This window comes from Muscardinus avellanarius (genome assembly GCF_963383645.1).
Source record: "Muscardinus avellanarius genome assembly, chromosome: 15".
NCBI lineage: Eukaryota > Metazoa > Chordata > Mammalia > Rodentia > Gliridae > Muscardinus > Muscardinus avellanarius.
Window position 1 is genome coordinate 7,923,816 of NC_137801.1, and position 120,056 is coordinate 8,043,871.

At 48.7% G+C, this 120,056-nt stretch overlaps 2 protein-coding genes across 7 annotated transcripts in view; one reads left to right on the forward strand and one right to left on the reverse strand.

Annotated features, from left to right (window-relative positions):
* Positions 1-47,199: 47,199 nt before the first annotated feature.
* GREB1 (growth regulating estrogen receptor binding 1) lies at positions 47,200-105,347 on the forward strand (the record flags this gene model as incomplete). Of its 4 annotated transcripts, none has more annotated exons than XM_080711214.1 (32): positions 47,200-47,356; positions 53,517-53,636; positions 54,901-55,077; positions 59,713-59,895; positions 60,368-60,511; positions 61,275-61,403; positions 64,687-64,800; positions 65,306-65,449; positions 67,487-67,672; positions 68,782-69,132; positions 70,389-70,517; positions 71,677-71,812; positions 72,747-72,853; positions 73,542-73,722; positions 75,138-75,330; positions 80,331-80,467; positions 82,796-83,135; positions 84,307-84,422; positions 84,933-85,132; positions 86,269-86,373; positions 86,593-87,203; positions 89,070-89,172; positions 91,056-91,214; positions 91,645-91,787; positions 95,172-95,333; positions 97,199-97,403; positions 98,078-98,252; positions 99,203-99,421; positions 100,741-100,876; positions 102,593-102,793; positions 103,774-103,912; positions 105,184-105,347. In XM_080711214.1, 32 exons carry the CDS (start codon positions 47,200-47,202, stop codon positions 105,345-105,347), a joined length of 5,766 nt encoding a protein of 1,921 aa, XP_080567340.1. The 4 variants fall into 4 exon arrangements, with proteins under 4 accessions (XP_080567340.1, XP_080567338.1, XP_080567337.1 ...); XM_080711212.1 differs by having other exon boundaries at positions 71,677-71,805; positions 72,656-72,853; XM_080711211.1 differs by having other exon boundaries at positions 71,677-71,805; positions 72,656-72,853; positions 86,284-86,373; positions 86,560-87,203.
* A 10,611-nt stretch (positions 105,348-115,958) lies between these two features.
* NTSR2 (neurotensin receptor 2) overlaps positions 115,959-120,056 on the reverse strand; it is a gene marked incomplete at both ends in the record, with an annotated part of 5,084 nt that continues 986 nt past the window's right edge. Inside the window, 2 exons of one of the 3 annotated variants that reach the window (XM_080711912.1) lie at positions 115,959-115,967; positions 117,574-117,666. In XM_080711912.1, the coding sequence (XP_080568038.1) occupies positions 115,959-115,967; positions 117,574-117,666 (102 nt within the window). Of the gene's footprint in view, positions 115,968-117,399; positions 117,667-120,056 lie in introns of all 3 variants that reach the window. The other 2 variants (XM_080711911.1, XM_080711910.1) reach the window with 2 other exon arrangements.

Below are 120,056 nucleotides of genomic sequence, written 5' to 3' on the forward strand. Positions count from 1 at the left end.
ACGCAGTTGGGAGATGCATGTAGGATAACCCCAGTTGCCAGATGAGGGAAACCAGGCTCCAGGGCTGAGTGGTGCGGCTCCATCTCAAGGCCCTACCTTCCTTTGTCTTTGGTACTTCTCACGGGGTGGAGCAGTCGCTGCGGTGGTTCTCTGGAATCCAGCATATCCGCCAATCTGTTTCTTCCTCCCAGAAACCCCCGATCTCCTATTCTTGTTCCAGTGAGATCAGGCGCCTTCCGCCCTGCTGACCCCAGCCCACGGGCCTGCACCTGCCTCTCAGTCTGGGGTCAGGGTCACCAGCAGGGTCTTCTCTTAGTGATTTTATCACCACTGATGGGAACAAAAATTGCCAGGGATCTGAAACCCCTGGGCTTACGTTTCTCTTAGTCATTTACAAGAGTGGAGGTCTGGCTCTGTCCTGGCCCTCTGAGGCCCTGCCTAAGCCTCATTAATATGATTGTATAAAGTTTGCAAATTCCCAGAGAGATTTCTTACGGGCAAACAGTGGGCAAGGAGCGGCAGCCTCGACGAAAGAACTCTCTCCTGTTCATGCAGCACGGCGCTAGCCCAAGCCGACGGAGAGAAGGATATTTTCGGAACATGCTGACCTATATTATTTATTTATTATTTTTGTTGACATTTTTATTTCTAGATAATTACAGATCCATTAGCAGTCGCAAGAAACAATACTGAGATCTCATGTGCCCTTTCCTTTGCTTCTCCCAGTGATGACTTCTTGAAAAACCTTCACCCAACATCATATCCTTGATCCAGTCAAGATTCTGAGTAGTTCCAACTTAGCAAAGATCCCACGGGTGGCTCTTCTGTTGCCATGGTTACTTGTTCTTTGCCATCCTTGGCTTCTGGCCGTTGATTGGTTCCCTATATATCTATAACTCTGTTAAAATGTCATATAAATGGAACTAAATAGTATGTGGCCCTTTGAGATGGCCTTTGCACTCAGCACCATTCCCTGGAACTCAATCATCTATGTTGGTTACATATCAATAGTTCATTTTTTTCTTTTTTACTGTTGAGTAGTATTCCATGGTCTGGATGTACCACAGTCTATTTAACTTGTTGAAGAATAATCTGAGTTGTTTCGGGTTTTTGCCTATTATAATAAAACTAATATGAATGCTTGTGTTCAGGTTTCACAAATATAAGCTTTAATTTTTTAAAATGAAATTGAGATAAATATGCAAAACCATAATTGCTGGATATTATGGTGGTTGTATACTTAATTTGTTTTTTGAAGTACTGGAGGTGGAACCCAGGGGCATTCTACCTCCGAGCTACACCCCCAGCCCTATTTTTTATTCTTTATTTTGAAACAGGGTCTCACTGAGTTGAGTTGCAAAGAGCCCCATTCAGTAGTTGAGGCCGTTCTCTAACCGCAGTCCTCCTGTCTCGGCCTCCCGAATGCTGGGACTACAAGGACGTCCCACTACGCTCAGCTTGCTGTGGTTTTAACTGGCGTTTTCCTTTTGGTTCGTGATGCCAAGCATCTCTTCATGGTTTATTTGACATCTGTGTATCCTGTTTGTTGACATGTCTCTTTAGGTCTTTTGTCCAGTTTTTAAATGGATTCTTGTGTTTTGTTTCTGCTATTGAATTTTAAGAGTTAAAAAATTAAAGTACAATTCTTTTTTTTTCTTATGTGGTTTGAAAACATTTTTAAAATAGTTTTTCTTTCAGCAGGTGGTTTATTTTTGTTGTTGTTGATACTGGGGATTGAACTCAGGAGCATTATACCTCTGAGCTACACTTCCGGCTCGTTTTTATTTATTTATTTTTTGTTTTTAAACAGACCTCAGTAGGTTTCTGAGGGTCTCATTACATTGCTGTTTAAGGCTGTCCTTAAACCTGTAATTTTTCCTGTCTCAGCCTCTCACATACTGGGATTATAGGCATGTACCACCGATCCCAGCTTAGTAGGGTCTTTTACAGAGCACAACTTTTAAATTTGAATCAATTCTCTGGGTGTGGTGGTGCACGCTTTTAATTCCCGCGCTTGGGAGGCAGAAACAGGAGGATTGCGCAGGTTCTAAGACAGCCACGCTGGCTTAAGAGACCCTGTTTCCAAATAAAAATATAAAAATAGGTCTGGGAGTGTAGCCCAGAGGTAGAAGGGCTTCCAGGAACCCCAGTACCGCCAAAAAAAGAAAAAAAAAAAGAAAAAAAATTGAATCAAGTCCAGTGTATCAACTTTTTATAGATTGTGGTTCTGATATCAAATTTAAAAATCCTTTGACTGGCCCTAGGTGATGAAAACATTGATATTTTAATGAGTTTTGTAGTTTATGTTTTACAAGTAAGTCGATGATTGTTTATAATTTGTGCAGGTGTCAGAGTGTAGGTCGGGATTCACTCTTCCTTTATTTTTATTTTTGCTTGTGGATATCCAGTTTTCCCAGCCCCATCTGTTGAAAGGCTGCCTGCCCTTCACTGAATTGCATTTGCGTTGATTAACTTAAAATTTTAAGAGCATATTGTGACCAAGTCAAATATATCGGGAAGCAAATGTGCTTCAGTTTCCGTGATATAACTGAGATGGTCGTACCGCTCATTCTAGGCATTAAGAGAACAGCTTCAGGCCGCTGTGGGTCAGGACGGGGTGGCAATTTGTTGGGGCGATGAATCAGGGCACAGGAATCTAAGTTCCCATGGAGTTTTAGTGCTGGCCACCTGGGCAGCCTGCCTCTCCAAGGAGGGGACGGTGACACTACTTGGTGTCCCAGCCAGTCCTGGGCACGCTGACCGGCAGGGTGAGTTGACCTTATTGTAGGCATGGGCTTGACTGGGGTAGGATCTGTCAGCTGCAGACTTTCCTAAACTACCTGCTAATTTTATTTATTTATTTATTTATTTATTTATTTATTTATTTATTGCCATACTGGGGATGGAATCCAGAGGCATTCTACCTCCAAACTACACCCCCAGCCTGATTTTTTGTTCTTTATTTTGAATCAGGGCCTCACTGAGTTGCAATGGGCCTCACTAAACAGTGAGGCTGGCCATAAACTGTGATCCTCCTGTCTCAGCCTCCCAAATGCTGGGATTACAAGCATGAGTTACCATGCCCAGCCTACTGACTGCTTATTTTAACTGTCAGCTCCTGCCTGTGAGCCCTTCCCAGCCCCCAAGGTGGCTTCCAGCAGCTGGCTATTTAAACACCCTTGTATAGCCAGGTGTGGTGGTGCACAACTGTAATCCCAGTATTTGGGAGGCTGATCCAGGAGGATCTTAAGTTTGAGGTCAGCCTTAGCAGTTTAGTGAGGCTCTCAGCGATTTAGTGAGACCCAGTTTCAAAAGAAAATAAAATAGGGTTGAGGGGTATAGCTCAGAGGTAGAATGCCCCCACCGTGTGTGTGTGTGTGTGTGTGTGTGTGTGTGTGTGTGTGTGTGTGTGGTGTGGTGCTGGGAATGGAACCCAGTGGGTATTCTACATCTGAGCTACACCCCCAGCCTGATTTTTTTTTTTTTTTTTTTTTTTTGGTGGTACTGGGGTTCCTGAAAACCTCTGGGCTACACTCCCAGACCTATTTTTTATTTTTATTTGGAAACATGGTCTCTTAATCCAGCACGGCTGGCTTCGAACGTGCGCGATCCTCCTGTATGCCTCCCAAGTGAGGGGATTACAAGCGTGTGCTCCCGGCCTGATTTTTTATTCTTTATTTTGTAACAGGGTCTCACTGAGTTGCAAAGAGCCTCACTAAGTAGCGGAGGCTGTCCACGAACCGTAGTCCTCCTGTTTCAGCCTCCCCAGTGCTGATTACAAGTGTGCGCCACCGCCCCTGGCTTTAACATCATTTTTCATATTTCTAAATGTTTTATTAAACAGACATGTTGACTGGAGAAAAAGAAAAAAAAAAATTAGCGATCTCTCTGTGATCCCCATGCCCCGGAGAATCTCCCAGACACAAAACAGTTCCTAGTCGCGGGAGGAACGCTGTCTAGAGTTCATCTCACTCCCAGAGTCCATGCTTGTTCTGCTGGGTCGTAGAAACACAAAGCTGGTTTAGGGAAGAAAAAAAAAAAAAGGTTTTCTTCCTCTCCTTGGCTGAATCTGGAGAGAGTTTTTTTTTTGACAGTGCTGACTGCAGCCTTTGTGAGTGGGTCCAGAGGTCAGGCTGCAGCAGCTGGGCGCGGAGGTGGGAGACTGGGCGCCTGCCCCGCAGCCAGTGTGAGAACCAGCCTTTGTTTCCCCGGTGGGCTGTGCTGGCCGGCCAGGGCTGAGGACATCAAAGACTGTCCACACACTGTTTTCTGGCCCCGTCTTTTGGCCTGCCTGTCTAAGGGGTCTCCCTGTGGAGACCTGGGGTGGGGGGAGCTGCCGAGAGCTGTTAATCCCAGGCAGGAGTGGATCAATAATATTTACATTAGGCCTCGATGTCAGTCTGTTTTGTTCTCAGGAGAAGCCATTGATTTCTTGATCTGATTAAAAGATTAATTTGTTTTCACATATTAAAATTAGAAGTGCTAATTGTAGAAAACTTATAAAATGGAAAAATGTTTTTACAAAACAAACAAACAAAAAAAGAATTCCACTACCTAGAGATAATCGTTGGTAGCGTTTTGGGAGGTTCTTCCTGTCTTTTGTTTAGATTTTTAGTCCTGGGTTTGAACCCAGAGGCATTCTACTTCTAAGCTATACCTCCAGCCCTTTTTATTTATTTATTCTTTTGAAACAAGGTCTTGGTAAGTTGATGAGGCTGGCCTCAAACCTGCGATCTTCTGCTCAGCAAAGGAACACTGAGGTTACAGCCATGCACCATCACGCCTCTCTCTTCTCGTTCTTCCTGTCTTTTTTTTTTTTTTGGAGGTATTGTGGATTGAACCCAGGGGCATTCTACTTCTGAACGACACCCTCAGCCCTATTTTTTATTCTTTTTTTTTTTTTTTTTTTTTTGGTGGTACTGGGGTTCCTGGAAGCCTTCTACCTCCGGGCTACACTCCCAGACCTATTTTATATATATATATTTTTATTTGGAAACAGGGTCTCTTAAGCCAGCGAGGCTGACTACGAACTTGCGCGATCCTCCTGTCTCCGCCTCCCAAGCACAGGGATTATAAGTGTGCGCCACCACGCCCGGCTTATTCTTCATTTTGAAACAGGGTCTAAGTTGTGAAGGGCCTCACTAAGTAGCTGAGACTGTCTGAGAATCGTGATCCTCCTGTCTCAGCCTCCCGAATGCTAGGATTACAAGTGTGCGCCACCACAGGCTTCTCCCAGGATTCTTGGTAGTTGGAATTTTAATTTCCTTCAGGAGTCTCCACCCTTATAACTGGGGGTTGGTGGTGCCTTTCAGCCATCTCTGTTTCTTCGCAGATCTGGACACACAGGTCAGGACTGGGATGCACGGGCTTCTCTCTCCCACAAACACAGCAGCTCCCCCGGGGCTCTGGAGCAGAGGGCCGTGGCGGCCGCGCCTGCTCTCCTATGGGTCCTCAGGGAGCTGGGCCAAGGGGCCACTCTCCTCCCCTTCCTTACATCCCTGATCACCACTCCCTGTGAGGCAGCAGCTTGAACAAGAACATACACAGCGCTTCCGAGAACAAACAGTCATTTACCAGAACAGCATAGTCTAAACCCACATTTAGAAAATGAAAGAAAGCAGAACATTCTTTTAAAGCCAATAGAGACTGCAGAGTGTGGCTTTGACCATGTTGAAGCTGCTTTTCTCTTGTTCTCTACCTTTGCAAATCATTGCTTGCCAGAGCGGAATCTCCCCTGAACGCCTGCCTACTGCAGATGCCCAGAGGTGGTCCTCCGAGACAGATCTCGGTCCTAATGGTGAATCCAAATTGTTTTCCCTTTGCCATTGATTTGCCAGGAATTACCATTTCCTCCCAAGTCCAAAGGATCCAGGGCCAAATCCACATTTTTTGGTTTCATTTTAAACCTTTTATTATAAAAAATTAAACATACACAAAATAAAAAGAGACTATCTTATGGAGCCCCATCTATACCATTTCCTAAGTTAAAATATTAGCAGCATGTGAGCTGTTCTGTTTTATCTGTTCTTCCCCAAACAATTTTCTTTCCTCTGCCAGATTACTGTAAAGCAAATCCCAGGTGTATTCTTTCATTCAAAAATACGTTTGTGTTTATCTCTAGACATATTCTTTTTTAAAAACTTAACCGTGAGCTGGGCATGGTGGCACACACCTGTAATCCCACTACTTGGGAGGCTGAGACGGGGGAATCACAGGTTTGAGGTCAGTCTCAGCAACTTAGCAAGACTCTGTTTCAAAATAAAATCTCAAGAGGGCTGCAGGTGTAGCTTGGAGGTAGAACGCCCCTGGGCTCAACTTTTACTACCAAAAAGAAAAAAACAACAATAACAAAGAAAAAAAATACCAAACAACGTAACCATGGTATTATTGGCACACCTAAATAAAAAAGTAATGGTACATTTATTTATTTATTTATTTATTTATTTATTTATTTATTTATTTTTTGCAGAATTGCAGTGTTGGGGATGGGTCCAAGGGCCTTGTGCATGCTGGGAAAACCTTCCACCACTAAACTACATCTCCTGGCCTTGGTAATTCCCTTTTATCCCAATTATCCGGTTAGAGTTTGCTATAGTCTGAATATTGGTGTCCTCCCAAATTCATATTAGAACCTACCTAATGGCCAGTGCGATAGTATAAGAAGTGGCGCCTTTGGGAGCTGATTAGTCCAGGGGTGGGGTTTGTATCCTTATAAAAGCTCTCTGAGGAGCTTCCTTGTGCTATGGGAAGATACCCCAGGAAGGTGCCGTCCTTGAAACAGGGACCAAGCCCTCGTTAGATACTGAATCTGCTGGCGCCTTGACCTTGGACTTGCCAGACTCCAGCAAGTGAGCAACACGTTTCTGTTGCTTCTAAATCACCTAGTCTAAGATATTTGTTTCTATATTACCTACTTCTAAGATTTCAGCCCTTTTGGACTAGGTACCCAGTTTCCCCTGATGTTTCACTAATATGTTTTTATTGTAGGAATCAAAATCCAAACTGGGTTCATGTATTTTTCTTTCTTTTTTTTTTATGGTACTAGGGGTTAAACCCAGGGGCATTCTACCTCTGAGCTACACCCTCAGGCCTTTTAATTTTTTATTTTAAAATAGGGTCTTGCTAAGGTATCGGGGTTGGCCTCAAACCTGTGATCCTCTTGTCTCAGCTCCTAAGTACCGGGATCATAGATGTGTACCATCGCACCCGGTTCAGGCATTGCATTTTTTTTTTTTTTTTTTTTTTTTTTTTTTTTGGTGGTACTGGGGTTCCTGGAAGCCCTTCTACCTACGGGCTACACTCCCAGACCTATTTTTACATTTTTATTTGGAAACAGGGTCTCCTAAGGCAGCGCGCGCGGCTGGCTTCGAACCTGCGCGATCCTCCTGTCTCTGCCTCCCAAGCGCGGGGATTACAAGCGTGCACCACCACGCCCGGCAGGCATTGCATTTTTATCAATAGAGCCGTCTGGCTTCTTTTGATCGGTAACTGCTTTTCCTTGCTGTTTACTTGTTGAGCACACCAGGTCATTATTCCATCGATCCCTTACTTTCTGGACATTGCTGATTGTACCGCCGGGTTTTTGCATATAATGTATGTTTGGTCACATATATTCAACAAACCAGTTGTCCCAAGTAGAGACCTGATCAAATGCAGGTTCAGTGTTCGGCCAGAGGATGTTGGTTTGATGGTGGCCGCCTTACCTTGCATCTCAGTGGAGCACATCACGCCTTCTTGTCTTACGAGATGTAAGGATTGGCCAGTGGGTTCGGAGAGTGTCAGTCTGATCCACTCATTTAAACATTTCCTACCAGCTTTTGGCCATTGGATTGAGCTACAATTGACAGGCACAGCCAAAAGACCTGACTTCACTAGGATGGAAAAATGATGAGAGTCTTCTTTATAATCCCCTCTTAATCTGTTGCTGGAATTTATTTGTGAAGGATTTTTTTTTTCCATCAGTGACTTGGTTACGGTAAAGTGTAGTTCATCCAGAAAGGCAGAAGTAGCTCTTGGCTCTTTTCTCTACCCACCAAATAATGAATCTGTTCCCGAGCATCCTCCAGAGCCAGCTAATGAGTGTTAGCCTCTGCCTTTTAAATTCTTTTTAGTGTTATTATCAATATTTGAGGATTTTTTTTCTTTGTTTGGTGGTACTTGGGATTGAACTCAGGGGCATTCTACCTCTGAGCTGCACCCCCAGCCCTATTTTATTGTTTACTTTGAAGCAGAATCTCTCTGAGTTCCTGAGGGTCTTGTTGAGTTGCTGAGATTGTCCTTGTACCTGTGATCCCCCTGCCTCGGCCTCACATGTACTGGGATTACAGACGTGTGCATCATGCTCGGCTATATGGAGCGTTAACATATCATTGCATTCAGTCTGGTGACGTAGTTTTTGTTCTTGGTGTTCACATTGCCACCTCCAGGCTAGTGGTTCCCCGACACCCCAGCTTGGCCAGGGCTGGGGCTTGGGGCGGTGCTCACCTTGCCTGGTGTTCTTTTTGGCCACCGAGCTTTTCCCTGGTGAGTGGCCGCGGGAGCCAGGCATAGATGAAAGGGCATCGGAAGGTCACTCTGTCCATTTTCCAGGAAGCATTTTTTCTAGGGTCATAGCATTTTTGGGTGCTGCACAATCATCTTCATTTTATAGTTGGAGAACTGAGGGGCAGAGAAGTCAATATTTTCCCCCCAAAACTATGTACCCTGCCAAGACAGAACTGGGAAAACAAACCAGGCCCTTGGACTCCATGTTCCTGAGAGTCAGGGAGGGAAGGGGAACTGGACAGGGGTGACATTCCACATCTGGGAAGAGCCCTGGTCCAGTTGTGGAGACGGGACAAGAATGTGAATTGGGGCAGGTCTGGCTGGGGCCTGAGCACACTGGGTATGGATGAGAAAACACACTCCATCTTGGGGGAAGTCGGCCGCCCCAGGACCAGGAAGAGAAGGGAATCTACAGGTGACCCAGCAAGGGAGGGGTGGCCCGAGCCTTGTCCAGGTGAGCAGCTCCGTTCTGCTCCTCCTCTGTTGACTTCCCTGCGCCTCCACCTTGAGACCTCGAGGGCTTGGAGTATGGAGGTCCTTCCTCATTGCACAGCTTCCCTCACTGGCTCAAGAGACGCACCCAGCATGGACCTGCCTGGTTCCTCAGACACCTGTTCTCACCTGTCAGAGAGCAGTGGTCCCGCCTCTAGGGTTGCCATGGGGACCCAGTGAGATGCTTCACCTTAGAGGGGCCCACCAGCACCTCAGCACCTGCTCGTCCTCAGGATTGCCTCGGATGTGGCTGCAACACTGCCAGGAACACCCTCTCCCTGCTGTGTCTCTTCTGTTTGTATTCTTGAATAAACCGCGCACAGCCTCACTTGCCGCCTGTTACCAGGCGACTTCCAGCCCGCACCAGTGGGACTCCGCGGCGCGAGGCAGCCATGTTCAGTTGGTTACCAGCGCCAGGAATGCACTTTTTAAAAAGTTGAGGTGACATTTGTGCACCATCACACGAACCATTTCAAAGTGAGCAATTTAGTCGTGTTTAGTGCACGCACAACCACCTTGTGTGGCCACCAACTCCAGCAAATGTGTCTTCGAATTCTTATTTTTTGTTTAAAAAGGGGTTTTAGAGGAGGCAAGAGTATGGGATTTCTGTGGATAAGAATAAACAAGGAGCAAACGTTGTGGATTTGTTCTCTCTCCTTTATCTTTTTCTGCCCAAGGTGGCTGGCCGCACCTTGCTTCTCAAGCGCTGTGACAGAAGCCTGCAATGGAGGCCGCAGCAGAGACTTTGGCCAAGCCCCCTCTCCCTTGGTGCCCAGCCTATCGCTGGCTCCCCGGGGGTGGGGGCACTGTCCTTACTTTAGTAAAGCTCAAAGGAAAACAAAATTATAATTTTTATGGGGTTGAAGAAGCAAGATTAAAAAAAAAATCAAGAAACTCCAGAAATAAAAATGAATTCACTCAACAAACACATCTTTAGTACCATGTGCTATGCCGTGAGTATAATAATGAACATGACAGGTGTGATTCTGTCAGGATTTTCTTGTCTATGTTAGGATAAAGGGGAGCGCTGTGTATTTTCTAAAGCTGTAGAAGATGCATTTTTCTCCAGCTTTCGGATCAAGGGTTGTTGAAGCTTACCCTGCTTTGGTAGGTGCAGGGAGCTTAAAGTGGGCGTCTGACCCCTCAGCTGTAATAGGAGCCAGGTGCTCCACTCCTGAATCTCTCTCCCATCACACAACCAAGGGGACAAGACTTCTTATCTCACAGGGTCTTTGGAAGGCTTCTGCACAGTAGAGATTGGACCTGAAACATGCTGGGTGTTCTGAGACCCTCTGTGGGGTCTGACCTTCTTCAGAAAAGGAGACATTTTACATAGCGTAACTGATTTTATGTTTTACTTAAGTAATTGTCATTTAAGATCTGTAGACAAAGAGAATCAGGTCAAAATGACCTTCCGTCAGCTGCTGGAGCAGCAGGGCGAGCCCCCCCATGGCTGCGGGAGAAAGCGATGAATTCCTGTGAAGCTCTGCCTTCCTGGGCACGGGAACCTGGAGGTTCCCTCTTCTTGAGCCAAATTGGAAAGCCTCAAAACAGCAGGTGGCACTGGGTCCGATTGTTTTCCTGCTTGTCTTGGTAAACAAGACCATGTAAGCAGGTACTGTATGATCCAAGCAGCCTGGAAGATTAATCCAGCCTGTCTCGCTTCTATTTTTCCTCTGTCCAAGAGTCCTGGGGTGGGGGGCTCATCTTCTTGAGGGATGTGGATGTCTCTGCTGGTCCCAGGATAGGGGGTCTAAGGACCTCTGCCCTCCGTAAGGGATTTCATTCTCAGAGTTGGAGGACAGGTTCCCGGGCAGAAGACCCCAGCAGCCTGGGTCATTGCAGAATTCAGTGTTTGCCACACACTCAATTCTGTGAGTCACTCACACCATTCTGGGGTCCCAGGGGGCCTTTCTAATTATCCTTCAGGGCCATTTCCATTAGGATGGCCTCCTTAGCTGATAGAATTTTTTTTTTTAACCTCTGTAGTCCCAGATTGGTGGTTCTTTCTGACTCCCCAGACATTTAAATTAACAGAAACATCCCGTTTCTTGATTATTCTAGGTCATCGATGGTTCTTAGTCTTGCTTAAAATAAAAAAAATCAAAGCCAGGCTTGGTGACACACACCTATAATCTCAGTACTTGGAAGGCTGAGACAGGAGGATTACAGATTCAAAGCCCTCAGAGACTTAGTGAGATCCTGTTTCAAATAAAAACTAATATAGGGCTGGGGGGTGAGGGTATAGTTCAGAGGTAGAATGCCTCTGGGTTCAACCTCGAGTACCAATAAATAAATAAATAGATAGATAGATGATAGATAAAATAAGTGGCTCCTTATACTAGTTCACACTGACTTAGTCCAGTGTTCATGAAGTACTTCCCCAGGCCTGGTGTTCCTAAGTGCTAGTACTGACATATCCACTGGACATCCTGGCTTGACGGCTCCAGCTGCTGTCACAGGGGCTGTGGACGTACCATGGCATCAGCACGATCTGTAATTCAGTCAGCCAATGATTTCCTCGGAGTGCCCTGTGGCAGGTGCTGAGCTGGCGGAGGGGCCGTAGAGTCGATGTCCTGGTCCCTGGCCCCTTGATTTCACAGCCTGAAGGGGGCAGAGGAATCTATTCTGATAGAATGGGAGCTGGGCTAGTTGTGGGAAGGGTGAGGATGGCTAAAGGAAGGAGTAATTTGGATTGGGAGATCAGACCAAATGGAAGAGAGCTGGGACTACGCAAGAATGGGCGTGGGGAAGAAGTGGTGTTTCCAGACCCCAGGTAGCAGAGAGAGGCCGTTCACCCGAGCACCAGGTGGCTATGTGCCAGACTGGGCCATAGTTTGCTCACCTGCTATATAGTTCTCATTTATTTAATCCTCTCGCCAATGATATTGTAACAATATTGCCATGGTACCCATTTTCCATATGGGAAAGCCAAGGGTCAGAGAAAAGAGGTTATTTTCCCAAGTTAGTGACTGCTTTGTTGGACCTGGAATTGACCATCTGGGAGACTCTGACCCCAAATCCTATTCCCTTTCCTCTACACCCCTTTGCTAACACCCTCTGCCAGACTGCATCTTTTTTCCATTCGAGTATTAGTCTGATGTCCTCAGGCATTTCTGTGATGAAACCACAACAATGGTTGTCAAGAAAAAGGGGAGGAACGATGTTCCTCCTGTGTCTGTCAGGAGGAATCCTGCCCCCCAGCAGATGTTCCAGGGTTAGTGTGATTACTCTTCAGCCTCCCATCCATCCATCCATCCATCCATCCATCCATCCATCCATCCCCTCATCCGCTCTCTCAATCTCTCATTAGGTCTTCTCTGAATGGTACAGGGTACCAGGAGTTATGACCATGGGTACCAATGGGTAGTGGAGATTGAATCCAGGACAGCCCATGCTCTCAAAGAGCTCAGAATCTAGGCAAAATGAGAGGAAAATGTGGTACTTAGAAAATAATGAGTGGACGAAGACACTATTATCTCCAAGCCCGAGAGTCTCCAAGAAGAAATTAGGTTGTTTTCAGCTCAAGTGATGTAGCTGTGCCGAGGCAACCTCTCACCCTCGGTCCCATTACCATGGCATTGCCCCTCAGAGGGCTTCGAGGGCCTATCTGGCCCTTTCCTCTGCTGGAAGCCCAGCAAGATGTGAGGCTTGTCTGAGGCTCTCCGTGGGGGCCCGAGTGTGGAGGGGAGGGCAGGGGGCACTGACCTGGTGGCTTCAAGGTGGCCACATCCTCATCCCCTCCCGTGCCTGAGAGGCCCCAGCAGATGTTCCAGGCCAGCCTAATCACTCATCAGCTCCTCCTCTGGGAACAGGAGGTGACAGCACATTTCTCTGAGAGCAAAGGCTAAGTCCTCTGACATTATTCTTGATCCAGCCTCCTAAGGTTTTGTGAAACCCTAGGACTCCTGGGGGCAGAGGACATTCTTTTGCCTTCTCCTGCTTTATGATGGAAAGGCCCATGGACAGCCGCCCAGGGAGGCAGCATTAGTCATGCAAGACGGCACAGTGGGCACGATTTGGAACACAGCCAAAGAAAGCCTCATTAGAGCTCAGTGTTTTCCCTTTAAACCGCGGGGCGGACCTGGATCTGGGTATTTAAAGTGGCCCGTGTAGACGGCCCAGGTTGTAGGGCATAGCAGGTAGCGTGTGCACTGTAGGAACCAGTCCGGTCTGTGTCTTGTACCGTCTAGTCTTCAGAGTTTGATGTTCGTTGGGGATCTGTCCCGGGCATCATGACCAAAGTGAACTTGGCTTCTTCTTATTCCAAGAACTCCTGAAGTTTTTGGTGCCATCTACTGAAACCTGGGAATCTGTCTTTGTTTCTACAACCAGGTAATTACCAAGTCCAGTGGATTTCCCTGCGGATCCTCTGTGTGTGTGTGTGTGTGTGTGTGTGTGTGTGTGTGTGTGTGTGCTTGCTCGGGGAAGGAGGTCAACCAAGTGTTGTGGATTTCCCCGCAGATTGTGTGTGTGTGTGTGTGTGTGTGTGTGTGTGTGTGTGTGTTTGGGGAAGGCGGTCTATATTCTTGTTTCTCCCATGGCTACTGTGCCTTGGGTCCTCAGATGCACGGTTGCATCAGGCACCTGGGCTCCGTGGTGGGTCACATCCTCCCGGTGCATCCTTATGAGCTTTCTAGAAATGCAACTGGGAGACTTCCAACCCTGCTGCAGCTTCCTGTGTGTGTGTGTGTGGGGGGGGGGGCGAGGACTTGGGAACTAACAAGTCACTCTCTTTCCCTCCTCTCTGAGTTCCAGTTGCCAGTCCTAGGAGCAGGCAGGAGACCAGACCCTCCCCTTTATCTCTTCTTGTGGTCAAGGTTTGAGGTCAAATGGTGTTGCTAATGTTCCTGCCTCCAGCATGGAGCTGGGGGAGGGTCACCCTGATGTCACCTGGAAGCTGCATTCCATGGGGAGGGAGGGAGGCCAAGTCCCTGGCCAGCACGCCTGTGGGAGGAAAGCACCATTGCTCCTTCTCCTCGTAAGAAGAGCTCCCCTTCTTCATGAGCGGCTGCTGGGAGGGCCGTGAGACCACTGGAACAGGGGCTTGTTTTCCTGCTACCAGGTGAGTGGAGTCCAAGCTCCTTAACACGCCGAGCTGACTGCCTCGCTGCGTATGTCTCCATGGTGTAGGCCGTGGCCCCAGGGTTGCTGGGGTGAGCTGGGTTGTGGGTGGAGGACGGGCACCCCACCCCTCACCCCAGGCTTGGCTTGTGCTCCTCCTCCCCCACCCTGGCTTCCGCCCTTGGCCTCCAGCAGCACCGTTCTGTGGCTTTTCTCCAAGGTCACGCTGGAACACACTGCTCCTGCCTGGTGCCTCAGCTCTCTCGCCCTGACCCAGACACCTGCTGTTTAGGCTGTCTTTTGGGACCTCCTCCTCCTCCCAGGGATGCTCGGGGACCTTTCCTTAAAGAGAAACAGGCTTGAGTTGAAGATAGATTGAAGTTAGCCGTTCAGAACTTAGATGGATTTTGGGGCACGAGGGGAAGCCGCGCCGTGCTGGGGCTCAACTTTACAAATTCCTATTTCTTTTTTTATTTTTATTTTTATTTTTTTGCAGTCCTGGGTATGGAACCCAGGGGCATTCTACCTTGAGCTACACCCCCAGCCCTGTTTTTAATTCTAATTTTGAAACAGGGTCCCATTGAGTTGCAAAGGGCTTCACTAAGTAGCTGAGGCTGTCTGCAAACCAAATCCTCCTGTCTCAGCCTCCCAAATGCTGAGATTACAAGCATGTGCCACCACGCCTGACTCTGAATGACATAATTTTGTTCTTTTTTTTTTTTTTTTTTTTTGGTGGTACTGGGGTTCCTGGAAGCCCTTCAACCTCCGGGCTACACTCCCAGACCTATTTTATATTTTTATTTAGAAAAAGGGTCTCCTAAGCCAGCGCGTGCGGCTGGCTTCCAACCTGTGCGATCCTCCTGTCTCTGCTTCCCAAGTGCGGGGATTACAAGCGTGCGCTACCACGCACGGCAGAATTTTGTTCTTCTTTATTGCTAAGTAGAATTCCATTGTGTATATTTCCCATAATTTTGTAATCCATTCATCTGTTGATGGACACCTAGGTTGGTTCCATATTTTGGCTATTGTGAATTGTGCTGAAATAATAGCTTTTTTTTTTTTTTTTGCTGGTACTGGGGGTGGAACCCAGAAGCTTTCTACCTCCGGGCTATACTCCCAGACCTATTTTATATTTTATTTGGAAACAGGGCCTCACTAAGCTGCTGAGAGCCTCACTAAGTAGCTGAGGCTGGCTTCGAACCTGTGCGATCCTCCTGTCTCAGCCTCCCAAGCGCGGGGATTACAAGTGTGCGCCACCACGCCCGGCTCAAATAATAGCATTTTTTTTTTTTTTGGTGGTACTGGGGTTCCTGGAAGCCCTTCTACCTTCGGGCTACATTCCCAGACCTGTTTTTACATTTTTATTTGGAAACAGGGTCTCCTAAGCCAGCGCGCGTGGCTGGCTTCGAACCTGCGCGATCCTCCTGTCTCTGCCTCCCAAGTGCAGGGATTACAAGCGTGCGCCACCACGCCTGGCAAATAATAGCATTTTTGAGGGCCCACTTTTAAGTCTGCTCTTTCATCCCCAAATTTTCTTATTAACAAAAATCTGCACATTAGGTTTATTTTTTTCCTGTTGTAAGTCATGACTAACTTTGTTCAGGAGGTGAGTCATTTTTCCCCAAACATTTTTGTGATATTTGTAAATATGTTTCTACTTGCTTCTTATTTGGAGATTTCCCCCCAAAGGTCATGGCTTCCTGTAGACTCTTATGAAATATCTGTTATAATATTTTATTAGGACATTTTGGGCATTTGGAAAATACGCTATTTTAGATGAATGTTCCTTGACATTTCCATTTTGTGAATTGTTTCCATGTATGACGGTAGAGCACGTCGGCCAACATTTGGAATCAGTCAAACCTTTGATTCTGCTATGATTTCTTGCCAGCTTTGATTTTATTCATCTATAAAAAATTATGAACTGGGCATGGTGGTGCACGCTGGTCATCCCAGTACCTGGGAGGCTGAAACAGGAGGATCTCAGGTTTGAAGCCAGCCTCAGCAACTCAGTGAGCTCCTGCCCTGTTTAAAAATAAGTTTTAAACCGGTAGAAGATGAGCTGGGCATGGTGGCACATGTCTGTAATTCCAGTACGTGGGAGGGAGCCTGAGGCAGGAGGATTACAGGTTTGGAGGCCAGTCTCAGCTACCTAGTGAGGCCCCCTGCAATTTAATGAGACTTTGTTTCAAAACAAAGAATAAAAAATAGGGCTGGGGGTGTAGCTCAGAGGTAGAATGTCCCTGGGTTCCATCCCCAGTATCACACACACACACACACACACACACACACACACACACACACACGTGCACGCGCACGCGCACACACACACACACACACGCACGCACAGTGTTGGAGATGTAGCTTGAGATAGAATGCCTTTGGGTTCAGTACCCACTAACTCACTGTTTTTTTTGTTTTTTGTTTTTTTCTTGTGGGTCTGGGGATGGAACCCAGAGGCATTTGACCTCCAAGCTACACACCCCCTGCCCTATTTTTATTCTTTTATTTTGAAACAGGGTCGCACTGAGTTGCAAAGGGCCTCTCTAAGTAGCTGCGGCTGTCCGTGAACCGTGATCCTCCGGTCTCAGCCTCCAAGTGCTGGGATGACAAGCGCGGCCCCCACGCCTGGTGAGCTTGGTGTCTTATAATCGCTCCCACAGGTGGCTTTCTACAGCTACATTTCTCTGAGGATTCTTCCACGAGCCCATCTTGTTTTATATTTTGGTCTTACTTCAGCCTCTTGTTTAAATATATGAATGTAATTCTTCCTTTTCTTACATATAACGCCAAGTAGTGAAGCCTTTAGGGCTACCTAACAGGTGCTGGTAATTTCATAAGACCTAGAGAGTTTCCAAGGAGAATTTATGTATTAATTTTCCTCTCTTGCTTGTGTGCATTTTACAAGTGTAAAATGATTTAGTGCTCCTTCAAGAACAAAGGAGAAAAAGGAGCCAGCGACTCTCACTGCAGGGCCACGCAGTTTTAATTGCTGGCAGTGGGGCTCTTTTGTCAGTAGACAGACTGCTTAGGAAAGGGGCCCTTTCCAGACAGGTGTCTTGATGTCAAGGTCACGAGGAGCCTGCTGACCTGTTCTGATGGGAATTTATGACTTCCAGTCACTGAAAGTGGAAAACAAGCGCATTAAAAATGTTAGTGTGGGAGAATGTAGGCATGCTCTTTTTTTTTTTTTTTTGTGGTACCAGGGATGGAACCCAGGGGCATTCTACCTCCGAGCTACATCCCCAGCCCAATTTTTAGTCTTTACTTTGAAATAGGGTCTCACCGTGTTGGGGAGGGCCTCACTAAGTAGCTGAGGCTGGTCGTGAACCCAGATCCTCCTGTCTCAGCCTCCCAAATGCTGGGATTACAAGGGTGCGCCGCCATGCCCAGCCCAGGCATGCTCATTTAAAGGTCAGTTTGGGCAGGCCCGTTAATGTGACTAGGTTTCCCTTTCTTTTCAGTGGGAAAAGTTGCTGCTCTTTTCTCCGGGGCTTCTCATGGAGTCTCAGAAGCTAACAAATTCTAGAAAGCCAGGGTCAGGGCATGGACCAGTTTGTCTGAGCTCCAGGGCTGGCTGTGGATGGGGAGGGCTGGGGAAGGCTGGGGTGTGTGCAGGGTGCTAATGAATGCAGGTCCTTGGATCTGAGCAGTATACTTAGGCCGAAGCTGAAACTTGATAAGGCCATGATGACATTTGGGGTTGATTTGAATAGGATTTGGGCAACTTATCCAAGTCTAATGCATGAAAAACATGCCTAAAATGTAAGCATGTAGTGTGTGTGTGTGTGTGTGTGTGTGTGTGTGTGTGTGGTAATGGAGATTGAACCCAGGGTCATTCTACCTCTGAGATATACCCCCAGTCCTATTTTATTTTTTTATTTTGAAACAGGATCTCATTAAATTGTGGAGGCTGTCCTTAAACCCGCAATCGTCCTGTCTCAGCCTTCTAAGTACAGGATTACAGGTGCGTGCTGTGCCACCGGGTCCAGCTAGCTTGTGACTTTTTATGTTTTTTTTTTTTTTTTTTTTCATATTTATTTTTAATTGGTGCACTGTATTCATACATCATAGTGGGATACAAACTTTTGTAGACATACATGCACACATTGCCCAGTCAGCCCCCACCCGATCCCCACCCCGTTCTCTCCCTATCCCCCCCTCCTATGCTTGGCTTAGTAGTTGACATCTAGTATTATGGCAATTTATCCAAAATTAAAAATGATAATCTCTCATAACAGTTTCATTTGTCTGATACCAAGCTTTTGATGACTTAAAGATAACATTTCAATATTTCTTTTTGCTTTCTTTCTTACCAGAGAATCTATTTTTTTCTATTTTTTAGGTGAAACTATCATATATTTATATATTTATTTTTCAGGAAAAAAAATCTATCCTGATATGGAATATGGACTCTAGGTACCCACATCGATCTTGAAAAAGAACAAAGCTAGAAGATATATATTTTCTGATTTCAAACCATATAAAGCTACAATAATTGAAACAGTGTAGTACTATTCTAAAGGCAGATATATAAACCATTGGAGTTAAATAAAAGCCTAGAGCTAAATTCTTCCCTATATTGTCAAGTTATTTTTGACAAGGTTTCCACGAACATTTGGTGGTGGAAATAATAATCTTTTAACTAAATATTGTTGAAACATAATAATTACATGGAAAAGAATAAAATTGGACCCTTACCTAATCCCATATACAAGTATTAACTCAAAATAGATAAAAGACCTAAATATAAATCTTAAGACTATAAACTTTTAGGAGAAAATCTGGGTCATAAAACCTCACAACATTGAAATTGGCAGTGATTTCTTGGTTATGATTTCAATGGCACAGGCAACAGAAGAGTATACAAACTCCCTAAAAAATAAAAAACATATTGTATATCCAAAGACAATGTAACCAGAGTTAAGAGTTACTAATAGAATGGGATAAAATATTTCCAAATGCTATATCTGAAGGTATATTAATATTCCAACTAGAAATCCTAAAAATTAACAACAATAAAGGCAAACAATACCCTTTAGAGATAGGTAACAGACTAACATAAATAATGAATCTCCACAGATAACCAGTCTTAGTTGTCTGTTGGATGGAAAATCTTGTTTCTCTAGTTCTGATGTGTATTACCTATTTCTTCTTTGTAGTTAATCTCTTTGAGTATTTTCTCTAGTGCTGGTTTTGAAGACATAAATTCCTTCAGTTTCTGTTTGTCATGGAAGCTTCTTATTTCTCCATCTAATTTGATAGAGAGTTTTGCTGGGTAGGAAATTTTTGGCTGGAAGTTGTTTTCTTTCAAAATTGGGAATATGTTACTCCAAGCCCTTCTGGCTCTCATAACTTGGTTTGGGAAGTCTGGAGTGATTCTAATTGGTTTGCCTCTGAATGTCACTTGGCCCTTTGCTTTTGTTGCCTTTAAGATTCTCTGCTTGGCTTCCACATTGGTCATTTTGACAATTATGTGGCGTAGGGATCCTCTTCTCCGATCCTGTCTAAAGGGAGTTCTATACGTTTCCTGGACCTGCGTATCGACCTCTTGCTCTATGTCTGGAAAATTTTCTGCTATTACTTCCTTGAAGAGATTGTTGATCCCTTTAGTTTCACTTTCTTTTCCCTCCTCTATTCCAATTATTCTTAGGTTAGCTCTCTTAAGATGGGCCCATATTTCTTCAATATCAGATTCCTGCTGTCGGATATTTTTTCTGAGATTAGAAACTATGCGTTCATTTTTGGAATGATCATCTTCTAAGAGCGAGATTCTGTTCTCCATGTCTTCTAATCGGTTGTTTGTGCTTTGAATTGAGGACTTTACTTCATTAATTGCATCCTTTATCTCTTTTTGGCTCTCTCTGAGTTCTTTTCGAAGCACCTCTATTATTTATACAGTTATTTTCCTGATTTGATCTTCTAGAAATCTCTGATTTTCTGTTTTATCGGGTTCTGATGTTGTGGGGTTGTGAGCATTCATTGCTCCAGTGTTATTCCTCTTTCCCATGATTTCGGAAGTTTGTGCCTTCTCTGGGTTCTTCCCTTGGGTCACTATGACTTCACTTAAGGTGCTCTGGATCTCGAGTCAGTATTATCTCAGACCCCACTACTCCTTTACTGGGTTTTATCACAGAGTCTCCGACCCAGAGAGTCGATAGAGGCTGCTTTAAACTATGGGGGGTGCCAGGTTGCACGTTCTCCTATGGTGTGATATCACTGCCACCACCCCTCACCCACTGGGTCAAGTCCCAGTGAGTACAGTACTGGGATTTCTCCGCTGTGGCCCGCAATTTGACTCACTGTTCTTGAGTACACAGATGTAGCTGTAGTGAGTTCCGTGCTGCTGCCGCCGGTGGCAATATGGCGCCGCTGCTACGCCCTCGGCTGTTGGGCTGGCTTTTTTTTTTTTTTTTTTTTTGGTTTTGATTTCCACTCTGAATCCCTGCAGCGTGTGCTGAGCTCAGACACTGGGAGCTTTAGATGTCCTCTGCGCCGAGAAATCCCGCCTGGCTGTTCCGCAGCGGCTCCCCTCGGCTTGCTATGGCCGTCCCGTGAATTCGCCAGCAGTATGGCGCTGCTGCCGCGTCTGCCGCGTCCTCGGGCGTGAGGATATCCTCTGTGGCTCTGTTCTCAGTCCGCTTTCTCTTTGGAGCCTGGTGATTTTTTTTTGTTTTCTCTGGTGATGTTGTTTTCTGGCTTTGAAAGGCGCTGATTTTGTGGTAATGGATATTTGTTGTTAGCGGGGCTCTTAAGCCCTGCTTTTCTCGGTCGCCATCTTCCCGGAAGTCCCAGCTTGTGACTTTTTAAATGGAAAAAGACCCTTTCCTTTCTCATCGACAGGAAACCGTCAAAAAGGTTTGACCGAAAGGCATCGATGATTTGTTTTCTCTTTTAACTAGACTAGTAGTTTAATGAAATTCAGAATACTGTAGATAGCTGTCGTTTGCTGTGATGTTGGTAATTGGGCTATTTAGATGTTTGAATTTGCTGAATTTTTTTTTTTTTTTTTTTTTTTTTTTTTTTGGTGGTACTGGGGTTCCTGGAAGCCCTTCTACCTCCAGGCTACACTCCCAGACCTATTTTTACATTTTTATTTGGAAACAGGGTCTCCTAAGCCAGCGCGAGTGGCTGGCTTCGAACCTGCGCGATCCTCCTGTCTCTGCCTCCCAAGCGCGGGGATTATAAGCGTGCGCCACCACGCCCGGCGAATTTGCTGAATTATTAAAGGAAGGCATCTTTACATACTTTTACTGGTGCATTGTAATCATATATTCTAGAGAGATTCAAAGTGATACAAATGTACTTGGTGTGTTTTTTCTGCAAAAAGGAAGATATTTTGAACATAGGAAATTACCCTATATTTTTCCTGTCTTAGCTCTTTCGCATTTTATTACGATTACTTTATTTGATTATTTAGTCGCCTACCCGCAAGACTGAAGTTCTAAGAAAAACGGAGCTGTATTTATCTTGCTCACCATTAAAAAGTTAAGTGATTAATCAGGTAGTTGTGTTATCAGCCATTTTATCCTGCTTTAAGCTCATTTTATCTTCATGACCTTTGAGATGGGAGATTGCTTTCCTATCGCTGCTCTAACAAGTTACCATGAATTTAGTAGCTCTGAACAGTACACATTTACTATCGTAGGTTCTGGAAGCCAGAAGTCCGGGTTGGCCTTCTAGGTCTAAGCTGGAGGTGTTGATAGGCTGTACTCCATTCTGGTAGCTCAGGAAAAATCTATTTTCTCACCTACTTGGGTCCTAGGAATGATTCACGTGTTGTGGGCTGTCAACTGGGAGCCATTGCCAGCGTCTAGAGGCCTCCCATGTTTCTTGGCTTTGCTGCCCTTCCCCCATCCTTTGAGCGTCTCCCCTTTTCTCCTGCCACTTCTTCCTCCTCCAGTCATCCCTCTCAGACTACAGCTGGCAAAGGCTCCCCTTTGAAGGACTCATGCGTAGGTTAGATTGGGGCTGTCAGTCATCCAGCATTATCTGCCAGTCTCAAAGTTCATAACCTGGGCCACATCGCGTCCATCAAAGGCAACACATCTTCTGGAGATTATTAAGGTATGGCTGTCTTGCAGGAGCGTCACCCTGCTCACCACAGGTAGCTGCTATTACTATCTTCATTTTATAGGCGGGGTAACTGTGTGCGCTAGAGAGAGATCACAGGTCTCACAGTTAGCTGGGGGAGTGTCTGGATATCAGTTTGACTTTAGTATACTATTCTTCAATAAGCACCTCTGTCATCTCCGTCCTCTGCTTGGCAAATAAGCAGAGTGCTAGGTGCTTAATGGAGAAACGGCACTTGCCTAGTGACAGATAGATTTATGCTTCTCTCTGTTCTCAAGACAGATTCGATCAGTAATCAAGGTGGAAGAGAGGGAGAGAGGGAGAGGTAGAGGGAGAGGGAGAGAAATAGTGAGAGAGAGAGAGATAGAGAAAATGAATATCTAAGTCCCTAAAATTTTAAAGGCTAAAACACTTTGTGTTCTACGCAGACCTCTGTCTTGGCAAACTTCATGGAATTTGCCAAGTTCTCTTGCAGTGAGCTTAGCCGTTTTATCTTTCCTCATTGCATGACCCTAAACTGTGGCAGGTTTCCCTTTCATATATTGAGGCAAAACAATAGCAATAACAAACTAACAACAACACTAGCTGCGAAAGCCTCTGCGTTGTCATCAAGGAACTTGTCCCCATGTTGACACGTAAATGAACCGATTTAGTATTTACTTGAAAGCCGTGCAGCGCGCACAGCCCTGCGTCATTTCTTGTCCTCTACTTGGTGCTGCGTTGAGCTCTCACAGCAGTGTTTCCCAGTGGTGGGTGTGGCCGCGAGGACAGCTGGTGTGGGCACTGAGGCTGTGCGTGGAGACCCTCTGTTGCCATAAGCACTGTCGCCTCGGATGCCCTCAGCTAACACAACCTATACATCCCAATCTCTGGTTTTCTCTTGTCGTGCATCGTTAATTTTGATCCTTTATATCTACGGTCTAGAGTTGCATGCGCTAAGTGTCTAATTTGTGCCTGGGGGGAGAAAGAGGAGCAGAGATCACGCTCCCCCCCAGGGAGGTCCGTACAGCTTCGCCAGCTCCTGGGTTGGAGGTATCGGCGCATTTGTAATTGTACTTTTAAGTAGGTTTTCTTACACATTAACGGTGATTGTGATATGAAGGAGTCCACTGGTCCCTTACAGCTGTTGACTGAGTATATTTTTCCCTTGATATCTTAGGGGATTGGTTCTAAGACCCCCGAACCAATGGATACCTACTTCTGTGGATGCTTAAGTCCCTTATATAAAATGGTATAGTATTTGCATGTAACTTACATATGGCCTCTTATACACTTGAAATCACCTCTAGATTAATTAAAAGACCTGATACAGTGTAAATGCCGTGCAGATAGTTGTTATGTTCCATTTTTTAGGGAATAATGACCAGGAAAAATGTCTGTATGTGTTCAGTACAGATGCAACTTTTTTTCTTAAATATTTTCCATCTGAGGTTAATTGAATCCATGGAGGTGGAACCTGTGGGTGCAGGGTGCTGACTGTGCTGGGTTTTGTGAGGACCCTGCAGCAGATGCTGGGCTCACAGCAGTAACCTAGGTGCATGGCTCTTCTCTCGGGGCTCTTGGTCTTGAAGGGGCAGCCACTGAGCATGAGGTTCTTGTGTCTGTGACCCATGTGGCCCAGTACTTGCCTGAGTGAGTTCAGGTCTGTGAACACAATACTTTTCTTGCAGCACAGGAGTACACAGGTCGCCCTGGGGGCATTTTTGCAGGGGTGCGTACTGGCTGTATGGACTTGAGGGCGATACTTTTACTTCTGCGGCATCATTCTGACTAAATGGACCAAGGGCGGCAGCATAGAGATGATGCCCGTTATAAAGGAAGAATTTGCTTACATTGGCTTCTTTCTTTCCTGTACATAAGTGAAACAAAGAGCTTTTGCTTGTCTTCAGAAACCTCTTACCAGGATTTATAAAGTGCCTGTCATCAATCCTACACACCTTGTCTGATACCTTCCAACTAAAACAAAAAAATCGCATTTGGTGGGTCCTATGTTTAATGCCACATTTATTTTGGAAAGTAATTGCTATTAGTCTTAGGAAGCCACTGTAGAAGGGTCAAGGAAATCTGCTGATTGGCTTATCAGCACAAATGTGGGCTTTTTTTTCTGCAGCTGTGGGCATGGGGCACCCGACCTGACTCAGATCTAGTTTCCCCTCACCACCCTCGGGCTTGAAGGCACATTTTGGATAGGTATCCGATAGCCCAAGCGAAGTCCTGATGTGATTCAAACTGAAACCAGAAGGAAAGGAGGACCTGTTCTCAGAACTCTCTCTCCAATCTCTTTTCTGTCTCCCATTCCAGAATATTCCTGTTGTAGGCCCAGAGGAAGCATCATTTCTCAGACCAGCCATAGGCATAGGCATTTCTCCACTCTTCTCCTCTGGCTATGGTTGGCAACTGTGTCCCTCATGGTTTGGGATTATCTAGCAGTTATCACTGGCTCATCTAGACAGGTTCAAAGTTCATGTTCTGTACCCTCCCAGCTCTCAGTAGGAGGTCAAGGTGGACACAAGTCGAGGTGGACACGAGTGATGGGCTCGTTGATGACCTATAGAAGGAGAGAGCTGTGTCTGCACTGGGGCCAGACTTGACCAGGCCCTTGACAGGTGGAGCAGTGTCAGTTAGAGGTGGAGACCTTGAGGTGGCAGGACAGGCAGAGAGCTCGGAGGCTCTGAGGCCCTGGCCAAAGCTGGGGCCAGAGTGGGCTGGCCAGCCTGCCCTGCAGGGGTGGCTGGACCGGAAGCTGTAGCCAGTCTTAGCATCTACCAACCAGAGCAGAATAGAGACAGAGACCTGAGTCCCATCTTCCGAAGATGGAACTGGATAAGAGAAGGTAGAGAGGCCACTGCCTGGGAGCATAGCCGATTCATGATCAAGCCTCAGCTCTGTCCCCTACCACTGTGACCTTGGGCGAGTCACCCAGTCTCTCTGGCTCTCATGTGTCATTTGTCTCCAAGGGCCACATGAGAATAAGTGGGGTGGCGTGTGACATCCGGCAATCCGGCAGGGGTGTCTTCTAAGGGATGCCTGTGTGCCACACTTTCTGGGTGGAAGTAGCCGCCTCTGTGGGCTTGTAGAATGCACTTGGGTTTTTCTTTCTTTCTTTCTTTTTTTTTTTTTTTGCATTTACCTTGCAGTATCATCTCCTGTCTGAACATCCTCTTCTCCCCAGAAGGTCAGCATGACCTCCTCGTCTGGGACAGATTTGGCCTTGGTCTGTTTTGGTCTTATCGTTGCTTTTCGTGCCGTGCTTTCCAAACACATCACTTATCTTCTCCTGACTGGCTGAACAGAGGCTGTGACAGTCCTCCACTCCTCTTTCCCAACAGATCCCTGATTTTATTAAGATAGCAAAGTGCCCAGCTAAAAAAAACTCGAATTCCTAGAGTCCTTTGGAGCTGGGGTGGTCACAGGACGAAGCTCTGGCCAGTGTATTGTCAGCAGAAGCTTGCGGGTTGGGACTTTTAAAAAAGCGATTGTTTGCCGGGCGTGGTGGCACACGCTTGTAATCCCCGCGCTTGGGAGGCAGAGACAGGAGGATCGCGCAGGTTCGAAGCCAGCTGCGTGTGCTGGCTTAGGAGACCCTGTTTCCAAATAAAAATGTAAAAATAGGTCTGGGAGTGTAGTCCGGAGGTAGAAGGGCTTCCAGGAACTCCAGTACCACAAAAAAAAAAAAAAAAAAAAGAAAGAAAAAGAAAAATAAAAGCGATTGTTTTCCTGATTAAGAGGCTGTTAAGGGTTTGGGTGTGGAATGGCTCCCAGAAGGCTCAGGCGTTGAAAGCGTATTCCCATCGCAACAGTATTCAGTGATGGCATAATTGAGGCAGGGCTCAAATCTCACACTGGATAGATCCACTGATTAGTAGTTTGAATGGATTTACTGGGTGGTAACTTGGACTGGTGGGGCCTAGCTGGAGGAGCTAGGTTACTGGGGGTGTGGCCTTGGGGACTATACTTGTCCCCGGTTGCTTCCTGTTTGGTTTCCTGGTTTTTGTTTTTCCTGCCACCATTGAGTTGGGCAAAGCTTTTCTCTACCATCCCATGCTGCCGCGATCCCACGAGCCAAGTAAACATTTCCTTCTCTCTGTCAGTGATATCATAGTGATGGAAAAGCTGACTAAAACAGAGGCCTTTTTTTTTAAAAAAAAAAAATCCTTCACTTTTCTAGGATGCGGACTTCAGTGTCTTTCCAAATAGCAGAAGGAGTCTTGGTCTTAGAAGTCAGCACAGACTGCCTGATTCGTGGAAGAACAGAACCACATGGGTGAAGCCAGCGGGTTGGGTTTCTGTGACATGCAGCCAGATGGGGCTGTTAGTGGGTGCGGGTGTTTTCCTGAATCCATCCCAGAGCGACTGTATTGATTAAACATATTTACTGTGCATGTTCACACCGGGTGTCTAGGGGACTTCTTCATTCTTAGGTCTTTTCACTTTCGGAATCACATGCTCTGTGGATTTCCTTGAAGCTACACTCGTATGGAAACCCTGCCTCTTTTGCCTTAGTGCAGCTAGGGCTCCCTGGCCAGAGATTTCCCCACCCAGGGACAGTCCAGCCATGGTATGTTGCATGAGCTGGGGCTCCACACTCAGGCACCTGTCCTAGGCGCCACTCTCACCACACACCTAGATTTCCTGGTGTGACTCCATTTTCTGCTCATCCCCTCTCTGCCTTGACTTGGATTCATTTTTTTCCTGTGCTCTGAGTCCCCGGGCTGACCCTCGATGGTCAAGCTTGACAATGCAGGAGTTTCATGCCCCCCGGGTTCAGCTTTGCCCAACCACCTGGGGACTGCTCCCCTGAGGCAGGGAGTACTTCGAGGGGTCATTCCAGGTTGTTCCTCATAGCCACAATCTAAAGACTGACTACATAATTTGGAGGAAAGAAGATTGGTTTTCTTACAGTTTCTGGTTCAGTCCATGTGAGGCCGGGGACCACGGATCTCAGGGCATGGAGGGAGGAGGCAGAGAGAGGAGAGCACATGGGCTGAGCTCCTCACATCATGGAGGCCGGAAACATTTATATAATCCCCCACACTGAACCCCAGGCACTGCCACCTCCAGCCACGTACTAAGGGCCTCCAGGTACCACCCTTGCAAACCCATTCCAATGCATCGGCCCACTGCTGGGATTGCAACCCTGACGGTCAGCTCTGTCAGCTCCAAACACCGATTCATGAGCTTGTTGAGGCCCGTCTCTGTTTAACCATAACACACGTTGTCCTCCACTCTTCCTCGTGCATGGCCGCCACATCTTTTCCTTTCTTTAAATCACTCAGTACTTTGTGAGACCAAAGGGCTTGAGCTTTCTTCCTTTGTCTCCCTGGTTCCCTTCATAGAAAAGGAGGAGAGGGAGCACCGTGCTGTGGGAGCACTGTCAGCCGTGGGCAGGGCAAACTCGGTAGTGTCCCAGCTTCACTCTCGACCAGATGTTTACTGACTACTGATGAGCCTCAGTTTTCAAAAATCCTTAGCAAAATAGCAAGTTAGAGTTAGGTTAATCAAGACATTACAGATTTAGTACTAATTGGAGTCTTTTTCTCTGGAGCTATCCACTTCCTTCTTTTGAACCTATTCTTTGACAGTCATCTTTTTGTTCCTTAAATAATATATTTTGCTCTTCCTTGAATTTGAGTGTTAGGTCATATTTATTAACTTCCTATCATGGAAGATAAGGATTTTGCATTCTTTTACACATGCCCCATCTTCCCCACACAGATACACACATCTTTCCCTCATCTGCAAATAATATGATTTTGAGAGCCCAGTGTGATGCATACATCATTATGGCCTGGTGAACACTTCGACAGCTCAGCCAGAGTGGTCTATAACTAGTTTTCCTTTTTGAATAGCTTTTTCTTTTTTTCTGGGATTGGTAATTCCTTACCTTTTCTTTTCTTTCTTTCTTTCTTTTTTTTTTTTTTTTGTGGTGGGTGCTGGGGATTGAACCCAGGGGCATTCTACCTCCAAGATATACCCCCAGCCTGATTTTTTTATTCTTTATCTTTGAAATAGGGTCTCACTAAATTGCAGAGGGCCTCACTAGGTAGCTGAGGCTGGCTACAAACCTGGATCTGTCTGTCTTAGCCTCGCGAGTACTGGGATTACAAGCGTGCCCACCACACTTGGCTTAGTTGCTTACTTTTTCTATGCACGTATCACTATCTATCTGGTAGTCACAACAAAAACGAGAAATCTGCCTCACTTGAAAATAATGGACAGGAGTTTAAAAAAGACGAAGATAACAAAATTGACAAATTTGTATTAAACTTGTGAAGACGGAGGAGCAACCCTCACTTCCCCACTCCAGAGAAAAAGAAGCCATGAAACAGTGAGAGGGGAAGTCGGAATACAGGGCAGGGCTAAAACAAACGAAGAGTGAAGTGTGCGTGGCCGTAGGAGTTTCTTTTGGGTTTGGCAAGCTCAACTGCGGGGACACGTTAAGATTTTGAAAAGCGACATGTAAGGAACAGATCGTAAGCATGAAAAGACGCTCATCTGCGCTGGCAGGGGAGCGACGCAAATGCAAACCACAGCGAGATGCCAACTCCACACCCATGGGGACCGCAGAGACGAGAAAGTCTGATAAGAACGAGGGTGGGGAAGAGCGTGGAGAAGCAGGGACGCTTGCTAACTGGTGATGTCGGCCCAAGTTGGCCCAACCCTTGGCCCTTGAGGATACCATTAACGTGGCCTGCAATATACATGGTGCCCCTGGCGTGAGCGGCAGCCTTGTGACCTGTAACAGGAGATGCATGATAACGTTTAAATCAGAGTTATATGTAAGAACACATAAACACTAGAAATAGCTCCAATAGCCATCAACTATATACTGGAAACATAAACTGTGGTACAGTCAGCTCGCAGAATGGAATGCCGTACAGCAGCAAACGCCAGCGGCTTACAGATGCAGAAAACATCGGGGGCGAACTTCAGAAACATCATAAGGGCCAGACACAGAAAAGACACACAGCGGGAATCCACTCGATGCAAAGTCTCAAAATAGGAGAGGAAACAATTGGTTGCCTGGGTGAGAAGTTAAATTAGAACTGAGGTCACTGAGCTCATTAGCAATGCTGAATTCCTGGCCCGTGCCCACATCTACTGAAATAGAATGTGCGTTGGGACAAGCCTTCCGGGAGATTCCTGGGTGCACTCAAGTTGATCTTTGCCTTGGAAAAAAAAAATCAGTTAAGTATGTTCCATTTTAGGTTAAAATAAAGTCATGTTTTAATTGATAAATTTATTAAAGTTATAAAGAAAAGCCAGAGAGATAACATGTAGAGATCACAACAGTGATTTCTTAGTTGTGGGGGAGATGAGGCACAAGGGGGTTTCAAGGATGACGACGATGGCTTCTTGAAATGCAGTCGGGTACCAGGGCATCCGTGGTGGGTGAGTCTTGGTAATAGAAACACTTTACATATGCCCTTTGTGTCCACTCAGATGCAATATGCACAGTTTTATAAAAGAAAAGGGCAACTGGGCGAGGTGTTGGACGTCTGTAATCCTCCCAAGTACTGGGATTACAGGCACATGCCACCACGCCTGGCTTCTCTGTTCCTGCTGCCTGAAGGTGAACCTGCCTGTCGGGGTACTTCACCAATACACACTCGTACAGAATTTATCTGTGTTCCGTGCAGGGGACAGGTATCCTGGCTTCCTAGAAGCTTCTGTCTTGAGGCCAGAGGTTCAGGTGGAGACTCAAGAAAACACTATGTGTTTACTCGTGTCCAGTGAAGTAATTAAAGAGAGATGGCTAGTGGTTCCCTTGATCTGGGCTTACTTCCAAAGTGTAGAGTTCCTGGTGTCCTTACACTGAGCAAAAGTCATCAAGTAGTTATCTTTTCCTAAGCCTTTAGTTTTTGTTTTAAAAATCTATCACAAATTACAGCAGTTAAAAAAAAAAAAAGCAGCATGGCCACTGGGTCATTCTGACCTAGAACCAACCAAAATACTTCTAATTGCCACAGCCGACAACAATGAATCAGACCTCAGCAGCCCTGCCTCTTCGGCCCTGGCCCTCTGCATTCATAATCAGATCTATGATTCGGCGGCCAGGAGGATAATTGCTCAGGCATGTTTGGGTCCGAGGAGGAGGGATTTTGCCTGCCTTCCCAGCAAGACGGCCAAACATGCTTGTCTGCACTCTTGGGTAGAGCGGGAGCCCTGGTGTAACCAGGTATCCCAGAGATTCAGTACAGGAGACTCCAGGGTGAGCTCGTCTTTGCTGAGCACTTATTATATGCCTGTTGTCATTCCAAGCTTTTCAACCACCTTAGGATAAAAGCATTATTATTATTATTATTGTTGTTGTTGTCGTTGTTATTTTTACGGTACTGGGGGTTGGACTGAGGGGCATTCTCCCTCTGAGTTATACTCCCCCCAGCTTATCTTATCTTTTAAGTTTATGTTTTAAATTTTTTGTGGTACTGGGGATGAAACCCAGGGGCATTCTGTCCCTGACTTACACCCCAGCCCTTTCTTTTCTTTTTTTTGGTGATACTGGGGGTAGAACCCAGGGGCTTTCTACCTCTGGGCTATACTCCCAGCCTTCTTTTTTAAAATATTTTATTTGGAAACAGGGTCTCACTAAGTTGCTGAGAGCCTCACTAAATAGCTGAGGCTGGCTTCAAAGCTGTGTGATCCTCCTGTCTCAGCCTTCCAAGTGTGAGGATTACAAGTGTACGCCACCACTCCTGACTCCCAATCCTATTATTATTATTATTATTATTATTATTATTATTATTATTATTTTTTTTTATTTTGGTGGTACTGGGGTTCCTGGAAGCCCTTCTACCTCCGGGCTACACTCCCAGACCTATTTTATGTTTTTTTATTTGGAAACAGGGTCTCTTAAGCCAGCGCGGCTGGCTCCTAACCAGCGCGATCCTCCTGCCTCTGCCTCCCGAATGCGGGGATGACAAGTGTGCCCACCACGCCCGGCAGGGGAGGACATTTTAATGTAGGCAAGTCACATAAGACAGACAAGGGAATATGTTCACACCCATCTGAGGGCTCAGTAGTCCTTAAAAAAAAGAAAAATATTAAATAAAGTTCTAGCCACCACGAAATACAACATTTTCTTATTTAAGTCTCACAAAGCCCCTCTAGAGTAAGGGCTGTTTTCTCCCTTTTGGCTCAGGATCCTGGAGCTCAGAGTCAGGGTCACAGCCGTGCAGTGGTGGAGGGGCCGGGTCCGCACACAGGCCCCGCAGCCGGCAGCTCCAGGCTGTTCTCGCCCATCCACCCAAACCAGGCATGGGTACTTGTCCACTGTACTTGTATTGGTGCAGTAGAGTCGCCCATCATAACGTAAGTCATGTTGATAGCGTCCTACACGTACACGGCAGTGTACACGCACCCCCCATACGGAGCACTGGGATGGGCATTGACATATTCATATATGTACACACATTTGATGGTCGTATTTTCTTTAGTGAACCTCGGTCTTCCTCCTCCTCTTCCCTTAGACCTCCTCCCTGGCTCCACTGAGGTTTCCGCTCCATTGTCTGGAGTCCCCCCCCACCCATATCCCAATTACTCCCTAGCTTGCGCATATTAGAGAAAACATAGGTCCCTTCACTTTCTGTGTCTAATCTCATTTAACATAATGTTCTCCAGGTCCTTCCATTTTTTGCAAATGACATAATTTTGTTCTTCTTTGTTGCTGAGTAGAAGTCCAGTGGGTGCATATTTCAAAATTTTGTCACCCATTCATCTGTTGATGGACACCGAGGTTGGTTCCATATTTTGGCTGTTGTGAATTGAGCTGCTATGGACATGGCTATGCGTATGTTACTGGAGTTCTCTGATTTCACCCCCTTTGGAAAGATACCCAGGAGTGGTATAGCCGGATCGTATGGTGCATTCATTCCCAGTTTTCTGTGGGATCTCTTCACCAATCTCCATAGCGGCTGAACTAGTTTGCACTCCCACCAACAGTGTCAAAGGGTTCCTGTTTCCCCACATTCTTGCCAGCATTTATTGTTCTTTGACTCTGTGATGGTTGCCATTCTGATTGGGTTAGATGGAATTTCAGTGTAGCTTTGACTCGCATCTCCCTGATCCTAGTGACGTTGAACGTTTAGCAAAACCCTCAGCGACTTAGCAAGACCTGCTTTCAAAATAAAAAATAAAATAGGGCAGGGAGTGTAGCTTGGAGGTAGAATGCCCCTGGGTTCCATCCCCAGTACTGAAAAAAAAAAAAAAAAAAAAAGAGAATCTTGTGTTTGTCTTAGAGGCAGCTACTGTGCACATTTCTGTCAGTCCCTTTTGTGTATTTTATACATTTATTTACAGGCTGAAAGCTTAGGAATGCTAACTCTTACCTTGAGACTAGATAGATATAGAGCTCCTTTTTTTGTACTGGGATTTGGACCCACGGGCATTCTACCTCCAAGCTATACCCTTAGCTCTATTTTAAATTTTGAGACAAGGTCTTGCTAAGTTCCTGAGGGTCCCATCGAGGGACATTCTACCCCTGAGCTACAACCCCAGTTCTGTTTTATTTTTTCATGTTGAAACAGGGTCTCAGTAAGTTGCTGAAGCTGGCTTTAAACCTGTGATCCTCCATCTCAGCCTCCCAAGTATTGGGATTACAGGTAAAAGTCACCATGTCTGACTACATAGTAAATATTATATATGTACAGGCACTGTTTTGAACCTCCCATGCATAGTAATTCACAACAACCCTAAGAAGCAGGCACTTTTGTCTTATTTGTCAGATTGGAGAAACTGAGGCACATAAAGGGTAAGTCACTTACTCAAAGTCGAACATCTGGTAAGTCAGGATTCAAACCCAGAGCCTATTTTTCTGTTAAAAACTCTGCTGCGTAAACTCTCTCCCTGTGTTAGAATATTGCAATATGCATCATAACACATGATGTAGCAATATATATAATACAGAGTATATGTATCTACAAATATAGAACAATTTAAAACATATAACATAGCTGGGCGTGGTGGCACATGCTTGTAATCCCTGCATTTGGGAGGCTGAGACAGGAGGATCACGGTCTGTGGACAGCCTCAGCTACTTAGTGAGGCCCTTTGCAACTCAGTGAGACCCTGTTTCAAAATAAAGAATAAAAAATAGGGCTGGAGTGTAGCTCAGAGGCAAAATGCCCCTGGGTTCCATCTCCAGTACCACAAAAAATAAAATAAAATATACAATATAGTATACAATATGCGCTTATAATCTTCTATTTGCAGTCCTGGGGATGGAACCTGGGGACATTCTACATCTGAGCAACACCCCCAGCCCTCTTATTTTTATTCTTTATTTTTGAAACAGGGTCTCACTGAGTTGCAGAGGACCTCACTAAGTAGCTGAGGCTGTCCATGAACCTCGATCTTCCTGTCTCAGCCTCCCAAATGCTGGGATGACAAGTGTGCGCCACCACGCCCAGCTATTGCGGTTATAATCTCTTTTCTTGTTGAAGGTTATGTCATAAGTGTGCCCACATCATTGGCAAACTCTTCCTGCCCATAGCTTTTGTGGGGCGGGGAGGATCCTGCAGGCTGTGTTAGGCATTCCTTCTTGGTGGGCCGTTCAGTAATTCCTGTTTCCCACTGTGAGCAACTGTGCTCTTCTCGGGCATCTCCTTCCTCCTCCAATCTGCCTTGCCTTAAAGGGTGAACCTAGCCGGACGTGAACCTAGCCGGGTGGCGCACGCTTGTAATCCCCGCGCTTGGGAGGCTGAGACAGGAGGATCACGCAGGTTCGAAGCCAGCCTCAGCTACTTAGTGAGGCTCTCAGCAACTTAGTGAGACCCTGTTTCCAAATAAAGTATAAAATAGGTCTGGTCTGGGAGTATAGCCTGGAGGTAGAAAGCCTCTGGGTTTCATCCCAGTACCACCAAAAAAAAAAAAAAAAAAAAAAAAAAAAAAAAGGGTGAGCCTGCATGGGGCTGCTTTGGGACTCCTAAATTCTAGGTCGAGCCGAGCCAGCAGGGGCGCCGCCCCTGCCCTTGCTGTGAAGGTGTGGGGTGGTGGGGTTTTCATCATCTTTGCTACAAAACACTGCTCAGCTTGGGAAGAAATAGGTCTCCGCATGGGGCGCTTACCTCCACCCTGTAGCATCTGGTACTTTGGAGGACCCAGAAACACGCGGGGACACTCTCTGCTGATTGTGGCACCACGATTAAACCGAGCTCTAGACCTTGTTACACGACGTCGATGGCATTGAAAGCCCTGAGTCACACAGTCAAGTTCTCTTTGTGGGGAAATGAGAGACCCTAGCAAGAAGCTGAAAATCACAACGAGAGGCATTTAGCACAAGCAGGGCAGGTTCTCATAGTTTCTTTCATTTCCTTTTCCAATTAGGATTTGATCCGGAGTCCTGGGTTTGTAAAAGCCCGTTGCAATAGGACTGTATAGAAAGCTCTGGATAAGAGCTGGTGTCCTTGATTTCCATAGTGGTAGAAAAGATTTAAGTATGCCCACCCCTGTGATTCTTCAGGGAGAGCACTGTTGGGGTGTGTGCCCGGCGTCCAAGAGGTGGTCGTTTTAAGAGGTGGTACCGTACCTGTGGTCCCGGGCTGCTGGGCTCCTGGGCACAGCGGAGTTCTTTTTGGTGGCCCAGTGTTTTCTGCCTAAGTGTATGTGCTTGTGCACTCCAAGTACAAAAACTTTCATGTGCTGAAAAGGCTTCGTTGAACTGCTGGGGTAACGTTAGGCAGATGGATTGCTATGTACCTGCCGCAGAGCACTCTGACCCAGAGAGCGCATCAGTTCTAAGACCCCAAATGGTGTTGTGCTCTATCTGACCCAGCAGGAGCCGGGGCAGATGGCGCTCAACTTGGAATAGCTATGCTGATTTCTTTCCTTTTTTTGGGGACAGGGGGGGGAGGTGTGTATTTTTTTTTTCTCCTTCCTTGTTTTGTTTTGTGCAGTCGGAGCCCAGGAGCAGATAGAGGCTTGGCTGCCTCTCCTTGCAGGGCAGGGCTCCTGGATCCAGTGTCAAGCTGACCTGGGCTCAGCGAGGTGCAGGGCACGAGGCACGCCCCACGCACCCTCCCTGCTGGTCAAAGGCTTAGCCGGGAGGAGGGAGCCGCTGCACTTTCAACCCTTGCTGGGCTTAGCCTGCTCTTGGCTGGCTGGATTATGGGCTGCTGAAATGAGTAGCTTTCTGTAAGGTACGGTGCATTTGACGTTGGGAGTGCACATTCACAGTGGGGGTTGGAGAGTTTTTGCGTTGCCATTTTACTTATTGTGAGAACTGTACTGGCCTCTGTTAGCGGAGTAGCCTCAGAGCGTTATTAGCCTTTCGTAAGGTGTAGGGGAGCCATCCGCGGAGCAGAGCCAGTCCATTTCGTGAGTTAGGGTCTTTCTTTGTACTGTTTGAAGGGCGCCTAAAGAAGTCGTGTGCACCGTTTTGCATGGGTAGACACAACGCGCAGGAAGTGTTGTTAGGAAGGAGAGGCTCAGGGCATTCAGAACCCTCTCTGCCCTGCTGGTGGGCCCCGGAGGGAAGTCTTCAGCGGTTTCTCTCTCCCTGGCTGTTTGTCGCAGGCCCTTCTATCCCATTCGGTTCTTGATGCGATGGAGTGGACAAAGCCGCGTGCTTTGTAGCTCTGTTCAAGAGCACTCAAAGACCTTCTCCAAAGAAGCACAGCCCTGCTGGATCCAGCTGTCTGAGTGGGGCACTGGGAGCCGCAGCTGCAGGCTGGGGCGTCCAGCTGGGGAGCCCGGCAGGTTGGACACTGGCCAGCTTCCCAGTGGCTTTTCTTCCCTAAACAGCACCTTTGGAGTTTATGAGTTCCTCCAGGGAAAATCAGAGAAATCTACATCAGAATGCTGTTTCCTGCCAGGAGGACCGGCAGAGCTTTATAGGATGCTATTCTGCAGGCTTAATGCCTTTACTGCCATATCATATATTTGGGGCTGACCATTGCTTGTTCCTGGAGCATTACCAGCCCCTCCTTTAGCCAGCGGGCCCTGAGCTGCCACACTCAGGGAGGGAGGGGGAGAACACTTCCGAATCTCGGGAGAGCCTTGCTATATTCTGTTTTGTTTTCTAAAATGCCGGAACTCACCAGAAATAAGTCACCCTCCCCGCAGTGTTGGCCAGGGAATTCTTCCAGTTAGGATCTGGTGGTGCTGTGTTACGACTTGGTGGGGCTGTGTCTCCGTGGTTGGCCAGGGAAGTGCCTTTGCCCTGGAAGGCCCAAGTGGGCAAGGACTCTAGAGGAGGCTGCCTCTCAAAGGAGTTGAGGCCTCAAGGTGGAGGGTCCGGGGTGCGTTTTGATGTGGTTCAGAATGGAGGCTGCCGAGCAGAAGGGAAAGGAACATGGCCTCTTTCTTTTTAACCATGGACACTTCTTGAGATGAGGCAGTGGACAGGGATGAGTGGGGTAGGCTGTAGGGTGTTTGCAGAGGGGCCTCAGTAGGCCCCGTGGGTGAGCGGAAGGTAGGCATGTGTGTGGTTCGGGGCGCCTGTCCGACTGCTCCTTGGACCCCACTTTTCTAATTTCCTGAGAATACCACCAATTTCTATTGTCTCCAAATTGGAAGGCCTGGGCTAGCCTCCCTCTTGGCTGGCCTCTGTCCCCCACATCTTCCTCCCAGCCTGCCGCCGGACACCCAGTTGCACCATGAGCTGTCAGCTGGGCCCACCATGGGTGTACCGTGCCCCTTGGCTCTGGACTGCTTTCCTCTTCTTCTCAGCTTCAGACCTGAGCCCCTTCTTTGAGACTGAGCCCTGCTGCGGGGCCTCTTAGATGGACTTGAGATGGACACACCCCACTTCTGGCCCTTGCCCCCCGGCCACTCCGCATCCTGCACTTTTTTGCCCTTGCCCTCCGGCCACTCCACATCCTGCACTTTCTTGCTTGCCTGTCCTCGTGTGACTGTGCAGCTTCAGGACGAGCCGTGACCTCTGCACAGTCGCCCTCAGCTCCAAGTGGGGATGTGCTGTCCTGCAAGGCAGCAACTACATGATCACTGGGCTTTGAGGCAAACCCAGGATCCCAGAACAGGAGGCAGGTCCTCTGCTCCTCCTGAGCGCAGGCATAGAGCAGGTTAGAAGTGGCCATTTGTGGCTCACGGTGGACCCAGCTGTCTGAACTCAGGGCCTGAGACTCCCAAGGCCAGCCTCCTGGTCTCCAGGAGCATGGGGTGCCCTGAGTGGTGGGCACAGATTTCTCTCCCTAGGATACTCTTGCTGTATCCTGTAGCTCAGTCCCTAGGGGGGCGGGCAGCCACAGACACGCTCTCTGTGATCTTAGGGACAAATAAACTCAGAGCCACGAGGAGGTGCAAGCCACGTACCAGGGGCAGGGGAGGGGGAGAGAAGTGAGGCTTTGCAGCGGGAAAAACAGGCTGTGAATTGCGCTGAGCCTGGGTGCTTCTGAGGAAAGACGGTGATGTGCGTCTTGCCTGCTCAGCTGGTGGGGAGGGCTCCTTTGGACTTCAGTCGGAGCACAGAACAAGGGGTGGATTCAGGCAATATGGTGGGGGTGTTAGTTGATGGGACTTTTGGACTATAACTGAGGTGACACCCTGGTGGCTTCCTGGGGAGCCACGTCAAACCTCAGATGAGTTCATGTGATGTATGCCCTGGGCTTTGGGGTCTGGATTTGAAAACTTCCAGATAGAATCACACCGTTTCTTTTTCCTTTTTCCTTTTTCCTTTTTTTTTTTTTTTTTTTTTTTTTTTTTGCAGTGCTGGGATTGAACTCAGGGCATTCTATCTCTGAGCTCTACCCCCAGTCCTATTTTTTTACTCTTTATTTTGAAACAGGGTCTCACTGAGTTGCACAGGGCCTCACTAAGTAGCCGAGGCTGGCCATGAACCCTGATCCTCCTGTCTCAGTTTCTCAAGTCCTGGGATTACAAGCGTGCGCCACCACATTCAGATTCACATAGCATTCCTTCTGCACCAAAAGTGCACCATTACTCAGGCATGGTGATGCACGCTTGTAATCCCAGCACTTGGGAGGCTGAGACAGGAAGGTCGTAGGTTTGAAACCAGCCTCAGCAACTTAGTGAAGCCCTTGCAACTTAGTGAGACTCTGTTTTAAAATAAAAAATAAAATAGGATTGGGGGTATAGCTCAGAGGCAGAAGGCCCCCGGGTTTGATCCCCAGTAACTAATACACACACACCACCACCACCACCCCCAAACATACATATACACACATGCACCAATATCCATTCAACCCAATCTACATGCACTGACATATATGTACAGACCCAAACATACCTGCACATACCCAAACTCACACATGCACAAACTTGACCTTCCCAAACAGCCAAGGCTCCAACTGGACAAGCCGCTTTCCACCTAGACTTACATTGTGCCAGAGCTACATTTTCACCTCTTGGACAACATCTTATTTTTCCTGCGACTACTTGTCCCCGCTTTGTCGTTGTTTATTTAAGTCTTTATGAACCCGTGGATAACCCATCTGGAAAACTTCTTTCCCTGTGGTGGAATGCATCAGGCAGCTCCCTGTGCTCTGCCCGGAGCAGCTCTCCTGGAGCTCAGGGTCCCCCGCGCCATGGGGATCGCCTCGCCGGCACCATCATGACCTCGTGAGCCCCCTTCTCCTCTGCGGGTCCCCGCCCCTGGGCCCTGTGGCTTCAAACTTGCTAGTTTATTCCATTTCCCAGTAGCTTCTGAGAAAGGTAACTTGGAAGATAATTCTCTCTGAGATCTTGCATTTCTGAAAATGATTTATTTGGCTCTCATTTTTGGTTGTTATTCTGCTCGGGTATGGAATTCTAGGTAGGCAATAATTTTTCCTTAGAATTCAAAGGACGTTGTTTCACGGAGTCCTAGTGTCCAGAAGTGTTGAAAAATCAAAGTCACTCTGGGCGTTTTAAGCCCTAGAATGTAACATCCTCCCGCACCTCCTGTCCTGTGCTGCTCTGTAATTTCACGATGGAGTGCCTCCGTGGGTGTCCTTTCGTACTCTTTGTGCCAGGTGCTTGGTGGATCCTGCAAGTCTAGACGTTTGTCTGTTTCAGTTCTGGAAAACTGTCTAGGTTATTTCTTAGGAAACATCATTCCTCTCTTCCTGGAACTCCTGCCAGGCCTCCTGGGCTGATCCTCAAAATTTTTTTTCTCCCTATAGTCTCAAAGAGTTTATTTTCTAATGTGGCACTAGAATAAAGACATTAAAAGGAAACAAAAACATTTTCTCTTTGTGAACATTTGATGTCTGTTAGGACCTTTCTTAGCCAATATCTGTGTGTGTGTGTGTGTGTGTGTGTGTGTGTGTGTGTGTGTGTGTGTGTTACTGGGGATCAAACTCAGGGGCGTTCTACCTCTGAGCTACACCCCCTAGCCCTATTTTATTTGAAAACAGGGTTTCACTAAGTTTTAGAGGACCTTGCTAAATTGCTGAGGCTGGATGCAAACTTGCAATCCTCCTGTCTCAGCCTCCCATGTACTGGGATTACAAGAGTGCAAAACCACACCTGGATCCCAGGCAATATCTAAACCACTCTTTTTTTAAGAAGGGAAAGAGAGAGGATGATTAAATGTACAAATAGTATCATCCACATTAGTGATATTTTTTTCAGGGTAACTATGGCCAAGAGTCTTTGGAAATGATATGACAAGAACATGACACTGATAGCTAATAAAACCAAGTCAGCTTAATATTATAGCTGTTCTGTTACACAATAATAAAATCACTTACATTTTCTTATCTCTTCTGTTCTTTATGTCCTTATTTTCTACTTTGCCTTCCAGTTCTTCTACTAAAGTTTAAATTTCTGCATCTTTTCTTTTCTTTTGTCTTTTTTTTAAATGAAACTAAAGATTGAACCCAGGGACATTCTACTTCTGAGCTAAAACTCTGGCCTTATTTTATTTTTTATTTTAAAACAGGATCTTGCTAAATTATGGCATGCTGGCCTCTAACCTGTGGTCTTCCCATCTCAGCCTCTAAGTGCTGAGATTACAGATCTGCATTCCCATGCCTGGCTGCATGTTTACTTTTTACAGCATTCTGTTCTTGTTTTGTGGATATAGTATCACTCTGACAATATTGCTGTGGATTTGTTTCCTGTACTGTTCTTGTTTGCTCTCATTTATTTCTTTGTTTCTTTTGCTCTCCACCTTTTGTATGAAGGCACTTTCTCAAAGGCTTCCTGATGCTGGTAGTCGTTGGATGTCCATTTTCTTTTAAGAGTCAATCACATACAGTGACTTGGAAGTGCCGCACACGAATACAGTCTGTAGACTGGTGGGTCCTTTTCTAGGGCTGGCTGAGCTCTGTTACATTTCGGGGTACCTTTTTTGCTCATTTTCTTCCCATCCACAAACTCGACAGCATTTTGTGGGAACCAGATGGGGAAAAGAAGAGGGAAAGGCATTTCATCCTTCAGGACGTAGAGTCAATTCTCATTTCTTCAGCCTTCGTTTTACCTGTTGTCAGCTTTGACCAGGGTCCACGTCCTCTTTGGCTTAATATGTCCTGGGAAGACCTCTGGGCTTTGGGAGACAGGACAGGGCAGTGTGTGCCTGCGTGCGTGCATGTCAGTGTGTTGGGAGGAAGGGGCTCTGTTCCCCAGCCCCACTTCTCCCCCTCTTCTCTCGAATGCATCAGCCTTTCTGACTTCTGCTGTGGGTTTCGCCCACGTTAGGCCTGGCCTTGCGTTTTCCCTCTTCTGAAGTCGGGCCCTGATTTCTGCTCTGCATCCTCCACGGCTTATTGGCACATCTTGTCTACCGCCATTTCCTGTCCGTCCCTTTATCTGTGTGTGTTTATTCTTGGGTTTTCCCTCACTGTCTTTTCAGTGCCATTTTGGAAGGAGCAGAGATAACGAGTATTTCCCCTGTCCCTCCCCTTCCCAGCCTCCTCTCCTTCCTTTGTCCCCACCTCTGATTATTCTTTATCTTCAAAAGAGTGAAGCTCTAACTCAACTTAAAGACTTGATTTGCAGCGTGCTTTACAGGCGCTGGTGAGAGAGGACGCCGAGGTCTGATGTCTCGGCCATCTGGAGCTGTGGAGGCAGTTCCCCTTTGTGACAGGGCCTGCCTGGGCCCATCTGCTTTGACGGGTGGAGTGTTTGGGTGTTTCTGAGGTCCCACGGGCTGGTCTCTTGGATTTGAGCTGATATAGGGCTTTAGTTAAGGTCGACTTGGTGAAACAAAACCACATCTTTGATCACTACATGGGAGGCCTGCCAGCCAACCAGCCGCTTCCCTGCGAACGAAGTTTTTTTTTCTTTCTTTTTTTTTTTTTTTTTCTCTAGTACTGGGAATGGAACCCAGGGGCATTCTACCTCCATGCTACACCCCCAGCCCTATATCTTATTCTTTATTTGAAAACAGGGTCTCAGCTGGGAATGGTGGTGCACACCTGTAATCCTAGCATTCGGGAGGCTGAGACCGGAGGATTGAGGTTTGCGGACAGCCTCAACTACTTAGTGAGGCCCTTTGCAACTCAGTGAGACCCTGTTTCAAAATAAAGAATAAAAAATAGGGCAGGGGGTGTAGCTCAGAGGTCAAATGCCCCTGAGTTCCATCCCCAATACCACATAATAAGAGAAGGCAAGAAAGAAAGGAAGAAAGAAAGAAAGAAAGAAAGAAAGAAAGAAAGAAAGAAAGAAAGAAAACAGGGCCTCACTAAATTATGGAGAGCCTCACTAAGTAGCAGAGGCTGGCCTTGAACCTGTGATCCTCCTGTCTCAGCCTCCCATGTACTGGGATTACAGGCATGTGCCACCATGCCCAGCCTAGGTTTTTCTGAGTGACTTCATGCTTCACTCTTCAAAACAAGCAAAAATCCAAGGCCCCTCGCAGCAGCATCCACAAGGTTCCCACCTCCACATCTCCCTCCTGTTTTGTTCCAAGCATCTCTGATCGCCTGCCTAAAAACGTTATCTTCATCACCAAAACCTCTGGTTCTACAGCTTAGGGACTGTGTGTTGCCTGTTTAAAAAACGATGCTAATATTTATCCCTGGGCGTGTTTTATCACGCTGTGTCTGCACCATCTCTCCACTGACTTCATTTCTTCCCCTAGGTTGTCTCTTCTCTTGGAATTTTTACACCTTTGGACTCCACTTTCTCTTTCTCAAATGTGATCCTCAAAATTTTTGCCCAAAATCTCCTCCTCATCCATAGCGGCCCGCTGCCGATACCAGCTTATTTTGGCCACCCACTTTCTCCCCAGCCTCTTCCTCCTCTTTAAGTTATTGATGACCACGCTTGGACCCGGTACGGTGCCAGGTCCTTTCACACACTGTCTCTTTAACCCTCCACGACAGCTGATTTTCCTTGCTAAGTGCCCATTTCATAGCTGAGAACACTGAGTCCTAGTCAGTCAAGCGCTGTGCTGGGGCCAGGTCTCTGGGCCTTGGCTGAGGGCTGCGGTCTCACAGTCTCGGCTCTGTTGGGCTGGCCTTCGAGTCCCGCCTTGGAACACCGGCCCTGGGGACAGGTGTCCAGTGTGGAGGAAGCCCTGTGGGCAATCACAGGCCAAATCAGCACAGCAGGAGTCCAGCGAAGTGACCACAGAGGATAGGGTGAGCGAGGGCCGGGCAGGAACGATCAGCCCACGGAGGCCTTCCTCGGGTGTTGACGTCCATCCAGGAGTTGTTGGGGGAGAAGTGAGGTCTAGCGTTTGACCCTGAGCGAGACTCTTCTCTGTCTTTGGTCTTTAGTTTCCCATCCGTCAAGTGCAGGATTCTGCGAAGCCAAAGAGCCAGGCGCGTCTCTGCCTTGGGCCTGTGGACCCGCGCCGTCCTCGCCCGGCAGGTGTGGCTCTGTGGTTAGGGTCTCAGAAGGACAGTACTGGCAAGGAATGATGGATGGTGGGTGTAGCCTACTGAGTTTTTGTTTGTTGTTTTTGTTTTTTTTTGGCTGCTGCGGTATTCTCTGAGCTACACTCCCAGCCCTTTTCAGTTTTACATTGAAACAGGATCTAAGTTACGGAGACTGGCCTTGAACCTGTCATCCTGTCTCAGCCTGCTGAGTACCAGGATTATAGTTGTGCGCCGCCACGCCCGGCTGCTTGTGGTCCAATGGGAAATAACAAAAAGGGCCACAGCATTTAATGCTCTGCCACGCTTAGTTGCCGGTGTGTACCCGCGGCCTCCACTTCAAAGGTGTCATTGGATAGGGAGCCGTATGTCTTTTCTCTATCATGGTCCTCTTATAGACATACTCTGATGTCCGCACAGGGTTGTAAGATAAAATTCCCATTTTGTGCCGGGCGTGGCGGCGCACGCTTGTAATCCCGGCATTCGGGAGCCTGAGACGATGATCATGGTTCGCAGACAGCCTCAGCTACTTAGTGAGGCCCTTAGCAACTCAATGAGACCCTGTTTCAAAATAAAGAATAAAAAATAGGGCAGGGGATGTAGCTCAGAGATAGAATGCCCGTGGGTTCCATCCCTGTAACACACACACACAAAAAAAAAAAAAAGAAAAGAAAAGAAAAGAAAAAGATTTTCATTTTGTGGGATGTGGAAACCTTTGCCTGCGATTGTCTTTTATGCCGTGTGCACCTACCCGCCCCTGTCCTTCCCTTTCTATTTCTATTATAAGAGTTCCTTCAGGTCACGGACCTCCAGTGTTGAAATTTATTGTCATGAAAATGGACATAATACTTCTCCTATGGCTAATGCGTATATTGGATAGGGAAGATGTCACGAGTGGTTTTCCCTCTTCCCCTTTCCTGTCCTGTCCACCTTAGGCATTGCTGTCCCTTCACTGCGGGGCCCCGGGCTCTGGTGCCAATCTGCTTTTGGGGGACATGACGCACCCTGGGGTTCCGATGCAGGCTCTATGTCAGCGGGCTGATGCCCGCCCCTTCCTGCGCGCCTGCCTCTTCAGACAAGGGCGCTGCAGGACGCGGGGGCCTTTGCGAGGTTAGTCATTGGCAGCAGCTTTAAACAGACCACCCTGAATGGAGACTCGTGCAAGTGTGCCCAGTCGGTGGCCGCTCACCCCCGTGAATGTCCTGAAGTATGCCACAGGTCAAAGAAACGGGCCGACACAGCGGAGCGCGCGGGATGGGCTGGGGGCTCCAGCGCTGACCTCCCCCGCTCCTCCAGGAGATCTCTTTCTCTTTGTTGGGGTAATTCCCGAAGCAATTCTCCCGACAGCTCATTTCCCGGCTGTAAGCAGAGCTGGCTGAGAGGGGCCGTGGGTAGAAATTATTGCCCCAGACAGGAAGTGGTTAATGGTTTCCATTGAGTTTCAGTTGGAAGAGGAAAGGCGGAACTCCCACAATAGAGGCAGAAAATCAAACGCGACCACACCGGTCCAGTTCCCCTTCCAGAGGGGACCCAGAGCTCTCTGGGGCACCGGGAACGACAGCCTGAGTCTGCCCCGTTGCTTAAAGAACAAGGAAAGGTGATTCGGTGTCTTGAATCAGTATGATGTGCGAGGTTTGCTGGGTGGTGAAACCAACCTTCTACCTGGTGTGAGAGTCCTTTAGACCAAGGCGGTAACCGCCTGCCCGATGCTCTTTCGGGGCACGCATCCTGTGCTATTTTGGTAAATTAAATGCCACTTTAAAAAGTAACCGTGTTCAGCGAACTAGTGAGACCCTGTTTCTAAACAAAAACCAAAAGGGCTGGAGGTGTAGCTCAAAGGTAGCATGCCCACCCGGTTCAACCTCCAGTCGCACGCGCGTGCGCGCACACACACACACACTCACAGAGTTATAATAGACAAACACACAAGGATATAGAAGAACTGAATCATCTAAGCATTTCCTTTGGAGTTTCTTTGTTTCTTTTCTCATATCTGTGTTCTATTTGTAAAGCTCTGTCAGGTAGCAGTTAAAAAGGAACCCACTAATAAGCTTATAGGGTTTTAACAAACTGCACACTTGATTATAACACAGACAAATTAGAAATAAATAATTTAAGGCTGACTGCCTTGGTTTAAGACCTTAGGCTTACTCCTAAAGTAAGTTTAAAGATTAAACACTCATTCCTAGATAATTATTGGACCTAAAGGGGGTGGGGTGTCGGGATGGGATTCATAAACTAAACTTCTGTGCCGTAGCAAAAGAGGTACCCAGAGGACGTGTGGCCGCTAAATATCTTCAAGTAAGACATTTAATGTGAAGGCAGTGATAAAGTGACCATTTAGAGGAGTTTGGAAAGAGTAGCCCAGATTATTGACCCCAAAGAAATAGGAAAAGAGAAATTAAAACAAAAGCTAGATTTAATGAAATAAACAAAAATAGAAAGGAGTAAGAAGTTACATGCACTTAAATGCCTGTTCTCGGGAAGGATTAAAGATAAGAATGTTGGCCGGGCGTGGTGGCGCACGCTTGTAATCCCCGCGCTTGCGAGGCAGAGACAGGAGGATCGCGCAGGTTCGAAGCCAGCCACGCTGGTTTAGGAGACCCTGTTTCCAAAAATAAAATAGGTCTGGGAGTGTAGCCCGGAGATAGATGGGCTTCCAGGAACCCCAGTACCACCAAAAAAAAAAACAAAAAACAAAAAAAAAAAAACAAAAAAACAAACAAAAAAGATAAAAATGTTGTAAACCATATGTATGCTCAGCAAGGGGTGTCTGAGAAAATATAAGCCTTTTTTGCTCAAAAGAATATCAGGCAGCCTTCACAACCATCTTAAAAGCATTCGTAAGCAGGTTGCGCGAAACGCTCAAGGGAAAAGTCTAATAAATTTGTATTGAACAATACATTAATAAATTAAATAATAAAATAATAAATTGGATTATAGTATGATTAGAACTCTGTGACTACAGTCCCCACCCCAACTTTTTGAAGAGAATTAAATAGGAAAGAAATACAGCAATATAGCGCCTTAGATGGGTTGTGAGTAGAGCCCAGTGGTACAGCTCTTGTCCAGCATGTGTGACAGCCAGGGTTCAGCCCCCAGGACCACATACACAAGCATCCGCGAGGATGACAGCAGCGGACACCCAGTGCAGCACTGGTTCAGAGTCCACCACAGATGAGTGTTGGAAGTGCTGTGCCAAGGGGGAGAGAAGCCGGTCACAGAAGACCTCACACTGAATGCTTTTATTTATATATAATTGTGTCATGCAATTATATAATAATCATAAGATATGTGAAACTATAATGTCTCTATTATATAAATAAAGCTTATATTTATATGTCCAGGATAGGCAGATTGTATAGTGTCAGAAAATAAATTAGTTGTTGTGTAGACCTGAAGGGTTGGGGAGGGACAGCTGTTGGGTTTTGCAGGGGGCAATAAAAGTGCTCTAAAATTATATGATAGTTGCACAATACTGTGAGTATGCTAAAAAAAATCACCGAGTGGTACACTTTATTTTTATACTTTTATTAGTGCAGCAGAATTACACATCATACTGAGAGTCAGAGTGATAAAACATACACGGACTTGGTACATTTCTCTCTGGGTGCATTGTACGGTTTTTGTGAATTGTATCTAAGTTAAGCTGCTACAGCAGAAGAAACTGGCATGGCTATCCAGGGAGATGGGGGCATTGGAGATTGTCCTGCTCTCCTCTGCAGTCTTCAGATTTCCAGATGTAGTTCTAAATTACCTGTATAACGGCAGCATACCATAAACTAAAACCGTTTTAAAGAAAGCACATTAATAATCAGCCTTTTACTAGAAAAGGCAACAGTGTAGAATCTGCTAGTCCCCCTTGGCAGAACATGAGGAGGGGCCACTGTGTCTCCCTAAAATCTGGGGCCTGGTTGTCAAGGGTGGCTGAGTTGGTAGTTGCTGTCGCCTACATGAAGGGTTGAAGGGTCGTTCTTCCTGGAGACTGAGAAATGAAATATGCCTTAACTGGGGACTCGCCGGGGCAGGATCACAGCTCTGGGAAAAGTAGGGATGGCGGAGAGGCAATTTCTGGTGGAATATTCTAAGGTGTCAGGCTCTGTGAGTGCTGAATTAGAGAAAGCTATTACTTATATAACTTCCTGTAATTGCCCGGCAGTAGCCACCCGCCACCAAGAGCCACCCTCTCCTGTCTTTGCTGAGCGGAGGCTACTCAGTCTTTCCCTCCTTGCAGCTAAGTCGGGGCTGGGTCTCACAGGGCCTGAAATGCTGTTTTAAACAGAAGACTCTGTCCTCTGTTTTGAAGATGGGGAATTCTTACGCGGGACAGCTGAAGACGACGCGGTTCGAGGAGGTCCTGCACAACTCCATCGAGGCGTCTCTGCGGTCCAACAACCTGGTCCCCCGGCCCATCTTCTCCCAGCTCTACCTGGAGGCTGAGCAGCAGCTCTCCACCCTAGAAGGTAGGAGACGCACGTTTCTTTACCTGTGTATTTCTTTTATTTTGTGCACTTGGCGTTAGTGTTAGAACACGGAGCTCTCTCCTCTTGTCTTGTGTTGACTCCAGCACAAAAGAATGTTGACTTGAAAGAAAAAGCTGTGCACAGGTTCTTACGTGGCTAAAAATAATTGAGTTTTAGCCATAAAATTGCAAGGAATAAAAATTTTCATGGCATTAATAAGGAAAAAGGAAGAGGGCTAAGCTAGACTGTTCTGCAATGGTTGTTACTTATGCTCTTATTAGATGGTTGGACATTTTTGCTTTGATAAGAAGTTTAAACATGCGTTTGACCCTCAACTATATATTTTGTCTCTTTGTCTTGTGATTCACGGCTGTATCTTTGCAAAACAGTTTGTCTTTGTAATAACAGGCGCCAAAAGCCCTCTGAAAACTGTTCAAAACTATGAGAAACCTTTACAGATTTATCATGTGCCAAGAGTAAATCACTAACCCGATTGAATGAATGAATAAATAAATGACCTGTAGGCACAGGGGTAGTAACTTTAGAGTTTTCCTAACTACCCAGAGACTAAAACAGTTGTGCTTTTACAGCCAAGCACGTTCATTTCGAAAGTCACCCCACACTAACCCACACGGGGAGACAGCCACTGCTGTGGAAGTGAATTAACAGATTAAACAAGGGGGCATGCAGTGGAGCAGGTCTCGTGCCAGGGTGGGTTTGGGGAGTGTGAGTGGGTTTGTGTTGGGGGTATGTTGTAGGTGTGGGAGACAGAGAGAGGTGGGTGGGTGCGGGGACAGCGTGCTGGGGACGCTGAGCTTGTGCGTTGTCTGATATTTCTGGATGCTAGTAGGGAGGTCTTCCTGGGTCATTGTTTAAGCCATCCTTAGTAAAATCACCTTGTAAATGATGTAGCCAAGGACCTCAGAGAACCAAACCTGGACCTAAGTGAAACTAGATAAGGGCCCAAATTGCAAATTGGGTACACCAGCAAGTCTCTGGTATTTATGCAGAAACTACCAACGGTGTCTGGCATAGAAACTATTACCGTGATGGTGTGGGGAGTGGAGAAATCCTTAGAGAATATTTTTTACAGCCTGTTTTGGACTAGCTGAAAGGCTCTTGTGGAATATGTATTATACACCCACCCTCAGCAACACTCGCAGAAGTGAAAAGCTTCGTTACTAATGATAAATGATCACCAGCAATGATGATGATTTAGTACACTTGAACGCCACCTCAAAATCCAGAGCGCTTCCCCTCTCAAAGAATTATGCAGGAGGAACTCCCACGTGTGCAGGAGGAAGGTGAGCTCGCCGGACATTTAGGGGGCAGAGCTCCGCAGCTCTGGGCTGAAAAGGAGAGAGAGCGCAGGCAGGTCGACCTGGGGAAAGAGGGGAGAGAGTCCTTCCCGGTTTGAAGATCTCGCTGACTTACCTCTCCTTCCCCTTCTCTGGATGGATGTTTTTGTTTTTATTTTTTATTTTTTTGTCTTGGGTTGGAACCCAGGGCCTTGTACCAGTATGGCGAGGGCTCTGCCAGAGCTATCCCCCAGCGACCACTTAGGGGCTCACAGTTTTCCTTTGACGCAGAGCGTGGAAGATTCCTTGCCGAACCTTCATGTTGTTATGAAAATTGACGTCCGGATGAAACCCTGTACTGTTAAATCACATTGGAGCACTCTGTGCAGCTTGTAGCTCCAGCACTTAAACGTGACTTTAGTAACCACCTCAATTTAAAGATGCAGCGTCTGATGCTCAGCCCTCTCTGAGCCTTTGCCATTTCCAGAAAGCAGTGTTGATCTTCCTGAGATGTTATTAGTTAAAAAGATTTATCATCATCATCATCACCATCATCATCATCATCATTATTATTAAAATTATTTTTGTTGTAAAGATTGAACTCAGGGGCATTCTACCTCTGAGCTACACCCCCAGCTATTTTTTTTTTTAATTGGGTCTCACTAGGTTGCTGAGGCTGGCTTGAACCCACAGTCCTCCTGTCTCTCCCTCTCAAGTACTGGGATCACAGGTGCGCACCACCACAGCTGGCTGAGATGGTTTTCTTTTTCTTTTCTTTTTTTTTTTTTAAGTGCAGGTCTGGGGCAGGTGCTTGGCAGGAGTGGAACAACCCTTGAGTTTGCCAGGTGTCGCTATAAACCAAGCGCTTGACTCCAGCCTCTTCCGTCCCACAGTCTCGGCACCCCTGGGTCTGGGCTGGGTCTGGGCTGGGTCTGGGCTGGGTCTGGGCTGGGTCCATCCTGTGTGTATCTGTCTGCGCCTCTTCTTCCAGGTTTCTTCTCACTACTGGCCTTTGTCAGACAGTCACATTAAAGATGATTTTTATGACCAGGTGCTGGTATACTAAACGCCCCTGGGGTCTGTTAACATTTTATCTGTTTGTGAGGGTGCTTTAACAGAGACTTTATTACTTTGTCCCTTCAATTACGGCTCTTACCTACACCGCCTCCCAGGAAAAACCCTTTTTACACATTATTGACTCCTTTTTTTTTTTTTTTAAAGGGAAAGGAACAAAGCAGACACCACTGAGCACTCTGGGATAAACGTGTACTTATCAAGCAGTGCACAGGCCAGTTTCCGCAATCCCACCTGCTCACAGAATCACAGGGCTCCTTCTCACAGAAAGAAGATGGGATAAAACGCAGATGTTCAGAGCACAGGCCCTGCTCTGTGGCGCCAGGGCGCAGGGTCCCTGGGCTCCTAGGACTGATTATCACTCTCCTAAGCCCCAGCCCCACTGGTTTTGTCTAAAGCCGCTGTAAAGCTCTCGCCAACCAGGAGACCTGGGTAAACACGTCTGGTTTAGTCTCATCCTGGCTGGGGGCTCCTCCGTGGGGGCTGGCGACCTCCCATCAAAGGCCCTGGAATGTCTGAGGGAGAGACCTTTGACCTTTAAGCCTGCCTTCTTACTGACTGGATTCCGAGCTCTTTCTTTGACTTAAGACTCTTCTTTCTGAGAGTCGGAATTCCTGTTCTTCTAGGGCTTAGCGGAATAATGCTCAGCCAATCCGGGGCGCATCCCTGGTCCTCCCAGGCTCCCCTGTCCTCTTCCACTCTCACCCTGGGGTCTTGGCCGCCTCTTCTGAGTCTCTGGAGAGGTGGCTCAGAGATGAGGGTTCATTTGTAGAGCCTGAGTACAGCCCTCTGCGTCGGGTCCTGGGGTCAGGGCTTCCTCCCCGTTCATCTCTGTAACCTTTGTACAGTCTTGTGTTTCTGGGCCCAGGAGGATCGAGGCACCAGGAATTCTTGCTGCATTTCCAGCCGGGACCTTCCTGATGCCACAGCTTCTACCTGGCCCACACGCTTGGTTTCCTGAGCTTCCTGTCCAGCTCGCTTCTTTAAAACGGTGGCCACCACGAGGCTGTGTTTTCGGTACCTTGTACCACTTAATCACATCTGAGTACTTTGTGCAGCTCTGGGCACCGTGGCAACTCAAAGTGACCTTAGTAACCACTTCAATTTAAAGAAAGAGGATCTGATGCACAGAGAGGTTAAGTAACCGTCCCGCAGTCACACAGACAGTGGCAATCCAAGTACTAAAACTCAAATTGCCAGACTACTCTCTCTATGGCACAGGATTTCATCATTAGTCCAAAACTCTGGATGAGCCTGGCGTGGTGGCACACGCTTCTAATCCCAGCATTCGGGAGGCTGAGACAGGAGGAACACAGGTTCGTGGGCAGCCTCGGCTACTTAGTGAGGCCCTCTGCAACTCAGTGAGACCCGGTTTCAAAATAAACAATAAAAAATAGAGCGGGGGGTGTCGCTCAGAGGTCGAATGCCCCTGGGTTCCATCCCCAGTACTGCAAAAATAAATAAATAAATAAAATAAAAATATAAAATAAAACTCCGGATGAGCAGAGGGTATTAGAGCCAATTAAGAGGCGAGCTGGAAACATAACAAACAGACCACCAATAAAGGAGACAGAAGCAGAAAGAAACAGCCATATCTCAGGCAGTAGGCTTAGGGATGTTTCTCGTGACCCTCTTCCACGAAGAGTTTTGTGTGCTATTTATTACATGACATATAAAAACAGGTATGTTCCTTCTATTCTGATTCTCTGCAGTGCTTTTAACATAAGTGGATGCTGGATTTTGTCAAATGCTTTTTAGCCTCTATTGTAATGACTGTATGATTTTGGTCTTTGGTTCTGGTTATATGATGAGTTACATGGATTGACTTTCATATGTTGAAGCAGCCTTGCATCCTAAGGATGAATCCTACTTGGTCATGGTGTATGATTTTCTTGATATGGTTTTGAATGTGTGTTGCTAGAAAAAATAAAAAAATAAAAATAGGTACGTCAATAAAGATTTTTTATCAGAATGTTTATGTAGAAGAAGGACTAAACTTCAACAGCCCAGAGAAAATTCATTGACATGAAATCCTGCCTGCTCCAGCAGATGGGATGGATGAGGCCTGTGCTCAGAGCCTTGGGGCAGCTCTTTTGGGAGCACCGCCTCTGCACAGCCCGTTTGCTGGGCCCCTGGAGTGAGGAGGTGACTGAGGGCAGAGGCCAGCTCTCCAGGAGCTCGGGGAGCAGAGGAGAAGCCCATCACAGGGCAGCAGTAGCGCATGCCCAGGGAGCCACGGGGCTCCATGGACAGCGCTGGGCTCTTCTAGCCCATTCTAGTTTGCCATTCCTCCTGAGATCCTTTCTCACTGACAGGCTCCCGGAAGCCGTGGCACACCTCATCTTGCTCTAGAATGGCTCATTTTCTGCATATGTTCATGACAAATTAGGGTGTGTTTGTATTTCTAGCAAGGTATACATGCATTTTGTGTGTGTGGTACTGGGATTAAACCCTCGGAGTTACACCCCACCCCCAGTCCTATTTTTTATTCTTTATTTTGAAACAGGGTCTCACTAAGTTGCAGAGAGCCTCACTAAGTAGCTGAGGCTGTCTGAGAACCACGATCCTCCCATCTCAGCCTCCCGAATGCTGGGATTACAAGTGTGCGCCACCACTCCCAGTTTATACGTGCATTTATTTTAAAAATAAACCTTCATTGGTGCTTTGTAGTCTCACATCATAATATAGTTGAGAGGGATAGGGAAATACATACACATAGTTCTTGGTGAGCCGACATGCATTTTCATTGTGTGTGTGTGTGTGTGTGTGTGTGTGTGTGTGTGTGTGTGTAGTAGGGGGATTGAGCCCAGGGGATTCTCTACCTCTGAGTCACACCCTTAGCCCTATTTTATTTTATTTTATTTTATTTTGCAATACTGAGGATTTAAACCAGGGGCATTCTACCTCCAAGCTACACCTCCAGCTCTATTTTTTATTCTTTATTATGAAACAGGGTCTCACTGAGTTGCAAAGGGCCTCACTAATTTGCTGAGGCTGTCTGTGAACCTGTGATCCTCTTGTCTCGACTTCCCAAGTACCTGGGTTCCAGGCGTGCACCACCATGCCTGGCTTCATGTGCCTGCATTCTCTCCTTGAGGATAGATAACGGCACACAGCTTGCCAGCCCCCTAATGCTACGTGAAAGCAGTTCAGATTGCTTATATTCTGTATCCTAAACTAAGTGCGGTTTAGTGGCAGTAACACCAGCCGGGGCATCAGACATACCTGGGAACGCACGGGTTCTGCTCCTTAGCTGATAAACAGCCGGAAGGACAGAAGACATTGGATCTCTGAGCCTCAGAATTCTCACTTGAGAAATGGTCTCCATATTGCACCTGGCACCTTCCACTCAAACATCTTTGGAATGCCTGCTGTGTGCAAGCTTTGCGCTTAGTCCTGGTCAAGCATCCTCAGTTCATTTACTCGGGTGGTAAACCCCGAGCGGATGTGGGCACGCGTGGGTCTGTGGCAGTGGGGAGAGAGAATGAACATGTGTGAGGCCAAGCTCAGAGACAAGCTGTCTGTGACGTGACCTTGGGTGGAACCATCCAGCCAAAAGGAGCCTCAGCTTTTCCTTCTAGTAACAAAGGATCATTGTGCCCAGCTTCCGGAGTGCTGGTAAGGATGGATGAGTGAGGAGGTGGCTCGGACGTGCTGGGGGTTCCTAGGTGATGAGCGGGTCTCCTTCAGGACCAGCCCCACAGGTCCTGTATCTAGCATTGGAGACCTGGAGGCGATCCGGAGACCCGAAGGCCTTACAAAGCATCTCTCTTCTTTCCCACACCCAGGTGGCAGCCGAGTAGACAATGAAGAAGAGGAGGAAGAGGGGGAAGGAGGGCTGGAGCCAAATGGTCCCCCCAACCCCTACCAGCTGCCGCCTCCACCAGAAGGCTGCTGCACCACGGACGGTGAGCCCCTGCCTGCCAGCCCTGCTGGGCAGCGCTGAACCAAGGCCAGAGTGAGCCGCGGGCCACGGCCGTGCACAGCTGTGTGCCCAGGGGCCCTCTGCGCATCCCGTGCCCCCTAGGTGGTGTCTACAGGATGGAAGTCACCTCATGGCCCCTCAGTGGCTCTGGAAAGATTCCTTTGTTCTATGTTGGCTGTTTGAGAACAAGAATGTATTTTCCCTAGCCAGGCATGTGTGTATAGCAAATTTAACTCAGAATTACTGGTGAGAATAATCTTTTGCATCTCCCAGTACTTTACTGTTTTTTGTTTATCTGTTTTGTTTTGGTACTGGGGATGGAACCCAGGGGCATTCGACTTCCCAGCTACACCTTCAGCCCTATTTTTTATTCTGTATTTTGAAACAGGGTCTTGCTAAATTGCAGAGGGCCTCACTAAATAGCTCAGGCTGGCTGCGAACCTACGATCCTCCAGTCTCAGCCTCCCAAGGACTGAGATTATGAGCATGCACCACCACGCCCAGCTGAAAACTTATTTTTTGAATAGGAAACATATTTAAAAGTTCTAAAACACAGAAGGTTGAGATGGTATTGAGAGTGGGTGCTGGCTCTTGAGCCCTCTCTGTATCCTCTCAGGGGAAGCTGGGACCAGTTTCTTACCCTCACCCCCAACATTCACCTGTTCCTCACCTATGCAAAGAACATCATGTAAAAATTACCAAGTTACAGCCAGTCATGGTGGCACACGCTTGTAATCCCAGCATTTGGGAGGCTGAGACAGGAGGATCACGTTTCGAGGACAGCCTCAGCTACTTAATGAGGCCCTTTGCAACTCAGTGAGGCCCCGTTTCAAAATAAAGAATAAAGAATAGGGCTGGAGGTATAGTTTGGAGGTTGAATGCCCCTGGGTTCCATCCCCAGTACTGCAAAAAATAAAATAAAATAAAATAAAAATAAAAAATTACCAAGTTATTCTCAATTTCTCAGGGATTTCTCTTGTTTACATTTTAATTTGCTATCTTATGCTTACTTTTTCCCCTTTTGCATATTAATGCGTATTATATGACAGGGATGCCGGACAGACAGTTAATGTGGTCAGCATCGTGAATAAGCATTATTAAATTCTTATCCCCAGAACTAATTGACGGTGCACCCTAACCCAGAGGTCAGCATCATTCCTGTCAGGACCCCCAGGTGCACCCCCTCGCCCCTGGGACCCCGGGCTCGGGGAACCCCGGGCAGTGTGTGAACCTCGTCCACCCCCCAGGGTTCTGCCAGGCCGGGAAGGACCTGCGCCTCCTCTCCATTTGCAGCGAGCCCATGGATGTCCCCGCGGGCTTTCTCCTCGTGGGAGCCAAATCCCCGAGCCTGCCGGACCACCTCCTGGTGTGTGCCGTGGACAAAAGGTTCTTGCCAGATGACAATGGCCACAACGCTCTGCTTGGTGAGTCTCTGAGGTCTCTCGTGTGGCCCCATCGGCCTGGGCTCGTGGGTCAGGGGGGCCTCAGCTGGCGGCGCCGGGGAGCGGAGAGCAGACCGCTGACGTCACACATCTCCACTTCTGCCTTCCCTTCGAGGGTTATTTTTTGTGGAATGGGACATGACTGCCTCCCTCTAGGAAGGCCGCCACTTACTGTTAAGTTGTTCTTACGTTTGTCCCTCAAGTACCCCTTCCCACGCGTGCACCTGTGTCAGGAGTGGGTTACAAACCCTGTCCTGGATACTTTCAGAACATGGCCCACTAGAGACCAAGGCGTGGAGCTGCGTTCCTGCTCCAGGTTCCCGAGTGGGGGCCTGGCTGTAGGCCCTCCCTCCTCCTCTCCCTCCTCCCCTCCCCTCTTCCTCCTCCTCTCCCTCCTCCCCTCCCTTCTCCCTCCTCCTCTCCCTCCTCCCTCCTCCTCTCCCTCCTCCCCTCCCCTCTCCCTCCTCCTCTCCCTCCTCCTCTCCCTCCTCCCCTCCCCTCTCCCTCCTCCTCTCCCTCCTCCCCTCCCTTCTCCCTCCTCCTCTCCCTCCTCCCCTCCCCTCTCCCTCCTCCTCTCCCTTCTCCCCTCCCCTCTCCCTTCTCCCCTCCCCTCTCCCTTCTTCCCTCCCCTCTCCCTTCTCCCCTCCCCTCTCCCTCCTCCCCTCCCCTCTCCCTCCTCCCTTCTCTCCTTAGGTTTCTCTCATCCCCAGAGGTGGCCTTTTTTATCCTGGTTTTGTAGGTGGGCTTCGGGCTGTGGCCAGCCTGGCTTCCGTTCTCATTCAGAGGACATTACTGTGCCCTGCCACCCCCACCACCCAGTTTGCTTCCCCCAGATGTGGAATCAAACCAGAGAGATCCCAGGTTTGGACCCAGAGCTCCGAGGTCTGGATTCTAGTCCTGCATCTGACCACAGGTCTCCATGGGGCCTTCTGGGCCTTGCATTCCTCATGGTGGGTTGGGAGGGGTGGGATTTTTAGATGTCTCTTCAGGGACAGGTGGTTTTTTTTTTTTTTGGTGCTGGGGATTGAGCCCTGGGGCATTCTACATACACGCTACACCCCCAGCCTTATTTTATTTTTATTTTAAAACAGGATCTCGCTAGGCTGATGAGAGTCTCATAACTTGCTGAGGCTGGTCTCGAACCTGCAACCCTCTTGTGCCAGCCTCCTAAGTACTAGGATTATAGGCAGGCATCCCCACGCCTGGCTGGGTGGCCTGTTCCTGCATGGTGACTCTGGGTCTGGCTGGGTCTCTTTGGGAGGAGGGCGGACAATAATCTATTTCCAGATGGAGCCTCGGGAATAATCTTCATTGCAGAAAAAATTTGATTTGAGAATTCGTGGGATAAACTTTTGAGTTAAAAAAAACCCAAACAACTCTCACCTTCTTTCTTATTTACCACGAGTCAGCATTTTAACCCTCTGGGTGTCTGCTCAATATGCCCTGAGGCTGAGAAGGCTTTTACCCATTTCAGTGGCTGTTTTGGGAGCATGTTTTATCTGTGGTACTATAAAAAGAAAGGAAGGGAGGATGAAGAGAGAGGAGACAGCAGACTGGTTCCTGCCCCGAGGGACATGCTGTGTGTAAACCTCAAAAGAGCACAGGTGCATGCCCACAGGAAGGACCACCCAGCCCAGGACAAAGATGAGGGGCAGGAAAAGTTTAGCCAACTGTGCCTTGGCAGGCATGGGCTTAGTTCTCTAAAACAAGAATAACTCCAGAAAATGCACGTGACCCAAGAAGCTGGCAGAGTCACCGAGTGTCCGAGGGAACTTGCTAGATTCTGAGGCTGCCCTGTCCCTCCACTCGGGCTGGAGACCACGGTGCTAAAGTCACGTTGTTTTCCGATGTGCTGTTGTGGCTGGGGATTTGTCTGAATTTCGCCACTCTGCGGCTGGAATTGTGGGGGAATTGCCAGGGCAGAAAATCCAGGAGGTTCCGTCTCTGGAGCTACGGATGCGAGTCTTCCAGCCCCTTTCCCACCAGCCCTGAACAGCGTCTGCTCCTCCCTGGAGGCGTGCCCAGGAAGCAGGAGCTTTGTTAACCGCTCACAAAAAGCCACTGGGGTGGGTGATGAGGCTGGTGATGACCAACAGCCCTCTCTTTGAAAATAACTTTATGTGCTCTGCTTGTGTACTTAATGCCCTTCAGGTTTCCTGCAATTAACCCTGATGGCTGCACAGGACAAGGTGGTCACCCAAAGTCCTGCGGTGGCTGGATTTTTGACCTGCAGTGACTTTTTAGTGACCTATAAAATGGAGGCTGTGAAATATCTTGGGGGAAGCAGTGGCTTTGGGAGCCTTGTTTTAGTGGCTTTCCTTCCACTGAGGGGTTTTGTCTGAGAAAGCCAGAAAGTTGAAATCGAGCCGTTGTCTTTCATGTTTTTTGCCAGTAATTTGCGGAACTTAGCTGTTAGCTTGGGCATAAGAGAAGAAGATGTACCTTTTTTGAATGTTCTCAAGGTTCCTAGGTCAGAGGTAAAGGAAGAGGTAAACGTTAGGTCGCTTCTTCAAAGGATACAGAGAAACCCTAAAGTGTTCTCTCTTAGAGTCCTTCTGTTTCTTCTCTTCCTGCTCTCCTGATACCTATGGGCATCCACCGCAGGCTGGCAGCAGCTAGCCTGTGTATTTACAAATGCAGACACGGCTCCATGCGGGCACGATCACACCACGGCCAGGCCTTTGGAAAGACAGAGACAGTTGTGGGAGTAAGACACGTATTTCCCTAAAGCTAAGGAAGCCCCAGGGACCTCTGAACTCAATAAAGATGGTTGGAGCCGGGCGTGGTGGCGCAGGCTTGTAATCCCCCCGCTTGGGAGGCAGAGACAGGAGGATCACGCAGGTTTGAAGCCAGCCTCGCTGGCTTAAGAGACCCTGTTTCCAAATAGAAATATAAAATAGGTCTGGGAGTGTAGCCCAGAGGTAGAAGGGTTTCCAGGTACCCCAGTACCACCAAATAAATAAATAAATAAATATGGTCAGAGTCTGCAGAAAAGGGCCAGCCAGCTCTCTGTGCTCAGGAGGACTTTGAGAAGGTTCATTGAGTCAAGGCCAGATGCATGCTGGGGGCTTACAGGGGAAGAGGCTGAGCCGGGGCGAAGTGTGTTAGGAATGAGTTTGAGAGGCAGAGGGACAGGGAGTGACGCTTGAGATGAGGGCTGGAGGCTTTGGCAGCCTCGGGTGGCAGGCCCGTGGATCTGGACTTCATCCTCGGGCTGATGAAGTGCTGCTTTCTGTGAATCTGTGACTTTGGACAACCACTGGGCTCTTTGGTTCTCCCATTTTGCTAGAGGTTTTCTTCCTGTGTTGACTGGTCCCGGGTCAGTTCAGCGGAGTGCCTGTGTGTTCGGTGGTGGATGGGGGAGTGTCCCTGGCTCCTGTGCACTTCAGTTCCCGCCCTGGCCTATGAAAACCCAGCAAATACAGAGCACAGCGTTTTGCATTTTCTTGGTGCTGTACCTGTGTGTACTAGTGCCGAGGGAATAGGGTCGTGGAAGGCTGAACGATCCTGTCCCTGTCCTGTGGCCAGGCTGAGAGATTTGTTCTCATTTCTAAGGACTTTGTAGGAATATTACATTTGCTTACAACAAAATCTGTACACCAGAGACACTGTGATGTGTCTCCCTTCTCTTCAGAGACGTTTCTGACCTTTACTTACTGGGCTGATTTTGAATGTGAGCCAGAGACCCAAGGAGACGCCATATCAGAGTCGTAAGGGCAGAGCTGATGCAGAGACCAGTGGTTCTCATGACCTGAGGTGAAATGACCTTTATAGCCATGTCAGCCAGAGAACATGGCAAAATAAACTAGTCTCTGCTCCAGGGTCTCCACTAACCAAGGACCTTGGGCCCATGGAAACCAGACATACCAGCGGGCAGAGAAAGGTCTTCTTGAATTAGACACAGACAGTTATCAGAAAAGTTAAAGGATCACATTATCTCGTATTGACCAATTCTTGAGTGCAGTTGTGTTGTGTTGACTCTAGTGTTTGTAAAGGTCTTTCCACGCATCTGCTCACAGTTCACGCAAGGAGATTGCTGTTATCGGCCCAGCATAAGTGGCCCGCCCAGAGCTTCAGAGCCGACGGGAACCTGCACTGGCTCCCGGAAGGCCTGTCCAGCCTGGCAGGAGGACGCTGGCCCCGAGACAGCTGGATTCTCATATAGTGTTTCCACTGCACCAGCTGCTGAGACCCCAGAACCCACTCCCAGGTCTCCGCTCTGCATCCTGGGGCTCTCTGGTTCTTCTCGGCAGCTCACTGGGTCTCCTCGACTATGGGATGGGAGCTTGGCCTCTCCAGAGGCCTCTCAGGGTATCCAGTCTCACTGGCATACTTGCCTTGAGTTTCTGTAACTGCCTAGCAAGAAAACGGGAACGTGTGGAATCGGTTCAGGGCTCCTCAGTGTAGACGGTTTAGTGGGACAGTTCTTACTCTGCAAAGCTCACGCCACAGATCGGTTGTAAATATTCCTGGAATAAGTTAAATCTCCTGATCTTGCCTGGGCCCTGTGTCTTCTGGTACCGGGCGTGAATCTTCCGAGTTTTGGTGAACTGTGCATTATGTGCAGAGGACTTTTTAGGTGAGTAGAGAAGGTTCACGGTCTGTCTCTTCCTCTAGGTTTCTCTGGGAATTGTGTGGGCTGTGGAAAGAAAGGCTTCTGTTACTTCACAGAATTCTCCAACCACATAAACCTGAAACTGACCACCCAGCCCAAGAAGCAGAAGCACTTGAAATATTACCTGGTCCGCAATGCCCAAGGGACTCTAACCAAAGGACCTCTGATTTGCTGGAAAGGCTCAGGTGAGCAGTTTGGCTCTGGCGGGTGCAGGGATGCGAGGACTGTCCCCTCCGTGGGCCACGATGCCTGTCAGTGTGAAGCTGGCGACACAGGGTGGCTCCGAGGCAGGCCTGCAAAACAAAAATGCTCCTTGGCGATGCAGGAGCTTCACTAGTTTATTACAGTGACAGACTAATTGCATGAACATTTAAGAGCTGACAGATATCTGGCATGATGGTGCATGCCTGTAGTCTCAGCACATGGGAGGCTCAGATGGGAGGATGGCGGGTTTGAGGCCATCCTCAGCAATGCAGTGACATCCTGTTTCAAAATGAAAAATAAAATAGGGCTGAAGCAAAGACCAGCCTGGTGCTGGCATCTTTTACGAGATGTCCATGGATTTAGCTGTCCTGTGGGACAAATTCCAGCCCAGGAAATCACTTTGGAACTATTGGGAAAAGCCCGCTGGTTTTCACATGTGCTTTTCCCCCTCAGAGTTCAGGAGCCGGCAGACCTCTGCCAACGCTTGCTCCAGCTCCCTCTTCCTGCCGTTGGACAGCGCGGCGGCTCTGGCGGCCTTCCCGAGCGACCCCACTCCTGGATCCAACCCCAGCATCGCGATGGGAGCTCAGCAGGCAGGTGAGGTGCCAGGAAAGTGCCCAGGTGGTGCAGTCACAGGCCGGGGCTGTCTCCAGTTACCCGGGTGACTGTGAGGTCCGACAGCATTCTTCCAAATAAAGGAAGGGCGCGCCGTCAAGTTCTCTTCTCCTGCAATGCTTTTGCACATCATTTTGAATTTGTAGTTTTCAGCAAAGAAGGCTACGTTCATCACTAGGGCCGTACATCTTCCCTCCTGTTGGGTGTGTGATGTGGTCCCTTGATGATGGGAAACATATTAGGATTCCTTTGCAAGCCCCAAAGTGTGTGTTGTATGCACATGTCCACATGTGAGCAGGACTCTGTGTGTGTGTGTTTGTCTGTATGTCTTCTCAGTGAAGCAGAATTCACCATGTGAAAAATACTGACCTCAGCCGGGTTGGTGGCGCACACTTGTAATCACAGTATTTCGGAGGCGAGAAAGGAGGATTCCAGGTTTGCGCCAGCCTCGGCAGCTTTGTGAGATTCTGTTTCAAAGGTGTAGCTCAGAGGTTAAAAAAAAAAAAAAAAAAAAAAAAAAAAAAAAAAAAATTCTAGGCTTTTGGGCTGCAGGTTGGCTTGGTGGTAGAATACTTACCTAGCATGTGTGAGGCCCTGGGTTCCATCCTCAGCAACTTCCTGCCACGAATTCTCATCTCCTGCTGGAACTTGTAAAGGTAGCTCGTAAACGTAGAAGAAAATCATTTTTCACAGAGAATCCTGTAGACTGACCTCCTCCTTCTTCCTTCCCTTCTCTCTGCTCCAGGACCAGCCCTTGATCACCCGTCACTGACCACAGCAGCCAGTCCAGCTGTCTTCAACGGCAAAGAGTCCCCCAAGCACCAGCAGCTGGCGAAGAACCACCCGGCAGCCCTGCCGCGGCCCTTGGTTTTAGGTAGTGCTGCCCATCCTGGGGCCCTGGGGTCCTGCTCTTTTCTGAGTCGCAGCAAGAGGGGGGCATACACACCATTGGTCAGGGTCACGGGGGGCCCTGGAGCCCCCAAAAGTCCAGTGTTGGCGCAAGGAGCATCAGGCCAGGTCGGCAGGTGCCTTGTGAGTCCGTGGCTGTGTGCAGGGCCTGGTGCTGCAGGAAGTTGCAGGTGGGACCCAGTGTATATACCAAGGAACAGCAGCGTATACTCTCTATTGGGCCACAGCTTAGGAGGGCTGTGGCGTTTTGGAGAAATAGAGGCAGCCTGGTATAGGGTAGGAACATGGATGTCAGAATCAGATAAATAGGATTTCAAAATAGGAAACTGTGTTTCTCGTTGGTCAGAGGACTTGGATCACCTCCCCAGTGTTTCCTCTTCTGGAGGTGAGAGCGCTGATCCAGGGGCAGTCAGGAGGCGGTAGCTGTGGTAGCATCACGGCCGATGTGGTAGCATCATGGCCGAGGCTGGCCTGTGCAGCTGACCCTGCAGCAGGTGATACCTGAGCTTCAGCCTACAGCTCGCTTAGGGGAGCGCTGAGTAGAGAGGGCTGGGGGCAAGTAATCGAGGGCTGAGAGGGTGATGGGAAGGGGGTGAGCAGACCTCCTGCGAGAGGAGGGGCTTGAGGAAGATAGCCTGGGGTGGTGTGGGCTGGGGGGTTGACCTGTGAGCTTTTCCCAGACTCCCATCTAGTGCTCTCCCCACTACGCTGGACCTGAGGCATTGCACAAGCCGATCCCCTATCCTCCCTCCTCTATGCACACAGCTAAGCTGGAGTTTAGGCGCCAAGACACCCAAGTGGAGAGGCCCTTGGAAGTCATCCTGCTCATACTGTCTAACCAAGGAGGAAGAGATGGAGGTTCAGAGACCGAGGCTCCCTCTGGCTCCAGCTGTTCCACAGCTGGCAGTGGCTGGCAGCCAGGGGGTGTCTCTCCAGGACGAGAGCATCTTTAGAGCTGGGCCCTTGCGTTTGCACCTGGGAGCCCCCGGCACATGGCTGCATTGGAGCTGGCAGGGGCTCAGTAACACGGGCTGAGCCCAGGGTGCAGGCGAAGCGCGCAGCTGAGGCTGGGAGGTGCCATGTTTTCTTCTCGGCTCTGGGAAGACTCGACACTAGTTTTAGGAATAACCTCTAACATGACCAGGAGTGTTAAGTGAGGCCGGTCACTCCGTGGTTCTGCATGGGAAGAGCTGGCCCTAAGGGGTAGGGAGCATGGAGAATGAAGCACGGATTGTCCCAGATGGGGTCTTGCAGCTAGAGCTTGGGATGGACTGGGCAGGATGCTCATGTCCCACGAGGAGTGCCCTGTGTTGAAGAACTGCTCCCCAAAATGCCAAATAGTGCCCCCCAACTGAGAGACATTATGGGGAATGTTTGGTCCACGCTGGTCCCTGTGGTTGACGTTTTGAGAGAGCTTATGGCTTGGAGTCCACCTAGAGGCATTCAGGGATAGCTTCTCCAGGGAGGGAAGGACCCGTAGCTCTTCTATCCTTAGTACCAGTCCATGGCCACCTGCAATAGCTCCAGTATCATTTTCTAGAGGAGTTGGCTGCTAAGGGAGGCGGGAGCTCTTCCACTGACCCAGGGGGCCAGTGTTTGGAGAGTCAGAGATGGGGACCTGATGACAGTCTTGTCTCAGAGGTTGCAGGACAAGAAGCCCACTGGTTTGAAAGCTCTCAGAAAACAAAACCCTTTTTATTCCATTTTTGTCAGTGTAGAGGTAGAGAACTTCAAGGTTGCTTTCAGGGGACGCAGTCATTTTCAAATGCAGTGTCTTGCAGAATAACCAGGATGTGAGCGAGTACCATATGCTTACTGTTGCTTCCAGAAGCCTGGTTCTGTACCTCACAGTGGGCTCAGGGAAGGAGAGTTTTAAGGAACCTCTGCCAGGTTCTTGTCAAGCTGAGGAAAATGGGCTTTCAGTCGGCCTACCTCAAGCCTGGCCTGGGTTCGAGTCTCCAGGAAGCTCTGAGGAATCAGGAGACCATGTCTCCATGTAAACCTTTGAGTAACCAGGCCTGTGGTTATGTCCAAACAGAGTTAAAAAGCTTCCTGGTGAGTTTAATGTGCACCCAAGGTTGAGACATGGAGTTCTAGACATAGAGGAAATTTCATGTCAGATTGTTCAAGGAACTATGGTAACTGGTTCTTGGTATTTTGAATCCTTCACATAGAGAGCTTGAGTCACGAACATACTGTTACCTAGTGTGGGCAGGATGACTCATGAGCAGCAGTGGGTCCAGCTTCTGTTCTTAATATTTTTCCATCTGAAATTAGCTCACTAGGGTTGGGGGTGAAGGGTGCGAGGTGGATCAGTACTGCCCCCAAGTGGTGGAACTGAGATGGTGCATCAAAGCAGCTGCTCGTCTATGGAGTCAAGTGTCCCCCTTCCAGCCCTTGAAAAATGTATCTCGATGATGGATAATGATGATGATGATGATGATGATGATGTGGGTAATCATGGCTTCCATTTGTTGAGCCCAAATCCCCTGCTAGGTGTTACACAAATTGATTTACCTATATTCTCTTTAGTCTTGATTGAACTACTTTCAGAATAGATTTTATTATCCGTTTTAAAGATGAAAGAGCTCAGACTTAAAGCGATAAAGCTTAAGTAAATGTGCAACTCTGGGGCAAAGCATTAATAAAACTTGATGGGATCTTTCCTTTCATCTAGATATTTCACTAGATACTTAAAATACTTCATAAAACCCCAGCAGTTGGAAGGCTGAGACAGGATTGAAGGTTCGAGGCTAGCATGCCATAACTTAGTGAGAGACCTTGTTTTAAAACAAAGAATAAAAAGGGCTGGTGGTAGAACTCTGAGCTAGAACATCTGTGAGTTCAATACCCAGTACCACACACACACACACACACACACACACACACGCACGCACACACACACACAGCATCCATTGTGCCGGGCATGGTGGCACATGCTTTAATCCCCGCGCTTGGGAGGTGGAGACAGGAGGATCACACAGGTTCGAAGCCAGCCTCGCTGGCTTAAGAGACCCTGTTTCCAAATAAAATATAAAAATAGGTCTGGGAGTGTAGCCTGGAGGTAGGAGGGTTCCATCCCCAGTACCCCCCCCCCACAAAACTCCACAAAAAACCATCCATTGTAAAGCTATGACATACCATAACCTACCCGCCAAATACCAAATAAATGTTTTCCAAATTAGGAGAAAGTTTTGTTGAAGCTTATGTTCAGGGGCAGCCTAATCCATGTGCTGAATGTTGTCTAGGGATCTTGTCAAACCCTGGGCCCCCCAAAAAACGCCACAAAGGGTGGTCTCCGGAATCTCCATCAGCTACGGATGGAAGCTACCCTCAGGGTGGAGGGAACAGAGCTAAGTGTGGTAAGTGACTGTGGCCTTGCCAAAATGCAGAACTTGGGTGCCAATGGTGGTATTGCTAGTGGTCTTTATGTACATACCTACATACGTGTGTGTGTGTGTGTTTGAGAGAGAGAGAGAGAGAGAGAGAGAGAGAGAGAGAGAGAGGGAGAGAGAGAAAGAGAGAGAAAGAGAGAGGGAGAGAGGGAGAGAGGGAGGGAGGAGGTTCTAAGGAGACAAACTTTGGGAAAGTAAGTCTCTCTTTTTATATGTCAGTCGTTTGACAAAGTCTAGGGTCTAGGGTCCCATAGAATAGTTCCTGATTTCAGATAGGTTCAAAAGGCAGCTTCATGGTCGCTCCTTGGGCAGGGGTATTAAAGAGGAGGGGACTGAGCCTCTTGGTGGGAAAGGGGATGGAATGGGTTTAAGGTGCTGATGCTCCTGTTGGCGGGGTTTGAGTCAGTTGCTAGCAGTTTGCTATGGGTACCTCTTCTGATATGTTTTTCTAATGCTCTTGGCGTATTCCTAGAAAGTGCAGGCGTGTCCTGTGTGCCTCCAGTTGGCGTGGTAGGACCTGCTCCAGTCACCTTTCCTGTGGTGGCCTCTGGAGAACCAGTGTCTGTTCCTGACAACTTACTGAAAATATGCAAGGCCAAGCCAGTGATATTTAAAGGTAAGTGCAGCAGTGCCGCCCCCCGCCCCCAACTGTGGAGACTGGAGAGCCTGCAGGAAGTAGCCAGAACCAGGCAGAACTGTGGTCTCATCCCAAGCTACTCCAAGCATGTCTTCCTGAGACAAAGCGACCACTCCTTCCAGGGCAGTGTGTGAGCAAAGCGGAACCCGCCACTAGTTTAGCCCCTGGTCACATGTTGAGAACTGCAGAGCCTGTCAGTTTTCCATTGCAGGGTTTTATCCCTTTGCTTTGCTTGTTCATTTGTTCTTTCTATCGCTAACTCCCTTGGCTTCCCTGAGTCTCACCATGGTACCACACATGAGGACTGGAAGACAGACACAGTAGTCCCTGGCTTCAGGGAGTCCTGGCCCTATTGTCCTGTTGTCACCTGAAGCTACAGCACTTTTTGAATAAGTAATGTGACTTTGGACAAAGGTGGCCATAGGCGCTTTAAACAAAATCCGCTTTGATAGGTTTTGTGGAATGGGTGTTGGGTACTAGATAGAGGTAGGATTTTGCTCAACTAAGGAAACCCCTACTCTGTGAAGTCAGTAGACCTCGAGATGGGAAACTGCAGGAGGCTCTAGCAGGACTCACTTGCTGATGGTCCATGGCAGTACAATGCCTGTAGACACACACACACACACACACACACACACACACACACACACACACACAATTTGTGTCCTTAATAGTGCACTTGGTCTCATGCTTGTAGGAATGGTGGAGGCCTGGTAGGAAAGTGTGAGAGACAGCCTACTATCTATTAAGAAAGAATTTTTTTTCTTTTTTTAAAAGAAACAAATAATTCCCTCCTAAACCAAGAACAAAAAGTGACCATGATATTCGAGAGGTGGCTGGAATCTGGGTTGTGTCCGGGCAGGATGCTGGGCCAGTGATTGGGCGTGTCCTCTAGGCCTGCTGTCTCACTGAAATGCAGATGGTTCTTGGTCCTGCTACGAATTCTTTGCACGGTGTTACCTGTGTGCAGGCTCAGAGGCCTGGGCGGAAATCCACACGCATCCTCCCTGAGCCAGAGCCAGAGCAGGGAGCTCGCAGACACTTAACCATCCCAGCCTAGACTTTCTTCCTCTTTCTCTCTGATGCTGGTTCCTGCCACTGTCTTGTGTTAATCTGTGACTCTCTCTGTGAAGTCCTGACCCCACCGCTTGGCTTCAGGACCAGCCTGGCACATCCTTTACAAAGTCATGTTCGTCTCCCCATCATATGGCTCCTGTAGCTTCTCCAGGCCTCTTTTATGACCAGTGTCGCATCCTTTCTTTTATAGTAACTCCTTTTTTATTTTTTATTTTTGCTGTACTGGGGATGGAATCTAGAAGCATTCGACCTCCGAGCTACACCCCCAGTCCTACTTTTAGTCTTTATTTTGAGATAGGGTTTCACTGAGTTGCAAAGGGCCTAAGTAGTAGCTGAGGCTGTCCACGAACTGCGATCCTCCTGTCTCAGCCTCCCAAATGCTGGGATTACAAGTGTGCGCCACCACGCCTGGGTTATAGTAACTCTTTATGTCACCTGTCTACCCAAATGTGGTCCCTGGCCCAGCAACCCAGCTCCAGGCAGACATTTTGCTAACTCCACCAGTCAGAGAGCCCTGGAGGCACAGGCCTGGTGTTAAGGACCAGGGCCAACAACCATGCCTGCCTGAGCCCTGGCAGGGCTGCTCACTGAGGGGCTCTGCGGTCACTGCCAAGGGGCGACATCGCTGATGGCCACTGGTTCTGGGTGTGCTATTTCTCTCTGTGCTTGAGTTTGCTCACCTGTAACACAGGGGACTGGACAAAATGAACAAGCAAATGCTTCAGCCCCACTTGGTCATAAAAGGTCACAACCCTGTCATTCTGAGTCCTGAGAGGGCAGCGCAGCTGGATCAACAAGGACGAGCAGCCTGGGATTTCCCAGACAAGGCACTTAAGCGACCCAGGGCACAGCTCACCGGTCCTGCTCAATCTGAGAATGCATGGGGCCCGAAGCCGTGCCTGAGGCCACTGCTGACCATCCGCGTTCTCCCCCCTGCAGGCCACGGGAACTTCCCTTACCTCTGCGGGAACCTGAATGATGTGGTGGTCAGCCCGCTGCTGTACACGTGCTACCAGAACGCCCAGTCCATCTCCAGGGCATACGAGCAGTGTGGCGCCTCCACCATACAGCCCATCTCCGAGGAGATGCAGCTTCTGCTCACCGTCTACTACCTCGTCCAGCTGGGTGAGCCCCGTCGTCCACCATCCACAGGGGTGACCGCCAAGTGGGGAGCTGTCGCGGGCCTGGACACACACCTCATCGTGAGGACCCACTCGGGCAGCTGGAGATAAAACACAGGGACGTGTTATAGCCCTAGGGGGAGGACAGCAAGGGGCCCCTGAGGTGGTCACCACACAGAGGGGTGAGAGATGGTTGGAATCAGTAGAGACACCACTCACCTGCTAACCCAGGCACAGGGGTGAAACAGGAGGTAAGACAGACACTTCCCGTAAGAAAACCATTCTAGCCAAAGAGAGGGGAGAAGCAAATGGACGGCGGCCAGGTGAAGACAGGTGTGGGGATCGATTTAAAGTCACCGGTGTGCACTTGTAATCCCAGCATTCAGGAGGCTGAGACAGGAGGATCATGTTTCGCGGACAGCCTCAGCTACTGCTTAGTGAGGCCCTTTGCAATTTGGTGAGATCCTGTTTTTTTTTTTTTTTTTTTTTTTTTAGGGCCTGGGGATGGAACCCAGGGGCTTTTGACCCCCAAGCTATACCCCCTGCCCTAATTTTTATTCTTTATTTTGAAACCAGGTCTCACTGAGTTGCAGAAGGCTTCACTAAGTAGCTGAGGCTGTCCACGAAACGCGATCCTTCAGTTCTCAGCCTCCTGAATGCTGGGATTACAAGCATGCACCACCACGCCTGGCTGAGACCCTGTTTTAAAATAAAGTAAAAAAAAAAAAAAAAAGGCTGGAGATTTAGCTTGGAGGTAGAATGCCCCTGCATTCCATTCTCAGTACAGCAAAATCTAAAAAAAAAAAAAAAATCCCAAAAAAAGAAGGCTCTGAGTAGAGACCTGGGCTGTGAAAAGGAGCAGCCTTTTGAGGTGCTAACGAGAGAGGGCAGGTGAGGTCCACCAGGTAGGAGGGAGAGCAGATGAAGTGTGGGCTGGAGAGAGGTTGCCTGTCCTCCCATACTAGCTCTGGGTGATTATGGCACAGTACCAGTCCAGGTTGCATCTTCTGAGTGAGCATGGGTGCACGGTCCCATTGTTCTGCTGCGCTGGTGTCAGCGGCCCCTGCACCTTGCTAGACAGGCGCTGACGCCTCCCCACGCCTTCTGCCGCAGCGGCTGACCAGGTGCCTTTGATGGAGGACCTGGAGCAGATCTTCCTGCGCTCCTGGCGTGAATCGCACCTGTCCGAGATCCGGCAGTACCAACAGGCGCCTCCGCAGCCCTTCCCGCCCGTGCCCGGCGCTGCGGCGCCCGTGACGTCTGCGCAGCTACCCTGGTTGGCCGGCCTGGCCGCCAGCTCCTGCAACGACAGCGTGCACATCATCGAGTGTAGCTACTCCCTGGCAGAGGGCCTCTCCGAGATGTTCCGGCTGCTCATCGAGGGCAAACTCGCCAAGACCAACTATGTGGTCATCATCTGCGCCTGCCGGAACACCGCCATCGACTCCTGCATTGCTGTCACAGGTGAGCTCCGCCAGCTCTGGCTAGTGGGATGCCAGCATGGTGTCGATGTCCCAGGCCCTCTCTATGGCGCCTGGGGGACCCAGTTTACAGAACCAGGCGGTACCTGTGGTCTACTGGGTAGCAGCTTGGGAAGGCAGCCCGGTGCCCGCTCCAGCCCCGGTGATGTGCTTAGTTACCGCCATTCTGTTCCCCACGGTCCGGTGAGCAGCTCCCTCTTCTAGAGAGACTGGGGCTAACCTGAGTCTGGACAGACCTGGTTGAAAATCTCGTTTTTCCAAGTGCAGGGCACTGTGGCTGGTCATGTGCACCAAGATCCTGGCCCTCAGTTTCCTTAAGGATCAAAGGGAGATAAGAAGCAATGGCCTTACTATGTTGTGGGGGATAGTGAGCCCCCTTGATAATTCAGTATAAAAACATCCACCAAAATCCTACTATGTGCAGGGGCGGGGAATCCACAGCATGTTCCTGGAGGGAAGGCTCTGGCTGGGGAGGCAGACATCACACACACACACATAAGCTTCTTTGGGCTATTTAACTGGTTATAGGTCTTGAATATATTCAGCCTAAGTTTTTCTCTTTTTTTTTTTGTGGTATTGGGGACTGAACCCAAGGGCATTCTACCTCTGAGCTATACCTCCAGTCCTATTTTATTTATATTTTGAAAATAGAGTCTTACTGAGTTAGTGAGAGTCTCATTACTTGCTGAGGCTGCCCTTAAACCTGGGATCCTCCTGTCTCAGCCTCCCAAGTACTGGGATTACAGGCATGCGCCACCATGCCCAGCTCAGCCTAAAATTAATTTTTCTCTTTTTTAATTTACCTCCAAGTTGTATACTGTCCCTATGCGGTGTGTCGTTTGCCTTTAGCATTCTTTGATGCTAAACTGTCATGAATTCCCTACCTGGATTTGAATAGGATATCCAGCGTCAGACCTGGAGTCTCTGCCTGTCCAGCACCTTGTCTTGCGTTGCCTTACAGCATGCCTGGGAGACAGAGGCTGCTGGAGCTGGTCCAGGGTTCCACAGCCGGTGAGCCGGGAGATGCTCACACCCAGGGGTGTCACACCTCTAAGCCACCGTAGCCTTTTTGTCCCTCAGATTATTCTGTTGATCGGGACAGGATGGTGTGCGTCACTGATTACGTAACAAACAGCAACACCTGGTCTTTGCCAGGTGTGTGCGGTCTTGGCGGTGACAGAGAGACCCAATCTGCGATTCCCAGTAGAGGCCCACTGGCAGCTGCTGTTTGCTTTACAGGAAAATACCAAGCCCGGATTCTTTCTGAGAGCCTCCTAAGCCCAGCAGAGTACCAGAGAGAAGTCCATTATGAGCTGGTCACGGGGAAAGTGGACTCCTTGGGGGCCTTTTTCAGCACTCTCTGTCCAGGTAGGCTGGTCCCGAGGCAGGTGAACACCTTGAACACAGAAATAAACACCAAGGGGAAGGTCATGTCCCATTGGCCTGCGACATGCTGAGGCTGAGCTTGGGGTGCAGTGGCCCCCACTCTGCACACCAGTGTTGGTGACCTTTCCTTTTCTTGCATGTTGGCTGCGGTTTTTGGTTGGCTGCCACTCCTTGCTTCGGCGTACAGCGTGGTGGGGGTGGGATGGGCGCTTGTGTAGAGCACTGGGGGGCTGGGATGGGCGCTTGTGTAGAGCACTGGGGGGTAGGATGGGCGCTTGTGTAGCACTGGGGGGTGGGATTGGCGCTTGTGTAGAGCACTGGGGGGTAGGATGGGCGCTTGTGTAGCACTGGGGGGGTGGGATGGGCGCTTGTGTAGCACTGGGGGGGTAGGATGGGCTTGTGTAGCACTGGGGGGTGGGATGAGCTTGTGTAGCACTGGGGGGTGGGATGGGCGCTTGTGTAGAGCACTGGGGGGGTGGGATGGGTGCTTGTGTAGCACTGGGGGGGGTTGGGCTTGTGTAGAGCACTGGGGGCTTGGATGGGCACTTGTGTAGCACTGGGGGGTGGGATGGGCGCTTGTGTAGCACTGGGGGGGTAGGATGGGCTTGTGTAGCACTGGGGGGTGGGATGGGCGCTTGTGTAGAGCACTGGGGGGTGAGATGGGCTTGTGTAGCACTGGGGGGTGGGATGGGCACTTGTGTAGCACTGGGGGGGTGGGATGGGCACTTGTGCTTCTGTCTCTAGAGTCCTCTCCCTGCCCCCCTGAATTGCCTGCGGCCTTTTCCCAGAGGGCTCTTCACCCTGAGTTCTGTGTCCTGTGCTGCCAGCGCCCTCCTGCCCCTCAGAACCCAGCTCTTATGTCCTGCTAGAGGGCTTCAAGGTCCCGCCCTTTTCCAGAATCGGCTCAGGACCTTTCCTCCATGTCCTTTAGTACCTCCCTCTTACTCTGCCCAGACACCTGCCGTGCTATGATGGAACTCAGGCTGGGAATGTAGCCCGCCCCTGAAGGACAGCCACACCTTCTTTATCCCCTTCACGCAAGGCCTGGGGGCGACCAGTTACTGCGTGTCTGGTCCAGAGGGGCATGCTGTATTTCACTGAGATGGAAAGCCCATTCCTGTTTGTTCTCTGTTTGGGGCAGATGGTGACATTGACATTTTGCTGGACAAATTTCATCAAGAGAGTCAGGGCTGTAGCTCCTCTTCACTCACTGCCTCCTCCGTCACTAAAGCAGCGGCCCTGGATGTCAGCGGAGCACCTGTGTGCACAAGTGAGTGGTGGAGGGAGGGGCGCAGGTGTACGGAGGTGCTGGAGGGAGGGGTGTGATCACTGACTGGGAGGCAGCCCTGAGGCACTCCCAGAGGACCCAGCAGCTTCTTGCTTCAAAGTAGACCCGAAGCCGGGCTCGCGGCACACGCCTGTAAGCCCAGTATTTGGGAGGCTGAGACGGGGGAATTGTAGGTTCGAAGCCAGTGTCAGCTACTTAGTGAGGCCCTCCGCAACCTAGTGAGACCCGGTTTCCAAATAAGAAATTTAAAACCTGGGCTGGGAGTTTAGCTTAGAGATAGAATGCCTCTGGGTTCAATCCCCAGTCCACATGTACACACACACACACACACACACACACACACACACACCTGACACCTGATTTGGTGTTCAAAGATAACAGCCTCCTTTCCCCTTGAAATTGCACAGGAGCGCTTGCGTGTCCTGACACAGTAGTCTCTCTGTGCTGATTCCTACTTATAAGCACACTGATGGAATTTCATATTCACGTGAACTTCTGAGGCACTATGATAGTTTCTTTCCTCTTGGGAGCCTTCGGACTTCCTCCAGATTCCCGTCTCAGTGTCCCTACCCTGGAATACCTCACTGCCCCCTTCAGGCAGTGTGACATTTTTCCTTCTTTGTTTTCCTGGAGCATGATTTATCCTTATTAATAAAGGAAGAAGGATGCCTTGATGATACCAGCACCCAGCTGAGGGCGGGCACCTGCGGCTGTGAGCTCCCTCTTCCCCTGGCCGTTTCATCCATGGCTGGGCTCACTTTGGGTCAGTAGCCCACAGGCCCGGCAGTGGTTGCGCCTCTCCGCTCACCTGTGTCTGCGGCTCTGCCCGCAGGTTACTGTCTGGAGTCGCACGGTGTCCGGCCCTTCCAGCTCGCAGTGGCGCAGAAGCTCCTGTCACACCTGTGCTCAATCGCCGATTCCAGCACCCAAAATCTGGACCTGGGATCCTTCGAGAAGGTGGACTTTCTAATTTGCATACCGCCATCGGAAGTGACCTACCAGCAGACCCTGTTCCGTGTGTGGCATTCAGGTACGGGGCCTTTTGGGGACTACAGTTGTGAGGTCTACATGGGCCAGATTTATCTACCTCAATTCACGACAGGATCTGTGCACCATCCTTTGCTACTGAGGATGTGGAGCAAGCGTCACTGCTCCCATTTTATGGATGCCCAGAGACAGTGGCTCACCCCACATTTTAGTATCTGTTGGGGGTAGAACCAAGATGTGAACTTTTGCTGCATGGTTGGGGAGGGGCAGCGACCTAAGCATGGGTTGATAGCAGGCTGCCGGTTCCTGTGTCTGCCCTGTGCTTTTGAGGATATTGTATTTGAATGTGGGGAACAAGGAGAGCCTATGTCTTAACTCTCAGAGTCACACTTTAGTGGCATAATGTGGAGCTCTTGCAGTCAGACTCAGAAGTGGGTTTTCTGGGTAGTTGCATCTTTCTTTCCCTTCCCTCTTGTCTTACTCTGCTTGGAATAGCTACTTCCTGAAGCCTGCTTTTCTGGTGCCCTAAGTGGGCTCCGTGCACAGAGCCAGGCCTTTGCCCAGATTCTGTTCTGCACAGTCACAAGACGGGAGCCTCCTGCCTGCAGCGCTTCGTCATGCACCGCCGCAGCCTCTGGGCCCGCTCTGTGCCTGCTTGCAGGTGGTCGTCAGGTATCAGGAGTGGACCGGTGGCACTGTTCGTAGTCACTGACATATTCACTATGTTGCAGGTGTTTTATTGGAGCTTGGCTTGGAAAAGGAGCCCGTGACCAAGCAGAGAGTGGAACAGTACATCCTGAAACTTGACGCAGAGGCGCAGACAAAATTTAAGGCCTTTTTGCAAAACTCCTTCCAGAACCCGCATACGCTGTTTGTCCTGATTCATGACCACGCCCACTGGGGTCTTGTGAGGTTAGGCCTACTGGTCTCTGACAGCTGACATGTTCCTATGTCAAAATACGGATGGCATTTGGGGCTGAGGGCACAAGTGTTGGAAGGATAGACGATGCTGGGGCTTAGATTTGTGAGCCAGTGCCACAGATACTTTCTAGAATCTTAGAGCTAGGTGTCACCTCCAGGGTCACCCAGTGTGACCTCTTACATTTGATGGAGAAGAAAAGCAGTGGGCTTTTCTTTTTGTCACACTGCCTGACAAAAGAGTCAGGGTGGAGTCAGGGGTGCTGGTGGCAGAGCCTGCTGGAGCCAAGGCCTGGGAATCACAGTCTGACAGTCAGCAAGTGGTATGTGCCAGGGTGGGGCCCCTCACGGAAATGTCGCCCAACCCAGCCCGTCAGCTCCAAGACCACAGGACAGCGCTGATTCCTTCCTTTCCTGGGATCCTACCTTACTCAACCCAAAAGAATGTCTACTGAGGTAACTTTCACATAGGTCAGCCAGGAGTCTGCAGAATCAGCCGGGTGTTCACCAAGATGAATCTTGTTTGGGGGACTGGCCTTGGGGATGTGTAATTAGGTGTTGCCCCTGATATAGATGAGGAAGGAAAGCGGCTTCTGGGCCAGGGCACAGAGCAGGGCTTTTTCTCACACATTTGTAGATGCTTAGGGTTGGCCAGGCCCCGAAGGATCACATAGTAAAGGGTGTGCCTTCTCCGGTCTGTGTATGAGTTTGGAGGAATTGCAACATTCTGAAATTAGAGAAAAAAGCGATCTTGAGACTGCATTCTGGGGATAGGTTTCTGAGTGGCTTCCTGCCACCCACAAGATAAAGCCTAGATTTTATTTCTCTCTCCCCTGGAGAATGCAGAGGCCAGTTGCCTCAGACAGAAAGATTGAGCTGGGCCTGTGTCTTCACCCCAAAAAGCTTCCCATTGCTTGAGTGCTGCCTTCTACATTCGGGATAGACTCTGTTATTATGTATCCTCTGGGGAATTTGAAGAGGGGAGGGCTTTAGGAGGCCCATCCGCTTCATGAGCTCCTTCCTTTCTTGTCTGTATTACCACCATCTCTCTAAGGAGGCCTGGATAGTCGAAATGAGCCAAAGGAGAAAATCCGGTTCATTGAGCAGTTTCTGTTCTAGAAGAGCAAACGGTCGTGCACTTGTGAAACATACTCTACGGTGTCCGCACCATCAGATTTTTCATAAGTATCAAGGGAGGTCCTGATGGGCACCCAAAGTTCAGCCATTACTTTCTTTCTTTTCCTAGTACTGGGTACCATTACTTTCTTTCTTTTCCTAGTACTGGGTGAAGCCATATGCTTACGTGTAGGTAGAGGCAGGGGTTAGTTATACCTCTGTTGATGCTTATAAAGCTGTAAAATAGTTCGGTAATTCTACTGATGGCTGCTTCTCCTTTTCTGTCCTCACAGTGCTGCTCATAATGTCTATTCTCAAAGTGACCCGTCCGTGGGACTGGTGGACAGATTGCTCAACTGTCGGGAGGTGAAGGAAGCCCCCAACATCGTGACCCTTCACGTGACCTCCTTCCCGTATGCACTGCAGACCCAACACACCCTGATAAGCCCCTACAATGAGATCCACTGGCCTGTCTCCTACGGTAATGTGAGTACTGCCGGGCTTTGGTGTAGCCAGGATGCTTAAGACCGGAGAGAGAATGTTTAGCAAAAATCTTGACCAGCGTGGTTGTGGGGTGGAGAGTGGGTTCATGCTCTTTGGATCTTCTGAAATCCATCGGTTGGGGTCTCCATCTTGGTTAGAATGTGTGAAAGAGTACAGTGGCTTGAGGTTTTCTCCTGTGACCACTGAAGCTCTCCAAGATTGGAGCAGGATTACAGACACTGGTGTTCATGGCATTGGATTAAGATGCTGAGGGCCGAGTCCCAGGGAGGCTGTGGGGATCTGGGGCAGAGTAACGCCACCTGTAACTAGCGGCCTTAGACATCACCCCGTTTTTCCTATCTCTGCATCTGCTTATAACCAGGTTCAAAATCTTCCTTAAACTGAACACACATCTTCAAGCCTGGTGAGTTTTGCTTAAGTTTCTCATCAAAGATGCCATTCTCTCATTAAAGCGGAAGACAAAAACAATTCTGGTAGTTTAAGAATTCTGGGTGTTTGGATTTTTTTTTTTTTGTTTTTTTTTTTTCTTTTTTTTAAATTTTATTTTATTGGTGCACTGTATTCATACATCATAGTGGGATACAAACTTTTGTAGACATACATGCACACATCGCCCAGTCAGCCCCCACCTGATCCCCACCCCATTCTCTCCCCATCCCTCCTTCCCATGCTTGGCTTAGTGGTTGACATCTAGTATTATAGCAATTTATCCATAATTCAAAATGATAATCTCACATAACAGTTTCATTGTCTGATACCAAGCGTTTGATGATTTAAAGATAACATTTCAATATTTCTTTTTGCTTTCTTTCTTACCAGAGCATATTTTTTTCTGTTTTTTTAGGTGAAACTATCATATATTTATATATTTATTTTTCAGAAAAAAAATCTATCCTAATATGGAATATGAATTCTAGATACCCAAAACGATCTTGAAAAAGAACAAAGCTAGCAGATATATATTTTCTGATTTCAAACCATATAAAGCTACAATAATTGAAACAGTGTAGTACTGTTCTAAAGGCAGATATATAGACCATTGGAGTTAAATACAAGCCTAGAGCTAAATTCTTCCCTATATTGTCAAGTTATTTTTGACAAGGTTTCCACGAACATTTGGTGGTGGAAATAATAATCTTTTAACTAAATAATGTTGAAAAATAATAATTACATGGAAAAGAATAAAATTGGACCCTTACCTAATCCCACATTCAAGTAGTAACTCAAAATAGATAAAAGACCTAAATATAAATCTTAAGACTATAAACTTTTAGGAGAAAATCTGGGTCATAAAACCTCACAACATTGAAATTGGCAGTGATTTCTTGGATATGATTTCAATGGCACAGGCAACAGAAGAATATACAAATTCCCTAAAAAATAAAAGAAAATATTGTATATCCAAAGACAATGTAAACAGAGTTAAAAGTTACTAATAGAATTGGATAAAATATTTCCAAATGCTATATCTGAAGGTATATTAATATTCCAACTAGAAATCCTAAAAATTAACAACAATAAAGGCAAACAATACAATTTAGAGATAGGTAAAAGACTAACATAAATAATGAATCTCCACAGATAACCAATCTTAGTTGTCTGTTGGATGGAAAATCTTGTTTCTCTGGTTCTGGTGAGTGTTACCTATTTCTTCTTTGTAGTTAATCTCTTTGAGTATTTTCTCTAGTGCTGGTTTTGAAGACATAAATTCCTTCAGTTTCTGTTTGTCATGGAAGCTTCTTATTTCTCCATCTAATTTGATAGAAAGTTTTGCTGGATAGGAAATTTTTGGCTGGAAGTTGTTTTCTTTCAGAGTTTGGAATATGTTACTCCAAGCCCTTCTGGCTCTCATGACTTGGTTTGGGAAGTCTGGAGTGATTCTAATTGGTTTGCCTCTGAATGTCACTTGGCCCTTTGTTTTTGTTGCCTTTAAGATTCTCTGCTTGGCTTCCACATTGGTCATTTTGACAATTATATGGCGTGAGGATCCTCTTCTCCGATCCTGTCTAAAGGGAGTTCTATAAGTTTCCTGGATCTGTGTATCAACCTCTTGCTCTATATTTGGAAAATTTTCTGCTATTACTTCCTTGAAGAGATTGTTGATCCCTTTGGTATCACTTTCTTTTCCCTCCTCTATTCCAATTATTCTTAGGTTAGCTCTCTTAAGGTGGGCCCATATTTCTTCAATGTCAGATTCCTGCTGTTGGATATTTTTTTCTAGATTAGAAACTATGCATTCATTTTTGGATTGCTCATCTTCTACGAGCGAGATTCTGTTCTCCATGTGGTCTAATCGGTTGTTTGTGCTTTGAATTGAGGACTTTACTTCATTAATTGCATCCTTTATCTCTTTTTGGCTCTCTCTGAGTTCTTTTCGAAGCACCTCTATTATTTCTACAGTTATTTTCCTGATTTGATCTTCTAGAAATCTCTGATTTTCTGTTTTATCAGGTTCTGATGTTGTGGGGTTGTGCACATTCATTACTCCAGTGTTATTCCTCTTTCCCATGATTTCGGAGGTTTGTGCCTTCTCTGGGTTCTTCCCTTGGGTCACTATGGGTTCACTTAAGGTGCTCTGGATCTCGAGTCTGTATTATCTCAGACCACACTACTCCTTTACTAGGTTGTATCACAGAGTCTCCGACCCAGGGAGTCGATAGAAGCTGCTTTAAACTATGGGGGGTGCCAGGTTGCACGTTCTCCTATGGTGTGATATCTCTGCCACCACCACTCCCTCACTGGGTCAAGTCCCAGGAGGCACAATACTGGGATTTCTCCTCTGTGGCCCGCAATTTGACTCACTGTTCTTGAGTACGCAGATGTAGCTGTACTGGACTCGGTGAATTCACTGCGGCTGCCGCCGCCGGTGGCAATATGGCGCCTCTGCCACACCCTCGGCCGTGAGGCTGGCGTATTTTTTCTTCTCTGGTTTTGATTTCCACTCTGAATCCCTGCAGCGTGTGCTGAGCTCAGCCACTGGGAGCTTTAAATGCTGTCTGCGCCGAAAGATCCCGCCTGGCTGTTCCGCAGCGGATCACCTCGGCTTGCTGTAGCCGTCCGTTGAGTTCGCCGCTGCCGCCGGCAGTATGGCGCTGCTGCCGCGTCCTCGGGCGCGTGTGTCTCCTCTGTGGCCCTGAGCTCTGTTCTCAGTCCGCTTTCTCTCTGGAGCCTGGTGGTTTTTTTGTTTTTCTGGTGATGGTGTTTTCTGGCTATGAAAGGCGCTCTTTTTGTGGTAATGGAGATTGGTTGTTAGCGGGACTCTTAAGCCCCACTTTTCTTGGTCGCCATCTTCCCGGAAGTCTCCGGATTTTTTTTTTTTGAATGTTCAAAAAATTTATTCTTTATATAGTCCTAAGCTGGACATAACCAACATGTCTATCCTAGGATGAATGGACAAACAGTCTGTCATGTTCATGGAATGGGTAATCCATTACTTGATACTAAGAAGGCTGAACTCTTCGTACATAAATTTTATTTATTTATTTATTTATGTATTTATGTATGTATGTATGTATGTATGTATGTATTTATTGCGGGTCTGGGGATGGAACCCAGGGGCATTCTACCTCCGAGCTACACCCCCTGCCCTATTTTTTATTCTTTATTTTGAAACTGGGTCTCACTGAGTTGCAGAGGGCCTCACTAAGTAGCTGAGGCTGTCCGCGAACCACGATCTTCCAGGTCTCAGCCTCCTGAGTGCTGGGATTACAAGCGTGCGCCACCATACCCAGCTTGTGCATAAATTTTAAAAGCTTTATTGCTAACACCAAAGACTTCATAGTGAAACACTGCGTGATCCATGTACTGCCATACATATGACATTGTGAAAAATGTTAGAAGTAGAGAAACAGAAGGAGGTCACTCTCTGCTACCAGAGGTTGTGGGTTTAAAGATAGGTGGCAAAGATCATAAAAAATTGGGGGAGGCCATGATGGTGGTAGTGGTTGTGCCACGGAATTTGTCATATTCTGTATGGCTACAGTGCACCAATAAAAGCATGTAAATAAAGAGATTCAGTGGGATTCCTCCTACTCGGTTGCCTTTGGGGGCTTTAAGATAAGTAGAAGGTGGTAGAGCTATGGCCATACTTTGATTTTTTGTGTAATTAGCTTTGATCGAAGTGTAATGAATTTTGGCTAATTATACAAGGACTAGGTAACCATAGAATTCTGGACTCTCCTTGGAGTGCTCAATCATCTGAGGCATTAAAAAAAAACAGATGTTTGGCTTCATTCCTGTGGGCTCTGAATCAGCCATTCTTCATGTGGCAGAAGCCTCGGGCCCTGGGCTCAGTGTCTTATACACTTGCATGTATGTGTGACAGGTGGGGCAAGTTTCAGATGGGCAGGTGAGGAGGATGAGACGGGGGTTGACACTTGCTTAAGACCACGGTGGAGCCAGGAGAGAAGCAGGTGCCACTCCCCAGACCTGGCGTAACCACTCTATTTGAGAGTAGAGTTCACGCCTTAGCATTTTAAACAACGTCCTCCAACTTTGTGATACTCTGAAGTTTGAGAAACTCTGACATTCGTTTGGGAGGAATTTTACGTCAATATGACTGGTTAGGTACATGATCTTTTTTTTTTTAATTTCTATTGATTTTAGTAGCAACTGCCTGTAAGAGAGTTGATTCACTCAATCCTAAAACCAGCTTCAAATTGTGGGAAAGAACAATTTTCTCAAGGAAAGCTGCATGTTAAAATAATAATAATAATAATAATAATAATAATAATAATAATAAGGCTGACTTCCTTCCCGGTGAAGACGTTGGGGCCAAGCGACCACAAAGCTCTCTGCTGATGGGGCCGCACCACCCTTAAAGAAGGGGCGGCTGTTCGCGCTGGGTCTGCAGAATAGAGGAGTGCAGAGTCAGCACAGTTTTGATCAAGATGCCAGCCGGGGCCATCCAAAGGCCTAGCACATGCACGCCGATATTCCCTGTGAGTGCGGTGTGTGTGGACTGATGCCCTTTTTTGTTTTAGGGAGTAGATTTGTATCATGAAAATAAGAAGTACTTCGGGCTGTCGGAGTTTATTGAATCCACCCTTTCGGGACACAGCCTCCCCTTGCTCCGATACGACAGCTCCTTTGAGGCCATGGTCACTGCATTAGGAAAAAGGTACGTGTCTCTTTTCGAAGTTTTTAGTAGCACTCAGCTTAAGGCGTGACTGGAGGTGTGTGCAGCAGCCAGGTGGGGAGTACCAGGAAGGGAGTGCCTGAGCCTCTTTACCTGGGGGCTCCATCACTCCACCTTAGGGACCCTTAGGTTAATTTCTTCTGTGCTCGAATCATGCTGGGCCAGTTTTGCCTTGGTCATGCTGTTGCTGCAGACAACGTTAGAGATAAGAACGGGCAGAAATATACTGGAATGTTGAGTCTGTATGTTTGCAAATCAGTGCTGGCAGGAAAAGAGGAGGTACGCTAGGTTTAAAGGAAATGGGGTGGTAATTATAATTGGCTTCATTTAAAAAAAATTTCCAGTGTGTATCATCCGTTGAGGGCTTATTCCCTGCCGGATATTGCTTTGGTCTTCACTGCCTCTCTGAGCCAGAGGCTGCTATTACTGCCCTCATTTCGCAAATGAAGACACAGGCTCAGGAGGACTCTGTTACTTTCTCAGGCCAAAGATCTAGCAAGTAACAGGCCTGAGTGAGAGGCCAGAGGCAGTCTGACCTCAGTCAGCCTTTGATCTCTGTCACAAGAGACCTCACTGTACGTGTGGGGAAACTGAGGCTCGGGGCATTCTACCTCTGAGCTACACCCCATTCCTAGTTTTTATTCTTTATTTTGAAACAAGGTCTTACTGATTGCAAAGGGCCTCACTCAGTAGCTGAGGCTGGCCACGAACCGCGATCCTCCCGTCTCAGCCTCCCAGATGCTGGGATGACAAGCGTGCACCACCATGCTCAGCTGTCCCCGCTGTTCTTCTGTGCCCTCCAGCACTAGTTTATACAGTATACAAGGTCACTGAGTACTGAGGCAGGCCTTAGGACAGGAGGCGGGCTGGGAGAAGGAGCAGGCGATGTCACAGGCGTGTGTCAGAGATCCCCATGGAAGGAGAAGTGAGCTGGCTACCCTGGAAGAACCTACAGGCCGGCACAGCCACGATGGACCTAAGGACTCGTTCCAGCCAGAAAACATGTATGACATCACACATAAACTGGACATCAGTGTATGTATTTCTGTTGGGAAACAATGACCTACAGGAACCTGGTTCTCCCGTGGTATCTTGGGGCCCGGTTCTGATACATGGGTCGGAGCTGCTGTGGGGTCACATGGGGTCACACGAGCAGCCACCGCCTTTGTGCAGTAACCTCTGTCTCTGATGCTAAAGCTGGGGTTCTTGGTTTGAGCACAGGTGTTATGATGAGTAATTTATCTGTCAAGTCAAATTATGCTTAGCCATGTTTCTAAGAACTCACTGCCCTTGAAATGAACACAGTGGTGCCGTGTGGATTGTCCCCCAAATCTGGGGATGCGGAAGCTGCGTTTACATATGAGGTGTTGGTGGTTCTCCTGATGCTAGTGGGCACCTGGAGCGAATTACCTACCTTCGCTATACCTGGTGATGATGTTGGATGAGCATTTATCTCGCCAATGCGTCATGTCCAGGCATTCAAAATGTGCTTTGAGGTCTAGACAGGAGGATCAAAGCCAGCCTCAGGAGCTTAATGAGACCCTCAGTGACTCAGAAAAACCCTGTTTAAAAAAATAATAAAGGGCCGGCCGTGGTGGCGCAAGCTTGTAATCCCCGCGCTTGGGAGGTGGAGACAGGAGGATTGAGCAGGTTCGAAGCCAGCCGCACTGGCTTAAGAGACCCTGTTTCCAAATAAAAATATAAAAAAATAGGTCTGGGAGTGTAGCCCGTGGGAGTGTAGCCCGGAGGTAGAAGGGCTTCCAGGAACCCCGGTACCACCAAAAAAAAAAAAAAAAAAAAAAAAAAAAAAAAAATAATAATAATAATACTATAATAAAAATAAAATGGGCTTGGGATATAGCTTGGAGGTAAAATACCTCTGGGTTTAATCCCCAGTACCATAAAAAATAAAAAATTTCAAGGTACAAAGTACTAAGTGCTGGAGAGCACAAAAGAATTGTAATCACAGTATTTGGGAGGCTGAGACAGGAGGATCGCAGTTCGCGGACAGTCTCAGATATTTAGTGAGGCCCTTTGCAGCTCAATGAGACCCCGTTTCAAAATAGAGAATAAAAAATAGGGCTGGGGGTGTTGCTCAGAGGTAGAATACCCCTGGGTTTCATCCCCAGGACTGCAAAAATAAAGTAAAAATAAATAAATAAAGAAAGAATAGCAAGGACAAACCCAGTCTTTTGTTTCCCAATGGAAAGAAACAAAGGAGTTTGTCCTCTGGCTTCTGGGGCACCTTGGGCCTCCCTGAGGACTCCCGCCTGGGCGGCCTGGGTCACGGTCTCCTTGCGTCCCTCGCAGGTTCCCCCGCCTGCACAGCGCCGTGATCAGGACCCTGGTCCTCGTGCAGCACTACGCGGCCGCCATGATGGCCGTGAGCGGCCTTCCGCAGATGAAGAACCACACGTCGGTGGAGACCCTGGAGATCGCGCAGAACCTGCTCAATGCCCCGAAGCAGTGCCCCAGCGGCCACGGGCTCATGGTCCTGCTGCGGGTGCCCTGCTCGTCCCTGGCCGCCGTGGCCTACGAGCGGCTGGCCCACGTGCGGGCGCGGCTGGCCCTGGAGGAGCACTTCGAGATCATCTTGGGCAACCCCGGCTCGGGCATCACCGTGGGCAAGCACTTCGTGAAGCGGCTCAAGGTGGGCCCCGGCAGCCGCCCTCCTCTGCTGCGTCCCCGCCCCAACTTCCACCCTGTGGCACCCCCCTGTGCCAGCCCTCTGGGTTGCGGCAGGCTTTTCTTTCTAAGAGTGAATTTTTCTTCCTCTGTTTACCTAGTGTTTATCACCCAAGCAGCTGAACTCAGGGACTTTTTTTTCCCCCAGCAAGCCGACATCCCAGACACCCAGTTCCATGATCCACCATCTAGCTGCTCCCCCAGGCTGCATGGGGGAGGGGCGGGGTTCACTCCATCCATCTCAGCCCCCGAGGGCCTAGCACAGTGCCAGGCCTGTAGTAGGCCCTCACTATGGCTCCAGTGGCAGTAAACACAAAAGTGTCAGAAGAAGAATATTGGAAGAATAATGGAACCAGGTATAGTGACACGCCTGCAGTGCAGTCTTAGTACTGGGAGGCAGAGACGGGAAGATCACAGGTGCATGGCCAGCCTCAGCAACTCAGTGAGGCCCTCCAATAAATAAAAATAAAATAGGGCTGGGTGTAACTCAGAGGCAGAATGCTCAGTACCACAAAAATAGAAAAAAAGCCGGGCGTGGTGGCGCACGCTTGTCATCCCAGCATTTGGGAGGCCGAGACAGGTTCATGAACAGCCTCAGCTACTTAGGCCCTTTGCAACTCAGTGAGACCTTGTGTCAAAGTAAAGAATAAAAAATAGGGCTGGGGGTGTAGCTCAGAGGTAGAATGCCCCTGGGTTCCACCCCCTATACCGCAAAAAAAAAAAAAAAAAAAAAAAGAAAAGGAAGGAGGAGGAGGAAGAAGAGAAGGAGGAGAGTAAGAGGTGGAAGAAGAGGAGGCGGCGGCCATGGCATAGTGACCTAGATGAATATAGTAAGGGACGCTGGGAATAGTTGAGAGATACCCTTCATCCCAGAGGGCCAACTAGTCAGCAGATGCTTCTGGAGCACCTAGCTCGTGCTTTATGAAGTGTTCGGGAATCAAACACATGTACCTAAGTAAAAATCAAATCAAACCAGTGAACTCACAGTGTGTTTATCTGTAGAAAAAAAAAATCTTCCCTTTCTATCGGGCAGTATGTCGGGGGCTTCTTGGTCAGTGAAGGACGCCAAAGTCCCCCTGGAGCTGGCCAGCGGGGAAGTCGTGCCTCACGGCTTGCTCTCCTTTTAATATCTGCAGACGTGGCAGAAAATTGAGGATGCGGAATGGAGGCCCCAGACGTACCTGGAGTTGGAGGGCCTGCCCTGCATCCTCATCTTCAGTGGGATGGACCCGCACGGGGAATCCTTGCCAAGGTGGGTGCCCGGTCCTGGGGATCTCTGAGGACCAGCTGCCTGGCCTGCAGCTGGGGAGGAGGCCAGGCTGGGCTGCCACTGCCCAAGTCCAGGTAGTGACCCTCAGGACACTTGGGCCTCCTAAGGCCAAGGGGTCCTCATTGCTTCAGACCCCCTTAGCACCCAGCACACATGCTGAATGTGGGTTAGATGCCCTAAATGTCTATTTAACCTTCACGATGGCGCCTACAGATGGCCCACGCTCCTTTCCATCAGAACCTCAGAGAAGTCACGCAGCCTCTTGAGGTTTCCATCACTGGGAGTGTCTAGGGCTGAGGTGCAAGCCGCACTTTTGTGTAACTGGAACACCAGTGCTGCTCAATTACACGCCCTCAGGGCGACACACAGCAGGTGCCCCAGAGGCTCCCTGCAAAACTCACAGTGCTCACAGTAACTCTTCCCTGCACAGGAGCCCTGGGGCTCGTGAGGAAGCAGGTGTGGTCCGAGTCAACACCTTCTGTGCCCTCCCAGGTCCCTGAGGTACTGTGACCTGCGTCTAATAAACTCCTCCTGCCTGGTGAGAACGGCCCTGGAGCAGGAGCTGGGCCTGGCCGCCTACTTTGTGAGCAGTGAGGTTTCCGTGGAGAAAGAGGCCAAGAGCAAGGCCCTGGAGAGTGACGGGGAGAAGCTGAGCAGCACGGACAACGAGGACGAGGAGCTGGGCGCGGAAGGTGAGCCGGCCCGTGGTGCCCGGTGTCCTGATGCGCGCCTTCCCGGACTTCAGGTCTTGAAGGCCGCCCATGCTCATAGGCACGGCCGTCTCCAATCTGCAAAGCCCTGGTGGCATTCAGATTTTGCCCCCCCCCCCTCCTCATTTGGTGGTGCTGGAAGGCAAAACTCCCCGTAGGTCCTTCCAAGCTCTAGAATTCTTAGAGAGTAGGACAAAAAAAGTGCACTTGTTAGGGTTCAGGTTTATATTTTATCCCGATTGTTGGTGGAATAAGATACATTTGTTTATCCCTCTGCATGAATCAACTCAGCTGTCTACTGATCATTACTGAAATGTGTGAGAACAGTCAGTTCAGTTGCAGACTCTTAAAATCTCATGTCATACACATACACGCACATGAATACATGAACGTGGATGTATGGTGCTGGGAACTGAACCCAGGGGCATTTTTACCTTCAAGCAAAATCCTCAGCTCTTTTTATTTTGAAACAGGGGCTCACTAAGTTGCAGAGGCTGGCCTCAAACCTGCAATCCTCCTGTCTCAACTTCCAAGTACTCAGATGACAGGCGTGAGTCACCATGCCCGGATGATGCCGTATTTTTTCACAGGACACACGTGGTACAAGGATTTTGGTCGTACCCAACAGTGTGGCAGGAAAAAATAAGCTAAAAAGTTGGCATTTGTAGAGCTTGGCAGAGGGGAAAGGCGGACGTAGAGTCCCCCTCCTCCTCTGCCTCCTGACTTGTGAGGAGAGTGTATGTAACCCCTCCAGCTTCAGGTTGTCTGAGGGACTGAAGGGCCTGCCCGCCCCGCGTCCCGGTTGCTGTAGTCGTCTTTCAGAACACGATGGCGGCCCTGGTCTTAAATGGCCCACATCCCTTTTGCCGGAGGCATGAGCTCACTCCCTGGCCTGTCCCATCCCACCTCTTTATTTCAGCCATCTGTTCCTCTCAACTCCACTGTCAGTTTAGTCTGGCCAAGAGCGTGGTGTGTGTGTGTGTGTGTGTGTTGTGTGTGTGTGTGTGTGTAGTGGGACAGAAGATGGGTAAAGGGATGGGGAGAGGTCTACAGAATGCACTTCAGAGGCTGTGCACGGCGGGTGTAAGTAAGGGATGGTGATTCCGGTGCATCTTCAGTGTGTTTTGAAGCAGGCTCCGCCTCGGAGAAGAGGAGCCCCGTGAAAAGGGAGCGGTCCTGCTCCCAAGACTCGGCGTCCTCCTCCCGCTCCTCCAAAGCTTCAGGTAAGTCTCCGTGCAGGAACCATCACACACCTGGGATGCTTTTGATTTTAGGAAAAAGGAAGATAGGGCCATTTCTAGTGTCTTCTTTCCAGTCTTAACTGGGGAGTGAAAGGCTCAGTGAAGAACTTGGGATCTGAGACCTTGAAGACCAGGCTGGACTGCAAGGCCCGCGGCTCCTGCTGCCAGGAGATGGTGCTGACCAAGTGTGTCTCCCCCTAGGCTCAGCGCTCTGCAGTGAGACCTCAGCTCAGCCCTCTGGGACCCCGCAAGGAGAGCAGGCCAGATCCCCCCCGCCCTGTGGCCCTGCAGAGGAGGGCAGGGGCTCCGGGGAGAAGCAGTGGCTCCGAGCGGGCCAGGGGCCACCGGCCAGCAGGCTCGCCCCTCAACCTGACTGTAGCTCCTGGACCGGCCAGCGGAGCCTGCAGTTGTCAGTCACCTCGTCCTCCCAGCTGTCCTCCTCCTCGGGCTCAACCTCCGTGTCCACCGTGCCTGCCACCAGCACACGTGTCCCGCAGGCCTCGCGATGCTCCATGGCCAAGGCCTGCCAGCAGCCGCCCATCGTCTTCCTGCCCAAGCTGGTGTACGACGTGGTCATGTCCACCGACAGCAGCGGCCTGCCCAAGGCTGCCTCCCTCCTGCCCTCCCCGTTGGTCATGTGGGCCAGCTCCTTCCGCCCCCTGCTCAGCAAGACCATGACGTCCACGGAGCAGTCCCTCTACTACCGACAGTGGACAGTGCCCCGGCCCAGCCACATGGACTATGGCAACCGGGCGGAAGGCCGCGTGGACAGCTTCCATCCCCGCAGGCTGCTGCTCAGCGGGCCCCCGCAGGTGGGTGCGTGCCGGAGGGCATGCTTGGGCTGACGGGGACCGCTCTTCTGGTCGCCTTGCCCATGCTGGGGTCTTCCGTGATGGCAAGTGAAATTTCTCCAAAATCCTTAAGTTAAAATTAATTTGCAGAATAACACATATGTACAGTTTAATATCAAGTAGAAAAAAAATCTAACAACATATGTGAAAAAGTGCCTAAAAAACCAAAACAAAACCTTTAAGAGGCTAGCTGCTAAATCATTACCTAGAAAGAGGTATGGCGTCTGTAATATCTCACCTTCTTACCCATCTGTATCATTCGACTGTTTAAAATAATCATGTTACTCTCTCTCTCTCTCTCTCTCTCTCTCTCTCTCTCTCTCTCTTTCTTTCTTTCTTTCTTTTTGTAGATCTGGGGATGGAACCCAGGGGCATTTGACCTCCGAACTACACCCCCAGCCCTATTTTTTATTCTTTATTTTGAAAACGGGTCTCGCTGAGTTGCAAAGGGCCTCGCTAAGTAGCTGAGGCTGTCCGCGAACCGCGATCCTCCGGTCTCAGCCTTCCAAATGCTGGGATTAAAAGTGTGCGCCACCACGCCTGGCTCTACTTTTTCTAATTTTAAGAAATAGGAAAATGAAAACATTTCTTAAAAGGGAGCCTCCATTTCTGCACACCCACATACTGCCTCCTACCACCCATCTCACTGAAAGACCACAGATCTTTAGAATTCTTATCTGTTAGGTAAGAGTAATCATTGTCTCTAGTAAAGTTGAACGTAGTTTTATATATCTGTCAGTTGGTACTTCTTTTTCAGTGACTTTTTGTTTGTTTTTCTTGCTTGTTTTCCTTTTAGGCAGTTTGATCTTTTCTTGTTGATTTGTAGGAGCTCTTTATATATGATAAAATTTCATCCTTTGTCTATTATAGGTATTTTACATATTTTCTCTGGAGCTTCTGCCTGGTTGTGTGCCACATTTTTTTTTTAACTTTTAAGATGAGTTATTTTCATTCAACATTAACTAAGTTCTTGTCAGGCATTGGATTCAGTATTCCGAAAGTATATTCCTGGGATAGCTGAATGGGGTGTGGGGAAGGAGTTGGGCTAGCCCGCGGGTAGTTCTTTAATTTATTGTAATCAAAATTAATCACCAGTGCCCTAGCCTAGGCCAAAGGACCAGGGGGCTCTAGGAGGCAGGAAGAAAGAAGATGAAGAGTCATTCTTCCTTCTTCAGGGTAGAAGGAGACAAACGAGGTGTTAATGTTCCTGTCTTGTGCGTTGGATTGTGTTATCTTACTCTGGACATATTGATTGGGACAAGAATTTGCAATTATGCAAGATTTTATAAAGATACTGTGATTTATATGTTTAAACATTTATACTTTTATATGTTTTAATGTCAATTCTGTGTGTGTGTGCATGTGTGTTTACTGGGGATGGAACCCAGAGCCTTTCGACCTCCAAGCTACACCCCTGGCTCTATTTTTTTTAAATTTTATTTTGAAACAGGGTCTCATTAGTTTGATGAGAGTCTCACGACTTGCTGAGGCTGTCCTCGACCCTTTGATCCTCCTGTCTCAGCCTCCCAAGTACCGGGATTACATGCCCTGCTCAGTTCCCTCTTTAAAGTCCCCTGACCAGGGTGGCTGGTTCCAAGGTGGAATTGCCTCTGTGGTAATTTGGAGTGGGCATGTCTCCTGCTCTTGTTGTCTGTCTGTCTTGTCTGTCCACCACCGGGCTATGTCTTTGCATCCCTGGTGCTGTGGTTTTAATGATGCCACCCAGCAGGGAGATGAGTGGCAGGAGGCGGGGCGGACGTTCCAGTGGGGCCTGGCACCCAGGCAGGGTCTCTTGCCTGTGGGCTCTAATTTCAGCATCCTCTGCAGATCGGAAAGACGGGCGCCTACCTGCAGTTCCTCAGCATTTTGTGCAGGATGCTCATTCGGCTGACAGAGGTGGACGTTTACGATGAAGAAGAGATCAATGCCAGTGAGTTATCCATTTGGTGGCACCTGGGCGTGGACCGGGGCTCCCTGACCTTAACCAGCGTCCCGGGTGACTTCACTGCTCTCACCTTCAGGATGGAGCGCTCGGGTTCAGGACTGGACTCACCCTGAGGGTCTCCTTGGAGCGCTTTATCATCCTCTCGAGACACTTTTCCCAATGTCAGAGCAATACCTCAGAGAACTTGATGGGGCTAGAATTCCTGATGCTTAAGTAACTCGTGCTGTCTGAGCTTCTTGTCAAGGGCTTCTGTCTGCTGGATCCTTTACGCAAATTACCACATTTAATCTTCCGTACAGCACCATTTTGCCTGGGGAGATTCAGACAGGCGGAGGCAGGAAAGAAAACTCTTAAAGGCCACTGGCCTGGGAGCAGCGGCAGCAGAGAGGCCAGGGCGCAGACTCTTTTTTTGTGGTACTAGAGATTGAATCCAGGGACATTCGCCCTCTGAGTCACACACCTAGCCCTATTTTATTTTTATTTTGAAACAGGATCTTGCTAAGTTGCGGAGGGCCTCGCTAAGTTGCTAAGGCTGGCTACAAACCTGCGCTCCTCCTGTCTCAGCCTCCCGAGTACTGGGATTACAAGCGTGTGCCAGCACGCCCGGCTATGAAATAGATTCTTGTGATCCTATTTTCCTGATGGATAAGTTGTTCAGGTGCCCAGATGGATGGTGGCAGAGGTGGAATTAAACCACATTTGACTGTGGCCTCTGTCGGGGGTTATCCTGCTTGGACAGCGGAGCACAGATGAACAGTTAAGGCCGAAACGGAAATATAGGAAGTGTGGAGAGACCCTGTTCTCCTCGTTTCCAGAATAGGTGTGTCCTGAGTACTGAGTACGCAGGTCTCTGTGGACACTCCATAGTACTTCCTGTGAAGCCGCCTTCCCATCCTCCTCCCGCCCCTCCTGGTCCCTCAGGACCTTGGCCTGGCAAATCACTCTGCTTGGTTCTGGTCCCATCACTTTCTTGGATACGTCAGTGGTAAAGACAGAGCTTTGAACACATTTTGTCAAACTTCAAAGCTTATTCTCTTAAATACTTCTGTTGCCTCTGTTTTCTCTTATGAAATAGGGCACCTATTAACTATGTAATAAGACTTCTCCTTCCCACTTATGGACATGTATGCTCTGCCCATGTATATGATATAGTGGGATATGTATATGTATTTTTATATACACAAAGATCTATATATTAATATCTCCATATAAAGGGTCCCATCCCCAGTACCACCACCACCACCACCATCACAACAACAACAACATAATATAATAGACAATGTCAATGTGCTGCAAAACTTGAGTTGGGCCAACTGGACCGTTTTACCTTCTAGCCTGTCACAACTGCTGTGCACCGCAGGCTGTGCAGATCATAGTGCAAGAGGATGCAGGCACGTGTAGAAATGCGGCTGGGCCACAAGCACCGCTGGGATCTCAGGGAGCACCAATGGCTCGGGCAGTTTCTGGAGCTGAGTCATATTGCCTGGGGAGATTCAGACAGGCAGAGGCAGGAAAGAAAACTTTTAAAGCCCACTGGCCTGGGAGCAGGGGCAGCAGAGAGGCCGGGGCGCAGAGCACAGGTGTGGCCAGCTGGCTGAGGGCTCTGGGAGGACGTGAAATCCGTGTGAGGGACAGCGCAGACCCGGCCCTGGGAAAGTGCATCCTCAGGACGCAGGTGGATCTGAAAGCGCATTCTTGCCTCATTAGAACCACATCCCAAATGGGTCAGTGTTGGAAGCCTTTGAGATACACTTGGTCCCCAGTAGCCCAGGTCAATAGCAGTTCCACTTCAAGGATCATTCTATGTGCAGTTAAACCATTCCCACCTCCTACTGTGTTGCAAAGCTGCGTCTCTACCAATCTTGAAGGTCTCCGAGAAGAGTCGGACTGGCATTACCTGCAGCTCAGCGACCCCTGGCCGGACCTGGAGCTGTTCCAGAAGATGCCGTTTGACTACATCATTCATGACCCCAAGTACGAGGATGCCAGTCTGATCTGTTCGCACCATCAGAGCATCAAGAGTGAAGGTCGGACTTGGAGACCGGGGCATCTACCTCCGCTCTATACCTCTAGCCCTATTTTTTGTTCTTTGAAACAGGGTCTCACTGAGTTGCAAAGGGCCTCACTAAGTAGCTGAGGCTGCCCTCAAACCGTGATCCTCCTGTCTCAGCCTCCCAAATGTTGGGATTACGAGCATGAGCCACCACACCTGACTCAGTATTTTCAATATTAAATTGGCAATCAATTTCAACTGTCCCATAATGGACCCTTAACTCTGTGTTTGTAAAACACAACTGAGACACGTTATGAACTAAATTATGTTTGGGTTTCTCCGCCTGAAGCTTTGTGGTCTCCTCTCTTGGCTGAGTCACCCCGGGGCTTGGAGCTGTGAGAGGCCATCCCCCTTGACCACTCAGCTGTGCCTGTTGCTCCTTAACGCTGGGGAATTTTGTGCAGACAGAGGGATGTCCCGGAAGCCCGAGGACCTGTACGTGCGGCGTCAGACGGCGCGGATGAGGCTGTCCAAGTACGCAGCGTACAACACGTACCACCACTGTGAGCAGTGCCTTCTGTACATGGGCTTCCACCCCCGCTACCAGGTAGGCAGGGGCTGGGATTCGGTCAGTCCCGCCCCAGCAGTGCCAGCCCTTGGCTGGGACACCTCCCCATGGAAACCCCTGCTTCCTGGTCTGTGTGCATCCTCTGTGCCCTTCCTAGTCTGAGAGGATGGTTGATGCCGTGGAGAAGTGCTGAGTTATTCTGGCATCAGAGGCCACTTTCACCAACTGGAAGTGTCCTTGGGGTCCCACTCGTTGAGTTCTTACTGCGTGCCAGGCCCTGGGGAGGCAGACAGAAATAAACTTTGATCCTGAAGGCTCACAGTTTGGGAGGCAAGACCGCAATATGGTGTGACCTTGTTCTTTGAGTATGTATACACACAATGGAATTTAACTCAGCCATAAAGAAGAACAAAGTTACACCATTTGCAGGAAAAGGCGACTTGAGAATATTATACTGAGTCAGTACACCCAGTCCCAGGGAACCAGCAGACGTATGTCCTCTTTTATAAGTGGGAGTGAGAGAGGTATTAAAATAAGGGCAACAACATCAGATAGACAAGCAGAGACGCCAGGGGAGTGACCGAGGGGGATTACGGAAGGGACGAGATGAATTGGTAAGGAAAGCATAGTAGAAACAATGCTATGAACATATACAAAATTGCCAATTCCAATCTCAAAGACTTGGGGGGTGAGGGGGTGGGAGACCCTGTAGGGAGGGCAACATGAGTTGTGTGCATATATTTTTCTAGCACCCTGCACCCCAATATGACATAAAATTACAGTGTGCCCAATTAAAAAGATTGCAGTGTGGTTGAGGCAGAGGTCACACAGGAAGGGGGGATTGCATTATTGTGCGCCCCTTCATGGCAGGCAGTATGCTTAGGCACTTTGCATACAGCAGTTCTTCCTAACCTTTCTACAGGATAGAAAACATTTGTCTTGGACACACGTAAGGCTCGCAGCCCAGGACTCCGGCCGTCACAGGCTCTGTCTGGTCACCTGGCTGGTCACCAGGGGTTTGTGTCCCACTCACACTTGTGACCCATTCAAGCTGTGCTGGTTAGAAAACCGCCCTGTCCTATTTCGTATTTGATTTGTACTAAAATCTCATCATCTTCACTTTATAAGTGATAATACAAGTTGAACATCCGTCAGCTGAAAAGTCAAAATCCCCAAAGCTCTGACATCTGAAGCTTTTGGTGCACTGCCGCTTTGGATTTCAGAGCATTTGGATTTTAGGTTAGGGAGGTCCGACTGTGGTATAGTGTAAGCAAATATTCCAGAATCTAAAAACACCTAAATCTGAAGCACCTGTGGTCCTTAGCATTTTGGATAAAGTATATATAAACTCTATTCTTCTGGGCTGGAAACAGAAAGAGGACTTATTAGGACAAATAGAATTTGCTGAGGAGCCGGTCAGATGAAAGGAGGGGGACCCCATATAAAAGCGGGTTCCTGGGTCTTTGGGAGCTGAGGAGCCACCTTGCTGGGTGTTGCTGAAGCGCACAGTGCATGGGGCTGGGGAGTCTCAGGGGAGGGGCAGAGACTAGGCCACGGAGGCCTCGGGTGCTGGGGGAGGAATGCCAGCTTTTATACAGACCACCTGAGGCCTGCTATGGGCGTGGCTGCAGCTTTGACTAGTCTCTAAATTGACACATGGAGGTTTGCAGGGGCCTGTGAGGCTGGCTATATATAAACAGATAGATGGTAGTATTTTATATTTAAGCACTTCTTTTCATATCGGACTCAAGGGAGGGGAAGAAGGAGCAGGTTGGAGCTGGCTGGGGCTGGTGGACCCCTGGCCGGGTTGCAGAGGCAAGCAGGGTGGATGATGCCCTTGGCTGAGAACAGAAAGGCTTGAGGCCGGAGCCCTGGCTTGATCTCTCCATTCCTTTTGTGGAAGGAAATGACAGTGGGGGCTTTAATTCTCCCCTGTCTGCTTGGCCTTGAACTTAGCTGCCAGCAGTTTAGCCCCTGTCTCTTTAACACCGATATTTCTTAAATATGCATTTTTACTGTAGATGAAATTAAAAAGCACAAATGAGCATTTTTCAAAGAATCAAAATAATCAGCCATCCCGTTCGTCCCTGGCAAATGCTTCTAACCTTCCCTCTACCCCCGCCACTGGAGATGAAGTTTTTCTTACAAAGAAGAAAAGACAGTGGGAAAATGTTTTCTTGATTTTAAAATGTAAAGAGCTGGAAAGACTCGTGGGAGTGTCTCTCCAGCCCCGGAGCACAGAGCACACACGGGAAGGTCGCCAGTAGGGAGGGCTGCTGGTCAGGGAGGGCCCTTGTGAGGCTGTGGAGCTGGGACAAAGCCTGGCTGGGCGAAGGCTGAGAACAGCAGGTGCACAGGGGTGCGGGGTGTTTGGTACGGAGGGGCAGGAAGAGGAGGCTGAGGGTGAAGCTAGTTAGTCTTGGGGACGGGAATGAGCCCAGGACCCCGAAGGTCATCCTCTGTGTCCATGCTGTGGGGATGGCGGCAGTATCTGCTTCCTAGGATCATTGATCGAGTGTAAAGGAGTCAGGATGGTGCCTGGAGCTCACTGCTACTGAAGTACACAACACACATGGTTATTGTTGTTGTTGTTGTTATTATTATTATTATTATTATTATTATTATTATTGCAGTACTGGGGGTGGAACCCAGAGGCATTCTACCTCCAGGCTACACCCCCAGCCTATTTTTATTTCCTTCCTTCCTTCCTTTCTTCCTATGGAACCCTTCTACATCCAGACTACACTCCCAGACCTATTTTATATTTTTATTTGGAAACAGGGTCTCTTAAGCCAGCGCGGCTGGCTTCGAACCTGCACAATCCTCCTGTCTCAGCCTCCCAAATGCTGGGATTACAAGCGTGCGCCACCACGCCCGGCTTATTCTTTATTTTGAAACAAGGTCTCACTGAGTTGCAGAGGGCCTCACTAAGCAGGAGCCGAGGCTGTCTTCGAACCGCAGTCCTCCTGTCTCAGCCTCCCAATTGCTGGGATTACAAGCATGTGCCACCACGCTTGGCTCACATATTAATATCATCTTATTTATATTCTTTTGATACCTACAATAGAAGATATACTTTTATGTAAATGAGACCTACAGTGGGTGATTTAGTTGGCATTCTAGAATGGGGCTGGGGGTCAAATCCGTTGTCCAGCGGGGCTTGGTGCTGTAGGTGGCAGAGCCGGGGAAGGTTGACCAGGCTGCAGGGCGGGCAGGCTCAGCGTGCATGCCCGTGGCCCCCGGGGCTTGCCCAGTGGCTGGACCTGGGTGTCCCAGCTTCATGCCATCCCACCCCGCGGGTTGCTCCCACCATGGGGCCGAGGTGGTGTGGCCCTATGTTGCCATGCCAGGCTGGGCCCGGGCTCTTCTGGGGAGCGAGCCGGACTCTGATGACAAGCTCTGTCCTTTCCCCGCGCACCCCAGCTCTATGAGTCCACCCTGCACGCCTTCGCCTTCTCTTACTCCATGCTAGGAGAGGAGATTCAGCTGCACTTCATCATCCCCAAGTCCAAGGAGCACCACTTCGTCTTCAGCCAACCCGGAGGCCAGCTGGAGAGCATGCGCCTGCCCCTCGTCACGGACAAGGTACCGCTCGCGGCTCCCCGCGCTCACTAAGCTCCAAGCTGGGGACCTGGACAGGCTGACGGGTCCAGGCCACCTGGAACAGAGTGCAGGGACAACATGGTGGTTGACCTTGGAGGAAGCTGGTGTAGCCAGTGTTACCAGGACTCAAGTCTGAGCCCTGCTCAACCACTCACTAGTTGTGTTATTTGAACTTACTATCTCAGTTCCTGTTTTTTTCCTCGCCTATGAAGCTAGATAATAATTCTTGCAAAAGCATGTGAGAGTCATTGTGTGTGTGTTACTGGAGATTGAATCCAGGGGCATTCTACCTCTGAGCAAGACTCCCAGCCCTATTTTTATTTTTTTAGTTTGAAATACCGTTTCACTAAGTTGCAGAGGGGTTCGCTGTGTTGCTGAGGCTGTCCACAAACCTGTGATCCTCCTGTCCCAGCCTCCCAAGTACTGGGATTACAAGTATCTACCTCTATGCCCGATTGTGAGTTATTTTTTATAAGAGTGTAAGGCGTCATCGTAGGACCTGGATGCTGACAGGTGCTGATGAGCTGTCCATCCCTCCCTCTCAAAGCTTTCTTTAGCGCTCTGTTAGGGGATTTTCAAACAGGCTGAGGCAGAAAGCATTGGAGAATGAGTTTCTCAGGGCCTCTTGCCCAGGTCCCACAGGATTAACTCCCAGTGGGCCCTGTCCTTCTGTCTTCTTTCCTCCTGTCCCTGTGTCAGGGAAGTCCATCCCTGGCCACATAGCATTTTGCCCCTAAGGGTTTCAGGACATGTCTCCACAACACATATGTCCCCTTTATCTTATGAAGAGATCATCCTTCATGATCCCTTGTCCTGGGACCACCATTTTCCTCCAGAGACCCTCTTGTAGGATTCCTGGCTTGACAGGTCCAGCCGGGCAGCATCGGAGTTGACTGGTGGTTCTTTAGCTGGCCGTGTCAACATGCTGCCTGTGGGGGATGCTTCTGCTCTTGCTGACAGTGACAGGTGTCTGAGGCCTCGCAAGCCCAGCAGTATATCAATGCACACATTTGCACCAAAGAGGCCTTTGTCACGAGGCGCCCCACACCCAGGGGCGGGGAGTTTCAGGAGTGTTCCTGGGAATGCGACACAGAGTAGCCTTTACCCGTGACTGCAGTCGCTTCCTAGCTGCAGTCAGAGAGGGCCATGAGTCGTGCGCACAGCTTTGTAGTGGGTGTTTCAGAGGAAGCAGAAGCCCTAGCTCAGCCCAAAGACATCAATTAAGGAAAGAGTTAAAGAAAACATAGAAGACATCACCACCTAAGTGTATCTAAGTAGCTCAGCCACGATTGCAGAACGTTCATAGCATGTAGAGGGTTGAACTGTGGACACACGGGGATAACATGCGCTTCGAGAACCGCATTAGATTTTAGTTTGAGAGGAAATAGATTTGGTTTGTTGATGTGTGCGGGTTAGTTCCCAGACTAGCCCGTATTCGGCTTCTGATTCTGGGGCCCAATAGTTGGCAAGGCTCAGCTGGATGGTTACTGTGTCTTGGTCCTGCTCACTCCTGGGTCTGGGTTAGCTCATGGACCGCGCTCTGGTGCCTCAGTGGAATGCACGTCTCGGCTCCAGGGGCCTCCCTTTCCCCGCCGGCTAGCCCCGCTCATTCCAGGGCAAGTTCTGAGACAGACTGCAAGGGGTGAGGCTAGGCTCACAACCGGCACAGCCTCACCCTGCCCGCATTTTACGGGTAAAATCAAGTCTCGAGTCTCCCTGGGATTCAAGGCCCATAGAAGTAGACTCCATCTTTCCGTAGAAGACATTGCGAAGTTGCACTTCAAAGGAAGGGGAAGAACGGTGTCGAGTTGACAAGCTCTCTGCCTCATTATACCTGTGCTCTGCAGAGTCAAGAATATATAAAAAGTCCTACGTTCACTCCAACGACTGGCCGCCACGAGCACGGGCTCTTCAATCTGTACCACGCGATGGACGGCGCCAGCCACCTGCACGTGCTGGTGGTCAAGGAGTACGAGATGGCCATTTATAAGAAGTACTGGCCCAACCACATCATGCTGGTGCTCCCGAGCATCTTCAACAGCGCCGGGGTCGGTATGTGTTTAACATACGCCGCTTGGCGAATTCACACGGATGAGACTCCAGAGGGTATTCTAGACATGGGAGGGTTAAATAGTTTACGTCAAGCTTTTTGCTTTGGGAAGTTTAAAGCCATTTTGATTTGTTGGACTATGAATCTCCTCCCCCTCTCCCCCCAGTACTGGGTCTGAAACCCAATGGGCATTCTACCTCTGAGCTACACCCCCAGCCCTATTTTTTTTCTTTCTTTCTTTCTTACAGTGGGGATGAAACCCAGGAGCATTCTACCTCTGAGCTATACTCCCAGCCTTATTTTTTTTTAATTCTTTATTTTGAAAGAGGATCTCAATGAATCGCAAAGGACCTCACTAAGTAGCTGAGGCTGGCTGCGAACCATGATCCTCTGTCTCAGCCTCCCAAATGCTGGGATTGATTACAAGCATGCACCATCACGCTTGGCTGAATCCTTTTTTTTTTTTTTTAAATATTTGGTTATTGATTTAACTCATTCTCTCCTTTGTTCAGGAAGAAGGACAAGTATATTTATATGTAAACTTAAGAATGATGTTTCCTTGCCAGGAGAAGAGGGAGGTGTGGGTGCCTGAAGCCGGCTCTTTTTGGTTGGGGGTTTGTTCTGGGTGGACCTGCGTTGAGGATAGACCTGAGTTGGGAGCGTTTTACCCTTTCAGGCGCTGCCCATTTTTTGATCAAGGAACTGTCCTATCATAACCTGGAGCTGGAGCGGAACCGGCAGGAGGAGCTTGGGATCAAGCCACAGGACATCTGGCCTTTCATCGTGATCTCGGATGACTCCTGCGTGATGTGGAATGCGGTGGACGTGGACTGCAGCGGGGAGCGGGGCAGGTGGGGTGGCCTGTGGGCAGTGCCCCTTCTGCCCATAGACATGCATGCACGCGTGCACGCACTCATGCAAGGAAGCAAGAGCGTGAGTGCTTCTGGCGAGATGAGAGTTCTCTCTCCCCTTGAGAAACACAAAGGCCTCCTCAGAACGCCAGAGCCCTGATTTTTGCAGAAGTAACCCCACATCCCAAAACCAGCTTTCTCCTAATTTTAAAAATTGCTATTGGGGTATAATGCCTACAGAAATCACACACTATCCATTGGCTGTAATGCATATGTATATATGCAAAGAGGCAGGTACAGTGCATATCCCTGACCAGCACCCAGAGCTCTGTTCTCTCCCCTCTCCCCTGCCCCTCTCACTAGCCTAACCTCTAAGTCCTGCCTCTATTTGAATTTGCACGGTGCCTTTAAGCAAACCATGAAATCTTTTTGGGTTCTAATTCCTCATCTTTGTTTCTGAGGGTCAACCAAATTATGGGCTACAGATGTGTTTAGCACTGCCAGGCCTGGTGGCGGCACACCTGTAATCCCAGTACCTGGGAGGCTGAGACAGGAGGATTGCAGGTTCCAGGCCAGCCTCAGCAACTTAGTGAGACCCTTAGCAACTTAGCAAGAGTTGGTTTCAAGATTAAAAAAAAAAAGTAAAAGGGCTGAGGGTGTACCTCGGAGGCAGAATGCCCCTGGTTTCAGTCCCTAATACCTCCCCCCAAAAAACCAACAAAACCCCTCATATTTAGCACATAGAGTAGGCATATTTTGCACGCAAGAAATTATACTACGTGTGAAGTTGCAGGGGGCCTGGCATCCCTTGGGGTCGTGCTGAGGCCTGTGCATCCAGCTAGGTCCAGCACGCACGGGCGGTGTGGCTGGAGCGGGTCCCCGGCCCTGACCGGCCCGCGCAGAGGCCCTTGCCGCATGTCAGCCCGGGTACCTCCCCTTGTCCTCGGCAGGGAGTTCTCCTGGTCCGAGAGGAACGTCTCTCTGAAACACATCATGCAGCACATCGAGGCCTCCCCCGACATCACGCACTACGCCCTGATCGGCATGAGGAAGTGGGCCAGCAAGACGCGGGCCGGCCAGGTGCGGGAGCCCTTCTCCCGCTGCCACGTGCACGACTTCATCATCCTGAACGTGGACCTGACCCAGAACGTGCAGTACAACCAGAACCGGTGAGTGCCGCCCCGGGGGGAGCCTGGGCCGGCGCCTCCTACGATTGGGGTCGCCGGGCCCAGCGTCCACCCGCCTAGATACCCACGCTGATTAGCGTTGTCTCTGCCTACGATCATTCAATATCACAGTTCTCAGAACACTTTATTTAATGAGTTACATTATGCTGTGTCTTTCTCTTCTTCTGGTTCCCTCTCAGATTAAGAAAGTTTTTTTTTTTGAGTATTAAAATTATAAAGCTAAAATTAATAATGCTCCTAACCGGTCGTGGTGGCGCACGCTTGTAATCCCCGTGCTTGGGAGGTGGAGGCAGGAGGATTGCACAGGTTTGAAGCCAGCCCCGCTGGCTTTAGAGACCCTGTTTCCAAATAAAAATATAAAAATAGGTCTGGGAGTGTAGCCTGGAGGTAGAAGGGTTTCCAGGAACCCCAGTACCACCAAATAATAATAATAATGCTCCTAAATTGTAATTATTAATGCTCTTAAATTATAAAGCCATTTCCATGCCCCCCCCACATATTTCTAGCCACAGAAGTGCTCATATCTGGAGAACAATTCACACTAACGTGTTTATTGAGTGTCTCTGCGTGCCAGGCAGTAGGCTCATGCCCAAGAAGAGATGGCCCGCCCACAAGTGTCGATTTTGGAGCCAGACAGACCAACCTGGCTTCTGCCACTTAGTAGGTTTGCAGTAGGCAGACGACTTCTCTCAGAGCCAGTTTCCCTCAGCTAAAAAATAAATATATACATAATAAAAAAAAGTAGCTAATATTCTTACCCTGGGAGGTGTGTGGTTGTTTTCAAAGATGGACTGGAGCCTGGCATGGTGGTGCACAGTTGTCATCCCAGCATTTGGGAGGCTGAGATAGGATTGCAGTTTGTGGACAGCCTTAGCTACTTAGTGAGGCCCTCCACAACTCAGTGAGACCCTGTTTCAAAATAAAGAATAAAAAATAGGGCAGGGGGTGTAGCTCGGAGGTAGAATGCCCCTGGGTTCCATCCCCAGACCCACAAAATAAATAAATAAATAAATAAATAAATAAATAAATAAATAAAAAGATGGAGTGGAATCGCATGATGTTACAGGCAGGGTGCCTGGTACTCACTGCGTGGTCATCCAGGGACAGTCCTGACACGGGGAGACCTGGGTGCACACTGCCTCTCTTGGAACAGAGCGGCTATTGTGTGCCTCACATCCCCCCTAGAAGCAGGAAGTAGCCCCCACCCCCCGCACCTCTGTAGCCCCCAGGATGGGGCTGCTCTGCATGCGCCGAGAGCAGGCGAGCACGGTCACACCCCCTCCTCCTCTGGCCCCGAGCAGGTTTACGTGTGACGACGTGGACTTCAACCTGCGGGTGCACAGCGCCGGCCTCCTGCTCTGCAGATTCAACCGCTTCAGCGTGATGAAGAAGCAGATTGCAGTGGGCGGGCACAGGTCCTTCCACATCACATCCAAGGTGAGCGCGTCGCCACGCCGGCCGGGCTGCCGCCCTGTGACACGGTGTGACAGCTGAGGGTGGGCACCACTGGGGCCACATTTTTCCTTTCCAGGGAGTGACAGGGTGCTGCAAGCCCAGGCTCTCTGATTTAACCTTATCCTGCAAGCTGCTGTTTGGTGCAAGACCTCTGCTACGCTTCCTTGCATGGCTTGCCTGCCCCTCTCCAGGTCCCCGCGATCGTGCCTAGTCAAAGAGCAGTTTGCACCGGCCCCGTGGCCACGTGTCTGTCCACAAGCCAGCCTCTGCTGGGAGGGGCGTGGTTGTGATCACAGCTGCTCTAGTTGAGTGAGCCCCAGCAATTGAAGATGAAAAACATGGCAAGTCAGAGAGTCCCATGTCTCTTAAGAAACCAGACAGGCTGGCCTGTCTCTGCCTAACGGTCTCTGTGACCCCTGTTGGTCACCTTTGGTCTGTCTTGAATCTTGCACTGATAATACCAACCAGTTCTGATACCAGTTGCCTTCCCCCCTGGTGATCTACCTTGAGCTGACCAGGCCTGGGTCTACACGCCTGCTCCACCCGGCCGCCCATGTAGACAGCGGTCCAAGCTTTCTCTAGGAGTGAAAGCACATCCTTGTTTCTCTTGCAAAGTAGCAGGACCTTAGCCAGGTGCTGTGGCACACTCTTATAATCCTAGCTACATGGGAGGCTGAGGCAGGAGGGTTACAAGTTCAAGACCATCTTGGGCAACTTAGTTAAGCTCAGTGGTCGAGTACCCCTGGGTTCAATCTTCAGTACTGCTGAAACAAACAGACAAAAAACAAACAAACGTAGCAGAACCTTCCAATATGAGGCCGGTCCTACAGAAGAGTTTGGAAGTCATTAAGCCCCCAAGTGCCACTATTATTGAGATTTTTTCTTTAGAATTTCCATAACTATTTTAAAAATTTATTTTATTAGTCCCTTGCAATTACACATCATGGTGAGATTTCAATGTGATAAAGAAATATACAGCTTTTATAGAGGGTGGGAGTAGCAGAGTGAGGCGTGGAACAAAATATATCAAGATTTTTAAGTAGAATTTGTGTTAGATTTGTAGTTTCATTTAGAGAGAGTCTGGGTCTTTCCTGTAGTAAGTCTCTCTACCAAGGAGCACGAATTTTTCTTTTGTATTTGTTGGTGTCATTTTTAAACTCTTGGGTCTTTTATCTTTATTCCTATCTTAAACATAATCTTATTTTTCCTCCTAGATTTAATTGCATACTGATTGCATATGATACACACTCCCAGATGCAGCTCTAGATCCGGGAAGAATTCCCATGGCCCGTGGGTTTCTGCGTGGAATGACTAATTTCCATAGGCCTCACTACTTTTTCTTAAGAGAGAATTTACTCTTTTTTTTTTTTTTTTTTAGTACTGAGGATGGAACCCAGGGGCATTCCACTTCTGAGCTATATACCCCTAGTCCTGTTTTTTAATCTTCATTTTAAAACAGGGTTTCACTAAGGGCCTCACTAAGTAGCTGAGGCTGTCCATGGACCCCGATCCTCCTGTCTCAGCCTCCCAAATGCTGAGATTATAAGCGTGCACCAACACAGAGAACTTAACTCTTGGAGGACATGTCCCCTTCCACTCACATCGTCACCTCAAGTGGCTTGATCGTCCCCAGCCCCTGGCTCCCGGGTGGCCTCTCTGGGGGGCAGGAGTGGCCTGACGCCCATCTTCCAAACGCAGGTGTCCGATAGCTCTGCGGCCATCGTGCCGGCCCAGTACATCTGCGCCCCTGACAGCAAGCACACGTTCCTCGCGGCCCCCGCCCAGCTCCTGCTTGAGAAGTTCCTCCAATACCATAGTCACCGCTTCTTCCCGCTGTCCCTGAAGAACCACAGCCACCCCGTGTTGTCTGTGGACTGCTACCTAAACCTGGGATCTCAGGTAACTCGGGGCATGGAGTTCACAGGGCAGAGAAATGCCCAGAACAGGTGGACTAGCGTCTGGGACTCTATACAGTAGCCCTTGGTTTCCATGGGGATTGGCTCCAGGACCCCTCGGGTACCAAGATCTATAGATGCTTTGGTCCTTAGCGTAATATGCTGTAGTATTTGCATAAGACCTCTGTGCTTTCTTCTGTGCATTTTATCATCCCTAGATTGCTCACCATGCCAAATGCAATGTCAGTGTTTTGTATGTCATTGCAATGCTGTATTGTTTAGAGAATAAATGCCAAGGGGGAAACATCTGTATATATTCAGTACAGACACAAATTTCCCCCAAATATTTTCCATCTGTTGTTGATTGAATCCCTGTCTATGGATGGACCCCGTGGGTACTGAGGGTGACTGTAATTAATATTTTTTCTCAGGTGTTTTACTTCCAACCCTTGGCATCTGGCAAATTCAAGGCAGAGAAAGCTGAATTACTTTGCCCAAATAGAAGGTGTTAGGAATCGAATTAGATTCTGAGGCCAGGACTGATTTTATTATTTATTTATTTATTTAGTGGTACTGGGGGTGGAACTCAGGGGCTTTTCTACCTCCAGGCTATACTCCCAGACCTATTTTATACTTTATTTGGAAACAGGGTCTCACTAAGTTGCTGTGAGCCTCACTAAGTAGCTGAGGCTGGTTGTGAACCTGTGCGATCCTCCTGTCTCAGCCTCCCAAGCGCTGGGATTACAAGCGTGCGCCACCACGCCCGGCCAGGATTGATTTTAAATGAGTTCATCTGGGTAAAACTTCTGAAACTGAGATTTAGGATATAGATTTGGAAATAGCATGAAAATGTGTCTTGCCCCTTTCCTGGATCTTGAGTTTGACCAAGCAGTCGGCCTGTGTTAGAGGTAACCCCCCACCCAGGATAAGGTTGTTGAGTACTTCGTGGAAAGTGATGTTTCTCTCGGGTTTCTTCTCTTTCAGATCTCTGTCTGTTATGTGAGCTCCAGGCCCCACTCTTTGAACGTCAACTGCTCTGAGCTGAGGTTCAGCGGGCTGCTGCTGTACCTCTGCGACTCCTTTGTGGGTGCGAGCTTTTTGAAGCAGTTTCATTTTCTGAAAGGTAATTCTTCTTTCCCGGACCTTGTCTTGAATGCTGACATCAATCGCAGCTCTTGAAAGCAAGGCCTGTCATCCTCGTTCTTACTGCCTATGGGTAAACTGAGGCTCAGAGAAGGAAACGGACTGCCCCAGGTACCCAGAAAAGCACCAAAAAGCCGGGCTGGAACTTGCTTTTCCTTCTGCCCTGTTCAGTAGAAACAACTGAGACATGTCCTTTTTTGGGGGGTAAATGGCAGATATTTTCATCTTCTGAATTCTTTTTCCACCCATATCCTTTATATCAGTGTCCGGGTGCCCCCAGAGACTTCCTTCTGGAAGGAGAGTCCTGCAGACTCCTTTGTCTTTTCTTCTGATCTTTCTCCATTCCCTGCTAGAATGGAAACTGACGGACGCTTATTCTGCCAGCTTTTCAAAATGATTTCCCATCTCTGCTTCCAGTTCCAATCACATTCCCCCGCCCTCGGCCCCTTCCCGTATCCTTGGTTGCCCTTTGACCTTCCTCTCTGGCAGGTATTTAAGGAGCACCAGCTGGGTGCACAGCCTTGGGAATAGAGCAGATTTCTCTGCTCTCTGGAAATGTTTTCTCTAAAGGGAAGATTTGGGTGGGTGGATCGGGAGGGGGAGAGATGTGAAGGAAGCCCCACCCATGGGGGCTGTCTCTGGGAGCAGAGCAGAGGTGAGGGAGGATCCCAGGGCTGGGCGTGTGGGCAAGGGTGGACACAGCCACGGGGCTGGGAGAATGGAGACGGGACTTTAGCTGTGAGGTGGGCGGGCGAACCAAGGACTGAGCCTGATGGTGCTTGATTTATATTACTGTTTTATTCGGTACATTGTACTTCCCCATCATATCAGGATATACAGTTTCAGACAGACGCATGCACATAGTTCTCGGTTTCTCCCACTGGTCCCTCTCTCCTCTGTCCCCTTTTCCACGCATGTCTTCAATCTTGGAATTGGTAGATGTTTGCCTTTTTTTTCCCCCCCTATCAAATCTGTCTCCTTCCTCTCTTTATCTTTCCATTTGCCTCCTGTTCTGTTCTTCAACTTTTCCTTTTGTCTCCATGTTGTCTTCTAACCCAACCTGCCAAATCCCAGTTGCCCTGTCTCGCTGTGACTAATGATTATTCAGCAAAGAACAGGACACCCACTCGGTCACCCGGCGCTCCCGCCCAAGCAGCATCCTATGTCTGGTTAATGCCGGGGATCCGGGCAGTCCCTGTCCTTGGAGATGTTCACCTCTTAATCTTCTCACCTCTGCCGCTGCCCACGCAGGTGCCACCTTGTGCGTGATCTGTCAGGACCGGAACTCGCTCCGCCAGACGGTGGTCCGTCTGGAGCTGGAGGATGAGTGGCAGTTCCGGCTGCGGGATGAGTTCCAGACCGCCAACGCCAAGGAAGACAGGCCGCTCTTTTTCCTGACCGGACGGCATATCTGAGAGGCATGGAAGAGCTTCCGGGAGAATGGGGTGGTCACGGCCCTTGCGCTATCGGGGGCCGAAGGCCCAAGGATCATGGGGTGTTAGAATGGGAGGCAGCCCCAGGGACTGTCTGCTGTGCACCCCCACTCCACGGTGCACAGTGACCCTGTGGGTCCCATGATGGAAGGCGACAGAGTCAGGAGGAAAAGTCCCTGATGGGCAGGGTCGAAACCCTAAGATTTCTGTGTTCTGGGCCAGACCACATCGCCTTGGGCTACCTTGAAATCCATTTTATCAAGAAGTTGTACCTACAATCCAGCCTTTAGATGCTTCCCTGGACAAACACGACTTTTGATTCAGAAGAGTCTTGGATACTGTTGTAGAGGCGCCGGTATTTCAGGCGGGGGACCTGATCGCAGTAAGATTTCAGTGTAACCTTCTACAAAGCAATATTCCAAAGGAACATTTTAACTGTCAAGGCTGGAGACAAGAAGAACTAAGAAATGGATCTTTTTAAATTAGAATTATTGAGTTGCCTGCGAGTTTACGATTAGAATCTAGCCCAAAGGCATCAAATATAATCATGTAAAACAAATCGCATTTTACTTCAGAGCAAATATGATTTTATTAAAATAGGATAGAGTAAAAACCCTCTTTGAAAGGGTGGAATTAAAAAGGGCTTTAAGAAGGAAATTGAAGTTATACAGTTTGACCTAAAACTTGCCTTACAAAGGAAGGAGGACCAAATTGCTTACTTGAATAAAACAATAAAAAGAACCAAAGGGATATATAAAGTACTTAAGACCTAGACTAACGACTCTAATTTATTGAAGGCAGTTTTCAGTTCCTTAGATATAATGTTTTCTCATTTGCATGCTTGGTTCCTTTGGGAGTCTCTCCGGATCAGAGAGGAGCAGGCCCAGAGAGAAGCAAGCCGGTGTGTGTGATGAAGTCACACTTTCACAGGCTGTGGGGATTCTGTGTAAGCCGGCATCTTAGAGCGCCACCTACGGGCCAGGGGCGTTGCATGATTATCGTGAATCCTTCCCGCAGCCTTTCAGGTTTGAAAGGACTCTTCCCATTTGAAAGACAAGAATGTTGGGCTGCAAAGAAGAACCTCTTCAAGATCCAACAGCTGGAAATACCAGAAGCGCAACTCAATCTTCTGGTTCCAGGACTCCACAGGCCAGGTCTCCTTGCATTTCAGTGTGGCCCACCGCTAAAGGAAAAGCTTAAAGATGATAAAATTAATCCTCGGAAAACATTCTTCTTTACCTGCGTTTTGTGTCCACCTTAGATATTTATAAGCACTCTGATGGATACCAGTCCAAGAAGAAAGGGTTTTAAAAGATAATGCCAAAGAGTTCATGTTGATCTTCCCCTCCCCCGGGAAAAAGTTCGCTGGTATAAAAGATTTTGATCAATGTTTATAAAATGATCACTTTGTATATGTCGTTAATCCTATTTTGGAATAAAACCTGGTCTTCTTTAGTTAAATTTGTCTTTTGTAAATAGAAGCTTTTCTGTCATTCTCCCCATTTTATTAGTTAACTTAAAGTTGGAAAAAAACCACCTAAACTAATACTCTTGTTCGTCCTGATCTTATAAATAAAACTTACAATGCTCTCCTTGTTTCTTCGGTGGGTATCGATTGCATCATTCTCAGAGGAAGTATCATGGCCCATGTCTTCCAAGGGTTTCCGCTTAGAATGGGCAGAGAAGGCTGTCACAAAGGCGGGTGGTTTAGGGCACTCTGGGCTTCAAAGTAGCTGATGAAGATGGGTGGGGCCTGAGGCGTCTGTCAGGATAATGGACAGGAAGGGGCTGGAAGCAGGGAGGCTGTTTGAGTTCTCTGGGCTCTTCCTGCCATCCCCCAAACACCACCCACCCGGCTGTGCAGCAGTGGCCCGGGCTGGAGCAAGGGAAGGACCTCAGCAGGAAGAGGGTGTGTGGGACTCACACCCTCCGCCTATTGGCACTCCTCTCTTCGCAGCATGTTCTGCCCCCAGAATCACTTAAGACTGTGTGATAAAATATGCAAACAGGAACTCCCTCTTGTTGAAATAAATGCAACAAAAGCTCAGGAAAAAAAAATACAGGAAACACCATGCAGTGAGAGGAAGAGGTGATAAAGGGAACAGGAGTCTATGAAGCAAGTAGAATGAAAACCGGTGAGATGATAACCCGGGGACATAAATATCAACTACAGGTCTTGGAAATTAAAAGAGTAAAAACTAGAGAGCTGGACGGTGTGGCTGGAGAACTGGTGAGACCACAGTTAAAAAAATGCTTGTGATATCAGCCGGCTGTTTCAGTCCACAGGGGCACAGATGTGGTCCAAGATGCCTGATGACAGTAACGCAGAGCAAGGAAGATTTATTGCTTACAGTTCTGGAGATTTCAGGCCAGGTTATATCTGTGGAGCTCAGGGTATGGTAGTGAGACACACAGAGAAAGCAAGGGATCTGCTCTGATATCACAGAGACCAGAAGCAAGAGAGAGAGAGCTCAGAAAGGGGGTTCAAGGATACCTGCATAGTCTCCAAGACTACACCTCCAGAGACCCACCTTAGTAACCAGGTCCCATCTCCAACATGGCTGCCTTATCTCTGAGGTGTAGGAGGCATTCTAAACCCATAACCATGGCCAAAGCCCAGTGTCTCCCCTGGCTCAGCTCAGCGTGCCAGCCCCCGGACTGCCTGGACCTCTGCCTATCAAGTGTACCCAAGGCTTTGCCGTTTCGTCTGCATGTGGGCAGCGTTCTTCCTTCTGGTGAGTCCCTCCCTCCCTCTGCTTGGGCTCTTACTACTCAAAGGACGCCTCCTCAATGAGGCCAACCCAGACTGAGTGCCCACTAACAGCACATTTTCACTTACTAGGGGTGTTTTTTGGTCGACCTCCTTTAGGAAAGTAGGAATTTTGTGAGACACCCTTTGCTGTAACCCCAGAGCCGTGAAGATGCCCAGCACATGATAAACACCCACTGAATGACTGGGTGATCATCTCATAGCCCAACATGGCAGCTGGGGTGGGAATGATCGACAGTGGAAGAACTGAGAAGATATGGAATAAACTGAGCTAAAATTTTTAATTTACTGGGGTGGCAGCAAATAACACATTAAATACATATGTCCCAAGACATTCAATGTGATTGCCAGAAGAAACAGAATCTCGCGTCTAAAAGGTTAAAAGGAAAATGGCAACAAAGTCAATGAATCTAACTCAGGGCAAGGGCAGGCTGGGAAGGGGGCAATAGGAATGCTTGGTAGACAGGAAGCAAAAGCAATCCAATCATACCTCAGTAAAACTACACATGAATGGTTTACATTCACCCAATAACAGGTGGTGGCTCTCAGACTGGGTAAGACAACTATCAGAATGAAATTTAACATTAAAAAAATAATAAATGGCAAAGAGCTTTTTAAGGGGGGATCACTGGAGGTTGAACCTAGAGGCATTCCAGCTCTGTTTTCTTTTTTCTTTTTATTATTCTTTTTGTGAGTGGTACTGGGGATTGAACCCAGGGACAGTCTACCTCTGAGCTACACCCCAGCCCTATTTTATTTTTTATTTTTGAAATGGGTCTCACTAAGTTTCTTTTTTTTGGGGGGGGGGTGGTACTGGAGTTCCCGGAAGCCCTTCTACCTCCGGGCTACACTCCCAGACCTATTTTATATTTCTTTTATTTGGAAACAGGGTCTCTTAAGCCAGCGAGGCTGGCTCCGAACCAGCGTGATCCTCCTGTCTCAGCCTCCCAAGCACAGGGATTTCAAGTGTGCGCCACTACGCCTGGCTTCTCACTAAGTTTCTGAGGCTGACCACAAAGGTGCAATCATCCCGCCACATCCTTCCAAGTATTGGGATTATAGGTGTACGCCACCATGCCCGGCTTTTTTTTTTTTTAAACAGGGTATCCCTGAGTTGCTGCTGGGGAGCCTCACTACATTTCTGAGGCTGGCCTCAAACCTATACTCCTCATGTTTCATCTTCCCAAGTAGTGGGATTACAGGCATGTGCCAACATACCTAGCTGGCAAAGAACTGTTTTAAGTTAAAGTTACAAAATTATCTAAGGAGATAAAAATGACCAAAAAACTAAAGACGTGCCAGCACTGCTGAGATATGTAAAGCAAAAAGTGTTAAAAATGTGAGAAGAATGGGTAAAACTAAGTAGCCGAGGCTGGTCTTGAACCTGTGATCCTCCTGTCTCAGCCTCCAAGTACTGGGATTACAAGCCTGAGACACCACAGCCGGCTCTGGCTTTAGTTTGAGGGAGGACCGTGAACGCAGGCTGCTTCCAGTGTCAGGAGCTTTCTCTTTCAGTCTCCTTGCTGGGGCAGACTTCCCGGCTCAGGGCGATTTAGCATTTTAATGAACAAAATAGTTGGAAAGGCCAGTGAGAATTTTTTAAAACCCTTCATGTCTAAAGAAAAAAAATAAAAAAACAAGAATTCTCCATTTGTCATTCCCAGAGTACACTGTCCCAGTTTCCCTTCTTTCTTTCTAAAACTCTGGGAGTTCTCATTTTTCTCGCCTGGAACCTGTGGCGACTCTAGTGCCAGTTCTTGATGTCTAAAAAGGTCTTTCCCAGGGGGAGCAATCCAGCCTGCCAAGTAGGGGTTTGGGTGGTTTTAGGGGTTGAGCTGTGTCTCCCAAAATATATTTGTCTGAACCCTGAAACCTCAGTATGTAAGCTTCTTTGGAAATAGGGCCATTGCTTATATACCTAGATAAGTTAAAATAAAATTATACTGCAGAGAAGGGAACCCCTAATTAAGGGTGGCAGGTGTTCTTATGGAAGAGGACAGCGGCACACACGAGCCCGCAGTGATGGATCGAGCTCAAAGCACGGCATCAGGGGCTGGGGGAAGGGGCCTCCCCTCGGGGCTTGGAGAGTCTGGAGAGCTGGCAGCTGACTTCAGACGTGAAGCCTTCAGAAGTAGCTGAGAATGAGTGGCTGCTGTTTTGAGCCAGGCAGCATGATGTTGTTTTGCTTTGTGATGGCAGCTGCGGGAAACTAACCAGGCGGGCAAGGCCTGTTTTGTCTTTCAGAGTTTAGCCTCAGCTTCTGACAAGTTTGACTCTGATTTCAGGCTCTGAGACCAAGGCTGATGAAATCAACACTGTAATGGACGCGCTTGATCTTGACAAGGCAAGCAAGCAGTCCAGCCAACCACCCAACCACCCACCCAACCACCCAACCAACCACCCAACCAACCAACCAACCACCCAACCAACCAATCAACCAACAAACCACCCAACCAACCACCCAACCACCCAACCAACCAACCAACCAACCACTCAACCACCCAACCAAACACCCAACCAACCAACTCTGCAATCAACCAACCAACCACCCAACCAACCACCCAACCACCCAACCAACCAATCAACCAACAAACCACCCAACCAACCACCCAACCAACCAACCACCCAACCAACCAACCAACCACCCAACCAACCACCCAACCAACCAACCAACCACCCAACCAACCACTCAACCACCCAACCAACCACCCAACCAACCACCCAACCCCCCAACCAACCCCTAACCAACCCCCCAACCACTTACCCATCCGAAACAACTTAAAGCTTTTAAACATAGAACTATAATATACATTTAGGAACCCATAGCATCTCTTTAAAATAATGACAGCTTTCCATTGTTTTTAGAAGTTGTGTGCCCCCAATTTAATAATAGTTATCTCTATGGTAGAGCTACAAGTTATTTTTTTTTCTTTTATTCATTTTTTAAAATTTTGGGATGACTACAGATTTGCTTGCAATTAAAAACAATAAGAAAAGGTTCTGTGTATCATTTCCTAGGGCTTTGACAATGGCAGGTTTTAGATGCAGTATAATTGCATGGCTAGAAGAATCTTTGTTATCACAGGTTCACAAGCATCCCCACAAGTCTCCCTGACCCTGTCTGCACCTACCAGATTCCTGGTAATCACTGCTACCTTCTACATTTCTCTAATTGTTGCAGTTCTTTTGGGGCAGTAGGTACTATTACTGAGCATATCCGTTATTCATGACATATTTAATATGTATGTATGTATGTATGTATGTATGTATGTATGTATGTCTTCGTTTGTTTATTTTGGTGCTAGAGGTTAAACCCAGGGGCATTCTATCTTAAAGCTACACCCTCAGCCCTATTTTTTTTTTAAATCTGGAAATAGGAACTCGCTAGGTTGCTGAGAGCCTCACTGAATTGCTGAGGTTGGCTCTGAACCTGTGATCCTCCTGTCTCAGCCTCCCGAGTACTGGGGTTATAGGTTACTGAGGCTATGACTCCTGGATATAATTTAATTCTTGACCCTCAGGGATAGCTCTTACGACACCCATTCCACAGATGGGGAAGCGAGGCTGGAGCAGGTAAAGGAACCTGCTTAGTCATGCAGGGAGCACCTGGCTAAGGCAGGAGTCCTTCTTGGCCTGTCTGGCCCCAGACTCCACTGTTCAGTGTCGCCGTCTGGGGCAGCAGCCGGGAGGACTCAACTTGTAGTTTTCACTTGTTATCTAGAGATTATACAAACAATAGTGTACAACAAAGCAAATCAAGGTGGTTTTGCCATCCTTCTTTCTCTGAATGTTTCTGATGCCAGGCACGTTCGTGGGCAGGTGTTGAGAGGAAGGCAGGTCCTATTCCAGGGACACTCCGTGGCAAACGCACCGTTTTCATTTTTTAAGCGCTTCCTTCTGGCCTTTTCTCTGTATCTGTGTGCTTTATCCAGGATGTCGTAATGTAATTTTGTCTCTTTAGCTTTTCTAGTTAATCTGATCACATCCTGTTTATGTCGTGAGACAAGTTCTGTCCTTACTCCTTGTTAAGTACAGAACGAACGACCTGACAAAGAGGGGTTGTTTTGGGTGATCATGGTTCCCTTAGTTCTGGAATGTTGGTCCTTTAATCTCTTGGCTTCTTGCCCTTGGAAAGCAGCGAGTGCTAGAGGATGCTCACAACGTCTCCAAGTCCCCAGCCTGGGTTCCAGGCCCCACTAATCGAGTAGCGCGAGGGGACCCTCACTTAACTACTCTCCCATTTCCCACATATAAAATGATGGTGGTTATAGAGACTGAGCATCTTAATCTGAAAATCCACATTTCGAAATGCTCCAAAACCCACAACTATTTGAGAGCGGACACGATTTTTCCACCCCTGACCTCATGGGATGGACCACCGTCTAAGTGCAGGCGGATTATATGCATTGTATAAAATGATCTACAGGCTGTGTGTGTGTGTGTGTGTGTGATGCACAAATGAGTTTCATGTTTAGATTGGGATTCCAGCCCCAAGGCATCTCATTGTGTATATGAAAATATCCTCAAACTTGAAATGTGTATATGTAAATATCCCCACATCTGAAATGTGAAACACTTCTGATCGGAAACATTTAGATAAGGGATGCTAACCTGTACTAGGATGGGCAGTCCAGGCTGTTGAGGACCTAGGCGTGGCGAGCTATTTATGTCCCTGACCCTGCTTGCAAATGCTTCAAGATACTTGTGAGTACACGTCTCCTGGGGCAACCTTCGTGCTGTGCCGTGAGCCGCTTCTTTCTTGGAAAATTGCCTTGAAATAAAGTTCCAGGGGTCAAATTGTAGTATCTAAGCTTTGGCCATTTTTTGGCTTTCAGATTTATTGTCGATTTGTTTTCCAGGATTATCTGACTTTCTCTCCCTTGGACGCATGACACATGGATGTCGCCCAATCACTGTCAGCGACACTTGTTTCTGTCACTGCCAGTTTTGTTAACCTGTTAGATCTGAGATGTTGGGCAGTCACTGCTTAGATTGTCATTTCTTGGGGGACTATTGAGTCTGATCATATTTTCTTAAGCTTGTTTCTTGGCCTTTGGGGTCTTGGTGTTCTTATTAGTGATTTGAATGAAATTTTGGAATAATATGTAAAGTGGTTCATCTAGTGTGTTCAGTCTTTTCTTTACATTTTAGTTGTATTGTTTCCCCCGTGCTTTGGTACTACGTACCAGAGAGAGCGAGCCGCGTGCATGTGGCCTTCCGTGAGCAATAGTCCACCAGGCTCTCCTCAGGTGGGATACGGGACAACGATGGTGACGCCAGTTGGTGTTTACCGAGCACTTTCTGGGTGGTACCACCTTGGGCAGCAAGGTAGCAATCTGAGTCCCTATACCTGCACCGGGGCTGAGACCTGTGCAGGTACAGAGAGACCTGCCCAAGGTAAGGCCCGCGGGGTCATCTCTGGTCCAGAACTGTGCTGGCCACAGTGCCCAGGGGTGCTCTGAGAAGGTGGCACCTGACAGTTCCCAGCAGTCCACACTGGCACTGCCGCATCACACAGGCCAGAGGCCACTAGGGTAAAACAGTGACACCGTGCCATCCTGGGACCTACATAGTGCTCCGACTGTGTGAACAGCTGTCCCCAAGGGGAAGGGTCTGGAGAATTTGGGTACAGTCACATGGGTCCCCACATGTGTTTTTCATTTGTGAATACTTGTAAGACATCTGAGCCCAAACTCTGAAAGTATAAAAGGACAGAAGAAGGTCGTAGACTCCCAAGAGAGCAGACAACTAGCAGTATGAATGATGCCACATGGTAACAATGAAAACAGCACCAGCTAAAATTTATTGAGCATCAACTGGCCGGTCATGCACCAGGCACGGCGCTAACCACCCTGACCTTCGCCAGCACTAAGAGAGGGGTCCTATTTTTCCCCTGTGTTATGTCGATGAGGAGCTGTGAGGCGTTATGTGACTTGCCTGAGGGTACGCGGCTGAGCGGGGGTCAGGGAAGTCCACCTGACTACAGAGCTGGGTTAGTGGTGATAACTTGGCTGGTCTGCTAGGCAGGTGAGAAGCGTTCTGTAACATTCAGGCGTTCTGTTTGTCCCGTTTATTCTTGCATGTCATCTAGATCACGGCTTCGGAAGGACCCCCAGAGCCGGAAGCTGTATCGATTCGGGCGGGACTCGGGGTCTTCTGGAGATAATGGCTGCCCGGGGTGCTGTTCGCGACACGGGAAGCCGAGAGCTTCCAGGAAGAGCTTTCTGAAGGAGGAGGACACAACGTTGAACAGGACAGGAGTCACGGCCGAGCTGACATAGAAGAGCGTGTTGGTCACCAGGTAGAAGTAGTGATAGAAATCATAGAGTGCGCTGGAAGAGAAACCGGAGGCCTGGTCTCAGGGCCTGTCGCCCTGCCCCTTCCTGCTGCAGCACATCTGCCTCCTGCTCGGGGAGAGGACAGCAAGGCTGCTTTCTGCTGCCAGGAAACAGGGTGAATGCAGCGAGCATTCCTTGCCACCGGCCGCCCTGGGCTGCTCTACCAGCCTCTCTGATCTGCCCCCGAGTGAGGGTTATACCTGCTGAGTGACGGGGCTCCCCGTCCAGGCCAAAAAGATGCTGGGAGCCCCAGGCTGCCGGGCATGGTCAAGGCAGTGTGGCTTCACTAAGAACTGGAAAAATATGGTGGCACCCACCTGTAATCCCAGTACTTCAGAGGCTGAGACCGGAGGATTGCAGGTTCGAGATCAGCCTAAGCAAGTCAGCCTCCTTAGGAGACCGAGACCAGGGGATCTCAGATTCAACGCCAGCCTCAGCAAGTTAGTGAATCACTTAGCCTGATAAAGATAAATAAACCAGGCATGGTAGCACACACTTGTAATCTCAGTACTGGGGGCGCTGAGATGGGAGAATCTAAAGTTTCGTGGCCAACCTCCATAACTTAGTGAGGCTTTCAGCAACCCAGTAAGATCCTGTTTCCAAATAAGAAATAAAAAATTGGACTGGGGTGGGTATAGCTTGGAGATAGAATGCCTCTGGGTTCAATCCCCAGTATTAGTGAGTAAATAAATAAATAAAAATAAATAATTGATAGGGGCTTGGGTGTATTTCAGAAGATTCAACCCCAGGACCAATAAAAAAAGTCTTTCTGAGAAGCTGATTCTCCATAGCAGTAAGGGTGGTGTGTGTGTGTGTGTGTGTGTGTGTGTGTGTGTGTGTGTGTGTGTATAAGGGGTACTGGCAGCTCTAGGGAAGGAGGCCTCTGTAGTCACAGTGATATCCTAAGAGACTTGTGACATCTTTACTCAGTTGGCTGTTTACCTTCCAATTAAATTAGAGGCATAGGGATTTCCAAATGGAAGATAATGAATTTTCTCTATTGATGTCATGAAAGGGTGTACAAGTCCTGATCTCCATCTCAGGGGCCCTTATCAGCTCACAGAAACACACCTGGAGTCTTCCTCCCTCTTTCCTTGTGATAACATGGGCTTCACCCCCTGCCCCGCCTGGAGACTTGTCTCCATTCTAGAGAAAGGCTGCCCTTAGCCCTGACCACCACCCATAAGGCCTCTTACTCACATGGCCCTATGGGGACAGAAAGGTTTCTAAAAAATGCCTTGTTCCTACATACAGCTGGATGATTTTAAGAGTACAGATGGGGCAGGACCATCTGGGATGCAGGCCAGTAATCCAGAGGCCCTAGCAACCGAGGGTCCCACTGGAGCCCCCAGGCCCTGCTGAATGCCCTCCTCCTCATGGTCAGGCCTCCTCGCCACACTTACTCAGTCCACCCCTCATCAGCGATGTAGCAGTACATGAGCCTGCGGATGTGGTACGGCAGCCAGCAGACAATGTACACAACCACTATGGCTCCTGCAAGACAATCGGAGATAGAGGGAGAGACAGATAGAAAGCAAACACGTTCTCAGTTATGCCGTCTCCAAGGCAGGACGATGCTCCGGGTGACAGGGACATTTCAAGGGTGGGAAGAGAACTTTGAGGTTATCTGGCCTATCAGAATCTGTTTCCAAACTGGTACCACTCTCTCCTCTGTATCCACTCCAACCAAGACCCTGTCGTAAGCTGGACACGCACCTCCAGCTCAGGGCTAGATCAACCACCTGGTTGTCTAACTGCATTTTCAGCAGAATGTAAGTGTCTTTCCTGCCTTGGAGAGCCTCTTCCACTCTATCCTTTTCTGTGGGACTGGAGGCACCACTGTCCACCTAGCCAGAGAATCCTTAGCGTTCTAGCCCCAACTGTGTCCTGTCTACCAAAGAGCTCCCCTCAGCATCTCTCCTGCATTTCTTCCCCGTCCTCTATACTCCCACAATAAGAGGCTCCTGTCTCCCTTCCACTGGATTCTGAGGACTACCGATAATGATCTTCTAACTGTCCACCCCTTTCCTCTCTTGCCCTTACCCTGCCCCAGCTGGAAAACCCATGCTCTAGGCCAGTGTGGCCCCTGCAGTATCTATGCCAACTAGAAGCCTGGTAGAGCTGCAGGATCTTGCTCCCGCCCCACCCCCAACCTACTGAGAATGTCTAGGGCCCTGCACCCTGTGTTTTACACTCTGGATCAGTCATATGCACGTCCACGTTTGAGAACCACCATTTGTCCCTCCTCCAAAGAGCTGCTGAGGCCACATAGCTCAAAGTCAACCCCCCCGTCATCCCTGGATGCTGACTCTTTGAATCTCTGCTCACTGTCCTTCAGACAAAACCTGACATTTCCCTGCATTAACTCTGGGCTCCCTATCACAGCACAGGGCACTTAGATCTTCCATCTCTGTCCATGCACAGGGAGCCCAGGGGGCCTGTCTCTCGCTTAATCCTCCCAGACTTTAGCTAGTGCCTGGGGCATCCTCGAAGTGGGTACTCGGAAGAGACCTCTGTTTACTTTCCTGTTCTTTTAAAAAGTTTTTCTTACAAGGCCAGGGGAAAGTTAGTGGGGAACCAAATTTGGGGACCCAGGCAGTCTGAGACCCCACAGCTCCCAGGCTGCAATCCTTCACTGCCTGCTTCTGGCTCTCGGCCATACAGCCTGGCTTCCTGAAAAGTGGCCAGGCCTCTGCCTGACCGAGGCTACTCCCTGGAGCACACCAACCCTGTCCAGTACACACTCTTTCCTTGACTATCCCACTGAGCCTCTGCAAGAAGCCTTCAGGTCAGTATATGGCTCCCCCAGGCACAGAACAACGGAGGCCCAAGGGCTTGCAATGGTCACTGAGCAGAGCCTGGTGGGGCAGCCCTGGCCCCTGCCCCTCTCCCTCAGGCAGGTGCCACAGAGGACTTAACTGAGAACCCGCATGCTGTGCTGGAGGCTGCGGATCTGGCTGGCATCCTTGTGTCTCACCAAGCTGGCCTGGACCCCCAGGGAGAGGGTCTTCCTCCATGCGATGAAGCCCAGGAAGCCCTCTTCATTCAGTAGCTCCAGGCGGCTGGGGATGGAGTTGCCCCGGGTGGAGGCTGACGGTACCTGGGAGTAGAGCGCCATCAGGTGGCTTACGGTGACTCCATTCAAGAAGGCGGTTAGTGCCAAGGGCAGGATGAAGGAGACCAGCACGTTCACCTGCAGAGGCAAAGCCAGGGGTCCTGGTGCTGTGGCTCTGCTCTCAGGCTGCGCCCCAGGCCCGGCGTCTGCATCTCAGAAGGGTGTGTGGGATGGGGATGGAGGGCTAGAGGAAAGGCAAAAGGAAGATGGCGCCCCTTGATGGAGAAGATGCGGGTCAAGGTGGGGAGGAGCTCAGTGGAGCTTTCCTGAGCAGAGCGCAGAGGGATGGGCCCGTGGGTGGGAAACAACGCTTCCCAGAGGGCTCTCTCTCCACTGTCCTTCCCGCTGCTGCCCCGGGGGCCGCCAGGACAGCTACTGTGGACTCCTCATGTCAACCACACCTCCACTCCCCTTCATTCACTGGTCCACATGCTTAAACGGCGACAATTTTGGAATTTTTTAAGTGTGCGTGTACAGGGGTTAGGAGCATAGCTCAGTGTTCAAAGCGTGCCCAGCCAGCGTGCAAGAGACACTAGGTTTGATCCCCAGCATCATAAGGAATCAAAAATGGACATCTGCAACTTTGATTAAAAAGTAGATAAGGTTTTTATTATGTAAATCTAGAGAAGGTGCATGAAACTGAGGTACTCAGGAAAGACCCGGGGATGGAGAAAGGAAGGGACTCCATGAGGAGGAGGAGCAGAGAGAAGGCAGGAGACAGAGGACAGTAGCAGCCATCATTATGCACTCCTGCGTCAGCACTGTTCTAGGTTGGGAGGTGAAGGTGGAGACCTACTTTCAGGGAGAAAAAGTAGGGGAGGGACAGAGAGGGGAACAGTGATGGAGGGCAACCTGTGCTATGTCCTGGGCATTTGACACGATCACAGTAAGTACCAGAGGGGATACTGGTGCCACGTTTCTGCCAGATGGATAAACCTGGGTGTGTGAATCCTACCCATGGGCATGTAGGCACATTCTTCTGAGTCAGGGACTTAGCAGGGATGGGTCCCAGGTGGAAGGATTCCTGGAGCCACTGAGCCTCAGATCCTGACTCGAGCTCAGTCCCCTGCCCCGAGTCCTCATTTTGGCTGAAGCCTCTCCCAGTTATGTTTCTATAACCGGCAGCAGAGTCCTAACAAAAACCCTCCAGCCTCTTCCCCACCACTGTGGCTGAATTCTCTAGCTTTAGAAACAGGGGATAAATGTTTAAATGATAATCTCCTTTAAAACAAATCAATTATAGCCAGGTGATCCCAGTACTTGGGATTCTCCTGAGACAGGAGGATTGCAGGTCTGAGACCAGCCTCAGCAACTGAGGCCCTGTTTCAAAATAAAAAATAAAAAGGTCTGGAGGTCTACCTTGGAGGTAGAATGGCCCTGGGTTTAATCCCTAGTACTAAGAGAGGAGAGTGGAAAGCAGGGGGGAGGGGTGGGAGAGAGAGGGGGGTGGGAGGGAGAGAGAAGAGAGGGAGAGAGAGAGATTGAGAGAAAGAGGAGATGGAAGAGATTATAAACAAAGACACAAACAAATAAACCTTCACCAGGCATGTCCTCCTTGTTCTCAGAAGAAAGTCTCCCATTCAAGAAACATTTGGGTCAAATAGGGACAAAGTGGTTCCACTGAACATCCATGAAATGTTAACACCTGTCCTGTCCCATCCATTCCTCCTCATTCCTCCTGCATGACAGGCAGGTTAGTGGGTGAACTTGGAGGAGGCCCTCCAGCCCTCGGCCCCTGCCCAGTAGATCCAAACAAAGGCTGGGCAGGGGGAGGGAGGAAAGTTTGGAGAAGGCCTGCAACCTTGCACCAGGGCCCTCCAGCTGCAGAAGATGGGGGCCGACTAGGGGTGTGGCACTCTAGATGCCTAGCCGCGGCTGTGTCCCCTGTGGGTCCCCCATGTCTCCACAGGCCGGTGGGTACAGAGGGATTTGGCTCTGCCCTGCTTTTGCTTTCCTGGAAGGCCAGAAGGACCCTGGAGGAGCCACTCAGGGTCACGGCTCATTTTGGCGGAGGAAACAGAGGCCACTGGTTTGCAGATCAAGAGAGGAAAAGAGAGCAGGTGCTGGGGCCTTGAGGAAAGTTTTCTGGAGGTGAGTCTAGAGCTGCCCTTTGAGGGACAGGGAGGGAGGGAGAGAGACAGACTGAGAGAAAAGACCTTTGGACTTAGAGGCTAGGGAAAAGGGGTGCTAGGGGAGGAGAGATGACAAGATATGAGGCCGGAAGTCCAACCAGGCGCCCAGAAGAAAGGCCCAGAATGCGTTTTGCTTCCGCCCCGCCCCCTGGGAGGTCTCCAGGGCCACGTGTGGAGGCGGGGCTTTTGGAATAAGGGCTTTGAGCTTGTTGAAGCAGGAGCCGGTTGGTGGTTCCCTGGGCAACTCAACCTCTTAAGCCTGGGAAGCACACAGACCTTCGGAGTTAACTTTGAGTTCAAATCTGCTTTTTTTTTTTTTTTTTTTTTTTTTGCGGG